General features: G+C 39.8%; 2 protein-coding genes across 5 annotated transcripts in view; one reads left to right on the top strand and one right to left on the bottom strand.

Moving 5' to 3' along the window:
• Positions 1 to 5,275, top strand: part of cdh19 (cadherin 19, type 2) — a 20,349-nt gene extending 15,074 nt beyond the window's left edge. Inside the window, exons 11-12 of the mRNA XM_079661257.1 lie at positions 1,150 to 1,401; positions 2,281 to 5,275. Coding sequence (XP_079517383.1) covers positions 1,150 to 1,401; positions 2,281 to 2,801 — 773 coding nt within the window. The 3' untranslated portion in view covers positions 2,802 to 5,275. The remainder of the gene's footprint in view (positions 1 to 1,149; positions 1,402 to 2,280) is intronic.
• A 17,758-nt stretch (positions 5,276 to 23,033) lies between these two features.
• cdh7a (cadherin 7a) lies at positions 23,034 to 127,146 on the bottom strand. Of its 4 annotated transcripts, none has more exons than XM_079661886.1 (12): positions 126,757 to 127,146; positions 113,540 to 114,124; positions 77,915 to 78,209; positions 70,375 to 70,494; positions 53,706 to 53,873; positions 51,843 to 52,030; positions 49,223 to 49,476; positions 48,034 to 48,170; positions 46,035 to 46,156; positions 34,452 to 34,569; positions 32,178 to 32,426; positions 23,034 to 23,641 (listed from the first exon to the last, which is right to left on the bottom strand). In XM_079661886.1, the coding sequence occupies exons 2-12, from the start codon at positions 113,774 to 113,776 to the stop codon at positions 23,127 to 23,129; spliced, it is 2,403 nt and encodes an 800-aa protein (XP_079518012.1). In that variant the 5' UTR covers positions 113,777 to 114,124; positions 126,757 to 127,146; the 3' UTR covers positions 23,034 to 23,126. The 4 variants fall into 4 exon arrangements, with proteins under 4 accessions (XP_079518012.1, XP_079518015.1, XP_079518013.1 ...); XM_079661889.1 differs by lacking the exon at positions 126,757 to 127,146 and adding an exon at positions 126,168 to 126,279; XM_079661887.1 differs by lacking the exon at positions 126,757 to 127,146 and adding an exon at positions 125,676 to 125,782.
• Between the last annotated feature and the right edge of the window lie 17,033 nt (positions 127,147 to 144,179).

Genomic DNA, 144,179 nt, shown 5'->3' with positions numbered 1-144,179 from the left:
GTTATTATTAACAATGGTGGAAGAAGTATCCTGATAGTATACTTGAGTACAACTAGCATTAAAGTGAATGCAGAAGTAAAGCAAAAATAAATATCAGCTTTTAAATACATTCAGTTCCCACAATACTCATTATGTAGAATGAGCCATTACAGTATATCATTTTATTCACACATTATTCATAAATCACACATCACATCATATCATTTATGTTCCAGCTGTAGAGTACAGGTTAAGCTTATTCCCACTGTTTAGAGTCTTTCTGACTATCTTATCCTGAGCATGAAATAAAATAGTTTCATTATACTTGCACCAGGAAATGTTCTCCTCCAAATAATGGACATTTTTACATTGTGGGGCTTTAACCTGAGGGACAAAAGAAAACGAAAAATATAACACCTAATGACACCTTACTTAAAAGTCCCTTTTGATGACTGGGAGAATGATAGTGGGCTGCGGCTAAACCACCACCTGTATGAGCAGGGGAAACTGTGGGACAAAGGCAGAATAAGGGCTCATTTTCATAATCACAATCATTTTTATAACACTAGTGTTTCTTCCACATTTTGGAACTACATCCTTCAGTAGGTTGTTCCCTTTTTGTGGCTGACACATTCCTCAAGTAAGTACATTGAAAGTGTCTGCCTTGAAGTCAGTAGCCAGTCAACCCTTTCTCAAAGTTTATAATGAAATGGGCAACAAAAATCGAGCAGAAAATATGATTCAAGTTTTCAACAGTGGGATGTTTGAATGTGCAAATGAGTGGGGATGTACTGTTTGCAGGTGCAGTGTATGGGTGATTGCCTAACAACACATCCGTCCAGTCAGCATCCAGGGAATTAATAATGGATCACATATATTATAAAACACATTTCCATATTTCACAGGGCATATTTGACTCTGAAAAGTAATTGTTAGGTACCTTGATGAAGTCTTATGGGGACTCTGAAGTATACTTTACAAATGTACTTTTGTACACACTGAAAATGAGATTTGACAAGGTTCTCCAGACTTTCTGAGAGCTTGGATTGAATTTTAAATCACATTACGTGTGTCTGTTGAATTCCCCCACAATATCAGCACTCACAGTGGAAGTGCTACTCGTGTTTTTTTAAAGAAATTGAAAACTGCACCTCTACATTTAATTTGTAGACAATACAGCCGGCATCGTGGCACGCAGGAGTTCTTTTACGCGTAAGGATCGAACCCAGTATCTCCTGCCTGTTGTGGTGACTGACAGTGGATCTCCAGCTCTCTCCAGCACCAACACTTTAACCATCAGTGTATGCAGCTGCCAGCCTGCCGGCCATTGTCCCACAGGGGGGGTGGAGGCCCTCGCCCTGTCTATGGGGGTCAGCCTGCAAACCTTGTTAGGAATTGTGGTCTGCTTTATCACACTTATAGGTAAGAAAGCATGGTCTTATCTTGTATTCACATTCAAGCCTTGTCAAGATGATCAAACTATGGTAAAATAAGGGTGTGTGAAAATGTGTACTCTGTAGATAGACAGATAGATACAAAGTAAAGATGGAAGTATAGATGTAACGATAGAAGAAACAAACACACACATACAGACATTCGTAGATAGATACATCTGTGATATTTTCTTGTAAAAAAGTCATTCTCTTTCAGCGAATCTGTTGAGCTAGAGCAGCTCCAACTCACATCATTTTGGCAAGTATATAAACGTGTGTTAAACAGCAGGATTTTTTCATTAACACGTTTGTACTTTCCTTTGAATTCCTTTTTTTAAAACTCACCAGCGCGCCTTTAACACACTTATAAAATGCTGAAAGCTTGCAGAGCGATGATGTCAGGTAATGAGCATATTGGTTGCAATACATCAGTAGCAATGCCACCATGGGACATTGATGGGTTTGCATAGTGAAGAGCTTTATTATGACCTCGGCTGCTGTGTGTCCTCCCTTTGCCCATCACATGAAAGATTAATGACAATACCTGCTATGCTAACATTCTGTCGGATGAGAACAATACACGCTGAAAACACGGCAGAATAATATAAACTCTTTTAGCATTCTGTGCCACATGGAGCAAATACAAGAAGTCTTCCTGTTGTGCGTGAGCTGAAATTAAAAAAGATCATTCATAACTTAATTTGCGTTCAAATTGAATTTTACATCCACAATAAGTTACAGAAAAAAAATCTGACTGCTATTATTTCCTTTGCACAAGTACATTCTAAATCTCCATCAGGTTTTTGTATTACTAAGCGCATGCCCTGGTGTATGTTGGTAATGAGCTCTTGCTGTGTCGTGTTTGCAGTGCTGTCAATTCTAATGCTGGTGGTGAGGAGGCACAGGCGGAAGCAGCAGGAGAAGCTGGAGGTGGAGGGGAAAGAGCTGGAGCTGCCTGAGACGGTGTCGCAGAAGGTGCTGTATTACGGAGAAACGGGGGGTGTAGGAGCCGACCTCAACTTCTGCCAGCCTGCGGTCCCGCTGCGCCGCCACCCCAAGAGGAGGGAGAGGAGGCTGCGGAGGGAGGACGTCAGGGCCAGCATACGCATGTCCCTCAGAGAATCCCACCTCATTGGGCCGGACGACGACGTCTTCAGGCAGTTTATTCTGGACAGGCTGACAGAGGCTGATCTCGATCCTTACGTCCCCCCATTCGACTGCCTAAGAACTTATGCTTATGAGGGGTCAGGTTCTCCCACAGGGTCCCTGAGCTCACTGGACTCATCTACAACGGAGCTTGAACCTGAGCAACCTGTTAGTAATCCCAGAACCTACACAGTAAGACTCACCCCTTGGTATTGGGGAGGAGAGGAAGACACCATCTTCTGAGGGTCTCTTCTTCTACTCTTTCAATGGCTGTTTCTCTAATCTTTGCCATGATGGACGAGTTCACTTCACTTCCAAAGAGCGATCAGCCATGACTAAAAGTTGCATTTAAAGGAAAGGCTCAGCATTATGAATAATTCCTTGTCGAGAGTTGTACCTGATTCATTAATGTGCGCTGAATATAAATCAAAAGCAGCCTGTCAGCTTAGCTTAGCTTAGCATGAAGACTGGACTCTTTTTGGAGGCTTTAGTTGTGCTATGCCACTTTCATCATCTAATGTCTCCTTTCTACAGTCTTCTGTTGCTATGTTAGGCTAACTGGAGCCTGGCTGTAGCCTTATATTTATCATACCGATATGAAAAAAGTATTTAATTCTCGTGTTGCTTCAAGCTAGAAAGCATAGTGTATTACATAAAATGACAAGCCATTCCTCTTAGATGAAATCAATCCATAATGATTACATTATGTACGCATCAATTCTGTGTACAACTCTTTGAACATTGAGAGCATTTATGACTTTTTATGGCTAATATGAATGTTGATGTTAGACTTTGTCTTAGTGCCTTCAAATCTAAGAGCAAGGGGTTTATTTTACACCCACTTCTATGCAACAATCCAATCCATCTTCGTCTTACTGTACATCGTAAGCCATTTGTATAAATGCTAAAACAACCTGTATTCTCCTGACAAGCGACCTCTTGTAGTTGTGCAAATAAGGACTATCCTCTCTAAATTGCAAAGGTAGGATTAACATGCCGACATGTTGCGTGTTCGTTGCATTTTCCCTCAACTCCAGAAACTGCAGTTTGCATCCAGTGATCTACCAAAAATGTAATGTAACTTTTCCCCAAACCTTTAAGCTGCATTATTTTTATTTGATTTTATTTAGTCCGCTTAGGGACAGTGGAACAAGCTGGAAACACAGTATTATCACATTATTAATTTGTGGCTGTTAAAGAGTAAAACAATGGAATACATGCTTTAATTATTATAAATATTACAGTGTAATGATATTACACTCATTGTATAATACCTACAGTATTACTGATCAGTCAAATACATGTTTATGGTACTACTAGGTCATTTCTTATCTAGTTTTATACTTGGTATTTTGGCTCATAACAATTTGTTCTGTACATTATGTGTATTTTTGTATTTACCCTTACGAAATTATATTATTTAATGCGTATTCTTTCGTTATGTGAATGTCAACATCATTTTCAAATAGAGATTTTGATTCCTGATTAGCGTTTTCTTACAGAAATTACATTTTACTTACAGAAGACTATCCATTATATATGAACTGTTTAACATGGATTATGCTGTATGATATGACTTTCCTTTTTGTGAAGTCACGGGAGAGCAGATCACACGACTTGTGTAAGCCAATCAGCAGCGGAGAGAGATCACATGGGTGATTGGCAGCAAAACTTCAGCAAAGTAAGAGAAGATTTGAAATGTATAAAGAGAGTCTTATACAAGAGCACTTTAAAGATAATTATAATAATATACAGTGCTGCGCTCTCTTCTTCCTTCATGGTCATTTAGCCTACAGTATTATTGGAAAACAGTACATGAACGCGTTATTGTGTGGGTGGCTGCTCGTGGGGTGACTCGAGGTAATTACAAGGGGCTCAGGTCCAGCCTCCTTCACCTTCTCGTCCACTAATTGGGCTGTTTGCTGTCTGCGAAGGTCAGTGTTTAGACCAGAGAGCATACAGTTCTCACTGAAGGAGGAACTGTATACAAAGACATTCAAACATATGTGGAAAGTAATTGGAAAGCCTTGGGCAACGATACAACATAAGGGAAACAACTAATTGTTTGAATCTATTCAGCTTTTCCTTTTTCTGCCGTGGTTACTTTTATGAGTAGGTGCACCACTCAGCAGGACATTTTCCAGACATTACTGCAACTCAAAGTGAGCTTCAAATAGCTTTCACTGTTGGAAACAATCTATCTGGGCACTGCAAAATCATTATCTCGCAATGGCTTCTAAAGACACAGATGTTCAAAAAAAAAGTCTTTTGAAAGTCCTTTCAGACCAATCTCCACAGTCCAACATGTAGGTTATTGGATTTTCCCATAAAGGCCCTGTTATAATTTCCTTTTCAAAAAGTACCGTAATGTCAAAAGTCATTCAGCTCTCGGTGTCATTTAACCTTCTGAATTTCTGTCATTACCCATGGTGAATATCACGGGTAATTTAACCTAACAGCCCTTTTCTTTGTGTAATTATACCCATTACAGCAATGTGAAAGATTTCGCTCCGTCAACTGTCTCTGTCCTCTGCACAGGTTATAGATTCAGCTCTTCTTTTCAGAGCCATTGCCAGACTCATCACAAAGTCCCGCAATGCTCACTTGAGGGTCTTTGAGAGGGGGCTCTCATTTGGCACATGGTGAGTTGATTGAAAAGATGCCTGAAAGGTTTTTTGAGATCCATTTTTGTAAAGAAAAATAAATCGTTACATACATGTACGCCTCAAGGTTTGGCTGATCAATTAATTGATGTGCAATTGGGGATTATACAGTTACTGTAATTAAAGTGTATGAAGATTAATATTTAGATATTCTGAGTATTGCAACGTTTTTTTAAGTCTACAGTATGTTTAACAATCGAACAAAAAATAATTAATAGTTGAATTAATGTTATAAAGTTACAATACACATAATTGTCAAAACTGCCAGCCTTTTTTAATTCAACATGACCCCATGTCACCCCACATGAATGATTTTAAGGAAGATGTATTTTTAACCAAGTGAGAGCCCTTCTTAAATTAAACCCATATCTTATCTGATCTCTGCTAGCACAGTAAGAAACTTGAAAAGATGAATAGTTAGGTGTTGGGAAATATATGTGAATACTGGATATGCTTATACATTACAATTTGTCTTTGATTATCCACACGTTGTCAAATTGCAAGTTATTAAGCAGGAACAGGACATTGACTTAAGCTTTAACATCACAATAATACATATGAAATCATGCTCAACACTATAATAGTATAATAGTGCAAGCTATCAACACCAGTAGAGAACACTTCCATGTGTGAGCCTACACATATCCAGGCTGTTATCACAGCATGTGTGCCGCTGTCAAATCTGACAGCAAATGTGTTAAAAGATTATGCAAACTTGAATATTTCTGGCATTTTCAGAAAACATTTCTGGCAAGTTATGTCATGTGAGCCTTAACCACTCTGGTCCATTAACTTTCCCGAAATGTGGTGAGACTAGGGGAATGTCACACTTCTAAGAAACAAATTATAAGTAGTAATGCTGTGGTAACGATTTGGAAAGTATAATTGTTCATCACAAGCTAATGTTTGGCTGTGTTGGATGGTAATGTGTGGCCTTGTTTACAAGACAGTTGGTAGTTTCAAATCACTTGAGGCAAATTGATTATTATCAGGAGCATTTGCAAGATTAATTTAGTTTTTGGTTGATGGAGCTTGCTGAAAATACAGTTTTAAATTAGAAATTGACATTTGCTCAACCAACTCCCCTCTACCGTGATTACAGTGTGTATGTTTTTTACCCTTTTCAAAAATGTGATTGTATAGGTTTAACCTTGTCCATATCTTTGTGTTTCTTCCCAGCAAGAGAGTCGATAGGGAATTTGACACATCTGGCCTGATGTGGGGTCACGGCTAATGTGATCGCGTAGCTAGTTTAGATTCATTTGACAGGGTTCTTGTGTTTAAATGAGTCCGCTGGAAACTTTTAAAAGTCAGCCAGGTCTCTTTTCTGTATATACAGAGTTTTCCATTTGCGTGATCTTCCATGGACTGTGGTCCATCTTCCAAGCAAAATCCACAATATGAAAATCTGCTTTTACTTAAATCTGAAATGAATGACCCATTGTGTACAATACTTGTGTGTGGACATTTGAACGGGAACAAAATAAATTGAGAAAACTTAAATAATCCAATCTTTATCTTTTACAGCTGACACTAGCATGATTAGGTAGCTAGCTACAGCTGATAACATCTGCATGGGACACCAAAAACATACAGGGACACTAATCAATGTTATCTAGCCATTGCCATTATTATAATTGTACATTAAAAAGCATACATGCTGTGAGTGAAAGGGGACGGGACAACTCACCTTTTAAATAAAATCATTTTATTAATTGCCATCTTATTAAGAGGTTATGTTTGACACAACATATGATCAGTAAGACCCATTTAAAATCCTAACTAAAAGTGAATATACAGCAAATGTGCAGAACCAATCAACCTACACAGGTGTTAAAAAAGTGATTAGCATCTGTGACATTGTTAGCCCTCATTGAACACACCAAAAGAGAACATACACCTCATTGTAAGCTTTATGGTGATGATGTAAACTAAGACAGTATCCATTTTGTAAGCACCAGCACAATTGGTGTCTTCTTTGTTAAATTAGAGAAAGCAGATCAGACTGTGACTGTTGTGTTATTGTAGAGTTAGTGAGCCTGTTGCTAATCACCAATCATCATTTTGACTCCAGCATAAAATAAACATAAAAACATGTCCTGCCATTTCCATTGACAAATCAAATTGCAATTCACAGCGGCTCATAGAAAAATCAACAGCAAGCTACATAAGAGCCAATAGAGTGGTGTTGTGAGAGAGGTCATCCTTCAACTAAAGACTCTGCTTCAAAACCAGACACAGCCATCATTATCACTGACAAAGTGTGCTTAGCACTTACTTTGCTTGTATCATTTCCTGTTTCCCTTTTAGTGGTTGGGACGCACTTTTTTGTTGAAGCTAACGAACCTTACACTCTGATAAAACATACAAATAATGAGCTCTCCTTGATGAGCCAGTTGCTTTTCAGTTAATTAAAAAGCCCTGATACTTTGCTATACTTCTAGAAGTCATTTCTTACATGAACACAGTAGCGTCTTCTACTGGGCATTAGGGATTTCTGAATGTCTTGCTGTGACTAGAACCTCTATAGCCTAGTCACAAAGAATATCCCTTCCCTTTGGCGGACACAGTTTTTGCCCTGGAATGCTGAACTTATGCATGGCGACACATGTTTCGCTGTTGTGTTTAAAATTGCATAAACACATCCATGTGAGTACATAGTCTTATCTTTTGGGGAATTTGAGCCCTTACAGAGTATAGTGTATTTCAAGCTGCAATCTCCAGTCCTAAAGAATAGAGCCAATGCATAAAACGGTGTTCTTTGAAGGGCCACCTTGGGATAGCTCCAAAAGAAAGTAGATCCCTGTTGGCCCAACTTTACAGCAGAAATATCTCTGCTATGCCAGGTAACCCAAGCGCTTCAGCTAATGTGGCTAAGTTATGCGTTGTGGGCGATGCCAAGACGGCGACTGCAGTAGCCAACCATACTGAATTTCACAATATTTACTCCTTAGAAAAACCTATGGTTGACATCACAGAGACTGTTCATTTTTGATTCAGTCTGATTGCCATTTGGAAAGGGCTCCCTTAGAAAAATGTATGCACCAATTTAGAATTCAGTTAATTGAATCCGATGACAGTTGAAGGGTTGCTTGGTTACTTTCCAACAAATAGGACCTTACCTATTCTATTGATCAAATTAGTAATTATGTTTGTATACATCTTTACATTGTTTTCGTGGGAAAATGCTGCATTTAATTGATATTAAACCAAGGCTTCCAAATAATTGGTTTTCCTTTGTTGAGAAATAATGTCCCTCTCCACATTTGCGATGGGACTTTTTCATATAATCAAAATGCGTGAAAAGCTATTTTCAGAGTTTGGCTCATTAGATCTAATCTTTTTTCTCAAAGGGAGCTGCTGAATTAGGAATGAAAAACTTTCCACTTACAGTATGATACATAACATATCCACTTGATCTGATATCATATTGTTCTTTCCTTAGGTCTTTACTATGGCACTAATATTATGGAATACCAAAGACTTGGGGTTCAAAGTGAAAAGTCCCATTAATAAAGAAGAGATTACTTTCACTTGCTGTCAGGGCCCTGTGCCGCTAAAGGATTGATGCTCTCACATTAAATCAGCCCCTTGAAAGGTCCTTCCAAAACTGTATGAGTGCCAACTGTATAGGTAATCTCTTTCTCTATTTTGTTTTACTTTCAGGGCATGTTCAGTGGTATTATCAAGGCATTGATGTAGGGATTTCTGCTTTGTTGTTGCTTTGGTCATTCTTTCCAAATCTGTATTTGTCATTGGTTCTCTCTCTCTTTTTTCCTTTCCTACTTCCATACTTTCTTTCCTTCCTCCATTTCTCTCCTCTGAGCCACAGGGTTTGTTGTTCACTTTTTGTTGTCTGAACCATCATTCAAAATGCAGGGCTTTCTTCTGACAGGCACTGAAGCAAGGAAATGAGAAATGACTCACACAGTTTAGCTCCTCTTCATTTTCACTAGCCTTATTATTATCACACACATGCACTCCACGTTCACACACGTACACGTGCGGGCGCGTGCATGCACACACACACTACACGCACTTTTCACAGATGATTAGTGAAGTCTCCTCAGCAAAAAGACACCCAAATCTGTAAAGCCCTGAGAGGTTTTTTGTCAATGTCCACACTCATGACATACAGTACATTTAGTGGACTTTGACAGTTCAGAGAGCGATGGCCCCTGCTCACCACTAATTAGCTGTCATTCATAATTGATTAAAGTCTGAATGTAAATAATACATGGAAATAGAATTTTATTTGGGATGCCATGTCAATTACATTTACCTAGGGCACTGCTGAGAGTGGATGTAAACATGGCTGCATAATTGCAAAAATGATTTGCCAATGAGATTAGGCTAATCATGTTTAAGGGCAAAGAGAGGCTGGAGGTGTCATAGGTTTTTATTATTTCAGGCTTTACACGTTTTCTCGGATCTAATTCCAAATTCAGGGCATGAGGAATGGATGGAACAGGTCTTGGGTTTTGCTCTGAAGGCAGCACTTAAAATCTGAAACTGATATTTTCTGGAGGATCTTTTACTTTTTCCTGAGGAGAATGCACAAATGGAATAATTATACTTTTGCTTCTCCTCTTTTTACCTCCTTAATGCATGCAGTAGGATGACAATTGTGATTTCTTTTTCGTTGGAAAATGATCCAAACAATCAGACCATCCATCAATGCACACAGATGATTTACTCTGGAAGGTTTTACCATCTGTTTCCTTCTCTCTGCTGTTTATAATATGGAAACAAAACATTTGAATAGAGCTGAAACAGGAAAAGGACTTCTTTAAAATGCAAATACTTTGTTCAAAGTTCCTTTCACTGCCTTAAAACTGAATAGATTAAACAAATCACACTAAACACAAGATACTTAGACCATGTTAATATTCATCATATTCAGCTTTTAATTATTATTATTATGATCAGTTATGGAATATAGCCTATGTACCAGGAATGAAAGTAAAGAATGATAGTTGCTGTAACATAGTTGTGTGTTACTCATGAGTTATCCATAGCATTATTGTTTAGAAAATGTGCTGTTCTTTTTTTGAGATTTTAAGTAAATATTTGTTTGTGTTTTTTTGTTTAAGTGGTTAGGTGTTGTTTTTAATGATGCAGGGACTCTGAGCTGTTATATGTAGGCTTTAATAGGCCTTGTTTAGTGGCCATTCTCTGGCCAATGGGGGGGAGTGGAGGGGATTTGGGGCAAAAACCAATCCGGGGGGGTTCCATGGGAAATCAGAAAACTCCATCAGAAATAAATACAGCGTTGAGAATGAGAAAAAACATTGGCAGGGTCTTAGGCTCTTCTGCAGAGCCCAGTGCCCTGAAACATTGATCACTGCAGCCTGTGATCGTTTAGTATTTAATAACTGTTTTCCATGCACATAACATTTTTGATTTTACTGAAAAAAAATCTAAAAAAGGAATAATAAATGAATCTGTTTGTATTTCACCTTCGGTCGACACTATCCCTCGCTGCTGTTGCTTTTATCTGGATTTCCCCTTTACACATTACTCCAGCAGAGAACAACAACACCCCAGTCAACATTTTTCAAAATATATAATTGAGTGCGTGTATACGATACATGGCCTCGGGTCGTGTCCCCCCTCCTGTTGGTTGGTTGGTTGTGAGAAGTGTGGTGCGCTGATTCTTCGTAGCAAATCAATCACATATTGACAGTGCTCTGATCAAATGGGCGTTGAGGATTGTCAAATTGACAGGTAGCCATTGACTGCGCTCTGATGTGATTAGGCAGTGTCAGATTGACAGTAGCCCAATGTTGTTGGCGGGGCACAGGGGGGGTGGTTGGGGCCACACTTTAATGACATCCTTCCTTTGGTGTATCTGATCCTGCATTTACCCCTGGCATTGTCAAATAGTGTATTCAGTGTGCACTTTAGTTTAGTACAGCCAATTCAGTTATCTTAGGCAGCCAGCCACATGTCTCGTCTTGCATTTTGGATGTCTGCGTGTCTCCATTGTGTATGCGCATATTGTGAGGCATGTGCTCTTGGAGTCAGAAAAAAAGCCATCGATGCAGTCCTCAGAAGTAGCACATCATTAATAACGGAGGGACCTTTGAAGATCCTGCATAAATGTCTAATTAGGTTTGGTAACCTTTAGGAAACTCAAGTGGGTGAATACTAAACAGGCCCGGAGATCTTGTACTGCATGGTAAACTAAGCACTCAACATGTGGGAGAGAGCGCTGACATTGAGGAGGTTTGTTCCCCTGCCTGAAAGGGCATGCAATTTAAGTCACATTACAAGCGCGTCTGAACTCATTGGCCAATTTCTAGTAGTTACCATTGTGTGTATACACGTCATCGTGGAGGTAGAACAGAAATATGCAGGTTTTTTTGTGCCCTTCATGCTGTGTTGATCATTGTTCAACATAACTGTGACAAGCACGGGTGGAATTAGGCAGACCCCAAAGTTTGAGTATTCGAGCCACCAGCCATGTTTGTTCTGATAGTGTTAGAAGGATGTGACCTGGAAAATACTGTGAGGGCTGCTTTACACTATAATGTCCTTGTCTCTGGCTTATAAACCCTGTGTTAAAAGATGACAGCACTTGACAATAAACATTCTGCCTTGTTGTGTTATAATACACGCTGCTAGTTAAGCTCCAATCTTTAATGTCAGGTCAGAACCTTGACTGTTGCTAGTTAACAACAGATCTCCTTAAAAATAACAAAGAGTTGACTTTAATAAGTGTTTGCTATGAAGGAAGAGACATTTAAATATGTTCTGTACAGATATTTTGAAAACATGAAATCTGTCAAATTGAAGGGTAATATATTTGGATTGAAAGGCATCAAATCAATGTTAAATTAGAAAACAACAAAGATTGCTAAATGCAAATAACGTCACTGGCTCAAAACAAAGTCTATATTAGTCTATATATATATCCTCAATAAACTCCAACATATCCAGAACTCTGCTGCCCGCCTCCTCACCCACACCCGCTCCCGAGACCACATCACTCCCATCCTCCAGAACCTCCACTGGCTCCCCGTCCGTCAAATAATCCACTTCAAAGTCCTCCTCATTACTTACAAAGCCCTCAACAACCAGGCCCCCCCCCCACTACCTCACAGACCTGCTGCACCACCAAACCCCTTCCCGCTGCCTCCGCTCATCAGAAGCCAACCTCCTATCCATCCCCACCCGCACCAATCACCGGACCTGGGGGGACAGAGCCTTCTCCGTCGCTGCCCCCTCCCTCTGGAACTCACTCCCACAACCCATCAGAGACTGCACCGACCTCACCACCTTAAAAAAACTCACAAAATCTCACCTCTTCAATCTGGTTTTTCATGTGTGATTGTTTTTGTATTATTTGACTTTAACTTTAACTATATATTTATTTGTTATTCCTTTCTTCTCTTTTCTTTTCTCTTCACTATTATCTGTAAAGCGTCTTTGAGCACCTGTAAAAGCGCTAACAAATTAAATCTATTATTATTATATTATTATTATTATTATATTATATATGATATCTACTATATATATGATAATAGTGATAATATTACTCTATTAGCATTACTAAACTAATGTTGACAGTTTTTTTTACCAACATTCTTTTGTCAGTAGACCATTGACGCTTTCTTTTTTTCCTGTCTGTCACACATCCCCTAGCCACTTACTTCACTAATATTACAAAATAATTAAAACAATTATACATTTCTGCATTGGGTTGCTTCTGCACTGGAACTCAATCACATTAAAGTTAAACATAACTCTCCAAATCACATGGCAAGTATTTGAAATCCATAGGTTTAAACATATTCATAATAAATATTGTTATTAATGCGCCTATGGTTACCCCCGTATTCCCTGACTTTACTCCTATATATATACATCTATATAGTGTACAGTGTATCACTCATAAAGTATATTGCATGCAAGGTTGAGACATGTACAGTATACAGTATATCATTTTTGTGTCTCCCAACTGATTTCGGGCTGTGTAGATATTTCTAAAAATAGCCCCAGTGTGTCCCGGTCATGATACCTTTATACCCCCTGCTATAAAGCAATATAAACATACACATCCAAAGACATACATCAGGCACTCCAACATATTTATTATATGCACCCACAGACACACAAACACACACACACACACACACACACACACACACACACACACACACACACACACACCCCCACACACACACACACACACACACACACACACACACACACACACACACACACACAGACACACACACACACACGCACACACGCAGGGTTGTCAGAGCGCGGTGTTAAATCAGAGGGGCTGTTAATGGAGGCGGACAGCTTGGCTGCTGTTTCATCAAAATGCGGAGGAAATGCAGATCTGTGTCCTGCAGGATGGGGGGAATTGGATCAGCTTCCTTCTGTCTGCTGAATTTGAAACAGAAACCATTAGGGATTAGACAGCCTTTACCACCGAACAGTGACTTTCTAATGGCCGTCCAGGAAATATTTACTCACTGTCTCGCATGTGTTGATCCGCCCATCATGAGCCTAACTTGTCCCCTGGCCAGATAGCTTTATTTAGCTGCCAGCCATGTCGCAACCTTGAGTTTTTTTTAACGTATTTGATTGATACAAGAAGCCCTGAGTGGCTCAAACTTTTCTCCCCCGCTGTGTTTGCTATCTGTGTTGTGATAATAGAAATACTGACTGGGCCTGCGATTTTAGATTGCTATTGATTATAAAGCAATAATGTGCTCAAAGAATAGCTTATGTAAGGAGATATCTTCTCACCATCCCATATATCTCTTTGAATCATATTGTTCTTGGCAATATTACAACATATTTTACAATTCCGTATGACATTTGCATTCATTTAATATAACATATGTTTGTATTAGTGTTGGATTTTGGTATTTACCTTGTGATTTTATTAAATAAAACAGCTCTATGATTTTCTAGAAAAATATATCATAAGGAATCATATTGCAGTGATATGAAATTATATTTCACTTGGTTATCATTATTTCCTGATTCTTTATCTACTTGTCCTGGTAAACTTTGCCCCCTTAAACTGCTAAAAAATAACATGCTAAAATGATTGTATCATGTTGACAATATATGAATTACTACACTCTACACAGATTATTTTTAATCTAATGTCATGAAGAAGACGCATCTCATGTTTCAGATTTCACAAAGACATAATCAATTTGATATTCCGTCATTTATAGTCCATATAACTTAAACATGAAATATGGTGAAGTAAAGAATGTTTTTAAGACTTTTCATCAGTACACCTAAAGTTGGTCAGATATAACAATATTCGTGTTTTTAAAAGGATGCTAGAACCAGCTTGGCACTTTTAATTATTTGTATCAGTTGATATATGATATACCATTTCTCTCATCGTTACATACTATTTGTAACTATTCTGCTTCTTTTAATTCAACTTCTTTCAAATCTACTGCTTCCACTTGAATTCCCAATACCATCTTTTTTAAATATCTAAATAGTGGATTACATGAAGGATAACTGCAACATCTCTTTCTCCTTTAAAAAGAAAATGACAATGAAATAAAAATGTTCCCGTCATTACTTTCCACTCTAACAGTTCATTACAAAGTAGAAAAGCAGTACAAATAATAAAGGCAGAGAGAGTCCCAAGTTTAAACAATTGATATTACATTCACATTTACAAAACGATTTGTAAATGGGAATCATATTGTATTAAATATTTTTGGGAAATAAGTTGTATTTTGTGTTTCTCGTTTTGTTATTTGTTGTTATTCAAGGATATAGTTGTCTCATATATGGTTGGCAATATTTGCGGTGAAGTACTATACAAACATATAACTATGATGACCCTTTGTGTACAAGGTTATTATTATTTTGTATCTGAAAAAAATATGGTTTATTTGTGTTATATCTGCTTTGCACAGATGGAATAAACTACATCTGTATTTAGGAGAGATTGTGAACCGTTGTAATGTATTTATTTGCTATTAGGCTGCTACTTCCACTCGTAGTACTTCTTCTTGTTTAAACCAGATTAACCCTGCTGGCACATCAACACCTTTCCCATATAAGAGTTGAGTCATGTCTGGCCTTCCATGTTTGTATTTCAATTTGAATCTCTAAAAGAGAAGTTCAGCTTCACTTCAGAGCAGCTACCTTTAATGTGTACGACAACAACACAAACAAGTTAGACTTCCTGCCATTACAGATGTCAAAACAAGGTATTAACTAAGACTAAATGCTGGAGCCATAGCAATTCCATCCCAGCGTAGGAACAATCGACCAGATGTTTTGTCATTAGGTATCAAGGTAACGCAGTTCATCTCCACCATTCAACAAGGACAGAGTTTTTACAATAGCATTTAAACGAATCACTTTAAGGCTGATGTTGTTTTTAAGAGAATCCATGTCAGCCCTTCGGGAACCATATATGCATTTTTTTTCACGTTCCACAATCTGTCTCCCGCGCCTTTTTACTTCAAGGTGAAGGTCAGAGAAAGAAGCGTCTATTGTCTTCCTTGTGCATATACTCGAGCCATAAATACAACATTTTACAAATTAATATAATCACGTAAAATACCATTATTGCTCTCCTGCCTCTCTTCATTCTGCTCCCCTCTCTTGAGAACAACAAAGAGAAGGCGTCAACTGGTTTTGCCATATTGATGGAGCCTCTGGTCTACGGAGACCTCTGATTTTCTGAGTGAACGGTCCCAGAAAGAGCTAATGATATGTTAATGCTGAATGACAGACATTAGGGAGTCCAGATGACGGCAATTACCTCTCAGGGACGTGTCTTGTGTTGTTTTGTCACGCAAACAAACTCCGTAAATACAAATAACTAGCGAAACATGGCTGAAAGGACTCCGGGGTGGCTGACAAAAATGTCATGGATCTGAGAAAAGAATCGAGGAACTGGAAACCATGCGACTTAAACTCAAACAACAATAACGCCTCCACACTTTGTTTAGCTCGGAAACACAAAAGTGAGCGGTACCTCACTGTAAGTGATTTACATCTTTTATTTCCTATGAGAACAATTATACCGGTGCTCTTCTTACCTTTGCAAAAAATGTCACAAAACTTCATATGAAAACTTTTTGATTGTTCCCTTTTGTTTGGAACTTTTTCTGGCACCCTCTATGGCAGGAATATGGGAATAGAAACAGAGGGAGCAGGTTCGTTTTGAACGGTAAAAAGATTGAAATATGCCACGGCTGATTGTTGAATCCCCAAACTTTACCACTTGTGCATATCCCCCTGTGTGGGTTTACCTGTGGATGTATCTGTTAGTATGTATGTGTTCCTGTTAGGCTAGGCTTAGCTGGAGATTGCCTCCTCCCCCCCCCTCCTCTAGTGTGTGCAGCATATGGCCATTGTGATGGAGGGTAAAAGGAAATGACAGGCCATTTGAAGATGCTCTAGTCCCTGCGTCATGAATAATGCAGAGGGTGCATCGAGCAGGTTCTCAGCGCGGCTTCAAAGTTTATCGGCCTCCCCCTGTCTCCCTGGGAGAGAGACTACAGTGCTGCGGGGGAGATTAGACCGACACTGAGCACAGACCTGGTCAAACTCAATTAAATACAACCAGGATAATTCCATCCTCTCATTGTGCCATTCCCTTTTATTAGAAAAATAAACCCAGCATGCTCACACCTTGGAGGAAAACACGCAGTGAATTATTAAGCAGGGCGTTGACTGTGTGCTTAGTTGCTTCATGTAAAAATATGTAAATTAGCGGGTGGCAGAAGACATGATCGATGAATATTTTCATTAATTATGTCACACAAACACCCTTAGATCAGCAGAGAGAAACATCTCCCACAGTGTTCAGACTTTGTTTCGCAGCTGAAGGACGGGAGACGGAAACACAATGGTGGTACTTCGACGCACATAAGAGGTGTCAAACCGTTGTTGATGGATTTTAATAGTCCCACTGATAGATGATTTATTACTCATTCTGATTTGATTGTGTAATTCAGCGGAATATAACTCATAAAACCTCCCCGAACACCTACAGTAAATCTAGTGTTTGAATATGCATGTTTCCTTCCTGACTTTTCAGAGTCTTTTGAGATCTAATTAGCCCCAAACCCCCCCCCCTCCACCGAGGCTATTGTAGCATGTAACTATTTTCCGTGTCTACATGATAAACAAACACTTATGCCACCCACATATTCTGGGCTATATCAAGCCAGGCTTGGCTAATGATGACAAACCTACGTAAAAGTACAAAGTGCTGCTAATTAGGCCTATGTCGATTATGGCTCATTAATGCTGATGTTGCCCTGACATCTTTTTGCCAATCATCACTGGAGAGGGCTCCAGTGCATCATTTTCTAATTACCTTAATTCGTCATTGTACTGATGCTTCAAGCATGTTTGTATCTGTGGTCACGTGTTTATAATAGAATTAGGGGGGAAAAAAGACCCAAAATGAACAAAAATACGGTTGTTTGAGCAGAAAGTGGACTGTCCACTCGCTCCTATTCGATTCTGTATGAGACATTGCTCCAAAAAATATCTTTCAACCACCCAGGGAAAAGAAAATGGATGATGTAATATGCACTTATTCCAGGGTGAGATTTCAAAGCTCAGAATGGGAGAAAGTCTCAGAAAAAGTTAGAAAAACTAGAATCCTTTACAACCTGAAATGTGATGGTTTTAATAGTAATAGAAACCATCACATTCTAAGTGTGCAAATACATTTGTATGTTTTAAACCTCGCCCCATTGATTTCCACTGGAAGATCTTGCAATGATTTGTTGTTTCTGATCTCCAGTATCTGAGCATTTTAGTTTCTCATCCTACTCCAGTCAATTTTTCATCCACATCTTTATCATTCCAGCAATTTTGTTGGATATACACATTGATGGATTTTATTTTTGAGTTTTGGTCCTACATTTCTCATCTTTTGCACCCCATTACCCTAATCTTGCCACTTTGACCTACTTTTCCACTCGTTGCGTTCCCCAGGCGCCTCAGGACCAAGCTGTTGCACTCCCATTCACATCTCAAGAGAATTATTTATATTGCCCAGGTCTGGGACCAGTCTAATTTGTGTGGAACTATAGAATACACAAACCTCAGGTCTGACATTTCTGTTGCTGAAGGCGAACTGTGAGCGCTACTGAGAGATGGAGAATAAAACATGGCGCTGCAACGGCCTTTGATCTTCCTTTCCCTCCTTTTCTCTTGTTCAAAGGCCCAGTGAGGAGGGGTCCAGCTGATGGGGGGTGCGGGGGCCCCGTCTCTCTGCCACCAACAGGCAGACCGGGGTGGCTGACCAGCACATTATTTATTTTGTTCTGCATGAGAGCAAGAAAGACGCGGAGAGAATTTTCTTTGGAGTTTTCTTTCATGCTGGGTAATCGCAGAAAGAAATATTCACATGCATGCATTAATATGCAAGTCCCCAGTAGGTTTAAAGTAAGCTTATATTCAATGAATTCCTCCACATCTTTGCAAGAGAGGGGCATGTTATACTTAAATGATCCCACCTGAAAGATATTTGTTACCTTTATATGAAATTCCTTGCAATAAATGCTTCTATTTTTGGCTGTTTATAATATATTTAATGTCGTGGTGCAAAATATTAAAAATATAGTAAAATATAACAGTATTTACATTGAATTAAATTGAATGGATTAAAATAGAATAAAATATGGAATAAATAAATAGGCTACGCTGTACCACAGAACATATCGACAGGAAATACCATGTTATTCTTTTTCATCTTTTCGAAATGAGATTTTTTTCAACATAATTTACTGTTATATTTTAATATGTTTTGTATTATTTTAAATATTGTTCTAGTTCTCTATCTGTGTTTTTATTCATTGTTTTACTTTTATGTATGCACCACGACATCAAGTCAAATTCCTCATACGTATACCTGGTAATAAACCTGTTTCTGATTTGGTTTGTGCTGGAATCAAGTATATTATAAACAACCAAAAATAGAAGGATTTATTGAGAGGAAACTGTTAATCTTCTCCTTCCAAGAGTTTGACACAAAAACATCATTCTAGAAATGACAGAGTCTCTGGATATGGGGCCCTCTGTGTCAGGGCAATCTGTTGATGATGCATTATGATAAGAATTGAGTGAAGTGGCTCTTTACTGCCAAGGGCCTCCAGAGGGGCCCGACCAACACCAGTAATCAACCAAGGTCGAGATTGAGTCCCTGATAGAAGAGGGTCCCTGATTGCTCATAAGTAGCCCCCGGCAGCCGTCATTTAAGACACTCTTCCTGATTTTGATTGACAGCTGGTCAATCCAAATCAACTTCCTGTCGCAGCTGCTATCAGTGCTGGAGTTTACATCATATCTCTATGTTATCAGCTAAAAGAGTGTGATACACCAGCTGCTTTTTGCTATACTATCACTAACATCTCTATAGGAATTATCTTTTTTTATAAAGCTCACAAAACAAACAGCTCCAGGGGAAACAGAGGAGAGCTGTTTTTGAGTTTCAACTGTGTAACCGTCGCTAAACGACCTCTAAATTTTCGTTTCTGAGTTTCAGATCTACATTTTTACAGTTTAAAGTAAGAATCTATATCTTCACATCAGATATCAGCCTTCAAGATATCTTTTCTCAATGTTAATGCAGATAAAATGCAGTTTTAAATGTGTATTCTTCGTTTCCCAGTGAATACAGCTACACTGGTTGACGTAATGCTAAATATGCCATTGGTCAACCCCCTTGTTAAGTGACTTATACAGTATGTCGATTTTTTGGGGGTATTTTTGTATCTTAATCTTCATTTTTGGTTTAAGATTCAACAAAGATTATATCTTGATTATCTATAATGTATTGCATAAAATGTTAATGCCTATGTAATTCTTTGCGATATCTGCGGTCATCAGGTAAGCGCCTTCTTACTAAACCTTTTAAATACTCTCTAAATCTACACTAGTCTCAAGATTGTTTGCAATAATTTATTTTAATTCTATATATTGCACCTATTTCATTCTATTTCTTTGCCACATGGCATCCCAATTAGTTGTCTACTTTGTGAACTTCTGCCTTTTAAAAGTTTAATGTACCTAGCTAGCATTAACAAGCATAAGCTCTAGTTATTATTGTAGCATTGAAATTGCGCAAAAGTGCATTTTGTTCCTTACTCAAAAAAACGTTTTGTCTGTAAGAAAGAGATGTTTCTTCTCCAAAATGTTAAATATTCTGGCATTCAACTGTTAAAAAAAGAGAACAATGTTTATTTACGGTCAGGTCTCAGGTTGTTTTTTTTTTACATATGACTAGATTTAGAACGTTTTAACAAGCAACATCGTTTGGTGAAAATGTTATCCAACTCCACTACAAAAGTGTTTCATTTAATAATTTCCACATGAAGCTTTCTTGCTCTTTAAAGGTGTGGTATTGAATTATTGATGCAAGAGGATATCATGTATGCTAACCTGTGAATATAACCGAGAATCTCTTCGTGTTAATTGCATCATAATGAGCACACTGTGACCCTGGTTACTCCAGACTCACACTTAAACATTCTCAGATGTCTTGTTTTTGCCAGGTTCAAAGCTTTGGAAACTGTGTCAATACCTGTAAGGAGATGGCATATTTACCAGGAGACAATGCATAACAAGTTCATTGCAATTTCTTTCATCACTGTGAATCATACAGCTGTATTCATAAACCTCTGAGCTGTCGAGACGCGGAGACAGCACTGTGACAAAAGTCGACTACTTTAGAACCCACATCTTGGTCGTGGTGGGTCATCAACTGAGCGGATTTTGCACGCTTCAAAACAGTTATTACTCGAATATTACTTCGACATGATATATTATGACTTTTCAAACGACATACTATACTACGCCTGGTTTCCACACACTATACCGTGCCTTATTTAGACAGAAAATACCATGATTTTTTGTTGTTATATTTCAACATTCTGATATTTTCGACATAATACACCAAGTTTATTTTAGACAAACTATACTATGTACTTGTTTCAGAACATTTCAACATACTATACGTCAATATAGACACTTTATTACAATTCTATATACATGTAGTGTATACAAAAAAAGCCTTGTTGAACATTAGTGGAGTATAAACAGTTGTAGTTAAAGGTAACATTCAATGAAAATATGCATAAGGTATAGATAAATAGTACTTTTTTGGGGGGTAATTAACTTGATAAAGGGCAGATATCAATGAGAGCAAACATACATATATATATATTAAATAAGAAGAAATAATCTATTAAGAAAACATTTTAAGACTTTTTTCTTTGGAAGTATGTTCCAGTGAGGACTACCAATACTTCCACACTGTGTATGTGTCTTTGTCCGGGGAGTTGCTGTATTTGAATGCACTTTTCTTCCTTGGACTGTTAGCCTCGGTGGAGCGCCTCCATCAGGCCTTTCAACTACAAAAGCCTCATCAACAAGAGGTATAAAAGACAACAAATAAATTCCCCCCCCTCTCCCTCTCTAGTTTTTTGAGCTCCCCACATGCCCAGCGATCGGCACCATTCTCTTCCTTGTTTTCTAAATCATTGATGAATCCTCTTTGATTCCGGTTGTAGTCTATCAGAGGTAAACTTTATTTCTACTGAGTCACGATGGAATGAATGAAATCCCTTCAGTCTTTTAAGGAACTGAATGTCAATTTTATTTCAGCAAAAAGGATAAAAACATCATTTGCACAATTCTGCCTCTTCAAAATAAATAATAATACATAATTGGTTGTACATGTTGGCACCCAATCGTAACATAATTAGTTAAAGCTGGAAAAACAACATAGCACACTGTGTCCTTTCACCATTACTTAACAAACAAACCAAGTGATTTCATTTCTGAATGACAATATATGCTGGACTCTGCAAACTACAGAAGCAAAATGCAGTTACTTACAAAGTTCATCTAGATAAGGACTTCAGAAACAATTCTTTTTTCTGGAGTCTAGGTGGCATGAACCTCGCTATCAAGCACAACAAGGACGGATCCTTCCACAAAGATTTCTCATGTAGAAGGCCCCCCCCCCCCGACTCGTACTGTATAAAAGCAGAACAACCCAATGTTGACATTTTAGAGCTCAGAAATCATACATTGGACTTATAGAAAGGCGGTAGACTCAGACAAACACTACATTGTACATTTATCTGCTAAATGTATTGTTAGGAGAATAAAATAAATTATTCTTTCCTCTTCCTCCCAGTGAAGACATCAAACCGACATGTCATTCTTTTGATTACTTGCACAACTTACAGTATGTCTTCCATCGAGTGTTTGTTTATTCTGTACGAGTGCAGCTACACTTCTCATATAGTGTCGAGAGGTATGAATAATATTTATGAAAAACAGCTTCTCATTACCCTGATCCCCAACCAAAAGAAAAGAAGAAAAAGAAAATAAGCCCACAGAAATTGTTGTCAAATTTCAAATGAGCAGTCAAGTGACTGCTGATTAGCCGCCAGGGACACGGTATTTCATGAGAAACTTCAATGTTTGTTTTTTAGCACAAAGATAGCAAAGGAATGCATCAAAGCAGAAGAGTGCTGGGCCCGTGCCCATCGCTGGAATGAAAGGACAGGTGCCTCCCCGTAAAAATGTTCCAACATGTATGCATTCTGCAGTCAATGGTTGGACTGGAGCCTAAAATCTGCAACCTTTAATGTCTTTTGAACACAAGGTCTCCTCCTCAGTCAAGCCACTTTCGAAGTCTGAACTCACCATCGCACGCTTTTGAAGAATCCACACAAGGAGGTAAACAAACCAAAAAAACCTTTGATGTCAAAGTGTTTCTCTTTCTCTCTTGTGTTGAATGTTGTTCCTCCAATGCACTAAGGCAGACAAAATCATTTTTCTCTGACAATAAATTACTCTTTTTTTTTTTTTTTTTTTTTTTTTTTATAGTTAGAGAAATGTTAAGAGAGACATTGAGGGGCTATGAGAAGACACTGGTGCCGTCGCTGTTTCCATACAGGTCGGCCAGCTTTTTGAACCGCGGCCCCCAGTTGCTCAGATAGTCATAGTTCTGATCCGAGTCTGTACTTAGAGACTCCAAGGAGCTTAGTGACTCCGCCACAGAGCCGCTGCCTTCAAAAGCATACGTCTGTAACGAGTCATAGGGGGGGGCCGACGGGTCCACGTCAGCATCTTTGAGTCGCTCCCAAATAAACTCTCGAAACACCACGTTGTCCGGCAGGGCCTTGTAGGGCGGGCGAGCGGTTGATGGGTAATGAAAGAAGGTGGGGGTGTCCGGTGTGACGTCCCGCCTCACGTTGGGGTCCCTGATGACGTTCAGGTTGCGGAGGGTAACCATGTCGAAGGCCTCCGTGTCCTCCTCGCCCCCCCCCTCGTCGTCGTAGCGCACAATGTTCTCCCTGATGTCCCGCTCCTCCTCGAGGATCAGGGGCTCCTTCCTCCTGCGACGCATCGTCACTATCAGCAGCACCATCACTGCGGAGAAGAGGAGAAGACATGTCTGCGTCAATATTCAGTGGCTATTCTGTGCCCAGTCAGCGGAAAATATGCAGGGATATGGAACTTTTCTAAGAGCTGGAAACAGTGTGACAGCAACCAGGGGGGATGGCAGTGATATGATATAAAAAATAACATTTACAGTATATACAGTATATGATAGGTATAAATTCACTATCTTTTGAATATATTTTTACATATTTACATTGAAGCAAAAGATTAAAGCTAAAATATACATGCCAAAGTAATGTATAAATGGTTAAAAAGGAGAAATGGTGGACAATTGTATCTAAGAGTAATAGATAAATGTCTCACATCTTATTTATATCATAGTTTAATTTGTATTAATGTATTATATGAATTGAATGAATTTGTGTTCCTTGTTAAAACCTGATAAAAGACCTTGCTCAGATAGTCATAGTTCTGATCCGAGTCTGTACTTAGAGACAACGTGGTGTTTCGAGAGTTTATTTGGGAGCGACTCAAAGATGCTGACGTGGACCCGTCGTCCTCCCCCTATGACTCGTTACAGACCTTGCTTATGTTCGAAATGTAGCAGTTTGTTTATATGTTTGTATTTGTGTATATATGTATATATGTGTATATATGTTGCAACTATACAGAGCTTATACTGTATACAACTATAGTCACATAAAGCTATTGAATTGATAAATGGTTGAAATAGTAAGGTAACATAAATGGATAAAAGTTTCAAATTCTGGGCTAGAAATGTTCTCCTTTTATATAATTGACAGATAAAAAAGACCCTGTTTAAAACCAGATGAACACATTAGAAACATGGCAGTGGTGTCAGTGAAGGTGTTTTTGACTTCAGATGACTGGGCTATGGGGAGGACACAAAGTTGGGAGAACCACTGCACTATGAATACAATTAGAGTTCACAAAACTAAACCTGCAATGTATCATATTGCGCCCCTCTGAGGTTTCCCCCACCTACATTTCACTTCAAGACTCCAACAAAGTGGAATGTGTGTCCCTGTGAGATCCTACAGAGTCCTTCCTCCAGCCCCTGCTCCCTCTCCCATACATTGCTGCTGAAAATAACTCTACGCCCAAGCAAACTGGCAAATGTCTAATGATCCTCTATCCATCAATGTCAAGCTGGTGCCAGTGAAATATCACTCCGTGGGCCCATATTTCTTTTTTCCTTTCTCCACGTCTAGCTGTTGCAGGCTGAGGAGAAGGAGGCCGAGGAACCAAACCCAAACCCCACTTCACACCCTCTAATAAGGGAGCAAATGGAAAGGATGGAATGGAGGGAAATGTCACATGGAAAGGCAGCAGGAGATGAATGGTTGGCTGTTTGGTGACCCTACAACAATACTCAGTAAGGTCCCTTCAGCTTAATAACCACTGCTAATATCTGTGAAAACGTATTTAGAGCCGAACGCCAAACATTTCTGTGTTTCCTTTTAATTTTCAGGAACTCTAAATTCTATTCCATTCAGTAGGGCTTCACCAAAGTGAATTACAGAGTGGCACATTTAAATAGAATATTCTCAGTGCTTTCCAGCAAAAAGCTCTTTAGGGTTTAATGCCTAGAAGGCAGTCACGATGCTTCACAGACTGGAAGCGGGCAAACAGCCAATCACGTCGTACGAGGAGGAGCAGGTGGATGGCCGGGCATGCAAATAGTGAGATTTGTGTCAGGTACTTTACCGAGGGGTCCTATAAGAAATGATTTCCAGCCCCAGACAGTTGAGCAAACACAACTAAGATACGCCTCTTCATAACACATGCTGTAAACTAAATGAAAAGCAGAAGCAAAGGAGATCCATTTAGAGGTACAAAGGCTTTTTGCAGTAATTGAATTGTTTAAATGATCTACCAGGCTGAATCGATACAGAACAAGGTGAGTTTTCTGCGCTGCCCTTTTCGTACCAGCATGCATCACTTTCTCATTAGAGCGTTTCTTTTTTTTTCAAATGCTGTGTGGTTCTAGTAAAACTGGGACTGATTATTCTCTCATTTTATGTCTCAGTGCTGCAGTTTCATTTCTGAGAGATGAATCAAATAACAACTGTCTGTAGGGAGGGAGGAATGCATGTACAGCATGTATAGGTATGTGTGTTTTCTACGGTGGCCCTGAAGTGCAAGACACCACAGCATTTCAGAAAACACCACAGCCTTTCAGAAAACACCACAGTGTTTTCTGAAATGCTGTGGTGTTTTCTGAAATGGCATTTTCATTAAAGGTTATGAAAGAGTTCTATCTTTCTGTTTTGAATCCTTCTGCAATCAACTGATTTCATGATGCATCTCACTGTCACTCCCTTTCACAATAAAAAGCCTAGATACATGGCATCACTGCCTACCAGAGAGCATTTCTATTAGGAACCAAATCAGTATGGGTTATTGGTAGCTCTGCAGAAAACAGAAACATATCAGACAATGGCACAAACAGTAATATGGCAAGGTTGAAAAGTGATTCATTCCTGCTTTAAGTTTTCAGGGGCTTAAAGCACACAGTGGTAAATGAGGTCCAACAGGATATAAAACAATGATCAAGTGAATGAAACCCCTTGGTTAAAATCACTGACTAAAAGTATTCTTAATCAAACTGTCAATAGGATAAGTGTGTAAGCTGATATTGAAAAAAGAATGTTCTGCTGGTGATTCAGAGCCCTTTATGTGACGGCGCGGAGCGTGCTGCTACGGTTTAGCTGCTGATTAACCGCTTGATTTAATGGAAGATTAATCGACCAGCTGTTCAGCATCCGCTTTACATAAGAACAGCATGGGTCCTTCTCATGGCCAACATATAAACCAAGGTGGACAGAATTACTTTGAGTATATATTAGAGTATTAGTTTTAATTATAAAAAGTAACTGCAATCATGCTGCATTTTTAGGAAGACTAACCATTTGTTTGAATCTATCTTTTAAACATGGCTTTTCAATTGGGTTAACTTTCAATTCTCACTCGAATCATTTTCCATGTTTTACTGTACTTTTTGTGTTTTACTTTTATTGTACATTCCTTTATGAATTGTTTTATTTGAACCTATTTTAATTTCTTGTCAGCTTTAATTCAAGGGAATTTCATTAGGATCACTTTAGATATGTTATCTTGTTCTGTATTTATTGTAATATTGTTGCCATGAAAGGTGCTATACAAATAAAGTGTATTATTATTATTATTTGAAAAGCAAAGTAAACACTTGGTGTTGGATTTATTCTCAATTATTTGATCTCTAAAAAGTCAGAAAAATGTCTAAAGAGCACAATGTGATTTCTTAAATATTCTTGTTTAGTGTGACAACAAAACAAAATCAGCTGTTCCTCATATTTAAAAAGGGGAAACAAAACTGTAACCAGGTAACATGCTAGCTCTCTGTTTCTGTTGTAACTCTAGTTGCTGACTTGCTGACTTTGTAGCTATACGAGAACAAAGAAAAGAAGTGGAGGAGAGCTGGAAAGAAAATAAAGGTGTCTGTCTAGACACCTGCAGAGGTCTCAGGCGCCCTCATCAACATGACAGATTTCACTCTCCTCCATGGATGACATTGCCCCATTCTGCAACCCAGCATGATGAAGGGCATAGAAACAATCAGAATCTGCAAACACAAATCCTCCACGTTATTGGCTTCTTTATCAGTCGACTGCATGTTTTCTGCTTGATTCAAACAGCTTTTATGGTTCCTTTGTTGTGGCTGATGTTATCCGTCACACTGTTATTTCTGTATCTGTCTGTATTATATGCTTCTTTTTCATTTGTTCTATGAATCCTTCTGCAAGCTGTTAGCATGTCTTCCTCCAAATTCCCTTACAAGAGGCCTTTTAAGCTTCTGCCAAACCGTCAATATAAAGACAAATCTGCTCTTAATTGACTTCAAGCTCATTTCCTATTCTTCTTTTATTTGAACCAAGTCAACCAGTGTGATTCCAAATAATGACACAGTTTAAACACACATTTGCAGGTTACAATGTGCACAGCGGAGCTTGGAGATCAGATCTGGGGAAATAAATGGTCTTGTGTCTGAATAGAGACCCATAAATAGAGACGCATACAGAGGGCATAGCACAGAGAGTAAGAGACGGATAAAAAGAAATAAAGATTTACAGAATCTGGTAAGCAATGCTCAGACAGAAAGAAGTGTCTGGATATTCTGACTGCTACATCCTAATGTCCTAATTGGCCCACTGGAGGATTGAGCCATAGAAACAATTGTAACAAGATAATGATCAGTAGTTCCAATATTTGACTATCATTAAAAAATGTTTGTATATGACATTTACAAAGGAAATAAAAACGTTAGTTGTACAGAAGCATTTTCAGGAAAATAACTGCTAGGAGTAGAGGACAAGCTCTGTAATTACATCTAAAAATAACAACGTATGATTAATGACCACTTAGCTTATGAGTACGTAGAGCCAGAGCTAATGTGCTCAGCTCTGCTTTACAGGCAGGCAGGTGGAGACCGCTCACTTTACCCACTGTTGGGATTGAGGCTCTCAGACACAACTGATGAAACCTCAGAAGAGTGGAGAGTGGCACACTGAAGAGCCTTCCACTCACAGCCTTCTATTGTAGTTATTAGACTGATGACGGGCAACTAGAATCAGTGCTGCTCTCACCTGGTCACATACAGAGACTGATGGAGGAAGAAAAACTGATTTAAGAGTGTGTGCTTAAGTACAATTTCCATTTTAGCCTTCTTCAAACGTCACTACATTTCTGAGGTAAAGGTACTTTTTACTTCACTATGTATTTGGCTTGTTTAGTTACATTATAGAATATGTTATAATACAATACATGATACTATATAATACTTTGAGCTACCCAGCAGTGTTTAAAGTCATTGAAATTAGTTTCACTTTTAGCAGTTCCAACATTAAAGTGATGAAGCCTATTATTTTTAAAACTAATTTTAATCCTGCAGGTACTTTTACTTCTGGTACTTTAATGATAAGTGGAAAGGAAGGTACTTTGATGATTTAGTACTTTTGATTTGTGCAATTTTAAATGCAGGACCTTTTTAATAGATGATGGTTCAACAGAGGCTGTGGTACTTTAACTAAAGTAAAAGCTCTGAGGAATTATTCCGGTCTTTTTCAGCCTCTGTTCATTCATTCATTTAAGCCCGGGTTTTATTCCGTCTGGTGTCTCATTCAAAACAATACAATCACATGCAATCACAGCCTCAATTGCTATCTACAGATTGAAAGAGGTCTTGATGGAAGAGCATAAAGGAAGATCGGAATAAGGACCGCTTCTAATACAAGGGAAGATGGAAAGAGGGGAAGAATATGCACATAGAGGAAAAAGAAAAGAGGCTGATACAATTGGGCAACGCAGGATGATGAGGACACACACACACACACACACACACACACACACACACACACACACACACACACACACACACACACACACACACACACACACACACACACACACACACACACACACACACACACACACACACACACACACACACACACACACACACACACACACACACACACACACACACACACACACACACACACACACACACACACACACACACACACACACACACACACACACACGGTGACTCGGAGGTATATTAAACTGGGGGCCATTAGTTCTAAGCCTGTGGCCTGAGGCCATGCTGTGCAAAATAGAGCCAGCTTTCATTAGCGATGCTGGGTTCAGGGCCGCTCTGACACATAGTTGCTCTTGTTGCTCTTTTGAAGTTTTCATTTAACAAGAAAAGTATGATCTGCAGTAAGGCAACCTTAAAGGGACAAGGGCAGAGATGAGCCCATGGAAAAATACTTTTTATTGTATATACTGTTTAGGTGCTCATCAGCTTTCAATGAAGACCACCTGAGCATTAAACAGCAACTGTGCCCTGATGTGGAGACGCTCCGTCTGAGGGCTTTATGAGCGTAAAACAGCCAGGAGGTTCCGGCTCAGTGCTGCAGCATCTTTAAGCTTATGCTAATGAATTCTCATAAGTGTCTTTATGAACCTGGTATTACAGTAGAACACAGAGGCAGAGCAGTGCCTGCCCTTGGAAGGCAGTATTCCATACAGTACACATATCTATGACCTTTATGAAACATAATTAGGTTTATAAAATACACTGAAATGAATCTGGGGGAAGGCTGCATGAGCGCCTTTTAGGAAGGAAAAGGATCTTAAATCTCATCACTGACTCAGGCTACCTTCAGGCGCTGCTTTCTTTCAGCAAACGCAGGAGGAGCACTGTCACATAAATGACACAGAATCTTTTTTTTTTTTTTTTTTGCCTCTTTGTTATAATTATTATTGTAAAAAAAAAGATTTCTGACATGTTCAATAAATTGACTAATAAAATAAATAATAGAGCATAAATCTTTTGTTTATTTGTGTCTCCAATCAGTTGTTCATACTTTCTTTTTAAGAATAGTGCTATCACAGCTAGCATTTTGGACAAACCTTTCACCTTTTAAAGGTTAACATATATAGTATTTAATATACTGTAGTCAAGGTTGCATCTTTGGATGACCATATTCCTTCAATCCATGTTTATATATGTTATCATCTACTGGGTCCAGCTTAACTCTAAGGCAATATCAAAAATACTCCACAAAAACCCAGAATACTCACTCTGGTTAATTGATCGCGTTGGCAGGATTTCAGTTGTATTTCACTAGTAGAAATCCAGGCTGCTGTTCAGAGCTGACTGACCCAGGTCACATGCATTTAACAAAGAGGAAATGTGAGGGGAAGATATCTCCCTCCAGGTTTGACATGTGCACGACCCCCAGATGCAACTTTGTTTTGGAAAAGGCTTCTCTCAACCGCCCGCAGAAAGCATAACTGAGGATAGGTCTGAATGAATACTGAGGTGTTTCGCAGTGAAGCATTATATCAACATCCTCGCCACTTAAATCTGAACCTGAAGATGAACTGCAAAGATTGTTGGCTTGAGTATAGTCCCGCTGCAACAAAGCCTGCGAGCTGCTTCAGGCAGACACGTCCAAAGCGATGCGATGTTGGAGTCTATTAAGCTATCAATGCCCTGCCCACTCTTTTGCTTTGCTGAGGGAATGGGCAAACATTATTATGTGAGAACAGGCGGTCAGAGGAGGAGGGGGGGGGGGTGTTTTTTGTTAGCTGAAAGAAAAGTACTAGGATTTTATTGGAGAGCAGGGGGGAAGATTTGTATCTCAGATTCATTCCACACTAGAGATTTATTACAAAGCAAATATCATCTGATTTAGTACATATCAAGGTATAACATTTTCCAGATGTAACTCTTATTTTATGATATAAAAATAAAGAATGGCTCAAATATTTGAGTTATTCATTTATAATTGTGAGAAATTGAATTTAGTTGTGTTCCTTTTTTACTTTTTGAGTCCAATTTGAAGGTCCAAAAAAAAGAATTGTTCATGTTAAGGACATTCTTTAAGATTCCAACCTCTCCAATTCCCCAATATGTTTTGGGGTAACTCATTTGATTTGTTTTGATCACTAACTGCTGCATATTTTTTTCTGCATTCACCAATGTTGGTCATATTTCATTTGCAGAACAATGTTCATAGAGCCTTATCTACTTTCTGACATTCAGTGATTTAGTTATGTTCGTTCTCTACACTACTAGCTGTTTAGGTCAATTACACTTTTACTACAAAGAGCATAGCTACCTTGCTCTGTTGTTGAAATGAAGGACTTCAGCAACTCCTTAAAAAAGGTTTACTCGGCACAGAGATGCCGGATTACTGCCTCACTTCATAGCAATATTTGCCTCTTTCAGTTGGCTTTGCAACATCAGGATCTATTAGCTGCTGATACTGCTAAAAGTCTAATTGCTTTCATGCAGATCTACATTTGGGAGATGTCTCAGCTTTAGCTTGTTTTCTAATCATGTGCTCCTGCCATTATATGCTGTAATTGTATTGACGTTAACTGCTAATGAAAGCATCAAACTGAGCTGAGGTCATTTTCTTTTAGTTGTTACTCAATTGCTGATCTGAGGACAGGGAGCTGTGGTGGAATGTAGCTAAGTACATTTACTAAAGTACTTAACTAGATTGTTACCATGACATTTTATACTTTTACTACTCTATCAAATATACATGTATGAGAATTTCCATTATAGTTTGGGCAATTTATTTGTAATACATTTGTTCCAAATAACACAATAAAAAAGTCAATTTTAAAACAGCAATAATAGAATTGGTGTAATCTAAATGGGCGTTTGAATACTTTTTACTTCTGATACCTAATTTAAAAGACTCTCGTAACTCGTACTAAAAAAGACATGCTGTCTCATTGCTACTTTTACTTCAGAAAATACCCTTAACATTTCTTCCACCACTAGTGAGGCAAGCAACACCATGATCAGACACTTTGTAAAGGGCTATTTTGGTGAGTTACTCAATATCTGACACGGACAGTGGCTTAACCTGCAAAAATAAACACCTCTACAACAATGAGCACACATAACCTCACACTGGCCTCTCCAGCAGCATGGGAGACTTTGTTACCTCTGACACTGAGGTCGTATGGATCTTACCGAGAAGTGTGATGATGCAGCCCAGAATAGCCACGAGGGCCCCGGTGCTCAGGCCGGTCGCAGTGTAGGCCACGGCTCCACAAGACAGGGCCACGCCGTCCGAGTCACAGTCACACACTCGCACTGAGAGTGTGTTTGTGCTGCTCAGGGTGGGACTTCCACTGTCCACAATCAACACCGGCAGCCGATAGACAGGCTGCTCCCGCCTCCTGAAACCACTCTTCTTCGTCAGTATGGAAGCTGTGTTGTCTGCAGAGAAGACGGAACAACATACATCGGTCAGACTCCAAAAGAAATACCTCTAGCTATTTGTAATTTGCATGTTTATTGGCTTCCAATGAACAATGAAATGCTTATACATGACTTGCAAGAGGCTTCACTAAATTATGTGATGATTGCGGTGCTTTGGTTATGCAATTTGAAATGATTTGACTGTATTAAAAGCAGGAATGCCAACAGATGGTGTCATTAACACGATTCATTATATGACACACTGTGGCGTCTCTCCCTGGTTTTGGCCACCTGTTGGCTAATAACAGCTTTGGTTTAATGCTAATAATCGTATATAAAATCTGAGAGTATTAGAGAGAAAGAGGCAGCAAGAGAAGGGGAAACATGTCATTACAGCAGCTAGAAAACAAAACATTTTAATAATAAAAACACTGAATACTCTTTCAAGTTGAGCACAAATTGTCACATTAGTGAAGAAAAACAGATGTGTCGAAAACAAAACAATTTTGTTGTTACATAAATATATCCAACGGTGAAACATGTGGTCTTTAAATGAAATATTCAGCTACAGTACAAAAATGATCCCTTGTGTCACAGCTGAACAGTGTTAGAAGTTCTTCATTGACAGATTTGAGAGTGCTATAATAATAATAATAATAAATTATATTTCTATAGCGCTTTTCTTGAACCCAGAGACGCTGTTATTTGTGATAACTGTTCTTATTCAAATCTGCCAGAAAGAAAATGAGCACAGTTCCAAAAAAGTTCACTTTGCCATAACTCTTGGTTATTTGCCTTAACCACAATCTCTCTTGGAAAACACGGTTTTCCAGCCAAGTTGTTCTTAGTCTGCTGAGAGGTTAGTGTTAAACATCCAGTTCATCATATAACACAGCACTGACATTGATTACTACCTGCTTCCTTTGTGGAGCTCAAACAAACACTCATCACGGGTCATTTACCTCAGCGAGTGTTTCAGCTCTGCATGTTCTTTAAAGCAGAGGGAGGCCAGCGTAATTCTTATGCTCTCGAGGTATGCAAAGTTCTCCTATATGAGGAGCTCATTTCCTTCATCCGCCGACCGCTTTGCGTGTAGGTGGTGAGCAAATCATTATGGTACAAATCATCAGAAATGTTGTCTTTGCATTTGATGAACAATTACAAAATAAGGGTAGTAAGGGCATTGTCATTGGAGAATGATGGTTTCATTTGGCACAGCCAGGCTCACCTGGGGGGCACCAGTTACTCTGAACTTGGTCTCCTGAGTCAGATTGCAGAGCAGATTGTGTCTCTGCGCAGGGCAGATATAGAGAGCCGAAGTGAGCAATGGCCAAAGTGTCAATTGCATTGCTGCCAGGCTCAATTCGAAAGTAAGTAAGCAGCAAATAGACCGTACCGTACTTGACCAACAGCCTTTACAGACTCAAAGGCGCCCCTGGCAATTTTCTCTAGGGAGGTTTTGCTTTAGCAGCTTAATGCAGCAGGGTTGATCTCACACGTGGAGCTTTCACAAGGACATAGACATTTAGTACAAGGTCAAATTGGTGACTTACTTCTGCAGCGAAATGGAATAAAGATTCTGTAAGACCAAATAGCAATTGCAATGTATCTGCGATAGTATGAGTGTTTGATGGAGTACACAAAAAAATCTTATTCTTTCAGTACTTCCCAGAAGTTTACACCAACATTTTTCTGATTTGAATCACTCCTCTATTTCATATTGCTCATTAAAAGATCCCATGCTAATGAGCTTTTAATAAAAGTGATTGGGGACTCAAATCCACAGTCTTCATTTGGTGCAAAAGTGTTTTCAAAAGACAAGTGCAAACACGGTTTGTTTGGAATATATTGACTTGATTTGTCTAACTGCTGGAGGCTTCATATTATAGATTGGAAAAAAACAAACTATTGCCAACAGCATGGTAGAAATAATTAATATCGTCTGAAGTCTTCTTTTTGCCTCGAATCGTTTGCATATTACCTGGACTTTCCGATTTCTCTGTTTACAGGCAACATTAAGGAATATCAAAATGGCGGTTGCACCTTTGTTATCTCGCAGAGTGAAGTTGGGGTTTCCGGCAACAGGGGCAGCGAGGGCGAAATAAAAGCGATGGCCGCTCAGAGGTTCGTCTCTATCCACGGCACTGATGGTCTGGATCACCTGAGGACAACACCAACAACAACAACAACAACAACAAGACATTCGAGATTAGTTACATGGCCGAGATTTATCCCATCTCACTGGCTGATGACGTGTTAACTGAAGCATTAATGAGAAGTGTAAGGAAAACATTGTATTTGCATCACTTTTCACTTATATTTATTGAAAAGGCAGCATCAATCTTTTTGAAAAGGCAAAGCAGAGTGTGAGTGAGCTGAAGGAAATGAGCTGGATTCTGATTGAAAGATTTGTTTTATAATGTTTGGCTGTTGTGCCGTTTATCTCTTCGAGTACAGTAAGTGCATATCTGGCAAAGGGCCTGGCAACCTCTTAGGATGAAGTGTATTTTCTTTTCGGAAGTGATTTCTTCCGAAGCAAATCATTGTAAGGCGACTACTTTCTCTGTCCCAGCAACTAGACCATAACATCCATTTAGTGAAATAATGGTCCGACACAAAAAAACAACAAAAATGGATTTTCTGTTGCCTTACATTTTTCCTGTGGGCATGAGCAACAACAAACTAATGTTTTATTTGTTCCACTGACCACACCGTTTTTTTAATGAATACCATGATGAAATGGTATTGATGTCTGATTAAGGTAAAAAATAAAGATATCAAAGTGAGATTTTCTTGTTACTCATCTCTGTTTGAGAGCATTGGATTTTGGCTCTTATAAAAAAACAGAGCCATTGAAATGAAATTGAAATTGAAATGAAGCCATTTTAAATTAAACATAAACATTCAGCACTTTTTATCAACAAATAAATAAAACAGTAATTTTTATAAACATAGATTTTTTCATCATCCAAACACCAGCTCGAGTATTTCCCTTTACACTTCAATGATCTTCAAAACTGAAATATTAACAATGTTATGTTTTTAGTCAATATTCACCTCATACAGTAATTATCATACAAACTATAATGCTTAATTATAAAAACCTTGTATTATAATACTAATTATCAGGTTATTTTCAGAAATGTCAGTAATGCCACCCTCACCATATAAACAACCAATCTCTACTTCTGCTTTGAAAAGTATTATAAAAGTAATTAGAATCGTTCAATAACATCATCTTGTTCAATCAATCCTGCGCACAGGTAATTATTATTCTATATACTTTTCAACATATTTTCCAAGTGCTAGAAATGTTCATTTATGGTGGTTACCTTTCTAACAAAAAAATAGGGCTCAACATTGTATTCAAGGGGACAATGAAAGGGTTAACGAACATCACAAAAGGAATCTAATATCTAAAGCACATGGCATTGACCAACATATCCTTAAAAAAAATGCTATGAGAGGTCATTCCTCTGACTCTTGTTGATGCTCAAAATAAATGTGTATTCTACGCAGTCGGGCATTTCTACTTCATTATTACAAGTTGGAAAATGACTCATGATAAGAACTGCTCTTGCCCGGGGCGATGCCAGACAAGCATTCATAACTGAGAGTTAAACAAGTGAACGCCATTTATTCCGGCCCACTTTATTCTGCCTCTGAACTCAGGACTAAACAGCATCTTCCTCACTTTATTATACAGCCCTGTTGACAACTATAAATAATGCAGGAAATCAAATTACAAAATAAACCAATCTATTTACACCCACCAGCATGTGTGCTGTAATGACTTTTTTATTCAAACAAACAGAAAATCAAGTTATCTCTTTTTAGCCAAAGAAAAAAACAAAAACACTAAGCTTTAATGTCTTCTAGGCAGCAGCACTTAGATTCAGTAAGAAGGGAGAGAGAAAGGAACATTTCACTGGGTACATGCTGTTCAGGAGGAGCATATCACACACAAACATGCCATGTGGACGACAAATGATAGCCACCAAGACGGCCATCAAAGTGGGAGTTACTGCATCAGTGTCCTTATACATTTAGATCAAGCCTCCTGAATCCTTTGTAGGCAATCTAGAAACGCAACCCTGTGACAACTCACACTCACACCCATGGACGGGTTCCAAGAGATTCTTAAAAGCAATTCACAGTAAATTATCACATCTCACAGCCCCAAACTGCTCCGCGTCAAACATCAAGACATGAACAGAATTATAGAAAAAATAAATAAACAAAATGTGGCGAGGAAGAAGAAAAAGTAAATGATCCATCAGCGCTGAGACATGGATTATCAGCAGTGATGAAATGCTTCTGGTTACAAGCTGTCAGGTATTAGGGGTTAGTGTAGGTGGTAAACGCCGTCCTGCCAATTATTAAAACTGGCAAGCGGGGGGGGAATTCATGAATATGTTACTGTGTCTCTAAACTAAATTACAAATATTTGCTCTTTCATCAACAAAAGTAATCACAAAGTAAGCTTTTTCTTTCTGTTTACTGTTTGGTTATGCGGAGCAGGAATGCAAAGGATAAATCTAGATGTAATTTAATATTAGAATGGCATAAACATTTAAAAGTACCATTACACATTTGAGCAGGGATGCTTATCAAACTGCTATTGTGTGTTGAGTGTAACTGTTGTTTTGAAGTGATACCTTTTATGTAGTTTTATATAATAAAAAAAGGCGGTGGGTATTAAAACAACTGAAATATGTCTGTAGACCAACTAGTCAGTTGATCAGATATGTCCTTACTAAAACGTTTTAAAAAAGAGTCTCAGATGCTGTATGAGCTTCACATTTCTCTAGTCTTTAATCTCGCAATACGGAGTCTGCATTTTGTGATTGAAGACTTCCGTTTAAGTACGTTTTTTTGGTACCACTTCACGATAAGACTACCCTTATAAAGGGTTTGTCGAATAGTTTGTAATTCATTTATTAATTAGGTTGTGAACACTTTACAAATAATTAATACGCTTTTATTAAATCCTAAAAACGTAGATCTTATATTTAATACTTTATTCAAAACCTTTCCCCTCTCTGACCTCTCAAGGTTTTATTAGAGGGTAACAGGTTGCAGAGAAGGCCTAGCCCGGCCGGGGAGTGTGGAACGTAGTCACAGACCTACTCCTTACCTCTAACTAATTCCAATTCAGGTTCCAGTGGGGACCTTTCTCCCTGCGTGTGCCTCTCCACCTCTGCTTCTTACTTCTTACTTGCTACCCTTTTCCCTCAACCTATCCTAAGGGAGTGCATGTACAGTATGTAGACATGTTAGTTTAGCTGCTATAGGCTTGGACTGTTGGGGGGGGGGGAACCTTACTCCGTCTTTCTGGCTGTTTGTACCTGTGTACTCTCATTTTCCGATTAACCCAGCTTCCCCCAAATCTCTTTTTTGTGTCCATATCTACGCCGGGATCCTGAGTCGAGGCTAATCCTGTTGCTGCGGTCCTGCATCCTGGATCCTCTATCCTGAGTTCTAGATCCTGTGTCCTCGACTTTGAGTCGTGGCTGAACCTATCACTGTGGTCCTGCCTGACTCTCATCATACTACTTCCCTGATGGCTTCCACAGGATTGTTGACATCCTCGTGGATTCATCTTCTTATTACACACACATGCATTTCCAAACATTTAGTCAACCTACGCTGTAAAATGTTTTATCTCTTCGATTTACACACGGCATCTATTGCACGTCTGTCTGTCCTGGGAGAGGGACCCCTCCTCTGTTGCTCTCCCTGAGGCTTCTCCCATGTTCCCCTTTAAACTGTGGGGTTTTCTCTGGAAGTTTTTCCTTGTACGATGTGAAGGTCTAAGGACAGAGGGTGTCGTATTGTCATACTGATATTCTGTACAAACTGTGAAGTCCACTGAGACAAATGTAACATTTGTGATTTTGGGCTATATAAATAAACATGTATTGATTGATTGATTGATTGATTGATTGATTGATTGATTGATTGATTGATTGATTGATTGATTATAAGACATGAGATAAACAGGGCACCTGTGACCGGTTGCTTGCCAAATAGTGGGAAAAAAATGGGAACGTGTTTTGCACTTTACAATAAGGCTATCTTTTGGCAGTTATACATGTTAGTAAAATAAATGGTTCTTAATGATTAATAAAGTGTTTATAACCTAATTAATAACCTAATTATAAACCCTTTATGAAGGTAGTCTTATTGTAAAGTGGTACCGCTTTTTCTTTCTGTTTACTACTTGGTATTGCAGCACAAGGGGGATTAATATGTGGAGCAGGAATGCAAAGAGGTTATCTGCTCTGGTTCAGGAACATTTGGGATATCTGTGTGTACAGACAGAAATGATGTTTGTGTCAGCATCACATCGGCAACACCAACACCGAGCACCTGAACACGCTCGGCTTCATATCATGAAAGCTGCCATTGATTCTGGGATCATAATAACTCATATGCCTCTCATTCTGTTATGGAAATCTCACATCTGATAGAAACCTTTCTTTGTGGTTCCGACGATGAATCCTATACACAATCTGAACCCTTTGATGTCCTTTGAATATCGCAGATAGATTCGGAGCTTATCTCTAGGAAGGTTTCCATTCCCTCTCTGCTGAGGGAGAGGACTGTAAATCATCCTCAAATCAAACACTTTGTAATGTATAATGCCTTTCATTAGTGTGGCTCTGATACAAGGCCTTCCTGAGAACCTTTGCCGGGGAATTCTCTAATGGGTTGAGAAGCAGACAGGAGGAGAGAGGCAGAGAAGTACACATAAATTCTGCCTGAAAGACATTAACGGCAGCAGCAGACTGGTGCCTGTCGCAAGGCAAGACTGAGGAGGCCTATGAATCACAGAATTAAAGGTTTTTGGAGTTTACACATGGCTGCGCGTCAGATCAAAAAGGATATAAAAGGACAAAGGTGTCTCTGTGTGTGGCTTCGGAGGCGGAGGAGGCGGAGAATGTGCAAACAACAGAGGCATGCTCGCACATTTCCATACACGTTCATCTGTCCTGCAGAGACTGTCAGCTTGCAGTGACTGGCGGTGCATTTGTAATTATAATCTTAAGAATTAGATGCATCTGCTGTGTATGGAAATCAGTACATTTCAAATACTGATAACTGTTTGGGTCATAAATAGTGTCTTAAAACAGCTTTTCCCAACGTTTTTGACCTGTGTAGTTGATTTTTGATTTGATTTGATTTGATCCATTTCAAAAGTGTAAAACAATAATTAAAGAAAATAATAATAATTAAATGAAACATGAGAATTATTATATATACTATATATACTATACAAACTTAAGCAGTGTCAAATTGATAAACAAAAATATTACCGACTTATAATTGATATATAAACAAATGATCTACGTGATTACACATCCGAAAAGGGGTGGGAAGAAGTTTACACTTATTTAATCCCACCCCTTCTCCCAAAAACTAAATTATTAACATATATATATATTATTTGAAATACATTTTTCTTTTTTTTCTTGATGTGGTATGATGATTATGATCTATTAGCTGATAAACAAACAGATACAATTACATTTAGAAAATGCATTTTGCAGTTAAAAATCTACTTCGTAATCACAAAACAGTTTCTAAACGACCTCATATCTGCAGAAATCTTCTATTGACCTGGTTCATTTATTGATCAAAATATAATATTAACTTTGGACCTGTCATTAAAAGGTTGCATACTACCAACCTAATAGTTATATTGCCTCTCTCTACTGTTTTCAAATGTTTTTGAAGTGATGGGTTAGGCCGAAAAAATAACACTTAGTGTATGATTTTGATTTGTTATTTATTTGCAACATTGTTTTTTATTGTTTTCAGCCAATTTACAAAAGGGGCCATTATGCTTGTGCACAGCACAGGGAAAAAGCCTTGGGTTTATGATAGAAATGTTTTTGTAGAAAAGTAGTGAGATGGACAGTAAATCTGGAGGGGGGGGGGGTGTTTGTGTTATCAAGTTCAAATTTCAACAGTATTTCTCCAGAATCGCATTAAGGTTAAAATGCCGTAAGCCGGTTTATAACGGTCTGTCTACTGTCTCAAACTACAGAAAAGGTGACCGAGTAACTTCTGGTAACTTCTTTGTCCTTGAATAAGTCAAATAAATAAAAGGTTCTATTATTATATTTACTAAGGAAGTGATAAAGTTAGAAGGTGTGGAACTGTCAACAGATTATTTTACACCAACTCAAAAGCAATCAACACTTGTTTTCCCAATCCAATAACTGCAAATTACACCTTTTTGTCATGTTTCACCGCACGCATCAGTACCTGTACTCTGCACAATGAGATTTAAGTTGAACATAAATATAGATGTAATTTAATATTATAATGGGATAAACATTTAGAAGGACCATTACACATTTGAGCAGGAATGCTTATCAAACTACTAAACTGTGGTTTTGTGTTGAGTGTAATTGTAGATTTTAAGTGATTCGTTTTTTGTAGTTTTATTAACTTAGGTATTAAAAATATGTTTGTAGCACAACTAGTCAAATTCGGTTCCTCTTTATTTTGTAATTGATCAGATATTTCCATACTAAAACATTTTTAGAAAGAGTCTCAGATGCTGAATGACCTTAAGCTTTCTCTAGTCTTTAATCTAAGCAATACAGATTCTGTATTTTGTGATTGAAGACTTTCCATTTCATTTCTCCAGACATCACATCACAAGCATCACCTGGACGAGCTGAACCCTCACAGACCAAATACTCACAAATAACATCCTGCCAACTCAAATGTGTGTTTTCTCATCTGTTGCGATTCAAACAATTAGGATTTAATTCCCCTAAACACCTGAAGTATCTTAGAGAACTACAATGACCATAATTCATTGCACCTACGACACGAAGCATCTGTGAGCTGCGGCGTGTGTGTGCCAGACTCTCGCTGAAGAGACAGTTGGAAAATGTGGCCTCTATAATGAGGGAAGAAATGTCAGCTAATGTAGCATGGCTAGACTAAAAGGCTTTGGTGTGTGAAAACATTGAGAGATAACGAGCCTGAATAACATGTTCCCCTCTTTGACAGCAGCAGAGTAAACAATCAGCATTTTAAAATCCCTGCAACTATCCTTATAAGAGTTGTATTGTCTTAAAGTGTAACTATCAGAAAGTAAACCGGATGAGTCATACGTCAATATCAAGCCTTGAAAGATGAACTAAGAATATAAATAAGCAGCGCATCAAATGGGTGACACTTGTTGCCTTGGCGATAGATGGGGGGAGGAGGAGGGTGGAGGCGGAGGTGGCTGTGCGTTTTTCACACCCTTCCTGTGACATCCTGTGACCCTTCCTAAACATCACCCACATGTGACACCCATAACTTTGTGCTGAGGGATCAACAGCATTCACACATCCTGTCATTACTCACACACACAACATTGTGAAATGACAATCAACACATGTCATGTTTCAACTCTCATTTCACATTGATTATCCAAATCCTTCACTGATTTGTTGGCAGGATCCTAACAAGCCCAAACTGCTGAGGTGATCTTCTGGTGGGATCTGACTTCCCCATGGCTGTTTTTATAGAACACACAGTATGATGCCTTGCACGAGTTACTCTGCGCCCTGCCATATCCGTTTTCATCTCCCACCTTGATGCAACACCCACATTATAATAAACTGATCATTTGGATGAAGACTGGGGGTGTGAAGGAAGTTCTCCTTCTTGTTGTGTGATTGATGTTGACAGTGGAGGCAGTAATTAAAAGGTGATATGTAAAGAAGTAAAGTAAGTTTGAAAGTGGAGGTGGGTGAACCAGAAAAGTATTTTTTTTGTCTATATTTAAATTTGTTTTCATACAGGGCAGATATGTATAGGATTTGTTAGACGGAGAATAGTTCAATATAATTGGCTTTTTTATTTGCTGTGAATATTCTTGGTCCATGTTTTGTTTGTGAGATCTAATAATCATGTTTTATAAATGATAACTCCGATAATGTACACTATAACCTGAGCCATGTGTGTTCAAACCATATTGGTGGCATCATCATTATTAGAATGTATTTTCATTTACCGGTCATTTCAAACCTTTATTTAAGCAGATTGGTCCCATTGAGATCATAGATCTCTTTTTCAAGGGAGAAACATAAAACAATAAAGGACATCATACATTATATTTAAAGGATGCATTTACATAGTTATAGACATGTACAAGTGCCCATGGTATCAACAAGCATTTCATTTAGTCTAGCTTTAAAAACAATGTAGAATTAGCTTTTAGCTTCCCTGTTAGCAGTGTGACCATGAATTCACGAACATCAATCCCTGGATTCCTTTGATACTGATCAAAACCTAAAAAGTGTGAACATTCTCAAGCAACGTTTTTTTCTTATGATTCTTCAGGTAATTTATTCAAGGTTATTCGCAAAGAACATCTAGGATAATGATATGCTTGTCAAGTATAAGTCACACTGAATTGCTAAAAATGTATGTGTGATGTCTGATTTGAGTCATGACTCAAAGGTAGAGATGTTTAGAATATCTCTTTCTCGTCATGCCCCTTCAACTCTTTCACAGTTTGAAAACCTTTGTTTTTGACCACCTAACATTCATGAATCTCTGGAGGACACTAAGCCTCCTCAGGGAGGGGCAGTGGAGCCGATTGGGGGCAGCAGAATGCCAAGTCCACTCATGGATGTAATGGCTACACTGAAGTGATTGTACAAAGACCCCTCCCTCCCTCCCCTCCCTCTCTGTGCCATCCCCACTGCTGCTGATGCCCTCTCCACCCCATCATAATATCAATTAATATTATGGCAGAAGACAGACGCACCGATGATCCGTAACAAGTGGCATCTCTGGAGAGAGCCAGTGCCACGAGACGGCCTTAATTAGGCCTGAAAAATGGCAGGTTATTCCATCCCTGCACTCCCTGTTAATCTGTGTTACAGAGCCACGGAGTGAACCCCGGCCCAAACTGGCAAATGTTATTATTTCATCTTTTGGCAGCTGTGAATAAGCCAATGGGCGTGACGATCAGTGGGCGGCCTAAGATTTTCAACTAAGCTTTACAGGGAAGCACACACTGTTAGTACAGCCAACTGCTTGCTGCTACAGCCGGACAGAGAGTGCACAACAGGAGCATTCTCATTAATTAGGACTAAGGGAGATGGTGGGGTGCACATTTGACAGGTTACAAGTCCACCCAGTCTGTCTGCTAAGAGACAGCAGACACCTAGTTGAAATTCAAACGGGGTTTCACATTCAAATGTCAACCTCTCTCCTTCCCTTTGCTCTGTATGTGTTTTTGGGTGTAAATTTCATCATGAAATTTCCATTTTGTCTGCCTTCATTATTCAGTCTGAAGGTGCAATCCCACCGGTGCATAGTGTTGCCTAAACAGAAGGCTGTATTTGAATAGGATTTAATAGGAATGGGATCAGAGAAGAGCCGAGATGAGAACACACACTTCCAGTCTGGGGTAGTCATTCGCTCTGACATAAGAAAGTTAAGATGATGCAGGAAGTTAGAGCTAAAGATTTTATGTTTGTATTTTATTTTATTTGTTATTGTCTTTAATATTGTATGCATGCCTCTTAATTAATATTGAGCTACTTTTGGGTCTTTTGCATAACAATGCCAATTTCCCCTCTGTTGGACAAATAAAGGTATTCTGATTAAAAACATTTCAAATGTCATACATTCAAATACCTTATACCATATGTGTATAACTGTAATTTTGGTCTTTATTGCGTTTATAAGAAACATTTTACGATTCAATCCAATTGACTGGTGATTTTCAGATATTTCACAGGTGAGATATAAGAAAATGCCAACATTGGAGAGAGAAAATACATTTTCTTACCCAATGCTTATTTGTATTTTAGGATTTTCAGAACTTAATTCACATTTCATACTCAATAACATCTGGCTGGCTGTCTTTTTGTCAAATTCCCCAAGTCCTCAGTCAGATTTCTTTGGAACATTTATTTTAATTTAAATATAAGGACACACGTGGACACACACAAGCTATTAGCATGTACAAACTAGCTTGTGGCTAAAGAAGCTAATTGTATTGACGGCACCACTTATCTACATGTACAACAGTATTTGATTGCACGTCTTCCCAGGTAGATGAGATTAGAAGCCTCGGCCCCCCACAGCCCCTCTCTTTACAGCAGAGTAGCTCCTAGCTAACCCTAGGGGACCTCCCAGCTCAGCTATCACCGGCATTGAGGAAGCAATCTGTCTGCTTCAGCTGAGTATTTACAGATTTGCTGAACCTTTTCCTGCTGATGATGCTGTCATGGACCCCGGCTATGTCCTGGGGGCCGGTATGATTGCTGGGGAATTACTTAGTTTCAGTATTGTCATAGCCTGGGTGCCATAATTTATTAGGCACTAGTGGGGAGGAATGTACAAATGAACTGTTGAATCTCCAAGTCAGTGCAGTACATGTTTGCTAGGGTTGCTCTAAATTTGATATCACTGAGCAACAACACTCATCTCGAGATAAGTGGCAACATCGTTAACCAGAAATAGACATTCAGCTGTGGTAGAAATGCATTCTTTAATAATGATTGGAACGAATATGGAGGCAATGTGTATTCCAGTAAGTACTCTCTGCCCTAAGGCGAGAATCTGATTGGTTACATTTCGATTTTGCAATATCTAGAAATACCTTAACGTGAGTTAAATGATATGTACTAAACCTTTTTTCGGTTATAAATCTGAAAAAAACCAAACTGCTACAATCCCAGAAAGCTTCACCTGTAAGGCTTCATAGTGTGGTCAAGCATCATGCACACAGAAAAAAGCACTCGTGAAATATAGTCTCTCATTTTTGCAAATGAAGTCGTTTGCTATTTTTGCTCACCCTTCCGTGAGCACGGTGACAAACAACCCTGAAATAGGAATGCAAATAACATATTTAAAAGGGCCTAATAGCCATTCTCCAATACAATGCATCATTCTGATCAATTGTACTTATTCAGGTCTACACGCCTCCTCTACCCTTCGCCTCTGATTGTATTTTCCAAATGCCAAGAGCAGACGAATCGCCGCCGCAGACACACAAGTCATTTAACAACAATGAGGCCAAATGCTAAAGACAGGGAAAATGTGATGCATGGCTACAGCTTCTTCTCTTTCCTTATTTTCCTCAAACACAAAATCTTAAAGCCCTCAATTCCCTCTGGGTTCCTTTTTCATGATTTTGTGATGCATTTTCTGCATGGCTGCCCTCCATTGTGATCGTCTTATTACACAAAGCCTCAGAATGGAAAGTCAAACTGCAGAGATCACCAAACCGTCCCAGCATGAGGTATCGCTTTAGGCCATTATGTTATTGTGGATTAAGACCATAGGCACCGTCATTAATTTAGTTTGCTTGAACAGTACGGAATGAGAGTACCATTTATAACAAACGAAAACACCTACAATACCTGCTATCAAATCTAAAGGATGTGTCTCATACTAATGATGCTGGAAGTTCCCGAAAATGACCTCAAGCTGTGAAGTGGGTATGTGCACAGTGGACTTGTTTTGAGGAACAAGAAAGAGCTTTAATGGCTTAGAAAGTCAGCAGGTTGTCTTTGTGAGTCAAACTTGAAGCATGGACAGAGAAAAGGGAAGGGAAGCTGGACCGTGTGCAGAGATGTGTCTGTGTCTTACCTGTCCTGTCCTGGCGTTTTCACACAAAAGAGTTTCATAGTCGATGGCAAAGACCGGGGCGTTATCATTTATGTCCAGCACCGTGATGAGAGCGATGCCTTTCCCAATTTGGACCGGGTCCTCTGAAAGATAAAGGGAGAAAAGGAAGAGATTTTAAACACTTTAATCCTGCCTTAAAATTCCCTTGATGCACTTGGCCAAATTATGGAATATTGATCTTTTTCATGTGTTTTAATTCATCACAAAGGAGGTGGACAAAAGTGCTGCTGTAATGAAATATGCAGTGTGCCATCCCTATCAGCCAAAGTGATTACACTCGGTGGCGGCTTGTTGTCGTGGGAAGGCTGTGTCTGTGGACGAGCCATTCTGCACTGCAGGCTTCACGCCTCTGTCTGCCTGACACACACTGATGGTTAAATGGCTACGTCTGAGTGCAGGATGATGATTTAGCCTGGCGTCGCCGCCCATGCCGGCAAGAGATGACGCGCTGACATTCGGGCCAGGCTGATTTGATGGTGATAAAAAGGACGTGTGGAGCCTCGGGCCACAGGCTTCTTGTCATTGCCGTGGTCTGGCCAGAGCTCATGAAATTTGAGTGACTGCAGCTCAAAAGCACAACATCCTATAACCGAAGAGTCCTTCACTCTCTCCAGTTACAAAGAACCTATTTACTATAAATACTGTCATCAGCCGTACAGGGCAGTGGATTTCTTAGCCAGTCCGTGAACTCAAAGATGTTTTCAGCTTGAAACAGCGCCCGAGTGTCACTATGTGTCATAAGCCAGTACCTCATGCATGAGGGACTGTTGTGACATTTCATATGGCTATTATTATATGCCTTCTCTTTGAGGCTATATCAGGCGAGCGCTCACACTATGAAATCAACAGAGAGCTGAGCCTGTGTGCTTTCCGATGTAAATAAAAACACACCTTTGAAGCAAAGAATGATACGAAGGTTTTGAAGACAAATGAATACCATTTCACACAGTGTGAAGATGTGAAGGCAGAGGAACTGCCAGGCTGACAGGCTGGTTGTCTTTTTCAACTTATACAGATGTGACGCAGCTGTCGAAAGCGCTCTGCTGATTGGGCGCTGATGATTGTTGTCTGTTGTGTTTGCATGATCGCTGGTGGAATGATATGGAGGCTGGAGGGGGACGCATCAGTGTCCTTTGAGACATTGAGAGATGAACAAATAGGCAGGCGACTCTTCCTCACATCACATTAACATAGTTCACCTGAGGGTGAGGTCACCCACCCTTAGTCAGCATCTTGTCTTCACGACGGTTGGACACATGGAGGTCAAAATGACCGTCCTGTGCGTGAATTAACATTCCCCAACAGCCCTACAACAACCCCGACAACTGTTTCGCCCTCTACACAGAGGGCTATTGGACACTAAGAGGATAACAGGACAAATAGTGTCACCCAGAGAGAATGAATAAAACCTCAGTTCCTAGGAAGTATTGGAACCATTTGCTGAGCTTGGATTTTTAAATAGAGGTAGAAAAAAACAGGCTTACATTCGGTTTTATTTCCTCGGTGAAATGGCAAAAAGGTGAAACCCTAGCCAATGAACCTTTGGCTAGGGTTACTTTAGCTCCTGACATTATCCTGAACTCTGATCTCTGATAGCATAAAAGATACGTTTTATCATAGCAGGAAATACTACACTAAAACAGGGGATTTTTTAATGTATTTAACCCCACAAACTCGTTTAGTTTAGTGCTTTTTGGCCCAGTACAGTAAGTAATGCTTAATTCAATGTCTTACTACTGTGGATGTAAGCTAGTTAGCCACGCTAAAATGCTAACACTTGTAACTTATACCTTTTACTATTGCTTTTGTGTTTTAGTTTTTTGAATAGGCTTGCAGAGATGCCATCCCCTCCAGATTGAGTATACTAGGTATGAATCTTATTAAAACCAACAAGGCTTTAGCCAAAGGTCAACTCTGCCTGTACAGCAGATTTGAGGGTGTATGCTGAAGGTACACTTACGGCTCTCGATGGCCAAAATGGTGAGGTTATGGACCATGTTGGCCTCTCGGTCCAGAGGCTTGGCTGTGCTGATGACCCCACTTAGAGCATCCACGTTAAAGAAGCGCTCCAAGTCGGTGTTTCGGTCAATAGAGTACCTGGAGAAAAGAAAAAGCACATCAATACACACAGCCGACATAGGTAAAAAGAATAAGCTTTTTGAAAGAGGTATTGATTTGACATTTAGGTGTTTCTTTAAAGATTATGATATTTTTCTTCCATCAAACTGTGCAGCAATATACAGGAACCACTTTTATAAAACCTCAATGTGTTGTGTTCACAATAAGAACAATATAGGATATTTCCAAACAGTATTAATGAGTTTGGATTGTAAATTCAGAAATGCAGCAGAAATTGTATGAGTGAAACAAAACCCTATTAAATGTTTATCAAACTGAGGTCTGTCTGCTTGTCCCTCGGCACACAACACTGATCAAACCTTTTCAATACACAGCAACTCATATTACTAGAAAAAATTACAGCTTCAATTAGCCTACATCCAAAGGGTATTATTACAATGTAATTTGACTCTTGTGGCTGCATTAGTTCCACAATAATTTTAATTTCAGCAGATGTAGTGAAATACATTGCAGACGCTGATAACAGTCACAGGAGCAAAAAGAAGCAATTTACAGCCACAATGGTGCAGTAATTAGATTTTCTGATTAGGATTAATAACAATCCTAACAGACCAAGCATGAATACCACACAATATTCATTCAATTAATGCAAAATAGGAGGGAATCTGGAGAGTGACACTGCACAGATTGGTATGGTGAGTGCTTGTTTTGAGTCATAAATGCCACGATACAAGTGTTGTATCGCCTCGACCCTTCGGCAGAAATGCCCTTCTCTCAGTCAAGATGGCATTTCGCTTTTGCAAATCCTGCACTCTTTGGCCCTCCCACCATCTGGCATTGTCTTAGCAAAACATCCATATGGGGGACCTTCGAGGGTCTATGGATTCTGTGTTTGCAGAAAATGTGGAGTAGTTAAATAGATTGTGAAGACATTGGTATTCTTTCTTTTCTTTTCTAACAAACAGCTCTGGAAAACTTTACCCAAGTATTTATGAAAGAAAGAGTTACATAACAAAATATATTTGACATGTAGAAATACATTTACGGAATAGTAGACCGATCGTAAGTACCTGATGCCGTTGTTGGAGTTGTCTGGGTCATGGGCAGAGACCCTCCCAATTGAGGTGCCCGATTTGGCGTCTTCTGAAACAACCATCTTGCTAAGCGGTGTGGAAAAAACGGGCGGCTCGTTCACATCTTCCACTGTCACCTTGACTGATGTTGTGTCGCTAAATGGGCCCGAGCTCAAGAAGTCGGAGTCAATGTTCCTGTTTGTGGCCTCGATTCTCAGAGAGTAGCTGCTCTTTGTTTCAAAGTCCAGAGGCTAGAGGAGACAGAATACACAACATAAAGTGAGAGATGTTCACTTTTCTCATCAAGGTGGCAGAACATGTTCAGTTCTTTGTTGTTTGTACTTGAAGAATACAATGCTAAGGCTATATCAGCAGTTTATATAAATGATTCATAAAATGCTGAGGTCCCAATGAAGATCAGAATGAAGACAAAAAAAAATTCGGACAGACAACAGTTTAATTGTATCCTTAAAATATTAATTTTAAGAGAGGTGCACAACAAGTTGAAAAGCATTCAGAAATGCTTTCTTTTGTCTGGGTTAACAAACTCCTCTTTGCAACATGTAACATACTGCAGGACAACATGGAATTGACACATCCATTGTCAGAGACTTACTGCGATAATGTATCTGCCCGTGTCTTGTGCAAAACAAACAAAGGATCAAATGGGCCCATCTGACAAGAATGGCTAGTGTCCAACAATGGCTGTGCCTCTCCAAACAAAAGAGCTGCAGCAATGAACCGTCACATCCATGTGGCCGTAGGAGGCCATTTAAAGTCTTCAGAAAACATGACGTGCTAAGTGTGAGCCATGAGCACTGCAGCATCCTAAAGTGAGGCAAGAAAGTGCAACGGATTTCCTGCGTAAATAAATAAGAGGCTTGGTTACACATTTAACTTGAGATGGTTTATTTATTCATGTAGGTGGGTATAGCATCCTGGTTTCCATTGCGAGAGGAGTGCTTATTTTGAGTGTTAAAGTCTCTGTTCCCTTCATCATCCTCACAGTGATGTGTATACTCTCACGAGCAAGTCCGGAGCTGTTGTGGTAGTAAATCTGCTTTGATTGACCATGGGATGTTAACTTTAATCTAATGTGTTGGATATCGTCAATACTGATTTGCCATTAGTGATTATCACTCAATCTAAAGGTGCAGAAGAAATCATGAAATGAGGCTTATGAGTAAAGAGGAGAAAGGGAAACTCAAAAAGGCATTATACTTTATATCCTTCAGTAAATTACCCTTGTGAAATTGTATCATTATTTTGTTCAGTTTATTATAACCGAAGAATGAGTAAATCATTGTGCGAGTGTGTTACGTGCCGTAGTGGGTGCTCGTGTGTGGGTGTCTCTCTCCCTTTCCCCCTGATTGTCTCCCTCCAGGTGCAGCCTCTTCCTCAGGTGCTCCCAATTCCCAATCAGGGCCTCCATAAAGGACCTGAGAAAGGCGGCAGTCGCTCTCTTCCTTCTGCTCTGGCTGCATATGCCATGTCTTTGTGTGAGACCTGTTGGGTTAACTTTTATTTTGCTCATTGTTAGATGTGCTTTAGATATATTTGGGCATTGTTTAATTGAGTCACTTTCTTTCAGAAGAAAGTTGTTCTGAGTTACCTTAACTTTGTTTTGCATATTGGCTGGTGAGCCTCTTTTTCTGTTGTCAATTAAAAGACCATCTTGTGGCTTCACAAATCAGTTTCCTCTCCTTCGCCCGTTTTTTTAAAATATTTGTGTTACTTCCCTTTGGTACACCTAGTCCGGGAGGGAACGTAACCGAGTGGTACAATTTCTCCCTAGTTTTAATATCTTACACATTTCCAAATAGTCAAATATTTCTCTTGCAGCCAAATCCCATGAAAAGAGCAAATATCTCTTTAAAATATCTGACTCAGCCCCATGTACATGACTCACTTGTGTATACCGTAAATATTTATTCATAAATATATATCGTTTTATTTTTAAAAGAAATCAGTGCACCGCAGTTCTTAGAAAATGTTACTGAGATAAAAGTAAACAGAATACTTTCATCTATGGATGAATACACATTTGGTGCTCTATTCTATATCTAGAATGACGTGTGTGGAATGGATAAATATACATCTCTGCCTAAGTTCATGGTTATAATGGACCAAATCATCCTGTGCTAGAGCGTGGCTCATTGATGTCTTTCTGACAACAATGGAGTTATTTGGCATAAAGGATTCAACGATGTCAAGTTGCACCACATGTTAATACGATCAATACATTGTTGGTATTCATATCCTTGAATATTTCACATGAGTGTAAAAACTTCCTTTCTGTGCGTTGGCTACAGATTAGTAACATTCTGGAGAAGAAAGAATAATAGTATTGTGAAAATGTGGTGTGTCTGTAAGTACGCAGATAGAAAAAGAGAGCATGTTGAACAGTCACACCGCTTCAATCAATATTCCAAGCAATATTGAATGCCACGCCAGCTGCTAAAGTACAGAGCTTTACCCAACAGCCGGAACATTTTGCCCTATGTCTCACTGACTTTCAGGAGGGAGGGTGAAGTACCATTTATGGGCAGAAAGTCATGGTACGAAGGTTTCAGTTTCTCAGGCTGTCTTCATTTGTATGTGTTTTTATATGCAGTACCTTTAGAAGGATGACGACCCCATCTTGTGTGTTCTCATCTGTTGTAATGTTGAACATGCCAGGCCCGTCGCCATCCATCAACCTGTAGTCCATCTCTGCGTTGGAGCCTATATCAGCGTCAGCCGCTTTGATTCTGGCCACCACAGATTGCACCGGCAGCGACTCCAGCACCGTGTACTGATAGTTCTCTGTAAGAGGAAAGACAGGAGCGGATGTTGGTAATGGATGTGTTCATTTCACCGCCAACTCACCTTCAAGCAGCTCAGCTTTTCTTATACCCCCTTCAGATTTGACTCGGCTGTGTGGCTCCTCAATAATTGTATGTTTCATAACACAGACAGGCAGCAGAGGTGGCACAAAGCACTTCGCTTTAACTCCACATTGCAGTGTAGAAGGCAACAGAAATGTGAATTATACAAATGAGGTACTACAAATCTATTTCTGTTGTCCCATTTCTACAGGTTTAACAGCTGAAGGATTATATTTATCAAATTATATAACTCCCTAACTGCTGTCGGGATGTAATGGGGAATCACTTGGAACAAAAAAGACAAAGCAAGAATTTAAAAAATGAATGATACTTAGATCCCTTTCAGAGGATGGGATGAATTGTCCACTTGAAGATTCTATTACACAAAAAGTCTCCAATGTGTTCCCTTAGCTTTTGTGTGACCCTGCGGATTGAAAGTACTCTTATGAGAATAAAGAAGGGAATCATATTCATAATCATAATCTCCCCAATCACCATGACAGAGCTCATTACGAGAGCTTTCTGTGTTCCTCACGTTGTCTCCCTCAGCCACCGTCTAAATGCTAATCTGCCTGACATTGTTTGCCGCCATGTAATCTTTATAATGGCTTTTTAATTTGCCGTGGAATAGCAGCTCTTTAAAAGACCGAAGAATTGCTTTCCTCCCTCCGATTTGCCCCATGCACCTACCTCCTGCATGAGCCTGTGCTCTCATGCAGCTAACCTTGGCTTTCCTTCTCTTCTCTTCCCTCGTTTCTTCCAAGGACTAGCTATAGCTTCTGCACTCTCTCTCAGCTCTGATGCTCAGTGATGGTCTATCGACTCTGACCCATGACCCTGCGAGCTCCACAGCAGGAGCAAAAAGCCCAAACTCCTCCAATGTCCCTTTTTTTCACAGTGTGACAGCACTGGGTTTAAACGGCATTGATCACTTGTTGTGCAAGTTTAAACCTTTCTTCCCCCCAGGGGCCTGCAAATTGACTCTGCTTCATGGCAGTCCAGTGGTGAGTACACCAGCTAGACAGGGGTTGGGCTATCGGCGGTAAACCGATTGCCGGAGCTTTGGATTATCATGAGAGGCACCGCATGCCTTTGAATCTTAAGGCTGGGCCTGGAACCCATTTGCAGCCCGTGAAATAGGCTGACAACAACAAAACGGCGCCTGATTGATCCTAGTATCGAGCGTGGAAGCATTCCCCAGCTCTGATGAGAGGAGCACACCTTGCACCAAGGCTGCTTTTTAATTTAGATGTTAAAGTCCTAATGTTTGCCAAAAAAGTGTAGGGAATTTGCCAAGATTAAGAGAGAATGGTGTTTGGACAGCAGTTAACAAAGAAAATGGATGGGATGAAGTTACATGGTAAAGATTTAATGTGTGTTTTGCTTCTAAGGTTTCTGAGTATGTTAACCTTGTTCTATCACACAAAAGGGTTGTTACAGATAAAATAGCAAATACTTTCAAGTGATTGATTTTCAAGGGTGGAATACGACAAAATCATATGCAAGCAGGTGGTTTTATTGGGATTGCTGGGTAGCCTAGCTGTTGAAAGCACTGAATATACCATAAACAACAAGCTCAACCCTGTAGGGACAATCGGGAACAGGGGTCTTACTGTGAGTGAAGTGAGGCGGGTTGTCGTTGACGTCAGTGAGTGTGACAGTAACAGAGGTGGTGCCGGAGAGCCCCCCCATCTGACCGACCATGTCTTTGGCCTGGATGACGAGCACATACTGGTCCCTCGTCTCCCGGTCCATGTTCGGCAGAGCTGTTCTGATGACACCTGAAGAGAAAGACAGAGGGTCAGACATACTGTTCCCACAGATTAACTCAAGTCCCCCTTCATCACCCTTTATCATTTGAATATATCATTTTCAAACATTTATTTAACATGATGTAATATGTATGCTTGATTTAATGAAGTTAACACATTATCTATTACCTGAAAGGAATTACTATAAGCTTTTTAGTGTTACTGACTCAACATATGGACATTTATCTTTTAAATTAATCACATCTGGTTTTAATTATTTAAGCTAAACACTTTTTCCAAATCCATGTTTATAATGGTAATCATTAAAAGCGTGTAAGGCCTCCAAACATACTATTTAAACAAACCCCCAATCAAATAAATCTCAGAGTAAAAATATATGTCAACCAAACATTTCCCACTAACAGGCTAGCTATGTTTGTTTTGAATTGTTTGGAAAACTGATTCACTATGTCACAGCAAATATTACCCGGACAGTGCCAAAATGTAAGTGTTAGTTTTGAATGCAAATGCGTGAACAAAAACACAGTATCAAGCAAAAAGACATCAACACAATTGAACTACCTGCCCTGAAATTAAATATCAAGGAAAGAGGAGTAGACCACTCAAATACTTTATTTATGTAAGAAAGGCTGCTCTAAAAGTATTTTATTTGTCTAAACATTATGAATTCAGACTGGAAAAACATTTTCATGTCATCTTTTCAAGCAGTGATCATGGAAGCCCATGACTTGAGGTTAATGGGTAGATGTCCATCATGGCTGGTAGCTTGTTTACACTACAGCAATGAACTGTGAGTCGACTGTTCCTCTGCTTTCAATCCAAATAGTTTAGTCTGGCATATGATGAGGTTACTGTTAAGACGCTGTCAGAAAAGGGAGCGCATCCAAGGGGACATGTTAGCCACCAGGGAAGGCATTATCTGTCTGTCCTCCTGTCATTATTGATCTGTCATCAGAAGAGGATCAGAGATGTGACAACACTGGCATCAAACGACTGACATTTCTCCGTTTGTGCATGAGCTGCTCGCCAAGATGTGACGACCATACACAAATACTCGAAAGGTTGTAGGGAAATATTTTCATTAATTACCTTTTTTCTAATCTCAACTTTATCTACGGACTACAAATGCAAAGAAAAAGTGCACTAGACTAATCCCTCAAAAGCAATCACTGTTGCTTTCAAAGTTAATGACTTCCCACACAATGTGTTTCTTTCATTAAATGGCACTTATTAAAGATTCATACAGAACATGGAAGATTTCTCATTATGGAACACACAAAGCCACAGCACACACTTTCTGAATAAATAATGGTTTTTAGTTGCTTTATCGCATTCACAGCCTGATTAAGCAGATCAAAGCACGGCTCTTGCTTAGAGTTAGCACCTGGAGAATTTATCATAATCCTTCAAATTAACCAGAAATTTGACATGTAATTGAAGTCCAATCTCTAGAGAAAAGGAAAAATATTGGATGTATTCTAGAATTCACAATCAGCTCTGCCCTTGACCGAGGAATCATCAAGAATGAGTTTACGAAGACAATTTTCTGATAAATCTCCAGAGATATAAGGTTTATTTTTGATTAATTGTTATAACCTGAAAAAGGTGCTGTTTTAATTGGGTGCTTTAAACGAATGTTAAATCCAAAATAAATAAATCTCCTCTGAAGATTTCTTAATGATTAAAATGTGGTCCACACACACACACACACACACACACACACACACACACACACACACACACACACACACACACACACACACACACACACACACACACACACACACACACACACACACACACACACACACACACACACACACACACACACACACACACACACACACACACACACACACACACACACACACACACACACACACACACACACACACACACACACACACACACACACACACACACACACACACACACACACACACACACACACACACGGTATTTGTAATCAAACCCAGTCCAGCAACTAAGAAGGAAGGACAAACAAATCAGGGAAAGTGGGTCGAGGGACCTCAAGAGAAAAATGAAGATGCCTTTGACCGTCAACCGCAGTTCTACTTGAAATTAAACAATTCCATTAAGTGTTTAATTTTCTCTCTCTGCCATCATTTATTAACGTCATTATAGTCCCTCCAGCTGAAAACTGTTATTGGCTACTCTAACTAAATGGCTCAGTTAGCTAAATTATAGTGAGCTGTCCACTTTCTTTTTTTCCAAAGTCCCTGCCAGTGGGCTTACAGTGGGATGACGGTGGTCAATAAAGCAATAATCTTTTGCTGTTGCTCTGCAAAACATGCCATTTCAGTCCTGCATGGAATAATGAACAGTGGTGCTGTCTCGCAACAGTGGAGGGAAATAAAGCTACCTTTCTCTCCTTTAGTTAAACCTCAACAACATCTGTGTTTTCCTTTTATACTTTTGTACCAGAAATGTAGGCATCTGTCTCAGTGTTGTGGATATTCACCCATCTGCTCTTTCGTTATTTCTCTCAGTCCTCCATCAATCCTTTCATAACTTCTGAGGCTGCTTCCTCCCGAAGTGTAACCTCACAGCCAATTAAAGACCACCACCACTGCTCCGGGGCCAGCAGCAGTGACACCTGTGAACCCTGTTTATCACCAAAGGTTATTTGACGCCTTCAATCCAACAAGGCTCCCATAATGCTTGCTTGATACAAACTGAGCCAACACTTTTTCTGTTCTCTACTCCATACAACATGGCCATAGGGACAAATCAGGCATGTGTAGACTTGAAAGAGCCATCTTTAAACATCTGGCAGAAGCAAAACTAAGTAGGAAGCAGGATAATGGTTGGATTATAATAGCCTCTGCAATGAAAATGGCTCCTAAAAGGTGAAATAAAGTAGAAAAAGATGTTAAGCTTTTGCAGACAGCAGAGAGACAAATGAGTGCTCTCTCTAAACCATATATAGGCTTCACAGACAATTGATATACTTATTTAATATCAGTGTTGGAGCCTTAGCTGGTGGTTAATGATGCCATGAATCCTGATTCCAGCCCCCTAAAAAACAGAGACATGTTTCTCCTCCCGCCTGGCCAGAAGCACACATACTTTTCACCGAGCGACACCACTAATCCACACGGCGCTGTTTGCAAGACTGCTGTTTGTCTGCTGGGTGCCAGCCTCCCCGCTCTCTATCTCTGTTACCCCGTGCGGCGCTGGTGTCATTCCTGGGGAGAGGCGATGATTAAAATCCTCCTGCTGCTATCACGGCACGGCCTCGCATTACGCCGTTGACTCCATGCCTCCGGTGCAAAGCCTGACGCATTGTAGACCGCGCATTTATCTAGCTGTCTGCGCACCACTGGCGGCAGACGGGTGGGCCAGGCTCCCCCGCTAAAGCCCAGATACTTGACATTTGTCTTAGGAAGAGGAAATAAAAAGTGCGAGACTTTCGGAGGAACCCCCTGGCTCTGCGTGTAGCTATGAGAGGTACTGATGAAGGTGATGAACACTTAAACATGAAGGCTGCAGTATGTGATTTGCTGTGACCCTAAGGCAGTCCGCTTACCAAGAATACATCCCATAACACAATAACAGGCCATACAAACAGGGAATAAAACCTCTAGCAAAGGTAGTTTATTACTGGGTGACGTTACAAGAATCATGCTCTAATAACTGGATACATATCCGTGTCGAGGGGCCACAACACAAAGGACCCAAGTGTTATACACAATATTTTTTCTAATGTTACGCTGCGTACACATCCAGGTGGTGCTTGCTGTTGGTGATTAGAATTGAAAAATTGCACCATTTTTATATTACAGGAGTCAGCCAGATTGATATCTAGCCTTAAGCTGAATGGTTTCGATTTAATGCCGTCGCAAACACAACAGTCTTTAACAGTCTGTATGTTGTCTTCTCCTGAATGTTGTACGTCTCTTGTTTGTTTTTTTGTATTTTTACAAGTAGCTCTACTCATCTCATTGTACCTGTATAGTGACAATAAAGGATTCTATTATTCTATTCTATTCTCAACGGAGCCACAGCAACACACTTTGTTTAAGTAATGGGATAAAGAAAGGTCTAAAAAAAGCCCATGCTTATATCTTAATCACAGGCTCATCACAGCAAATCCTTCTCCCCCTGACCTGTGCGCCAACATTTCCAACGTGATGATTGCACTGGGATTGAACCTGGCCTTTTCCTTTATTTCAGTGATTTTGGTTTAATTAAATTCCCAATCTGAGATGAGACAAAGCTGGGTCCGCCCAGGCCCCTCTCACCTGAATGCCTGTCATATTCAGATGCTCTGAGAGGCAAGCCGTGTCACATCTTAAATACCCCCTTCAGAGTGTAATTAATCCTCTCATTCAGGCACCTGGCATTTTCCACTAACTAAATTCTTCTCTTGTTATTCCTGCCATTGAGGCCTGTGAGCGTGCCTGCGTACGAGGCAGTGTTAATGTGCGCGGATAATTGTCTTTAAAGGACTTGCCATATAGCCAAGGTGTATGGAGCTGGAGGCAGCTGTTCAAACATCCTTGAGCCTGCCATCAATTAGAACGCAGTCCTTAACAGCTTTTACAATTTCAGCATCACCTTCAAACTAAACTACAAGCTATCAATCCATATATATCACCGAACACTGTCTTAACTGAGCAGCTTTAGGCGAAGCAACTTATGTATTTTGCCCACATTATGTATTAACCGGAAGTTATTGGAGCTATTCAGGATTAAGCACTTTTCCCAAAGGCACCTTGTAGATTCAATTTGGGATTAAGAAGCAGGGTTGTTAAGCGAAAGAGAGCCATGATGCTACCAACACCAGGTCACAGGCATCCCCCCCCCCCCCCCCCCCTGACCATTAGCCCTCTGCCACTTAATCGCTATTGCAGTATTGCAATTCGGAGCTTAGAGTGTATCTCAGCCCAGGCACTTTGTCAAAGTCACCCTCTGCTCTGGCCCAGGCCTGAGCTGCAAATGGGACTAATTAGTAACTTGCAAAGACAGAATCACAATGCTCATCCAACGACACTTAATCCAGGTCTGCTGTCTGAAAAGCTGGAGTCTCAGCCCCAGAGTGTATTGTGAAAGATACATGGTATTGACATTATGTTGAATACTTTATGAGTTACCACCAACAATGGGCTCCCTTTACCAGACAGAACTGAAGGCGGACATCATTTTAATCACCTGTAATGATTATAATGCCATTTAAACTGAGACTATGTGGCTTTTTAAATAAACATTACAGCATTACTTACTTAGAAAACAGCTAATTACAAGACAGATTAAAATGGACAACCAAGATTAATTAATTGATTGTTTTTTCTGCTACAGCCCACTTTGTCTGACCAGTATCTAACATTATATAATGTTAACTTATGCTTAATAATGTTGTAAAACTATTTTACATGCCATACTTTAACATTTCAATGTTACTATTACATCTTCAAAATCAAGGCAAATATTGTCACTATCTGGGAACAACCACTTGTGGCCACTGATAATGTGAATAATTGATCATCTAAATCTTTAAAGTCTGTAACCAAAGCTGTCAAATCAAAGTTTTGGAATTAAAGGTACAATATTTGCATAAAAAAAGAGTATAATATAATAATATATAAAGTATAACTAGCATAAAAAGGTACTAGCAGTATTATATGATTATTTACTATATAAGTATTTGCATTTTGAACTTAAGTACTACATTTGTCTAAGTATACTTACTAAAAGGAATGTATTTACTTTGTAAAAATCCAAGCATTGTGTTTTTAACTCTTCATTTAAAGCATAAAGAAAATCTTCAGAATGTGCTCATCTTGGAGGTTAAATACACAAAGGAGTATGTGCTTTTGAAAGGAATACAGGATATAAATGATATTTATGTACAAGCATATTTTGTGTTTTTGCAATTAAAATGAAAGTCAAATTGTGTCAAGGTGCAAGGACACACACTCTTACATTTGAGGATGCAATGTAGGTATGTAAGCACACTGAGAGCTTAACAAAACAAAATAAGACTGAGATCAAAAGGACATATCTGCATGGTTTTAAGTATGTACAAAGAATTCCATGTAGCATAAATTACCACCGGTTATATATATATATAATCACAATCCACTGCAGAACACAGGCCACTTACAGTGAGCAATCATAACCCATTAAAGCTTTTGAAATATCAACCTTGGGGTTTAAAGAATCCACTTAGCTTAATGAAAAACACGTCAGCAACCAAGGAGTATGAGCTCTGGTCATTGAGCGGAATGTCTCTAAGAAAAACATGATATGAGAGAAATAGCTACTTTATGGGCCAGACAAGCTGTTTGAACATCACTTAAGTAAATGTCTGCTCTCGCTCTAATTGGTATTGGTGTCATGAAGTCTCGCTTGAGTATCATCGAGAATCGGGTTCAAGTGTCCTTGGCAAACTTTGTTAAAGTTCATTGAAGAGCCAGATGCAAGTGGTTAAGTCTGGATCAGTCACTGTTTAAGAAATGACTGCTTGGAGACAACATGATCAACTAGAGAATGGAATTCCTGAAGAAATTGCTAGTGGGAATGCTTTATGCTGAAAAGCTGACGCGAAACTGCTATGCTGAAATGTAATGTGTAAGAAGAAAGTGAAGAATTAAGATTGAAATGATACATGAACACTGGGGGCTTGATTGTGTGATGAGAGAAGACAAGAAAGTAAAAAGGCTTGGAAAAGCAGCAGAATATTTGAACTGCAAACTTTTGAACTAACTTGATGGCGAATGATCTATCGCCATGCCAATGGCATTTGATGACATCCCATAATACGCTTAGATGCGTTGATGGCTGCATCGTTACCAAACCTGTGAAGTTTTGGGCGGTTTGGAGCATTTTCACTGAAGTTATGAGAAAACCGTGTTTCATGGTGAGCATTGTGTTGCCATGGCAATGGCATTTGAAGAAATCTCAAAACTGTCCCGTAGATGTCTTCACGGCTGGACTGTTAGCACACATGTGAAGGTTGAAAACTTTCTGAAAACTTTCATAGGAGTTATAGCGACATCGTCTTTTATGGCAAGGGATGCATTTCCACGGAAACGGCATATGATGAAACACCATAATTGACGTAGAGCTGTTGAGGGCTGGACCGTTAACCATTATATGTAATCAATGAGAGGAAAGCATTTGAATTGTTCTGAATGAGAGATAAACCTCTTACATGTGAACGTTTTGTTGAAGAACTGTAACAGATATCGGTGAACTTTCAAAGCGTGAAGCATGTCAAGGAACTTGAGCATCTGAAGTGTACTTTTTGTGTACTTTCAGGTTAATAATGTGGCCTTTTTGGCAGATTAACTAAAGGTGTGCGGCTGCTGTGGTGGGGAAAGATGAGGCTGAACTTACAATGGGGTTTAATGGAGACATGTTGAACATTTTTGTCACTTCATGCCCTCAAGAGGCATTTTGTTTAATTATTTTGCTTAATTTATTTTTATTTTTCAAGCTACGAGATGTTTTCCTACGTTTCTCATGAAAAATTATGGCTCAAGAATTATGGCAGGTTTAAAAGAAAATATGAAGGCACAATTAAATCTGTCCTCCACTCTGTGACATCACACACTCTAAATCTGAAGAAGGCCTCTTTACCAAGGTCTGAACAATGTTTAATATCTCTAAAAGTACGAATCAGATTTGAAAGTTGTGTTACACGAATAATGTCAAAGATGTGTAACATTTTAAAGTTGGAATGAGGTTTCTGAGTGAAAGTATGAAGGAGCAGTTAGCAGTTGAAGTTGCATGAAGATTGTTCAAGTCTGAAGAGCTTCTCCATTGACTTCCATGTTAACAATTTGATGAATTATGGGATGTATCTCTGGAATTCTGAAAGTTATGAATAAGAAAAGTAATAGCCATCGATTCCCGACCGAGCTGAATGTTTTGATGTTTGAACAGAGTTTCTGCGATGTGGAATGTGGGAGAAGGAGAGGTGCAAAATAACCCGGCGGAATAATAAATAATTTTGTGCGTAGCATAACATATAGTTGGAATGCTGTAGTAGCAAAAGCAAGATCAGTTGCTTTTAGATTTGAATCATTTAAAGTGGTGGGACAATTTTTAGCAAATGTTAAAATCATAAATAAATAAAAAGGTTGTTTGTAAAAGGAAGTTAAAGTTGGTGACACAACAGGATATTTTTACAGGAAACCAGCAGAGCATTTTTCAGTGGCTTAATTTATTTATTTCCCAAGGTAGTTCTTCTTGAAAGGTAACCAAATTAAGATGAAGACAAAGCAAACCGCGTGAACACTTAACACCTAATATTTCATTCAATTACATGTGTGTCTAATTCCTTATCAGGGAGCAATATGAGGGCGGAATTTAAAATGAAATCTATTGAATAAAACTTCTAACAACACATACTTTAAAACAGTAACAATGCTGCTATAAGCCAGCAGGATTTTCCCCTCGACACACAGCTCTATAAAGTGTGTTTTTACACCTGGTTGTTATTAAGGTGTTAAACTACATATCTTCCCAGTCCCACGGGGAGTCACACGTCTCTGACAGCCTTCCATGTTATTCAATTCTGACATCCATACTGCATCTCATAACCATGAGATCCAATCGCCTTCTGCGTGGTCGGAGAGAGAGCCGAGTAAAATGAGTTGTGGTCAGGAAGAGATGGGCGGCAGAAGGCTGAGGCTCTGGCAGGGGCCCAAGGGCTGCGTCTGGCTGCACATTTAGGTGTGTGTGTGTGTCTGCCTCTTTTTTGACAGGTTAATAAAGCAGCCATTGTCCTACAGAAAGATAACCAAGGTGGGATTTGTCTGTGAGCTTTAAATTATCAATCCATCCTAAAAATCACTCGAAATAAATCTTTATTTCACACATTGAAGTGAGTGTTCAGGGTCTCAGAGATATGTCGCCAGGAACTACTAATCCTTCAATTAATGCTTGTGTAGACACGCTAAAGGCCCGGACCCACCAATCTGATAACAAAGAACTGACACAGATGGACCCCGACTGTTGCATCGCCTCGCGTCTCTGCGTTTTGGCCATGTGTCTTGTGTCGCACTGGAACACACCGCAAAGACTTCAGCCGACGGCCAAGAAGCACGTACGAACTGCGCATGCGTGAGTGCAGGGGCGCCGCCAGGGATTTTGAGCCCCATGAAAAGATGTCACATTGGGCCCCACCACCAGACCCAGGCCACGCCAACCAAGCACAATGCTAACCACACCTCCAGAACCGAACCGACTCATTTATGCTTTAAATAACTACCTGTACAGGCTTGCATCTATCTTGTAGTCCAATACTAACTACACAATATTTACTGAACCTGAGCGGTGAACATATAACACTGTGCAGACGTGCAACATTCTACTGCTGTAGAATTCACCATTTTATATAACACTAACGATCCTGACAATAGACCTCAATAGTCATCTTTTATGGTGTACATGCCTTTTTAATAACATTTTTGAATGGAACATTCATAAATCAAAATAAATATAACTTAAATATACATGACCTCTTAACCAGCTTGAGTGCGCTAGAATTTGAAAATACACAACCGTAAAAAATCTGCCACTTCCTTACAGAGCCCCTCCTCCAAAACACACTAACGCGCACATGACCAATGAGGGCACGAGATAAGTTTGTGCACAGATGGAAGGCTGACAGGCAGGTAGGCTATCCAGTTATTTTAGCCGGGCCGGCTAAAATGATTGGTCGTGCTTTTTACAGCGCCACGGCTTACACAGATGACATTTTTTTATGGATTTTTTTTTTAATGCAAAACATTACAATTATTATTTACAATGGACTACGCTTAACTAAGACTAATTTCCACCACTCATGGACCACACCCACCTTTTCTTTGAAAAACTGGGTGACATACTGTGGCCCTTTAGTCCCTCTCTCTTGTCTTTCTCTCCTTTCTTTTCTTTCTTGAAAGCCTGCCTTTGTTAGTCGTTGAGACATCGTACACACGTAAGTACTAGCATCCCTCCTCACATGCTCTCACTAGTCTCTCTCTCTGCTAGAAAGGGCCGGTCAGGTGCTACACAGTGTTTGGAGGCAGGACCAAACCATTACATGTAAATAGAGGGGGGCGTTCGATGCTTTGGATAATTAACTTTTGGAATAAAATAAGTTAAATGAATCATGAGTTTAGTGAGTACATCATCAATATGACGTCATATTAATGTTAATTATTGATGATTGATGAAAGGTTACTTAAACATTTTTTCTCAATGTTCTAACATTTTTTGGGGTCCCTGTCAGTCACGGGCCCTTAGAATCATCCTAACTTTTCACCCCCTTACGGCGCCCCTGCGTGAGTGGCAATAACTCTCCTTACCAGCAGGCGGCGGTAGTGTGTATTCTTCATTCAAAAGAGGCAACAACCGGAAGACAGACTGCGTGATAACCGAGAGAAGAAGAACAGACTGCGTGATATAAACAAACAGCAAATAACGCGTGCATTCCATTTTCACTCTACAACGAGAAGCTCATGGGGCTTTCCTGAACCTGTGTCGAGAGCTGGAGTTAAATGAAAACTCAGATTTGCCTTCTTAATAATTTGTTTGGGTCCCTCACTTCCGTTTTCGCTTCTCATGCACTGATTCCTCATCATCAGCCTGAAGCCCACCGACGCCGATAACCGGTCTGGGGCCTCATGTATAACGGCCCGTCCACACTACAGCTTTGACAGCTTCAAAAACGGTTTCCAACGCGTCTGCCCATACACTTTGAATGGGGTGAAGTCACGTTGCCTCGCTTTTCGCCGAACTGAATTGTGGGTAGCAGAGCGGAGCTTTCCTGGCGTTTCAGGCTGCAAAAGTTGAGCAATGTTCAACTTTTGAAGCTTCTGAAGCTTTCGGTGGAAGCGTCAGCCAATCAAATCATATGCCAGTACAAGCTCTAGCCAATCAAACCGCTGCTTGTGTGTCAGGGGCGGGAGATTCATGTGATTGGTTGTTGGTCGAGCTTCAGACACGCCCGCCGGAAAGCTTTTTTTGAAGCTGTAGTGTGGACGGGCCGTAACGCCGTGCGTAGGGTTGACGTGGGAAGGTTGCTTACGTATACGTAAAAATAGGTCCATAAATGTTCCGCCACTTTCCGATTCACCAAAAATTGCGTACCGGCGAGGAAAGTGCATATGGCACTTGCTACGCCGGTTTCCCTTTATAAATCACAACCGACTCGAAATGCGGTGCAGCTTTTGCAGGTTTCACGTAACGCCCATATTTGCCTATAAATAGTCAAAGAAACGCCCCTTCATTCATTTTGACTGACTGAATGGAGAAGATCGCAGAAAATGACGACAGAACAGTTAAAAAAAACATCTCACACCGTGTCAGATTCTGGTTATTTTGGGGAGGTCGAGATAAATCATATTGTTTGGTGGATGCAGTTTGAACCAGAGAAGCAGCATGGAGGTCGGATCGTCACCAGAATAAATAAATAAGCGGTCCGAAAAAGGTTAATGACAAAAAAAAAAACACATAGCCTTCCTCAGGCAGTGTGTTTGTACCGGGGACAGGAGACACCCCCTTGATGAGAAACTGTAAGAAGTGATCGGGGAATCCCTCCGGAGTGGAGTCATGACGACTGGATCTGAATTATTTGTTTGTATTTGGTGGTTTGTGTCCCAGCTGCCGATCAGCTGTGCGCAGCGTCTCCACTGCAGCCTGTGCATCTCAACCCCCCCCTCCGCAGCAACTCTATATCCACCAGTTAAAGGAAATAAAACTAATGTGTTATATTAGCTGTACAATTTACCACATATGATGTTCTTACTTTCCATACCTCCTGTGTTTTACAAGCGACTTATCAAGTCTTGGCAAACGGCATAAAACACGATTAAACATGTATTAAACATAATAAAACCATGCTCGTATCTACAACATATAGAAATGCAAAACGGTGTCAGCTTAGACGTAATTCTGTCCTCCTGCTTACCGCATCATTTATGAGAAAACATTTCATAACATTAACACAACATATTCGAGGTGTTTGTAAATAACATATCCGTATTTATTTATTTCTCCAAGTTATGTTTTTGTGTGCACTGAGGAGTCGCAAACAGGCGTTTGTTAAATCATTTTAAGATTGGCTTTAATCAATGTTTGAAAATGAATTCTTCATATACAATAAATGAGAAGTAACATTATATTTATGGTATTATTTCCACAGATTTCTCTCCATTCTTCCTTCTGCCAACGGTGTCGCAATTTCTCGTCTCTCCCGTTTTTGTGCTTAGAGCGTACGCATGGGTTAGAGTTTGCGTGGAGGACCGCACGTTTTCCCGTCAAGTTAGTATTTTATAAATCGCAAACATTGCTTAGAAACTGCCGTACGCCATTTTTTGAGCGTATATCCCTTTATAAATGAGGCCCCTGGTGTGCCTTAAAGATCAACTTCCAGGTTAAAGACACCTGTGAATAAATGTGTAGGAAAATGATGAATACACTAGATTTTCTAAAAAAATATACAGAAATATACACTACAGTGACATCTGGCGTCGGTTTTGTAAGACATTTTCACTTCCGCATAAAAAAGCCTCGGCACGTGACCTCCTGCGTGTCACGTAACATGGGGGAAGCAAGGGGGAGAGCGGCCGGTGTAACGTATTAATAAACATGGATCCCAATGCTAGTTTCGACACAGAAGACACAGAAGAAGTTGAACATGAATATTCAAATGCATATGACGGACCACAACCTTATAATTATGAGCCTGCTAGGCGTCCAAGAGACCAGGAGCAGCCAAGGATTAGAAAAAATAACGGCCATCAGAGAGAAATTGAGCTGTGGTGTGAGGAGAACCAGTGGAGAACTGGGCAGCTATCTTGGTGAGTGACCGGCGTTAGCTACAGAATGTTAGCTAACGTCACATCACAACATTGTAAAGTTAGCTATCATATATCAGGCTATAACTAAAGTAGCATTGATAATATAGTAACGTTACTGGCAGGACTGTTAATACTGATCCATAACAGAAACGAATGCGCAAGTATCAGCCGTATCTCGCGTTACCTAATGCAACTCCACGGTGCTGTGTACCGGAGGGGAGACGCGAGATACGGGTGATACTTGACGATCTGGCGGAGAAAGGTTGTGGAGCCTCCGTTGATATGCCGTTGTAAATGGCTTGATGGAAAGCAGGTGTGTAGTCGGGGAGGGTGCACAGCTGATTGCAGCAGGTGAGTTGAGGTTGAGCCGGGAGCCAGGAGTTACAGCCACCACGCACACACAAACAACACAGACAGGGGGAAACAAACAAACAAACACAAAGGAGACGGCTGGAGCAGTAAAACCACCACAGCGTTACCTAATGCAACTCCACACTACGTCTTACGGTGCCGTGTACCGGAGGGGAGAGAGAGAGAGAGCAGCGAAGGGGGCAGAGAGATGTAATACGGTTTCCTGATAAAGCTGTGGAGAGTATGTGCTGCAGGGAGGTGGATGCACAACGCACCCAGGAACGAACGCTAGCTCTGGTCCTTTTTACTGTGGACTCGATGTCCTAACAGGCTGGTATTTGTGCAACCTGCACAAACACAATACTGCACCATGATTACAAATGGTGAAATACAATGTAAAACTACCGAAAAATACCAGCTCACTAAAACACAACCGCTCAACTCAACGCAACTACCCTTAGGTCTCATAAAACATATCAAATCCTACATTCACTTTTTTAATTTAAATTTTCAAGCAAGTTTAAGCATAAATGTAGAAAAAAAAAAACCCTGCAAGATGCTCTTTAAGCCTCTGCTAACTCGTAAAATCATATATGTATATAATTTGTAGGTATTGGAAACTGTAAAAGGAATTGGTTAGGAGGAATATCAAATGAATTTGGTTATATTTTACGTGTAAAAAGATGATGTGTAAGAGTAAAATGTATGTAAATAAAGTGAGTACTGTATGTGGTGACTTGTCAGGGGAACTGGGATGCTGAAGGGTTTAGTAAAATAAGAATAAGCCTAGAATAGATAAGATAAGATAAAATGGACACTTCATAATCCCTGTTGGCAATTAAGGCGTTTAAAGCAGCAACAGAGGGAGAGTGAACAACAGGACAGTACAGATTCACACCAGGATAATAAAATAAATAATTAAATTAGAATCATAAGTGATCTGCTTGGACTTGAATAGGTTTGAACTGGAAAGTGCTTTAAGAGTTTCTTCATTTTTCTATATTAACAATGTGATAATATGAAAAATACACATTATGTGAAAGAAAGGTCACTTGGAGTGACAAAGTCAAAGAGTGTCAAAATAGATTCTGCAGTTCCCTCTCGCCTTCTACAGTATTTCAGCGCCTATTATTAACTCATTGTTTAGGATCCACAACAGGCAGCTGTTCAGCAAAGAATCAAAAACAAATGTATTATAGACTATCTCAGCAAGCAGACAAAGTGGATAATGCAGAGGTTAATAGAAGGATAATATGTAAATACATCACAATTTGGACTAATATGTTGAAAGGCAACACTTGGGCAAAATAAGGCAAATTACCAACTGTTTTTCGGTTTCAAATTCAATAAGACTTAGAAGTATCCTTGGATGCTTCTTTTTAATCACCAGCTGAATTAATTGCAGAAAGCAACTGAGAAAAACATTGAAGCACAAATAATTCACAAGTTCCAAATCAAACTAATCTCAAGGAAGGTGGTCGCCCTTCTTTTTTTTTTACGCATGAATTAGCCAACAGAAGAATTTGCTTTCTAAGCAGTCATGAGGATTCACTTATCAAAGTTTTACAGCCTGAGAGAAGTCCCTGTGGAACTGCCGGAGCTTAAAGAGTATCCATGAGAAACTTTCTCATTTAGAGTGAGTAAAACATGTGAATGTTCACCCCAAAACATGGAAGCACGGAAATGTTCCCTAATGAAAGCTTCAGCGGGAGGCCTAATTAGTCGAAGGTCTCTAGAAAGTGAAATTCTGTGACACTGCGCCGACTTCACAGCCAAGTGTGCGGAAATGTTGATGCTCACAACATATTTTCCTCCTTACACACAGCATCCATTATACCAACACAGTATGAAGTCATTTCCTTTTCTTGTGACATACAATCATATTTCTTCAATGGCCCATTTTTTTCCGGTGGTTGGGCTCATGAATGTTTACAGGTCACTGTGGAGTGTGTGAATGTCGAGCATCCCCCATATTTCTGAGGCTGCCTGAGTGTGAAAAACAACCGACATAAATCTCTGCATTGCAGTGGCTTTCACCAGTTCATGAATTGGAACTTCATTCAGTAATAAAAAAAAATCCCGCACTGTGTGTATGTGTTGCTAGCGAAGCAGAGGATGGGAGGATATTATGGCCTGTATTTTTCTGTTTATTTGCAAGAGTGCTTTGCATGAAGTATCCGAGCCTCGGCAGGGCAGTGGCTAATGAGCCGGCTATGAAGATGTAGCGAGGACTGCTGCTGCACTTCTCAGGATAAAACACCCCGAAAGTCAACAATCTACCTCACAACTTATATCGCAGTTGACTTCAGCCCTTTTCTCAGGCTTTTTGAAAAACGGTTTTCCGATTGCTGTTATTATGATTGCACCAATTGACAATACACTACAAAAACTCAAAATCTTGCCAAGTATATTCGTCTAATATCTAGTCAGAATATGTCTTTACACCTGCTATAAGACATAATAACTTCAGAAGTAATAATGCAGTTAGGTATCGGGTCTTGTTTTTGGACAATGCATCATCTTGTTAAGTCAAACATATTATTTTGAGTTGTATCTCAGATTAAACTTATTTGCAAAATCACCAACTGACTTCAGAGAACAGAACATTTTGAGCATTTGCGGCTTATATTGTAACACAACATTTCCTGATTCTGGTCAAATATAGTTCAAAATAAGTTCTCCCGGCTAATTACAAGATCTGGTTTATATAAATATCCCATCTTATTTCAAGAAATCTTACCAAGCACATTTTCACTTGTTCTATTGGCAGATATTTGTACTCATTTCAAGTGAAAACAGCTTGTTTTCATAATTTATTTAAATTTGTTTTTGGAGCAGCATTATTTCCAGTGTTTATTTTTATTTTTTATATTTTAATCGTTAAACCTTTATTAGAATTATGGCATTTTTATTACTATTATCTTTTTATTTGTATTTATTTTGTACCTATATGTTCCCTTTGTTTTAAGGGGTTTTATATTTGATATTGGTGCATGGATTCAGTTGTCTTGAGAAATCATTATTTATTTTAATTTTTATTATCATACCTTTTACCTCCTTGTGCCTATTAACACAAGGAATCTTTTGCTGCACTTACCTGTAAAGTTCTCACCAAATAATCTGAGGGGAATTTCTTGTTGTTTATTTTTAACTTGTGATGTGTCATTTTGTAAAGCACTTTGAGCATGTGTTGTATGAAAAATATATAAATAAAGCTTTATTATGTTATTATCAGATGTTTCAAATTGAAGCACTGGTGTTTTCAATTGTGAATAGAATCCACCGTTTTGTTCTCACTGGCCACATCTGTGTATCATACGACCATTTTGTTTGACACATACCTGTCTTGGGCTCCACTGAGAAGTACGGCTGTCCGTGCACGATGCTGTAGATCACCCTGGCGCTGTTCCCATACGTCGGGTCATCTGCATCTGTGGCTGCCACTTGCACTACCATGGTTCCTGTGGGCAGACAACCCTTCATTAGTTTCCAAGACAGCATCAAGAAGTCAAACAGAGCTAAATATGGAAACAGTTATCATATCAACTGAGCATGTGACCAATTCCACTTGAAAGAGAGGGGGGAAAAAAAGAGTGAAAGCGATGAAAATGTGGCTTCTGAGGCGGTAAATAATCTCGTTAGTCATTACTACACTTCCTTTGTTGGGCCTGGTGTTTGGTTTTGAGTTTTTTTTCTTCTTTTGTATAAAGTTTAAAGCACTTCAGCGGCAGCAACAGATCTGACATGTGCTGTGTGCTGGCACTTTGCCTCAAACGCTGCTAAGAAAACATAACACATTGGGTTTGTTGCTATCTTTTGCAGGGGGATAAAGTGTAACTGCGAGCCTTTGGGGAGCATTTCGCCGCCATTGTTTCCCTTTCCCCCCCCCCCGTGTATCAGTCAGAAGCATCTTTTCCCTTAACTTCAATCTGTTGATTCTAATTCAGCAGCCAAATGGGTTGTGTAACCAATCTGTGCTCTTTTTACCAGGCCCTTCACCGCCACCATACACTGATCCAGAAACTACTAAATGTCAGAGTGTTTGAACTCGTCCTGCAGTGATTTAATCTTTTTTCCACTAATTAGAGCTCATTACAACTCTTTACATTCAACAATGTATTAAGAAAAAGAAAGAAAAAAGGCTCAGGGAAAACATTTATTCTGCCTGTATTCTTTTTTCTTATTTGTTTGTGGAAATTGTTGTTATAAGCACAGATGGTAACACAGGCAGTTACTGATTTAAGGGTCCATAAACTGCTTCTGGAGAGGAAAATGTAACTATGAGAAACGCATCTTAAATGTTGTTTGTTGGATTCTGGTGCTAGTACCATAGACTGTATAAAGGCAAGTACACAGTGCAAGGCAGACCTTCTGGTCTAGAAGGATACATATAACCAGTCAAAAATGAGCAAGTGGCTGAATTGAATGCAAACAAAACAAGTTATATAACCAAAAAGAATATACCAAGCTAGTATCTAGTATAAAATAAGAGATAATCCTTTAAATTACACCTGAACAAAATAACCTTATTGACATCTTAGTTAGAAATACAATTATTTGGTATGGCAGCCAGAGATTCCATTAATGTTGCGATTGATTTATTAAGGTAAAAAACAAACCCCTTCATTTAAAAACGCCTTTAATTGACAAACTAAGTATAATGTAAGGAGTATATGACTTAAGAGGTCTGCCTCTTTAAAATACCTTAGTTTGAAAACCTTAATTTAATACATTCAGTCAAATAAAATGGCTTTAAGATCATTAAATAATAAACACAAGTCTACATCTGTACTAGTCAACTCAGACAGTATAACATTTGTTGTACACAGTTGAGAAGTGATTGGCATATTTTCATATCCCTTTTGTTTTAGGGGAAACAAATTTGTGCCCAACATATCAAGCCGGATTTTGCCCCGTACTGCCCTAACTTCCTCCGAGTTTACAAGAAGGCAATTTGTTTTTTAAACTAGACTATGAACTCCACTGACAACTAACAACTGTTGTCCCTGCATGCAGTACAGTATTGTCCTCTCCCACTCTTCCTCCAAGGCACAGAAGGAATCATCAAACATGACGCCTTATATTTATTTATTTTAAATACCGGCTGAATGCGGTTGACGTGACTTGAGCTGACAGCCGTGGCTTGGAAGGTAAAGACAGAGAAGTGTTTGAAGATTTCACAGAGAAAACATAATCAGCTTCAATCATTGCCCATCGCTTTCAGAAGGTTGGCCATATCAGCCTTGTTTCTCTTTAATCGGTACAGATTATATAATGTCAAATAACTGATATGAATCTGATAAAAGGGAAGAAAAGCCAATTAACTGTTCAATTATCACAATCAACCAGCATGGAGTCTACGGTTTGCTGTGAGACTGTAAGTCAGAGTTGGTCTTAAAGCTGACGCCTGCTGCGATGAAATCATCAACAAAAGACATTTTTGAAATAACCTTGGAATTGAAAAAAGAAAAACAATGCCTTTTCCAGCTGCTCATATAAAAAGCTGCTTTAATATTTCACTTTAACAGCTAGCTGCACATATCTCAAGCCTTTGTAGCATTTGACAGAAAGTGCTGTCTTGGAAGTTGGTGATATTTTATTTTGAAGAAAACATCCTAATAAAAATCTCACTTTCTATCATGAGATGTTTTTTACAGGCTTTTTACCGGATGAAACTGATCATGGAAATTGAAGATTAGAGTCCTCCTTTGTGGCTATAAAGTGGAATTAACAGGCTCTGGCTGTGGATATGAACAATATAATAGAAGAGGGAGAAGCTGGAGAAGTTATCACCAGGCGGCTCGCAGAAGGACACCTAGATTATATCATCACCTCTTAGTCATGACAGGTTATATTGCAGGTAGTTTTAAAACACCAAGGTCAAAGGATGAACGAGAAGAAAGAGTGTGAAAGAGAGCTCGGGTGACGTCTAAAGCTCTATTACAGGTTGATAGTTAAAATCACGTCAGAGGCTGTAAATCAACATTCAATATGGACTCGGAGAGGTTTTATTTTTCTCTCCAGGTTGTCCAACAAAAATCCTGTCCTAACAATATTGCCAGAATGAAAGGTTATCTGAGGTGGGTTACTGGATGTCAGAAAAACACCAGGAAATTTGAATAGATTCTTTCTGCTCCATGAGGCTTTCATCTGCTACTCAATTTGCCCCGTCTGTGTCCCTTCAACATTTGTCCGTCTTCGTGATAGATCAGATCCTGACTTTTTTTTTTATTCATTCCCCCACAGCTGTGTACAAAACAGGTTTCCTAATCAATTCCGCATCTTGGGTGACCAACTGTCATCTGCCAGTAATGAAAATAAATGTGGCATGCTTGAATCTGAATGGAAGACAGGTATTCGCAAACCACTTGCATATACAAGCTGCATCCAACTGTCAAGTACAATGAGCTTAGCGCACACTCTGAATGCAAATTTAAAACCAAGGATGTGACCATTATATTAATACAAACAGCATATGTTGTCAAATAAGCATGAGCACACATTTAAAATAATATCTTGGGCTTTGAAATTGAAATGCGATATCCATAAAACAAAACAGTAGTATGAATATTAAAACCTTCTGTTTAAGCTTTCATGAGTATTCAAAGCTGTCACTGTTGATTAACCTGATTATGCACATTCACACCTGCTCCACATCGCTTCAGGGATTATTGCTAAGAGATCAATTCACTTTTATTTGCAATTGCCAAGAGACAATGAATAACAACACTTTTAAAGAAAGTGGCTAACTATGTGCTTTCAAGTAACTCTCAGTGGACATTTTAGTTGGTATGTGTGTCGAATGCAAACAAATTAACTATTTTGCCATCAAGTTGACTTTTATTAATGGCTTTAATGTTCAATTGTATTGGTTTAGTACGTTAGAAAAAGATTTTAGATCATTTAGGTTGTGTTTTATAAAATAACAAACTAATACCTCACTATTTACGGTCTCTTCTATAAGTAGTTTACTTCATTGAAAGATCTCAGAAGCCCTGTTTCTGCTTTGGACATTGTATTTTTCAGCTGATCCAAGAGGATTCTAAAATTGTTTATTCAGCTTAAAACATAAAATAATGTGCTCAGCTTTTAAAGGAAATCTTCAGCCTTCAGTTTAACATTTACAATCACCATATATGAAGATTTTCCCTAGACAGGTAGGTTTTGAAAACCAAAACAAATACGTTTTTTCTGATGTATGGTAGAAGCGCGGAAGCATAAAGTAGAGTAATATGTAAATTAAAGAAAGTATCTTCAATTTTTACTCTTTGAGTAGATTATTTATAACACTGCCTTTGACTATGGCCTTAGTAATACACATGTAATCAAATTTAAGTATTTTACAATGTTACTAACAACAGAACATATATGTGTATGTTTTAAATTGTACACTTATTACATAAAATGCTAAAGTTACACCACAATTACATTTTTTATTTTATTTTAATCCACTTCACCTTTCCATAATCACCTTTTGAATGTACATTATCCTGGGTCTCCTCTCTCAGGAGTCAGACAGGAGCGATGACAGCTGCATATTGCACTAGTGAGCAGTCACTTGAAGAGCTGTGGCCTTGAATTGACATTACATTATCTTTGCTTGTAATGAGCTCTCAGACTCTCCTTTGGCCCTTCTCCGTGCGGCAGGAGATCGTCTCGCCTCGCAATTGTCACACCTTCAACTGTCCTCAAGCCCTCTTGTCTTTTATTTGACACCCCCGCCACGATTAAGACAAAAAAGTATTCAGAGATCCCCGGGCCGCAAGGTCTCCTTGTTTATGGACGAGCACGGCCTCTAATTACTTTAATTAATTAAATTCATGATTTCCTCTAAATTGAACCCATTCATCAGCGGTGCAGAGCTGTGACCATTAATGATTTAAAGACATCTATAAAGGAATTATGGAGGACAAGAGGTTCACGGCCCCCTTCCTCTGCTTTTTACTGATCGCTTTGAGCAGATATTTACAAAGAGGGGCGATGCTTTGATTCTACTGGCTGTTCTCTCGACTTGTGATGAAGACCTTCACAGGAGCTGGCAGATTAAGTAAAGTGGGAAGGGTAACGCATTCCTCCTCTGTGGTTGGTTTCCGTCTTATCTGCGGTTGGACACGAGACTCCCAGCTCTTGTACTCTAATCCTCTGGTTCCTTAAGCCTGAGCTCTGTACCCCCTGTCGACAGTCAGCTGTGTAATCCTTCAGAGATCTCCCCCCCCCCCCTGTCTGTGTAGTAAGCAAAGCACTGTTTCCCTTGGAACAACTCCCACTGCCACTGTATGCAGGCAGACATCTCCATCTTGACTTTGAAGGTTGTGAATAAACACCTTTGTTTCGCTCATTTCCATCTGTATGGAGCACACATGTTGGAGGTTTGGAGGTTATGATGATATGAGCGTGTTTATTAGTGTGAGGAAGTGCTTTAATTTAATATGACGGTAAAACCCAGAAATGTAAAGTGGGTATAATGAATAATTTTATAATAACGTGCACGTGAAAGGGGTCGAGCTTAGTGATTAACCCGCAGAAAATGATCTTCTGCAGTTCCCCCCCGCAGTGTGACAGAGCTTTCATTGTTTTGGTTTTCTGGCACACTCTCACTGGTTTAAAAGACTTGTTTCGAGCTGCAGCAGGCAACTGTTCGCTAACAAGTTCACCATTCCAACTTAAGAGGTGGTGATATATTTGTGTTTTTTTCACAGGTGTTTTTTTGACGCCTTAGGGTGCCAATAAAATATGTTTTGCCAACACCACCTACACATAACACCACCTACAATCTAAACAATAGCCCAATATCCATCCTATATTAAAGCTTTGACAGCATTTCAGTCATTGAACCAAGCTACTGTTTGTCGCACACTTTCAATATCTCCTTTTAAATGACAGCGGGAGTTACTTATGTAAATGAAATTGTATATATTTAGGATGAAAACAAAGATGATGGGGCAAAAACACATATTTTTCAATAATAACTCAACTTTCTTATTGAAAAGGCAACCCCATAAAATGCTGATGTTTGTGTTTTTTTTTAAACTATATATGATGATAAAAAGCCTGAAGCTACACCAATATTATATTGTTTACAGTATATGACTTGTGTCACTGAGGACAACTTTGAAATAAAAGTCCTGGTTCTTTTTGCATTTAAAAAGGCAACCCTAGTATAAAAGATATACTGTCGATTAAATATGCTAGGTAAAGAATTGGTGGACATTGTCCTAATATATTCTTTAATACATCCTCAGCTGAATGATGCTTGTTCTGCCTTCTTTTGCAAATGTAGACGAAGTTATGTTGATTGTGTAAACTGACTAATCTTCATCTAATTCTAATCTTTTCAGCACTGGTAGAGGACTGATTGCTGGCTCCCATCTTGATAATGAATTGTATTAAGACGGCAGATTGAAGTGCCTGTCAAATCATTATGTATGCTTGGTATCAAATATCTTGAATTATCTCCCCTCTCAAGAGGATGCATTGTGACATTGCAAATTACTATATTTGAATAAATGTCTCCAAAAACAATCAACAGGCGTGAAGCAGAGAAAATACATATAATTTATCTGTCACCTACAGCAATCTTTAGGTTTAAAACTGTGTTTATCATATTAACATTTTGCTGTCAATTGACATCCAAGTCTAATTCCAGCCTCCATTCCATCACTCAAGAGCTCACTTGTGATTAAACCTCAGCTCCCAGCATGCCCCTGAGTGCTTTGGGAACCCCTGGCAGTAGCTGAAGGGAAGTTAGGGATGTATGTGCTCCTCTGTTTAATGGATGGAGAGGAATGTATTTGTCTGGATCAGACATTTTTCAGAGAAATTTTTCTGCAGAGAAATCCCAGAAAATACCAGCCATCACGAACTCTGAGCCCAATTTGTGGAAAACATGCCCATGGCCTTCAAGCCTGACTCAGACCTTAAGTTCGCATGAGTCCGTTTTTAAACATGCGTCACTCATCAACATTGCTAAGCCTGGAGGTCTGTGCTGGCATATGTGAGGTGATAAATATGTAAATTAAGGCACATCAGACTTCATTACAATACACTGACTTTAAAACACCGTGAAATAGCATTTCCACAGCATTGTAAGCTCAGTAACACCCGCTTCTTCTTAACCAAAATGTAGATTTAAATAGCATTTAACGGTGAACTGGAAAATTCCTACTAAGAAAGACAAAAACAAACCCTTAAAAAAAACACATTGCTGATGAAATGTTTTAAGAGCTACGTTCCGGTAAGCTCAATATAAAGAGCAAATATGGAGATCACTCTCCACTCTTTTCCTTATGGTCCTGCTCAGTTCAAAAGCCTCTGGATGTTGTTGTGGCTAATTTGCATTTACTAGCATTTTGAGCTGGAGCGTGACCCGTTTATATTAGAGGAAATCTTGACCATGCAGCTAGAAGCAGCTATAAGCAGCAGGTTAAAGACAGGCTACCATGATACCAGATACCATGGCTTCCTGCAGGACAGCATTGAAAACAGACAGATAAAGGAAATATAAGCTGTTATGAATGCTAATGTGATCAACGGCATAATATCTGCTGAGTCATATAACGGCTGTTTAAGGTGTTAAGCCATGCTAGCGGTGTGGCTCTGTAAATGGCAATGTCAGTCACTAGCATATCTGAGCAACTGTTGCCTGGGTTGCCATGACATTTTGGCAAACCTTCCTATTCCCTACCATGACCCAAAGACTGGGAGAGATGAAGACAAATTCAGTGAGGTGGAAAAGCATCAAATGCAGATGTAAGAGCGAGGGCAAGTCAAAGATAAAGTGAAAGTATAAGAGGAAGTAGAAAAGAGGAATGAAAATAAGAGGATAGAAATAGGGAGGAATTGTAAAAGGGAACTAAAAATGATTATATTAGGGAGGCTTACCTAAGGGGGACATTTCCGGTACCTCAGCCAAGTATGGTCCATCAAGAAACTTGGGCTCATTATCGTTGATATCCTGGACCTTGACCACAAATTCGGATCTGGGCTCTACAGGGATATTGGTGATGCGGTCTACAGCTTGAGCTGCGAGGGTGTAGTAGGACTGCGCCTCTCGATCCAGGCGCTTCGTGGCGTGGATGTCCCCTGTGTTCTCATCAATGGTGAAGATGGAGGAAGAGCCCTCGCCAGTTAACACATACTTCACCTTGCCATCTCCTTTGTCCACATCTGAGTGAAGCTGAAAGAAAAGGGAACATCAGATTAAGGGACCACAGTAGAAAGTTTAAAAATCTATTGCATTTGCTCATGTTTTAAAGTTCGCCTACTATTCAAAATCCACTTTTTCATCAATTGTATTGTTAAACATGTGTTAAGGAAAAAAAAATATTCCCTCACTTTTTGTCCTGATCCATTTATATGAAAAAACTGTATGGAAATGAGCTGATCATATTTTGGCCACTTTATGATGTCATAACGATTTTTTGTAACCCCCCCCCCCCCCCACCTTATCACCTGAATCTCCTCCTAGAGCACCATTGTGTTATTTTTTAACCAAATCTCTCTCAGAGGGGCGTGGGGAGTGGCTCCTTATTTTCATCTAAAGTAACAGACAGAGAATCATCACTTTTGAAACAGGGCTGAAACAGAGGGGATTATGGGATGCTACAATGATCTGTTTGTGTTTCGAGCAAAACACTTCAGAGACATGTTTTGTATATATCTGAGAACTATAATATATTGATGAAAAACAGTATAATAGGGGACCTTTCATATTTTAGTGGTGCTGTTCGACTTAATAAAGAATGACTTGAGGGCATTTGTCTTTAAGCGGAACACGATAGTGGTTATCAGATGATGATTACATAAGTGAGGGTGTTACTTCTTATAACATATTCATAGATACAAATCTAAATAGATTCAACTTGATTTTAAAATTTCATATTTTTAAGCCTGACACTCTTGTATAACGCATAATTATCTCATATTTAATACTACTAAAATATTTAAACATTAGTGCAAAACATGTTTGTTGGACAGACATTTGAATCAGATCAAAAGATCAACACATGCCGCATCTGTGAATGAATCCCATCAAATTAATGGAATGAGATGAAATGAAGCCACTTACTGCAATACCATTGTGACTTGTTAGCGTTTGTAATGGTCATTACGACTGATCAAACTAGTACTTTTCCATTAAAGCCACCAGCAATAACCAGCTCATCTAAAAATAACATACTCAAGCTCTTTGAAAATACCAAAGACATGATGATTCGCCAAATGGATGTCATTTCACTTATTTTATGTGAAGCCAAAGTTGCTGCTCCATTGCCCATAATGCAACGGAATAACAAATGTCTTCCCAGAAATCTGTAATTTCATAAACTCGGAAATGTTTTAAGCAGAAAAATCTTAGCCTAAATGAACCTGATATCAAGTGACTATTGTTATCCTGAAATAGTCCAATATATAAAAGCCACTGTTGAATGGAAGCCTGATTCAATCTTTCACATCATTTTTAAAATGACAGAGCACAGATGGTTGGACAGACGTGAATATTCTCTGAGCGACATATCAATCAAATCTGATAAAGAAAGGATTCAACCAATTTTTACCTCTAATAATCAAAAGCATGAGCTGAGGCCATGTAGTCAGTTCAGACCTTTTAATGGCCACATAAAACATCCCTTCCTAAAATCAGTGGCGCACGAAATTATTTTTCTATCTTGTATCTCAGAACATGCTCACACTGTGGAATTCAAATGTTTGTTTCTTGGAGTAACTAGAATATTAATATGAGCTGTTTTATTGTTCCATAAACAGACATACTATAATAAAGTTGGAAAAGCTTCTTTTAATCATTGAACCTGTGCAGTCACTACAAACAAATCCGTATGGCAGAGTTTTAGTCTCAGAGGAACAAGTCATGAGTTTAAAGCTGACTTTAAGACCTCTCCTCAAAGTATGACTCCAACCAAAATAATCCTTGAACAACTCTAAAGAAAGAACACTCAAAGCGTCTTGGAGAATAAATATTACCATGACAAGTAACCAGCCTTGAATAATCACGTCTGAAGTCAAAGCTGTCTGAGGGCCGTCGACCCCTTCAATGTTCTGAACATCAGAGCGATCACAGAATCTAACATGTATCTTAGGGGAAGGTTGTTGTTGGTGTTTTAAAAATGGACAGATGGACTGTTTTATCTGTCAGTATTTAGCAGAGTGCATATTTCTGCCTCAACTCCATCATGACAACACACCTCAATTAACAGCAGAGCATGCAGAGCAAGCTTTTAGTGGATTTTGATTATTAAATGTGTTTCCTGATTCTCAATATTTGGTGTTAAAAGAGTACAGAATAAACTTCAATTGAACCTGTAATGGTGAATGGTAAATGGACTGCATTTATTAAGCTATTTTCCATTCTTTGTGACCCTCAAAGCACCCTTACATATATACATAACTCAGATATTCATGGACATGCCATTGGGATCAATCTGGGGAACAGACATTTAAATGTGTGGACAACCATCTACCTCCCAATAAGTGTAATATCTACGCTTCAACAATGTTCTCAACCTTCCTGGTGTTTTGCATCCAATTTTCTTAAAAATTAGCCCTAGCATTCGATTAAGAAGGAAATTAAATAAAACAGTCTAACATTATGTAATGCCACTGACATTCACTTTGAAGAAATGATCTAACTATCAATTTCCCAGTGAAACTTCTAGCAATAACAATCCAACATCAGTGTGAGCACTTAATGTGTTTTTGTCAGTAGAACAATGATGATTCACAAAAAGATAGTCCTTTAGACAGAGAGGGTTACATTTCTGACAGCTGCACTGGGAATTACTCTGTAAAAATAAATATGTTGCAAATTGATACCATATAACTAAGGTTATCACACGGGTGATCTTCCAATACTTCTTGGCAGTTTTTATGCCCCTGGAATACAATTAGAAGACGGACGATTCAGACGCGTCACTAAAATGTTCCCAATCACTGCGGTGCCAACCCACACATCTTAACTGGATAGGTGCATTATAAAAGACCTATTCTGGTAGGATCATAAAGAAAATATCATTATTTCCAAGAGCCGGACTAAAACCACATTGCTTCTCTTGGGTCTGAGTTTCTCTAAAAAGCATCTCCTCGTCAGCACTCTTGTTGGAATGGTTTGTTTCCTAAAGAAGCATGAGGCGCCTTTGTTGAACTCCCAGTGAAACTGAGAAAGAACGCTACCAATGACAAAATGCCAGGAATTGCATCTCAAGGCACATTTTCTCCACCAGAAGGGACCATGTTGCTTCTAACTCCATTGGTTACCTCTGCATGGAGATGGGTAAGGCTTAGGATGAGCTCGCTGACATGTTGCATTTGGGTTCAGGAGATCTTTGTTGTATACCTTCCACTGCATGATCCCTATTTGAGGTCAGTGGCTAACTATTGCTGATAAAACCATCAGGGTAAAGGCCTGGCATATAGAGTACTCTGATGGTTTCTCAGAACCTCTTTGATGCTACATTGTTTTTATATCCTTACCCCCACCTGACCCGGTGCGCAAGAGAACGAAAAGCTGGAGCAACGTTTTTTCTCCGTGAATACAAAGTCTATAGGGGAGTTTGTATTTGAGCAATTTGATTATGTCTTATTATTATGATTATATTTGTATATCGACGAAACGGAAAGAAAGTATACACACATTGTTTACACTGCTTTTCAATTCATTCCTAGCCTCTCTTGTTTGTTGTAATGATAACATCTAATTATGGAGCACTCATTTTCAAGGTACACTGTACTCACACAGGATAATGTTGAAACTCTTCCTTCAATTAGTCTGTGAATGTCAACATCTCATTAAGGGAAAAAGAACATTGGTACTTTTTGGTTTCTAGCCAGCGCTGCAGGGGTAGAGAATGATTAGGCCAATATTATATTGGTGGCACTGAAGGAGTAGCTGTACAGAGGATACAACACCAAAGGTCTTTTATTAATGGAATCCATCAGGCCCGCTGATAGATGCTACGTTTGAGACGTGATGATTGCATTGGATGTTTCCTTAAGGCTCTCAGCGTGCATACGATGGCTCTCTAATGGAGCTCGCTGTGTTTATTCAACATCTCCTGCTGTCAGGAGCAAACTCTGGCTAAAGTGTCAGTGGTGGTGAGAGTCAACATTTAATCTTGAGGAAGCCATCCGTGGAACTTTCTTTTCGGTAAATGCCATTGACATGAAGGACAAGGCCAAGGGCCAAGGGTCAAGCACACTATGTGGTCTTTTCAGTGAACTTTTTGCTTCATTTCCCTCTCTGCCTGGCAGGAGAGTACCCAACAGTGCAGCAGCTGTTGCATATATTACATTTCTAAACTATATCAACAATGAGGGCTATATGAAAAATGAAAAAAAATATATATATACAGGACTGTCTCAGAAAATTAGAATATTGTGATAAAGTTCTTTATTTTCTGTAATGCAATTAAAAAAACAAAAATGTCATACATTCTGGATTCATTACAAATCAACTGAAATATTGCAAGCCTTTTATTATTTTAATATTGCTGATTATGGCATACAGCTTAAGAAAATTCAAAAATCCTATCTCAAAAAATTAGAATAGTTCCTCAGACCAAGTAAAAAAAAAAGATTTATAACAGCAAAACACAATCAAACATTTGAAAATGTCCATTAATGCACTCAGTACTTGGTTGGGAATCCTTTTGCACGGATTACTGCATCAATGCGGCGTGGCATGGAGGCAATCAGCCTGTGGCATTGCTGAGGTGTTATGGATGCCCAGGATGCTTCAATAGCGGCCTTTAGCTCATTAGCATTGTTGGGTCTGGTGTCTTTCAGCTTCTTCTTCACAATACCCCACATATTCTCTATGGGGTTCAGGTCAGGGGAATTTGCAGGCCAATCGAGGACAGTAATGCCATGGTCAGTACACCAGTTACTGGTGGTTTTGGCACTGTGGGCAGGTGCCAGATCATGCTGGAAAATGAATTCCTCATCTCCATAGAGCTTTTCAGCAGACGGAAGCATGTAGTGCTCTAAAATCTCTTGGTACACAGCTGCATTTACTCTGGGCTTGATGAAACACAGTGGACCAACACCAGCAGCTGACATGGCTCCCCAAACCATCGCTGACTGTGGGAACTTCACACTGGATTTCAAGCAACTTGGATTTTGCTCCTCTCCAGCCTTTCTCCAGACTCTGGCGCCTTGACTTCCAAATGAAATACAAAACTTGCTTTCGTCTGAAAAGAGGACTTTGGACCACTGTGCAACTGTCCAGTGCTTCTTTTCCTTAGCCCAAGTCAGACGCCTCTTCCGTTGTCTTGAGTTCAGAAGTGGCTTGACCATGGGAATACGGCTATTGTAGCCCATTTCCCGGACACGTCTGTGAACAGTGACTTTTGATACCTGGACTCCAGCTTCAGTCCACTGTCTTTGAAGCTCCCCCAAATTCTGGAAGCGACTCTTCTTCACAATGCTGTTAAGGCTGCGGTCATCTCTCTTGGTTGTGCAGCGTTTCCTGCCACATTTCCCCCTTCCAACAGACTTTTTGTGGATGTGCTTTGAAACTGCACTCTGTGAACAGCTTGCTCTTTGAGAAATTTCTTTTTGTGTCTTACCCTCCTGATGGAGGGTGTCAATGACGGTCCTCTGGACAGCAGTCAGATCAGCAGTCTTCCCCCATACTTGTGATTTAGTTTACTGAACCAAGCTGAGTGTTTTTCAAGGCTCAGGAAACCCTTGCAGGTGTTTCGAGTTAATTAGACGATTCAAGTGATTCGTTGAACACCCTACTAGTATACTTTTTCATGATATTCTAATATTTAGAGATAGGATATTTGAGTTTTCTTAAGCTGTATGCCATAATCAGCAATATTAAAATAATAAAAGGCTTGCAATATTTCAGTTGATTTGTAATGAATCCAGAATGTATGACATTTTTGTTTTTTTAATTGCATTACAGAAAATAAAGAACTTTATCACAATATTCTAATTTTCTGAGACAGTCCTGTATATTGTTTGTTTGTTTGTAGCCTTTATTTAACCAGGTGAAAGCCCCTTGAGATCAAAAGATCTCTTTTTCAAGGGTGACCTGCAATATATATATAGTATATATATAGTATAGTATGGCAGGGCTTATTAAAGTAACCTAGTGAAATACTTTTCTCTCATTAATTGAACCTATTTTCAAACTTTCAATTCTTATTTTCAATGGAATACTATTTAATTCAGTGTTAAATAAATACATAAAATGGCATTTTTCAAGGCAACAAATATACCATTTAATTTTTGTTTTGTTTAGATTTTTTACATAACCATTAAGATATATTTCTGATGAATATTTCTATGAAAGTTATAATTAAGATTAGAATTAAATGCCATTTCAAATTGTCAAGCAGGTATTTTTGGTTTATCTCTGTATTACTTTTACTTAGCACCATGTTGTTAATGCAGAAAATGTAAAGACTGCAATTCTTTTCTTGGCTTCCCCTGAGCGTAACTCAGCATGAAGCATGGCAATGTAGCTCAAGATCACACCAAGGGATTGTGACGGAGGGGTGGGACTAGAACACGAACCCTTCTGAAATCAAAGCTGACACTCATCATCACTTTGTATGCAAGCGGATCTCCAGGGACCAGCCTGTTAGCTTTGTGTTTGCTTGTTTACCTTGTAGCAAGGGAGAGGAGTAAAAAAGCATAAAAGATGATACAACAACCCTCTGGTACACGCCTGTCCCATCACAGCCACTGCTGCACAATGTGTACAAATTGTTCCTGCATTTTTCCCGCTCTATGCTACATGAAAAGTCATGTTGGAAAGTGTGTTATTGTATTCTGCTTCTCTTTACGGCCATTAGGCTCGGCTCTGTGAAACACTGCCAGGAATAAACATAAAAATAAACCCCAAAATGTATGTTTCAAGCTTTGTATTTCCACCTCCCTTGAGTAGAGTACACATTCTCCCATTCAATGGACTGTGCACAATCCGAAATAGATACAAAACTCCATACCTACAGGCAACCTGTGAGCAACACTGAATCCGGTACACCAAATCAGCCTCTGCTGCATGCTCAAGAGCCCTTAATCAAAAATCGCCCTGAAGATATTTCACAGAAAGGCTGAATGTGGGGGCTTAACAGGGTCTCTACGAGCGAGGTATGCTTCATAAACAACCAAAAAGAAACTGCGGACGACTGCACTGTGGGACGGCTTGCAGGTTTCTCGTGCAACATAAGGAAACAAGTGTATATTACATACTTTCTTTCATTATTATATATCCTACAGAAATCAAATAAAAGTTATTACAGGAGACAGCAGGGAGTTCAGACTCATATAATAAAACATACATGAAGTGCTCATAAAGAAGACAGCAGATGGGGGTAAGAGGGGTCATTCTGCTACAAAAAGATAAAGTAAACGGGGGCTTTGGGGCAGCTGTCACTGACATGCTTGGCTTTTCATCTATTCATTCGGCCATGTTCTGGTGAGTAGCCATGGCGCTGTGCTCGGGGAGAGGCTGGGCTTCTCCTCTTTCATTTCACGTTTGGAGGTGGAGAATAAGCAATCACCATGGAGAAACTGTTTGCTATCACACAGTGATACATGGGATCTGTACACATAGGCTTAGGATTCCTCTCCTTCATTTCAATGAGTAATGCTCACTTATTGGTCTTCATTATCTTTTATTTATTATGTATCTAAATGTTGTTGACATACAATAGGGTTTAGGTAGTCTGATTGTATTGGACACTGAATCAACAACCCAGTCTCACAAAAAAACGAGTAATAACTACGTTGGTCCACAACGTAGGACGTAGTATTTCTACAAAAACGCCTCTGAAATTGTTGTTTAATTGCTGATATATTTATGATCCACGTCACGTTTTCAGTGTTGGCGGCAGTTCCTCATGTTTGTCTAGAAGTCTTCTCATCAAGGCTCTATATAATATATCAGCAATTAAACAACATCTTACATTTATTTTCACACAATACGTCTCTTTGCAGGATCAACACTAATTCGGCTGACTTTTATATTTGATCCAATTGGTAGATAAGCTGTATTTACACCATAAACGTGCACTCCTGATATAAAGAGACACCTGGTGGTTAAAGCATGTTATTGAATTTCATTATTTTTATTATTAGATATTAATAGGATCCCTATAAAGTATATTCATTACTCGTTATTCTCTACTAATAGTTAATTAAAGACTGTATATAATTACTATTTTGCACATCCCTTTCAAGATTTCAAGATTTTCTAAGGTTTATTGACATATACACAAACTGTGTAGGCTAGTTATGCAATGAATTAAAAACTTTGTGTATACCTCCAGCAATGTTAAATGTTGAAGCACTTATTTTAACTGATATTATACATATTTATTATACTCTTGTATAAGATGTATGTAGATAGTATGAGAAATGTGCAAAATATGACAGTTTAATGGTGGAGGTATACACACATATTGATAGATGTCTTGTGATGCACTGTTGAGGAACCTGCGACCCAAGTTGTTCATCTCCGGCCTTGTCAGGTATTGAACAATCAATAAATAAAGAACACATAATTATTAAATATGAAACACAGAATTTGTGTGATTATACTAAATGATTTACAAATAAACACCACTGCATATTTACAACTGTTACACATGCTGATGTAACGCAAATGTTTCCAACTTGGGATCAATATCGTATATCTTATCTTAAGATGATCGATGGCTACTGCCATATTTGCAAAATGTGCCTCTGAACCTTGACAAGTGCATGTTTCAGGCTTATCAATTAACAACAGGATGGGTCACAGACATAAGACCAGCTGTTAAATAAAGCTCTTCTGACCTTAGCTGGCATGTGGGTATATAATGCTGCCCATTATGGGCACAAGCAATTTTCACCCATTTATTAATTATATGTTTTAAATTTGAGTGTTTCCTATCCCCTAAACCTCCAGGGATGTACACAGTTTAATACTGGCAACTTCTTATTATGGGAAATATGAAAACGTCTTTTAAAACTACAACTCCCAGTAGAGACGTGCCATAGATAGAGAACATGTTGCGAAACACAATAGCCCGCATGTGTAGTTCTGGGGACGGAGTGGGGGAGGGGGGGACGGGGTGGACCCGTTCAAATCCAGTTTTGGACAGTCTGCCGTGGTTCCATCCCATTTGAAAGTGCTGTTCGGCGCTCGGCGTAACCCTCGGAGCACACTCTCCAATCACAGAGCTTGAGGACTATCACGGGGTTTGCCAAGCGAAGCGGAGAGAATACTTACTTCCGGGTGTAATATTCTGTAAAGCAAATGAGCTGCTCCGACCCTTGGTCCTGACGGACTCCAACTTGTGTTTATTAATCAAACAAATAAATAAACACAAGGATAATTATGCGTTATTGTTGAGTAAATTGAGAATTGCACAGGGGAAAATGACGTATCTATTGTGGTGATTGACATTATTCACCCACGGATCTATGGGTTAGGGTATTGTTCTGCACGGACATTTTAGTGAGCCGGACTTCCTGTCTCCGCCGGTCTGTTTTTGCTAAATAAAAGTCTAGCTTGTACCTTTGATACCCCGCCTCCGACTCCCATCTCTCGGCACCACACTATGCCTCAATTGCGGATTTTGTTAAACTAATACGTTTGCGCTGTGGACCAACATTGACGGTGAAGGGGGTAGCAATAAAGATAACACCATTTTACACAACATAACAGAAATAATATCGATAGCAGCGTCCCTAGCAACTACCTTGGTAACAATGAAAACGTTGTATAGACACAATTTCCTGAAGCAATCTTCATAATAACTAGCAAACTAAATATCATGTACATCAACTGCACACATAATCTGAAATAACAACTCATATTTCTCGCATCAAATGACATCAAAACGCATTTTAATGGCCAAACTAACTTTAAAATAGGCATTTTACACCGAGAATAAAACGAAGTTCGGCCATGTTTTTTTTTCCTGCGGAGAAATGTGAAGATCACGTGACATAGACGCCAGCCATTGGAATGAATGGTGAAAAAAAACGTAGGGATCTTACAATGTCAGAGGCGTTTTTGTAGAAATACTACGTCCTACGTTGTGGACCAACGTAGTTATTACACGTTTTTTTGTGAGACTGGGTTGGAATCAATCACCTAAACAGATTTAATTACCATGATCACATGTACTTTGGATTAGTGCTGTAGTAAATAGAGTCATTCCAATTAGGCAGTTTCTGGTTAAGGGATATACAGTTTATAAAAATACATGTATTTAAACACTCTTCCTGAATGCTCCATGTAGTTTTTTGAGCAGCCGTATTGTTTGCGGACTCATTTGCAGTGAAACAGTATTTTTCCCTGAATAAGTGTAAGTTTTTTACTTTGTCACATGAAAACCCTTTCAAGTACAAAGCTGCTGGTGGATGCGATATTTTTTCGTTTTTCTTTCCTCCCTTAAGTATCGAAGGTTGGTGGGCCATTTTAAGTGTGGCACTCAGAAATACAAATAATTATAAAGCAAATAGGCAGATATTTACAACAATAGACGGGTCGAAAGTCGATAACAGCTTTGAGCATTGATTGTATTTCCGCAGCATGTTATTAAGTAAGAACGAATATGAATTCTTTATACATTTATAATAAAGTGGCTGCGGTTCAAAACAAGTTAAGTAAAAGCAAGTGGCACACTATAGTAAATGGTATCCATCGCACAGAATTGTATTAGATGTAATTCTATTTGTATTTACAGAATACGCTCACTACAAATGAAAGAGGGGTATATAGCTCAGTTAGAAGGGTTCAAATCCGGCAAATTACAAATTGCCACATGTCGTCCCCCAGAAATCTGACTGATTTGCTTCACTCAAACATATAACTGAAGGCAAGGCAAGGCAAGGCAAGTTTATTTATATAACACCTTTCAACACAAAGCAATTCAAAGTGATTTACAAAAAAACGAAAGACATTAAGAAAATGGCATTTAAAATCAGTCATTAAAAAGAAAAGATAATAAAAAAATACATGGATAAAAGTTACAGTGCAGTTTAAGATGTGAATAGTTCAATTAACTGAAGTCATTTTAAACTGATTTGGGTTTCCAGTGGGGCTGCTATGTTCAATATTTTGCTGAGCTCCATGGTTTACAGTTATATTACACCTAATAAATATGTTTTTTAACAGCAACGGAAAGTAAAAAATATGACGAGTGATCGGCAAACATTTTGATTCTGCAGCAGGGCCCTGTATAGCATATGACTCAACATAAAAAAAAAATCAAAGAACGGATTCATTAAAATATGTTTTCTTGTTTACATTGAAACACTTCATTTGGAAACACTGTAAACAAGTTCAAATGTCTTTCAAATGTTGAGTCTTTGCTTGTGAAATATTATATGGCAGTTCAACTTCACAAATTTTAAGAACTTCAAGTTGAAACAATGAAATCAATAACCCCAAGGTTTGCATTACACTAAATGTCTGTTACTATATATGGCCAAATAAGGTAAAGCAAGAAAGCTGTTTCATTCGCAGGTCTGGATCTGAGATCGAAGGGGATATCTTTGAAATTGTAACTTTCAGAACTGAAGGAGTTGAGGTGTGAGAGATCAAAACAGTGCGTTTAATCACTGAGAGCATTTTCAGTATAAAGTGTGAGCCATGTAGGTAAGAAAACAAAAGCAGCTGAAGGTGAAGCACCAGGAATAGTTTAAGTGTATGCAGAGCAGTGACAGAAGTTGAAATAGAGGTAGTTGAAGTGTCACTTTAAAGTGTAAACATGTGTTGAATATTCATCAAAAGAGCAGCACACATTTTTCTAATTTATTGAAAAAAATAAAGCAATATATTCCTTATTCTGTGCCGAAAAAGCTGCATTAAAATGAGTGAAGAAGGCAGTTGAAACGACTGTTAAATACACACAAACAGATGTGTGTGATGGCTTGACAGCAGGTTCAAAGCAAGAGGATAAATATGAAAATGCAGGGAGGCTGTTTTCAGCGGGGATATGGCATCTCTCTCCCTCTCAGACTGTTCACATGCGAGAAACGGCTTTCAATCAAAGTCAGAAATGATTTTGTGGATTCTGACTGCCATTTACACACTTCGTCTGCATCCGACAGCGGCGGCTCATATCTGCACCTGCTTGCTGAGTCATAACACCGGGGAGATAATGGCTCTGTTTCCGTGTGAGGAGGATAAATGAGCCTTCTTGGAAATGGGCTTCAGTCAAGATCTCAAAGCCAAACAACGCTATATAAACATGTGTTCCAATCCATGTTCTCAGCCACGTATTTACTAAATAAGTCATTAATGCATCTGTCAGTATCCAGATTACATGAGTGTCATGCAGAGGTGGGAAGTAGTGGAGAACAAATACTTTGTTAAGTACATTTTTGTGGGATCAGTACTTTACTCCACTACTTATTTCTATCTACTTCTTACATTTTCAGGTTAGTTACTTTAACTGCGTTTGGTGGCGTGATCATTATTATTTAGAGTCATTGCGTGCCTATTGATTTGAACACGATCCGTGTATCCATCATTTCCTGGTCTTCTCTAAAGAAGAGCGACCAATGAAAACGTTGTCATGTTGCCGTTGTTCAGCATGGAAACATTCATTAGCTAACAATTACATTATTGTTCTATTAATATAAAGGGAGGTCAGGTACTCTTTAAAACAGCTGCTAGTTATGGGTACTTTTTACTGAAGTACATTTCAAAGCCCATACTTCTTTACTTTTGCTTGAGTAAAGAAGTTTAGTCACTACTTCTACTTTTACCAGAGTATTTGTAAACACGAGTATCTATACTTCTACCTGAGTAAAGGATGTGTGTACTTTTGCCATCTCTGGTAACATGTACTTCAGAATCAAATGTATTGCCATGTACGTCTACACATACAAGGAATTTGCTTTGGTACTGTATCTGGTGGTGCAAACATAAATAAGCTAACAAAATAAGTTGCAAAGTAGATCAAAAATAAATATATAAGGATAATAAAAAATGAGTATTTTTAAGAAGCATTAAAAAGGATGTTAAAGACAAGTATTTACACCAAATGTAAATGTAACTACACAAATAACCTTAAAAACTAAAACACTTAGGACAATGAGTATATGGCAAACTACAGTGTATTATATGTTAAAGTGGAGGTGAAAATGTGCAAAACGCAGTCTGACTCACAGTATTAAGAAAGAACATTAGCGCGCAAGAGGCAGATCTGTTTTGGAAAAAGTGAAATGGTCAAACACAAAAAAAACATGCTCTAAAAAAGAACTTTGTTGATAAATGGCTCTTAAGCCTTTTAAGACTTTAATTCAAGATCTCTCTAAACACATTCCAATGAATAATAATTAAAAACGTGTAGTGTGGAGAATAAAAAAAGATATGATAGATTTGACTAGTCATTTGTACACTCAAGAGATATTCTCTCACATATCCCTCATGAGATTATGCATTCAGCTCAATGGTTAAGTCTTACTAGTCGAATTTAATTAAACAGATCTCACATTTAATTAGTTATCTGACTTATCATAAGTGCACTGCAGATATCTATAATGTAAATCCCATCAGATTAATAAATTATGAATTATAAAACAGCTTGGAGATTTCTGTCACGTCATTATACTGTAGATACGTTTAAAAGATATCTGAAATATATTTGAAGATATATTGAATGGTTGTTCTTTCTAGTCAGAAAGCAATCGCAGATATCTTGAATTATACATCTAAAAAGGTTAAGATTGCAATTATTCAAATATGTAATTAGAGATTGTCAATTGAAAGTTAAAATGGACATTAGGAAACAGAGGATATAGGACAGTCATTAAAAAGTTCCAGCCATGGCGATGGAGGTGAATAATTCAATATATTTTTGCTGTATCAATACATGAACTTCTTGGAGCTTTGTGATCTGGGTAAGGTTGAAAGTGAGTGCCATTTTTCATTTTATAATAATTGAAGGGAGTTAATGTTCCATGGAATGACTCGACCGAACCATCAAAAATTCTAAATGGCTGTTTAATTTTGATGCGTTTAATTTGCTAACTTAAAAAGACAGATTATTTTTAATTAGTATTCATTCAGATTTTTCATGTGCTACATAGAACATGTTTTCAGTAAATGTCAGTGATTTACGGAATTCGATGTATTCAATGAGGGTTAGTAGATTGGACCGTGAAAGATGTTTGAGCAATATCTCTAATATTCTCAGTTTATCTTTTGTACACTAGGCTTGCATTAACACATGGTATCGTGTAAGAGGCAATGGTACAAAAGCAGAGGGGGGAAATAACTATGTACATTTTCTCAAGTACTGTACTTAAGTAAGATTTTGAGGTACTTGTACTTTACTCAAGTATTTCCATTTTATGCTACTTAGTACTTCTACTCAACTACAATTCCGAGGTAAATTGTGCACTTTTACTCCACTACATTTATTTCATACCTTTAGTTACTTTTCATATTTGGAGTAATGATGTGAAATATGATCAACACTTAAATCAGACTTTAGTTACACCTGGAGTAAACTCACAAGCTACCCTGCAGTACACAAAGTACTGATAACTAGCTGCACCTTTACCAGCTTTGAATGCATCAATAATAATAATAATCAAAACATATTATATATATTATTCTGAAATGGACCAACTTGCTGAATAGATACTTTTACTGTTGGTACTTTAAGTATATTCTGATGCCAATACTTTTCTACTTTTACTTGAGTAACATTTTGATTGCAGGACTTTTACTGTAACAGAATACACCCTGGTACTTCTAATTTTACTCAAGTACAAGATCTGAGTACTTCTCCTATCTCTGTACAAAAGTAATACGTTCAGTCATTTTAAAGACACACACTAATTATACAGGGGAGACACACAGATGATAAAAAAAAAAATTGTTTTACAGAAAGATGTGAAGCATATTTCACATCTATGCTGCTGATCTACTGCCCAACATGAGCTTTGAACTACATTTTAAACAACTCAAATGTACTACCGGGTAATCTACTCTACCACAATAGGATTGCATTTGGAGTAGCCCTTGACACACACATGTTAATTAAAGAGAAGCAGAAGTGCTTCCCGGGCATGTCAATCTTTGTTTCCCGCTACCTTTTAATGGTGTGCCAGCCTTGCCACCATGCCGATTTGTCATCCACATCAATGAAAAGTAATCAAGGTAGCAATCAGGGCAAGCTTTCACTTATTTTGTATTATGTGTCTGTGTTTGTGTCTGTGTGGCTTTCAGCTGCCCTCATCCCTGATATGCAAATACATGGAGGACAGGAATAGGCATCCCTTTCAAAGTATCGTGGAGGCGGAATCAAAGCGCTGTTGTCACAAAAAGCTTCCTTAGATGCTATCGATGTGACGGCGTGTTTTTTTCATGTGCGAGTGAGTAGAGGACACAACTGGCAGTCTATTAAAGGACGATTCAAAATGTAAACATGAAGAGATCTAGGAGGAAATTGTGTTTCCATATCAGGTGTACAATAAATTATATTTGCATGATGTAGCTAGTTGTTATCTCTCTCTCTCTGTGGGATACGATGTATACAAATAACAGTATTGGGTACAGTGTTTCCCCTAGGGAGTCATAGCAGCGGTGCTAAGGCACGTGGGCCCAGCATAATGTGAGCGAGGATCGCGTAGAACTTTTTAGTGTGTGCGCGTGCAAAGTGCGCCCCGCCAATTTGTTTCTATGTGTCAGCACAAGAAAGGCTCTTGAGGCCTAGTACCAGAGCCGGTTCTAGACAATTTGCTGCCCTAGGTGAGATTTTAGGCGACATTTTATGTGTAAAGATAAATGAAAAATCTCTACAAAAGACAAATACACTGCAAAAAAAGAAACTTATTGACATGGGTAATAGACGTCAAAATGGCTTCAAATGTATTCAGTATTGTATGAACATGTTTGAATTGGGAGGTGGACGTGATATCCTCTAGGGGGGTCCGGGGGTATGTTCCCCCGGGAAGATTTTTTTTTAAAGATTTTACAGTAAAATGCTTCAATCTGGTGCACTTTGAGCACACAATTACTAGAGACCTGATCAAGGGGGTACAACTCTAAAACGCCCATATGAAAAAGATTGGTTTACATTTTAATAATCAAATAAGTATCTGAACATAACCAATAACCTACCATAGCCAATAACAAATAAATGTAGCTTATTTTATTTTTGTTGTTCATTCATATCTTATTTTACCTAGTTAACCTAGCGCCCACCGTACAGGGCAAATTAAACGTGTAACCGGGGTGAAAAGGGTGTTACATTTACTTAATTATGAATGTTGTTACATCAAGGCCGAACATTTGGATGAGCGGCAACGGTCAAAAATGTTTTTTGCCTCCCAGAGCTACCAGCGCAGTGCCCCCCAGATCTGGCGCCATAGGCGACCGCCTGTGTCGCCTATGCCAGTAACACAAAAATACCACAAATCTACATAACAAACAATCAAAAATGAAAAAGGTAGGGCCGGGACTCGATTAAAAAAATTAATCTAATTAATTACAGGCTTTGTAATTAATTAATCGCATTTTTAATCACATATAAATATTTGACCTGAGAACAGTGAGAAGCAATTTTTTTCACATGGATTTTAGTATACCATTGAATAATGACTGAATACATAAGCTTAAGCAACAAAACATTGTTTATTCTTTTCAAGGGTGTACTTAACCAAGACCAACAGAAAAGTGCAATTTTTGCCATAAAGTGTAGCAATAGCATATTTAGGAATATAGTACATTTCAGATATTCAGGTAGCCTATAGGTAGGTAGACCTTCTGTAAACTATAACACTTTGTTTTTTAAGTATAACACAATACTTTCAAGTACATTCAGAACATTGGAAACCCTGACTATTAGAAAACATCTCTCTGTTGCTTCAGAGGCCATAACAGACTTTGTTGATTTACCAACAGTTGATTTAAAAAATCTAATCAATTTCAGTCCAACTCTCTCAATAACCTTGGCCAAAACAATAAACAGTTCAACATAAAGTGCCAGTTGCACCAACAACATAATAAATAGTTCAACATAAAGTGTACTGTACCATTTAAAATAAAATAAAAAAGTGCCAGTGATTGACCTCAATCCCTCCTATTCTTCCAATATCCTGATGAAAAATAAAATCTCTCTGTTGCATAGGCCACTGTTTGATCAACGCGAATTGGGTGTGGGTCCTTGTATTCCGAGTTGGGCTAACGTCCACGCTAGCTTCCACGCTAGCTGCTATAGGTTTTGCATTGAGGTGATACTTGAGGCTTGATGTGCTGCGGTGATATGCAAATTCCTTTTTGCATAATTTGCAAACAACCGTGCTCTTATCGATGCTTCCATCCGTCAGTTTTTTAAAACAAAATGTCCCATCCACGGGGCCAACCAAAGCGGTCTCATCAGCTTGTTCGTTCATGTTTGACTATTGTTCACTGTGGTTTGTTGTTGTTTGAAGTCATGAACGTTAGTTGGTGCTCCAGTATAATCGGTACCCCTGAAACTCATCCAGTGAGAAACGTTCCGCGGTGCAAAAATAAGTCCGATTAAAATGCGTTAATTTTTTGAACGCGTTAATTTTTGTGTAATTAATTAATCTTAATTAACGCGTTAAAGTCCCGGCCCTAGAAAAAGGGTCACCACTTATTATTTTAAGAAAAAAAAAAAAGTAAAACAATTTTTTTTTTTTTTGGGTACCTGGCTGACGCCCCCTAGCAGCGGCGCTCATATTTCAGCAGCGGCGCTGCGCCGCCACTATTTGTATATAGGGGAAACACTGGGGTAAGAAAGCTGAAAGAAACCCAGCAAAAATATGTCTCAAGACATAATTATTGAAATGAATGTCAGTTTTATCAACATTATTGAAGTACCTATTTGATTTCTACGGTAGATGCTGACAAAAGCATATTGCATGTATCGTTCTTATTCCTTTAAAAAACCTCCTATTTAACATATTAACCATTGGCTAAACATGTGTTTTATAAGGTAAAAGTGATCTTAACCTTTGACCTCAATATCTAGTTTGTCTCATGTTGTCCCTGAGTCAAAATAGATGTTTGAGCCCAATCGAAAGAGATTTTCTGCAGGCATTTTTTAGATATAATGTGCAAGTGCCTTCACATTTCAGCGCCAAATTCAAATCAATTCATCCTTGGTTCCAGAAACCAATTAAGAAAAAATGTCCTTGCAGTGGAAGTATAATGAAAAGGAGAAGTTTGTTTGGGGGGCTTAGAGCTTATATATCACAAAATGGCAAAACTACATGCAAGAAGAAAAATAAGCTGCCAGGGACGAGTGCAGGACAAACTTTATGGAACAGTTTAGGAGGCCACAGTGGGCTATAAATATCACTTGACTGTTCTGAACCTGTGGACCCAGGCTCACCGTTCACACTCAAACTCTGGCTCATCCAATGCTACAGTCCACTAAAACCACTAAAACTCTGCTTCTATAAAATCCATATTGATTATAGCCCTCGGCGAATTGGCATTTTTAAGATTAATTTATCAGAATTCAACACATTTTATATCAACATTACGATTTCCTACTGAACAGTAAAAGTCTATCTGCTGCACATTTCGATAAAAAGCGTGTGCTTTCAAATTTGCTAGGATAAAACATTTAGTTTAATTTAAGTTAAATAAGGCAATTAAAAAAGTGGACCAGGGTTCAGTCATTTTAGAGGATTCATGATCCAGACATTGTACACGTTTATGTGGAAATAAGGGTGGCTGTGAGATAAACAGAGTATGTGTATAATGATGAAATAAATACAAAATGTGAGACAAAACTAGAGAAAATTTGAAATATAAAGGTTAACAGTGCTTTGAATGTAGTTTTCTAATGACTTTCTAAGAAAACACATGTTTCTTTCTGTATGAGAAATCATTTTGTAAGACATGCGTTATTGTGCAGCAAGGAGGAAAAAGTGACTCACAAAAGATGTTCAGCAGTCAAAGGATGAACACAGCAGCTCGATGAAAACCTCAAACTGCTGTGTTATTATTGTATCATATTGTGTCTGCTGTGTAAAGTACAACCTTGTGATTAGTCTGCTCATAAAAAAAAAGCAATGTGCTTTGTACGCGTTTATAAGGTTAACACGTTTTTCAACTTTAGAAAGAGCTCCTCTTCGCCAACAGAAAAGACAGGCCGTTCCAAAGTGGCTGCGATCCATCCGTCTCGCAGCCGCTCCCCATTGGCTGGGGTCTGAAAAAGGAGCTGGCAGTGTGTTAAAACGCCTTGAAACTGGCCAAAATTAGGAGTGTGTTTCGACTGTGTATATAGTCGATAAAAAACAAGGATATAAATTATATGTCTAACTATATGTGCTATGTGTGAAATGCATTTGATTTGCTCAATTTAAGTATTCAGTTTAATTTATTGAAACTGGTTATTAAAACTGCCAATATGTTGTTAATCTAACAAATATTGAATTTTTCCATTGCATTTGGGTGGTGTCTTGTTGTGCAAATAATTATTGTAAAGAACCCAAAAGATCATATTAATAATGTTGGACGGTTTAACTGACTAGGGTAGAATTACAATTATTTTTCTGGACTTTATTGGGATGGAGATGAAAAAGATTGGATGAGAGGTCTAATATGGAAAATGTTGTCAATCATTTCAAATGGCTTGCCTGCTTAAGTGCAGCTTACATAAATGCTTAATAGGACACAGTTAACCAATATTCCACTGCCAAACAGCTGGAGTAAATGTAAAATAAATCAAATGTGTTCACATGCCTTAAAAAACTATCTTTGCCTCAAAGAAAACTGATAAAAGGTTATTCATAAGTTATAATTTATTTCTCTACCCCCCACATTCTTTGGTGATTTTGAAGCACTTTCATGATATTCATATATTTGTTTTAATGCTTAGGGAAGCATAATTGCCCATGTTTGTTCACTCCAGTTTTTCACACGCACTCAAGCTCTCTACAGCAAACAGCTTCCGCTGATGTTTGACACATTATTATGATTAAAAACCTGTTCAGTGAAGAGTACTCGTGGCTCCAAGCACTCAGAGGTGACCCCTCTGATGACAGTGACATCAATAATCTCTTCTCGGGCGCTATTCACCTACAATACGCAAATGAAGATGACCGACAAGGACAACGAACAATCCAAATATTGAAGATGTGGATCAGGAGAATGATAACCACCTCATTATTGCTCATAAATCACACAATAACAAGAACTGGAGACTGAAATGACTTAACCATTTATGACTCTAACGCTCTGATTCTAAGGGTGTGGGACATTGGCAACTCCCATCACTTCCTGTCAAATGTGTACTCTAACAAAGCTGCACTTTGTAACAGGAGGTTCTCAAAGTTTTGAAGAGTGGGACATGAAGTTAAAGGGCAGGCCTCCTCAGTGTTGGGAATAAATACTGTCGTCACCAGTGGGAAATGCTCCATTTGTTTAATGTGCCATTTCAGAAGTGGAACCCTTGTAATCGTAGACATGGCAACCTCACCGTGCATACCACCCCTCTGGAATTTGATCAGAGCTAAAACTGTTTACCAATGTTTGGAGTCTGACATTTATTGAAAGTGGCCTTTAGTAAAAGTCATAGCTAAAGCGTGAAGAGGTTTCCTGATGAGCTTGTAAAGCTGCTCTGTCTTCCCAGCCAATAAGAGAGAAATGTGTGTTTTAATAAGCAATATATCAGTCGGTCGCATCAGCTGAGGAACAGGTGGCCTCAGAGGGCTCCACCCAAAACACAGGTGGAAAAACAATGGTGGTGCAAATTCAGAATAAAATAAAATGTCATTATGGCTTGAATTCCCAAGACGTCTTCGATCCATGAAAAGATATCTGAGCTACTATTGGGTTGATTGCCACTAAAACTACTTGTAATCATATAGACATCATCATAATGATATTGCTTTGAAATTTGGTACGGCCATTCGTGTTCCACTGAGGATACATTATTATAACTTTGATCACTTTTCATCAGGCCAAAATGTGAGTTTGTCACTTGTATTCAAGAAGGGGACATATACTTATTTATATAAATAGTTATCCACGCAATAAACCGTATTTAATGTTGTCTTAATTGACATTATTTGATTTAATATTCTGTTCTTGCACATATCATATTCTATTTACATGTATATAGACTTTTTGCACTACTTTTTATTTTGTATTTTTGTATTTTATTATATTGCATTGTTGGAGGAGCTCAGGTCATAAGATTTTCAATGCCCTTTCTACACTGTAGCTTTGAGCATATGACAATAGAACATTTGAATCTTGAATGTCCAAATGCTTTCGCAAGATCTGATATATACAGTATATACACAACTGGGACCTACCAATATGGACACTATGGAATGTTTCCCATCACTCCCCTTCACCCCATAATACCAGGGCATTAGTACAGCCAGGTAGCTTGGCTATTGTCACCTCATGCATCATGCTGTCCGCTGGAATGGATAATATGGAGCTGAACCTAAACATTAACCCCATTACGTTGGGAGGACACACTGAGCAGAGTGGTCACCCTGGACGTTTGAGCCCTATGTTTCCTGTTCTGGTATTATGGGCTTCTGTGTTTCCTTCTATTCTTCACATGACATTTGGGAGTTTCGGTTGTCAAGAACAAGTCATCTTTGATATTGTCTGCTGCTTGTGGGAAACCAATGTGTTATTCCGGTTGTCGTGTCACTGCCTTAAGTAACCCAGACAGCGCAAGAGTGAGCATGACATCCCAGCTGTATGAGCCACCGACTGCTGGTAAGACCCCGAGGCCAACAGATAAAGAGTCAGCAAAAGTTTGGCCAACAAGAAGATCTCATGAGTCCTTGTGGTTCGTGATTCTGAAGCAGACAAGAACTGCATGAATCACCAACATCCAAAAATAACGGTTTAAAATGTGAGTATGAAAGTGAGTTCAGATGGATTTTGCGTCATTAAAGTGAAATAAAAGCATTTGCAAATTGTAAGAACTATGTACTGTAATTGGGTATATAAAAACTACAATCAAACTTCTAAAACTCCTGAACATAGAAAGGAATAGGCGTCAAAATGCAGTATTGGTCTTGCTACATTTATCACAAAGGCATAAACAATTGCTAGTGCAAAGCTATTTTTAAATGACTTAAGTAGTCATTAAATCTTCCGTTATGTTGGTATTTATTTACATCACTTAACTTCAATATGTCTTTTCAATCACAAACTTGATTGAAGGAGTCACTCGTGATCTTTCTTGGGATAGATATAGCTCAACCACATAAGTCATGCACAACTGATGTCGGAAAATATATCAGGGACATAAATAGTAAGTAATGAACACCATACGGCTGAATTCCACATACTATACCTTAGTAAATTAGATGCAATTAGTCTGTAATGAACATGTATAATAAGCTTGTTTGTCACGTATATAATTCAGTTCCATCAGCAACCGTGTTTGCACTTCAACATCCATAATACACTCAAATACAGACCTATGTGCGAGATGATTAAAGTTAAAGATGTCATAATAATCAAATAAAAAGCATCTGCTCTACAAGTGCGGTCAAAACTCGTTTTCTTTCCATTTGACGCACCTTGTCTTCTTCTAGTTAACTAAATGCTTTTCTATACATACCCAGATAACACACAGACAGATAGACACCATAGAAGCTGCAGGATTCTGTGTGTAAACACATCTCTTTAGTTATTTGAGAGTTCAAGTGTTTTCAACTCAAAGTGTCTTGTAGAGGAATTCTGAGCCATATAATAATTGTACACCTGTGTAAAGGTCCCCTGACATTAATGCTTTTGATGAGGAATCTGTGAATAAAAGCTACAGTAGGCTTGTAAAAAATCTTACAGTGGTATTCTTTTATCCAATCATTTCTCTGTTAATACCTGTGGATTCTAAACTTTCAAGAATATCACAGATTCACAAACCTTCTAGGTGAGAATAAAGAATTTAATTCACATGAAATAATGAAAGTTTGTGTTAAGCATGTGTTTTACAAACCATATTTAAATAGTGTCAGTATGCATGAAGACACCACCATTGTTTTTAAAACGACCTGTGCTTATCTGCATGTGCCCAGTGCAATCAATGTGTCAAACGAAAATGTAAATGCTAATTATGTTAAGCTGCACACAGCCTCAAATGATGATCTTTAATTGAATGGATGCCAGGTAAAGTAGAAGTGATCATCTACAGCAAAATAAAATGGATATAAATGACCCACTGAAGCATTTATCCATCTGCATTACAGTCCACAGCTAATTAGAATGAAAGCCTATATATAGCTAGCAGTCAACAACAGCTGATGCATGTCCACACTATTCCATATCAGTGTGTTGATGCCAGTCTCTTTAAATAAGACTGCACTGCATCACACTGTGCTATCTTTCTTCACTGTTAGATGTGTGAGAAATGCTGAAAATCAATTAGTCTTTTCCACCGTTTAGAAATAAAGCACACAGCTACAGTTGATAATATAAAGAATGTCACTTTTGTTCTTTCATTTTACAGACCTTTATATTTGCCGGCTGAAGGGCTTTGTGTGCTTTAATTGGATGTTTCTTTCGGAAAGAAAATGTTGCAGGAACAATAAAAAAGGAGAATGACAGATATACATTCAATTCAAACAAATAACTTCATTTTCCATCAGACTAATTGAATAAAAAATCTCAGACATTTATAAAAACATAATCCAAGGTTAGTCTTCAAACGTCTTGTTTTGAAAAACAAAATATATTGCAGTTTACAATTATGGAAAAATGCGTTACATTTTCAATAATTTTAAATGAAAATGACTTTATAAAACTATACTTTCAAGTTAAGGGTTGATATTTAAACCAGTGCGCCAAACTCTGAGATTGTACCTATACTATTTCTTTACACTTTAGTTTGGTAACTCCATCTTAGAACGTTGAAGCAATATAATATTGTAAAACTGCCTGAATTGCACGTTTCCTCAAATAACTAACAAGGACGTTAATTTAGTTTATAAAAAGTGGTCCTGATATGAGGATTTTTTAGTGAAGCCTTTGTTGATATGTTAGGTTGGCCAGCATTCTTTTAGTTGCCGGGTTTTGAAAATAAAAAGTGAAATCACGCAACAAATACAGAAATTGTGCTAATTTGTCAATCTTAAAATCCTGAGATTTGAAGGATTTAAATAGTATAGAGAAATTAACAATTTACAACTGACTAAATCCAAGGTAGCTAATGGAAACCCAACCATGTAATGTGACCTTCTTCACGTAGTCATCACTTGACCTACACTTTCAGAAAAGCAACCTTTTCCCAGCTTTCTATTTCCCTTGTATGCTCTGTGAAGGACCATCTTTCCATAACCAACAAACATGTCCAACACCCACACTGGCATTGCAGTATAGAACCAATCCTGAGCCCTGTGACTCAAGACTTCCTTTCATACTTCGGGGAAGGAATGAAAAAGCCTACCTGGATTATACAATGTGATCGAAGAGGATGTGTTGGTGAGAAAGAAAGAAAACACGAGGATAATACCATATCTTTTATACTACCGGCAGTGCTGCTACGATCCAAAGGGATTATAAACAACTCAAACAAGCAGTACTACTTCAAACAATAAAATACCTTATTAAACCCCAACATGAGAGGGCCTTTGGGAAGGAAGACTTTTGATGTGTACACAATCCCTCCAGTGTTGAATATATTTAGTCTTGAATCACAAAGAAAAGAGAAAATCATTCTCCTGACGCCATTCTTCATTGTGAGGGATATCAAAAGCCAAATTCAATAAGAACTTTAGACCACAGCCCACTCCATCTCTGAATCATATTTGCATGGCCTTAGCCCCCTGGCATCATTTAACACTGTCAGACTATGAACTCATCTCCTCCATAGTAAATGAATGGGCTCGGTTCCAAGAACAGGCTATCTTCACAGAAATCCTTCAAACTTCTCTGGAGCCACTACATTGAACTGGATTCAAGCTGTGTTGAATTGATATCTACTGGAAGGACATAAATGGAATGAAATGTAGTCTAAATGGAGGGGAGATAAGTTGTCTTGCACCTTTAGTACACATTCTATGTATATAGGCCCTGACCTATCACCAGCTTAAATGTCCTTTTGGTTGTAAGTAGAGGAGGCTTTGTAAGAAAACAAATAACTTTTAGAGTAATTTGTATGTACAAATTCCTTTTATCGTGTAAAAAAGAAAGGAAAATGAGAAGCACAAACAGCATGCCAAATGAAAGATAAATACAAAAATCTTGAGGCCAGTATGAAAGAACAGATAATCAGCACTACCAAAGATCCACCTATCCCTGTTTTCCCTGAAATTGAATGAAAGCTTTGGGGTAAGAGAATGAAAAGAGAATTGATCCACACACCAGCTCTTTCCAATACAGTTGCTTTGATCAGGAATTTCATGAATCAACCCTCGGGGCACTGAAGTTCTGATCCTGAGTCATGTGGGGTAAGCATTAGGGGGGGGGGGGGGGGGGCTAATTTTGTTCATTGAAGCATTCAAAATCTAAATGTAAAGCTGTTGCTTGTACCTCAGATGAAGGGAGGCACATTGCATTCTATGAACTATTGGTTTCAAATACGTTGAAATGTAGTTCAAATCCATACTTCCTTAGCTTGAACTGTGATAACTAGCCTCTTCATAAGGTCAACATTTCAATGTGCCAATATTTTAAATTACAACCAAATATCTTATCTATGAAAAACATGTGAATGCAGTGTGAATGCATAAACAATGCATTGTGACAGTTTGAGATTAGTAGGACCATACCTGGTGGGGGTTAGGCCTGCATTGTGATTGGATATCTTAAAAGTTGGCTTCTCCTAACCTGGGATGTGGAATGTCAGCTGAGCATAATCAGGACGTATAGAGAGCTTATCCACACCTGTAGTAAATGCAGGACTTGGGGATTTGGCCTGTATGTTATTATCCAGATAAAGATCATATGTCAATATCAGGTGTTAAAGGCGCCTTATGCAATGGAGGGAATATATTTGTACCGAAAAAACACCATCCAATCTGCCAAGGTGAAAAATCAGTTGTCCTGTACCACAGCATTGATAGTTGAGGCAGGAGATGGAATTCAAATATTTACATTCTGTGATCAAATTGTCATCTATGTGCAAATAAATTAAAAATAAACCAGTGAATTCAACACGTGCATATCAAAGATAGAAATTGTAATAACCAAGAGCCCTACTTCTTCTCTGAGGCTATTGAACGGACGAAAACAAAGTGTGCATTATCTCTGTTGTCCTGCTGCCAAGCATAGTTTTTTATACAATGAAGCGGTGACAGCATCTTGGGCTTCTACCAACACGGCCGGCAAATGATAAAATACACCTCCATGGGCAAAAGGTACAGAGGCACCATAGTGAATCACCGACATTAGCCCGATGACTGGCTCATACAATACCTTAATAGCCTCGTGTTACTATGCACCGATTCTCTCTCCACAGAGCAATGAGCCACATCGTATTGCTATTCAACTCACAAAGCATGAAGCAAATAAAAAAATAAAAGAGTTGACCACATTATTAAAGGCTTGCAAGCTATGACCTGACTTGCGATACATCTTTTTTAGCTGCCACCATTTTGTTAACGATGCCCTGTGTGATGTGCAGTTTACATATGTAAACAGAAGAGCCCTGATATGGAAATTTCAACACGACTCAAAGTGAAGTTTGTGCGTGATTTCCATGCTTTCAGAGCCAATGCCAAGTAAGGGAGTAGTAGTAAAAAAAGGCTATTATAAGAGATTTCCCAGTACATGTAGGTCATTTCTATTCCCTGTGGAAATATAGGCTTTTTTAGGATTAGGCGCTATGATTCATTATGACTGAATTTAATTACAGCAAGAGGTGGGCAATGCACGCCTGGTTTTAACATATATCCATGGGATGGTAAATGTCTAGAGGAGAGCGTGAGGGGGTTGGGTTGTGTAAAGTGTGCGTTTGCTTGTGTGTGTGTCTTTGTGTGGGAATGTGGTAGGAGAGGAAGCTTCAGGTTATAGCAGAGCTCACACACACACACACACACACACACACACACACACACACACACACACACACACACACACACACACACACACACACACACACACACACACACACACACACACACACACACACACACACACACACACACACACACACACACACACACACACACACACACACACACACACACACACACACACACACACACACACACACACAGATTACTGAGAGTAATCAAATTCAGGTGAGAGAGCAAATGTATTTCTAGTCCTTCTAGCATTAAAAAAACAAAACAGCCTTACCGTACGTTAGAATTAACCGTAAGTGCATTATTGTAAACACAAAGTGCATGCAAATGACTATGAAGACGGTATACCATTAATATAAATCATGCAAACGACCACTTTGTAATAGCAATTCATTATGGTCAGCGGAAGATGAGGTGTCTGTTGTACACTCAAAAGCGCTGTCAAATGGGCTGCAGTAACTCAAACCTATATCAATCATATAATTGAACCTTGTTACAATATGTTTAGCCCTTTTAATGGCATGACAACATGGGATGGGCCTCCACTTTGGTCCAGACTGAATTATGTTTTGCTATTGAAGGGATTACCCAGATGTTTTGTATGGACATTCAAGAAAAAACTCAAATTTGACCGCACCTACTGGAAAATAATAATCTGTTTTCAGGCACTGACACAGAGAGAACTCGTACATCTTTGGACCCTGCGTCTTACATCTTGGATGAGAAAGGAAATGGACTGAGATGCAACAAGGCAGAGAGGTTTCATGGCATCCTTAACAGTTATAGATAGTATATGTTTACTACATTTCAAGCTGTTTAAAAAAACATTAAAAAAATATCAACTTTACATTTGAAAGAAGGCTTTATTTAGGTTTGATTCATACATATTCATGTTTGAAAATGTGCTATTTCAAAGATTTGTGAAAAAGAGGCTAACTGATATTAAAATTATTTTATAATGATGTCTTGGTTTCAGAAGAGTGGGAATACATTTAACAACACAAAATGATTGGAAGCCTAAATTTGTATTTTTAAAACAGAATTTGAGCAGAATTTTACAATCCATAGTTTCAGTATGGGTCTAATTGGAAGTCATATTTCACTTTGTAAAGTGTTAAAGGTGGACTTTTTCAAAAGTTATTCTCTACTGGTTGTTATTTTACCACTTCTGAAGACTTGCTCGCCTTTCATTGCATTATCTTGTCTGAATGTGTTATAATTGACTGAGGATTGAGGATGGAGTTTACTGGGGTGTTTATTGGGTGGGGTGATAATAACATAAAGCTCAGTCTTTCTTTTCTTCCTAATCACAAATATCATAGAATGTATAGTATATGTGACCAAATCCTAATTTCAGCCTAGATTTACTTACTTTCTTTCCACGCATGAGACATAATACCTCTGGTTTGGAATAATTGGTGATGGGTTTCTTTAATGGTGCTCTCCAACATAGGGTTACAACTCCCAAAAACCCAGATAAGGTTATACTAAAACTAGAAATTGGGTTTCACCTTCACAAATCTACCTCTTTTAATCCAATTAGTGTTCCTTCTGTTAACATGAAAAAGGAAACCAGGTTTCTCACTTAGATAAATGCTTCTGAAATTAGACTAAGGCTGAAAGTGGGGAATAATCAGATTACCATGAAGCACAAATGTTTGTTAAGTTCAAAGTAGATCCAAAGACTTTAAACGGGGGGTCTCATAAGCCGTAGAGGGTGATACAGTATATATAAATCTCAAAAATAAAATGGGTAATTCTGTAATGGTATATGTGGTAAAAAATGGAAAAGAGGAAACTCAATATCTCCAAAAATGTACTTTAAGGTTTTTTAATACAGAATCTGGAGCATGGGGATTTCTCTGATCCAGTAGCCATTACTCCACTATAACCTTACATGGTAAATAGTTGTTTGCTAGTGTATCAATTCTCAGAATATCAAATTAAGAACCATTAAGAAAACATTTGTAATGTCTCAATCTCATGTCTAATGGTGTATCAGACTGTATGAAAAACCAATTTCAGAGATCAAACTGCTATCATTTCATACTGATATTACGTGGAATGTAATTAGTCAATGCATCAAAAAAGAGAAGTGTGATATCTTTGAGGAGCAGAAGTCAAGTAGCAAACAGACGTCTGACCAAGATTTCTCGCTTACTGTACGTCTCTCACGTCACGTCAATTAACTGAATACAATATTCACTAAAGGTAAGTGGTCTTCTCACCTCTTCTTTACACCACGTCTACGAGGAACAACCGTCAGACATTTAACAGACTGCTTTGCTAAACATGAACTGCTGTTGAGCCCGGCACGATTACATTATTCATCGAAATGGAGAACGTTTGATACGACCATTACGCCAAACATTGTAGTCTCCAAGCCACTCGTTATCAATTTTGTAGAGGGGAAAAAAAGAGATAGGAAACATCTTCACTTTTGTGTGCATTCATAGTACATCTATACTCTCAGCACAGGTGGAGGACCTCCCTTGAATTATTCACGATCAGACCTGTTGGGGATGTGAGAAATTCAATACCTCAGCACTTCAGGAAATATCCGCAGCGCCATGATAAAAGAGGCACATAAAATAAGATTCAGACAAAAAAAAAAACATACAATCTATCTCACAACTCCCGTTCTCCCACAATAGACCTTAATATTTAATTAGCTTACAGTATTACAGGCTCCAAGAAAGAGGATTCAAATGTCACAATGATGTACCTTTGTTTCTATCAAGCCATAAACGGACCACCGTAAATTTTAAGAGCTGAAGCCGAGAGGTGAGACAAGGGGAGAGTCAGTAAATCCTGAGCTCTAAATAACAACTTTAGTTTGCCGAAAAAGACAAACTGCTTCTGTGATAAGTGCAAACACATCAAAGTAAATCAATGTACAAAGTCCACACTTTTAAAAAACGAACATCTGGGTTATTTCTCTTTCACCTACTTGGACAGGTGTTTTTGGTCAACACGGTGTGGACAAAGTAGGAAGAATTCTGGGATGTAGTTCTTCTCATGCCCTGAGAAGAACACATTTGACAGATTTGTCACATTTAGAATGTGTTTGCAGAAAGGATTCTGAGTTAATGGCTGGAAGCAGCTGCAGACCTGCAATCTAAAAAGGTCTGTTTTTCTGCGATAACGCCCTATTCACCCTGTCTCAGGATGGCGGAAAGGTGTACAAATTGTGAGTAATTGACATCTCTCGTTCTCCTGTTAGTATTGCTATGTGTTAGGGCGGGTATGCTCTCACCATTATAATCCTTCCTTTTCTCTTTAGGGACATCATGCAATTCCGAAGGCTTCACCAAATGTCTGGAGGTTAAACACAACTTCATGACATCGAACAAAATATAAACAGCATTTAAGCAACCTGCACCATTGTCACTCAAGTCAGAAATGTGTTCAATTCTTTTTTTGTGTGTCTTGATTTTTGTCATATTTAAAAACGATTTGGTATAAAAGGACAGAGATTTAAGAACTATCTGATTTGCTAGAACAATATTTACCAAATGTCAATTATACTGTTACTTTTGGTTAGCCCCACACAATTATTGTATCTCTACAAAAGATTCAGCCTTTACAACCAAACCTTTCAAAAGTAGACAATAAGTGCGATAAATGCAACATTTCCTATTGTTTCCTTATTTTTCTCTAGAATCGTGAAATGGTACAGGTAATTTAGAAAAACAAGTTTAACAGCTGAGGTTTAACGATGAATTCAACAATTTGGAAAACAAAGCTTTTTCTTTCAGGTAACTTTCTAGTTTCCTAGCAACTGCTCATAGCCAAGAAAGTCTGGAACGTAACGATCCGCAAAACAGCCAATTGTCATTTTCGATTATTTAGTTTATGGAGTAAGCAATCTAAATATGAAGTGTTAATTAGTGAGCTTTGAGGAGCTGGCTCTTTCAGGCTAGCTGTTAAGCTAAGCTAACTCTGCTGGCTTTAGCATCATAGACCGCCATGAGAGTGGAATTGATTTTTATGTGAATCCACATTGGAAAGCAAATAATGGTATTTTGTAAAACGTGATTTATTTTGCTTTTCGCTTTCGAGGCAGTGTCAAAGTCTCGTTTTGGTTAAGGTCAGGTTAATGTTAAAATAATATGGTTATTTGCACACTAAAATATGTGGTGTCAACTTGGTGAACCCATAAATGTGTGCCAAAATATTAAAAAAGACTGAAACTGAGCTGCCATTTCTATAACACACTATACTCCTTTGCCATTGTTAATTGGATGCATAAGGGTATTTCAGTTGCAGCTGGCAATTCATCATTTACAGGTTATTGCATGTTTGAGTTTTGAATCAGTCCACAGCGTTGACCTTGCCCTGACCTTGTTACTGGACAAAAAATGCCCTGATGTTGACTTCCAGTCGTGGCCCTATATGTGAGAGGGAAGGAGTAAACAATGTCCTCTCCCCTACCCCGCTGATAACTACCCTCTAGTCTGGTTTACACTGCCGTTTTTCATCCTCTTTGATTCCTTGGCTCAGATTAAGGCTTTCCCCACCATCCCAGAGGCCCCCAGGATGTCTCATGAGCTCCCCCCTCTGTGAGCCCTTGTCCCTGGGTACTGTGTGTATGATGTCTCCCCCCCCCCCCCCCCCTTGTCAGCTTGAATCACCCTCCTCCCCAGCTCAACATGCTGCTCCTGATGTGTTCGCGGCACCAGCGAATGTGACTAGATGCTATTGAGACTAACCTTTCTGCGAGAGCACCCTGCGCCCTCTGATTCTAACCCATTTGACAGTGAGCGTCTAATAGAATGCTAATGAAGTAACGTGTATAGCAACTGCTGCGCTGTCTCCATTGTAATCATCTCTGGGATTATCCCCTGATGATTATTAAACCAAATCACTGTCATGCACAACACGGGGCTCATGCTACCAGGTCAGAAATGACTAATGATGCATGCTCGCAAAAATGCATAATGGTTGTGATCTAACTGTAAAACTTGTTGCAATAGGAACATGAACATTTCCTGTGTCCCATGCGTACGAGACGGGCAATTTCCCTTTCTTCAGTCTCACTTGAAGATCTGACAGCGAGCGAAGAGATTCTTCCATCAGGAGATGTTTTTTTCATTTGAGGCTCTTTTATTGGTATTGGAAGGAGTCCTTCTGTGAGTCTGAGTCTGAATGCAGCCATAATTATAAAGTGAAGTAAATAAGCCCAGCCATTACTCTGATGGTTGGCTGGACTGCCACATTTGAAAACATCTTTATAAATAAAGTGAGATTTAGTATAAGGGCTCTGTGTGTGTGTGTGTGTGTGTGTGTGTGTGTGTGTGTGTGTGTGTGTGTGTGTGTGTGTGTGTGTGTGTGTGTGTGTGTGTGTGTGTGTGTGTGTGTGTGTGTGTGTGTGTGTGTGTGTGTGTGTGTGTGTGTGTGTGTGTGTGTGTGTGTGTGTGCGCTGGCACCTCCCAAGTTGTGAGGCAACACAAACTATAAAAATGATATGTCCTAAAACAAAAGAACAGAACATGTGTTGGAAAATAACACGCCTGCGAACGATGCTTATTCAGCAGAAGCTAGATTGGTACGTGTCAACACTTGCAAATATTTAGTCGCATGAACACCCAATAGAAAATGCTAATCAAATCATGTTTACAAGTAAGTGTTTGCTAAGTGGATGAGTTGCTGCGGCTTGTTTGCTTGTTTCAATATGTGCGTCACCAATTTGCCGCCGTGCAGTTTGTTCCCTAATGTATGTTTCCACCGGCCTGATGTGACTGCAGCTGATTCCAGGCCAGTACACTTACCCCAGGCACAGTGCCAAGGCATAATAGGACATTTGGTTGTGAAATTCCAAATCTGACAGAAAGCATTAAAGCCAAGCAGAGTGCAGATGAAAAGGGAGCAGCCAGGCCAAAGTGATGACTTCTCATTTCCTACCAACTATATCATATTTCCCTTTGCTTGTAGCCAAATAAATGAACTAATTGTGCAGCGAGGGTGCCATTGTTTGGACACAGTTTCTATTGTTTTTCATTTGAGATACACACACATGTGACACAAATCATTACTGTTAATGCAACTCTGGTGCTTTTGCCTATGATCTGTTAAGAGTTTTAAAGCTGACTTCGTAGCTTTGGCTAAATGTGGCAAAAGAAAATCCATTAAGGGCATTCTGTTGACATGGCGGGACCTTCCATGTCGCTTACACTGAGTCACAAGGTCAGGGTGGCCCGCTCTGACTTTTTGAAGCAGCCGCCACCCTTGTGATACCAAAAGAACACACACTATGTGACAACCGTGATCTTGGGGAACAAATAATGTGACAGCTTCTCCAGCTCCCAGGCAGACGGCCCTGCCTGCGGGGAGTAAGTGAATCGGATTTTTCAGATTCCTTAAAGGGTTAGATTGAGCTTGGGCACGAGGTCAGATGAAAACATGTAGCCCAGTCTGTTGTTTTCACACGTGCCACTATAAACACACAAAAACATGAGTCATAACAAATCATAAATGTGCTCCCTTTTAGAAAAAGGAGGGGCAAATGTGTGTATTCACTGGGGATAAGCATATCTCAACACATCTATGAATTAATAATCAGCATGTTCACGTCCCTGGGGATTTAATAACAAGAAAAGCAATCAAACATAAGGTAATGTAAAAGAAAAGAAACACAAGAAATCTACACTGGCCTTTCTTCTTTCGATAGTAAACACAGCGCAAGGACACAACAAACGTTCACAGCAAAATACTCAGTCAGATAGAGTGGATATCTGGGGACACACACATCATACAAGACTGGATTTGAAGATACTTTGGACAAGACACGACCTTTAGCTGAACTGCAGCAATGTCACAAATAAGCTCATTCTGATTTAGGTGCTTTCCTGCAGCATCCCTCTGGCGAGAAAACTCAAAGGGAGAACAACAGGACCGTCAAATGTATCCTAATTCCAGATGGAGACGCTAATCCAGTTCAGAGGCAGCGAGGAAATGGGCTTGTGAGAGCAGACCCTGCAAATACATGCAGATGAGAATGATTATCCTGCAGATGAGCGGAAAGATGAAAACTAATTTAATAATAAGACCAGAAAATTCTCCAAGATAACAGGGATCTGGAGAGCAATCCAAGACCCATCTGGCCTGCTTACACACTGGAGCCATCTTCCAGGCGAGAGCTGTCCACTTAGAGGGTGGTGCTGAAAGCTTTGTGAACACCACACACAGGCAGTTTCAACATATAGAAGGGAATATGTTGTCGATATTATGAACGCGTATCAGTACATTGTATATATTGAGATTATTATCCGTGTATTCTACTTCATTATAGCCACTCAATCTGCTTTATAATTTAACAATAGGTAATCTTACCTTGCCATACCAGTTTTTGTCAGCTATAGTAACTATGTACTTCTGTATTGGAGTGTAACTACTTTTATTTTCTCGATATTCAGAACTTAAGTACATTTGAGATGATTGTAAGTATATTTTTACTTTATTTTATACCTACTTCATACATTTCGGACGGAAATAATGTACTTTTTTCTGTATAACATTTATTTGACATCTGTAATAACAAGTTTTTGAATGTTAAGGTACCTGTGCCTGCATTTGACATGAGTATTTCCACTTTATGATTGGTAATACTTCACCTTGACTACATCCCAAGGGGAATATTGTACTATTTACTCCCAAAAGATAGTGGTGGAATGTAAATATGTATGTTGGGTCAAGTCTTTGATATTTGGATGTACCTATATATGTATTTTCCTTGATTATTTCCATGTTATGCTACCTCAAACTTCTACTCCACAACATCTTACAGTGACATAATGCACTTTTTACTTCCTTAAAAGTGGCAGCTTTGAGTTACTTTGCTGACTTACAATGAACAAAATGACCGGCTTATAAATAACAATAAAATGTTAAAATGGACAACAAATAGCAATTCATACCAGCTCAACACTGAAATGCTGCTTCCATCCATCAGTTTTTACCGGAGGAAGTGAAAATAGCAGTCTTACTGAATCTCAGAAATGCATGATGAGTCACTTAGTCGGTACACCCTCACTTAAACTATGCCATTTGTAAAGTTGGGAAGTTTTAAACCTATATATCTGCCAAAACATGCATTACTTTGATCCATCTGCTTGTACCTTGGCAGAACACCTACAGTACAAAGACACATTTGATATACCTTTTTCCTGGAGACTGATTACAATGCAAATTACCTTGTCACGTCGTACACAGGCCTTTTAACTGAAACTGTGGATTTTTTCGAGTGCATAGTTCAGCCCGGGCAGGAATAAAATACCTTCCTACGCTGCGTTATGTCTTGTCATTTGTTTTACGCTTTATATAGGGCACTGGGATTATGTATAACTCACTGCTGTGCCCCAGTTTCTGCAGGTCATTATGGTAAGAGGTTATTGATATGTGTATTAGTGTACAGACGCACTAAACCTGCTGCCAGATGTGCACAAATAGGATATGTGTGAATCGTAATTTATAAGCAGAGAATTTGTTATTTTTAATATGGATGTAACATGACATTGTAAAGCAGTAATAAGACGGTCAGTAGCTTACCTTGCCAACATAGAGTGGTTCATTTCCTGTGTACTCCTCCAAAACGAAGAACTGGTTCCATACCCAGCTGCGTTTGTGCCTGTGCAGGGCCTCCCAGGGGTCTGGATCAGAGTGTGGGGACTTCTCCAGATCCCCAGAGCTGGGATTCAGCCCCCAGCAGCCCCTCTCCCGCGAGGGAAACAGGAGTGCCAGGAGAGCCAGGGCTCTGCATATGCCCGAGCAACACCACCCCATCATCTGGATCCCCTCCAAAAAGCAGCGACGCCAGAAAAAAAAAAGAGCAAAAAAAAAAAGGGAAAAGAAAACAGACAGTACGGCGGAAATGTCAAAACCCCTCAAGGTTTTATCCACACAGTCCTGACCCTGTGTTTCACCAAAGAGCAAGAGCAGTCAGACCATGAAAAGAGCACATGGGTTGAAAAAGAGTCAAGCTCTGCATGGTGCTGTCTTGCTCTTCTTTTTTCCTGATTGGAGACGAAAAGTGGGGTAATTCCCTCCACTTAGGAGCCAGGGAGTTGACATTAAAGCTGGGTAACAGGGTCAGTGCGACCGGGCAGGCTTCAACACAGGCTGTATAATTGGCACCTATCAGAACAGAGAGAGAGGGAAGGGGGGGGAAAGGGAGAGACAGAGACACAGAGGAGAGAAGAGAGAAAGTACCGTCAGCAAAATTGCCTCTGTGACCGCAGTCACTTTAGGCAGCAAGTAATGTGCTTGCTGATGCAATGATAATGACGTTTTTCACCAATTCTGGAGAGATTGATCAAAAAGGAGTAGACAGTAAATCTTGCACATACAATCAACACAATATCCTTCACCCTCACACCTGGCAAAGATAAATGGGGGGAGGTCAAAATGTTAATAAAGGGAAGATGGAGGAGGAAATGACCCGCAGGGAGATTTCACAGAGAATGAAACAACAGCGGCCGCGTTGAATAACAATCACACGCCATTCAGCTGGCTCCCAATTATCTGGGCTTTACCTCACCAAGGTCATTATTGTGTCACATTTTCTTTGTATAAGAGCGTGGCATAATGGTGGCGGGGCTCGCCACTCAACACTAACAAGCCACATGATCTGTGTGGCGAGCTCTCATCACCGAGATAAAAAATAAATCGGAGCTGTCAGCAGCACGATGGCCCGAGTGCTCCTGACCTCTAATCCCAGCAGTCTGTTTGCCGGCCTGAGCAAATGCACGGGGGATCTGTCCCCCCGTCGTCGTCATGCCGATCCCCCAAGATGCCAGAACATGAAGACTTGTCAGAGTAAAGAAAAGCATCAGCGCCTGACAGATAATGTTCTTCGTGTCACAACACATCCAGGCAGGCCCGAGTAGTTGTGCAATTACATTAAACTTCATAATATCGCTGGTGTTATCTGCCTAATTTTAAATTCAGTAAATGTTTTGAAGGAGGAACATTAAAACACACACAAGACTTTGCTGGGAGATTTTTCGAAATATCTTGAAACTGACAGAAATGGCATTTAAACTTCAGGAGGTCTTCTGAAAGCAGGCGTTTAAACAACTCCGCCACAAATATATTTATTTCCTCCCTGACCTCTCTTTCCCTCTCCTCTACACAGGAGTATTGGCAGGGCCCTGGATGAGGAAGGTAATTGCTTTGGCATAAAGTGACCTCTTTCTTCCCACACAGATTCTTGAGTTCTCCTTTTGCTTCCTCTCTGTTCCCCCTGGCTAAATAGAAACAGCACACTACACTTCCTGTGGAAGTCATTTGTTTTATTTTGCCATGGCAAAGTCATTATTTGGTGTGAATTATCAACCTAGGAATAAATAATAACAGCGTGCTTGTCACCTCTGCAGGCAGCTAGACGGGGTTTGGAAACATCTAGCACCTTGGAGGTTTCTTCTTTTTTTTCTTTAAACATGTTTTTCTTCCTCTTTATAGTCAAGTTACACAAAACACACAAACATCCACAAGGCAAGGCTTTATCCAAGAAGCCATACATCTGTAGAAACACCCTGAACCCCTTTAATGGGGAATGGAATAGGCTGCAACACATGAACGTGCACACACATACAGAGTCACTGCCTGTGCATGACAATGTAGGTGGAAAGTGGAGCAGATCTGGCTGCAGGGTTGTGAAGGCAGGTTGCAGCGGTGGTATTGGGGGGGGGGGGGGGGGGGATGGGAGCAGGGTCAGTTTGAGCCAGGTGGCCAGGTTAATGCTTTCATTACGCCGAACAAACCCCGAGATGGGAGGCAGATACAGACAGGAGATAACACTAATGCTCTTTAGGGTGCAGCAGATATTGGCTTGTTATTAAATGAGCTTTGGCTGATTTGCTGTGTAGTGAATTTGTCGAGATTATTAAGCAATTCATGCTGCAGAGAAAATCAATCTTTTCAATTCATTTTTTTATTGTTAATCATTTTAAAGATTAAAAGCACCCAACGCCAAATCTAGCTTGAAATTGGTAGTTATACTCACAAACAAGCAGATGAATGTGTGTTTCATGGACATGTTTCCTTCTTCCTGTTATATGATTGACAGCAAGCGGAGTGTAATGCACTGCAGCTCTGATAGGAACACACTCGACTCGGGCAAAATGAAGTGACAATGAGGCAGAAAAAAAATTAAAAACTTGGGCAGAAAAAACAAATGCCGGCGTTGTGTCGTCTGTGATGGATTATCTCACTGGGTGGAAGTTGTTTTTGTCTTCAAATATTATGAGTGAGAGTGGAGCTAAAAACCAAGAAAAAGCTGGAATAGGAGAATTGTGCAAAACAGAATAATTGCTTTAATATCAGATATCAATCAATTTGAAAGGCATTCTAGCTTGTAATAATTCTGCTTTCAAGCAATGGCAATGTTTTGGTGCCAAAATTATCTAAGAGCTGGTACCTTCTTTCTCATTATTTACCAATATTGAAATATCAGCATGAAATACAATCTACTGGTCAACTCAGCCAAGCCTTTTAAAGATAATGCTCAAAGTCCATGCTGGACTCCCTGTGGATAAGCAGACTCTTTGTTGGGGCGAAAGTGTCAAAGCCATGAAGGGAAATTAAGTGAAAATGTGAGATAAAGCCGTGAATGTAAAGCCTCCCAGTCATCCCTCGGATCTGTTGCTCTTACACACAGTGTCCTAATCCCATTTGCCAGTCTCACAACAGGATTACCAGTGCTACAGCGCTCAGTAACCAATCACACGCTTCCTCTGATCCACATTCTCCTCAATCATTGAGTGTCTTCACTCGTGGGTCAGAACACACTACACAAAGGGCTCAGAACATAAGTTAATTATGGTTTCAGACACTTCATAAAGGCTGTTTATGATTTCATTTCATCAAATAGTGAGACCTTTTTTGATGTGAGAAAAGAAAAAGGTAGCCTATGAGCAGTTTTGAAACAGATTTTTGTCCTGCACCGTCCCTTTGTTTGACTCTTTCGAGGAGAAAAAAGGGGACAGAGGGTCAGCAACAGAGCGACAACAAGCTGCTGTTTCTTCAAGGACTCTGACTCTGAAGGCTGATTCGGGATCTTGAACCCTGTTGAAGGGCGGTCTCCTCAAATTCCTGATTGTTTGTCTCCAATTATTCTTGAATTCTTCTGGCATCCTAAGCTTGTATTTGAGACAAAATAATGCTGTTTATGTTTCACGTGCTGCATGGAAAGACACAATGTAACATATAGGCTAGCTTTTGTGTAATACATATGATGTATTAGCCTTTTTCATTCAATAACCCTTGAAAAGAGAATTTTACAATGTAGTATTATCCTTGAATCCAGAGTGGATAATTTAAAGTAAAAAAGGCTGAGCTGTGACACTGAAGGACTCCTATCTTGTGCAATTCGTGCTTTTTATTTCATATTCCCATCATAAATAAGCAAAAACGAATCTGTTCAGAGAAAAAGCTAAATATGTGTAGGAATTATGATACTAAAAAGTCCTAAAACTGAGACTTTAAGTTCCCCACAGATGCACAGACACAATAACATCCCTCCATGTCCATATAGCCACAATAATATAAATTATGAATGCTGCTGATGGGTTGCAGAAAAATATATCATAATAAAATAGTGCACTCGCTTTGAGGACTACAGGCTTTCAGTTAAAAACCACTTGTTTTGTACACACAGAGCTCATATAAGTTGATGCCTTTTGCTTGTAAATAATACGCTTGTGCTGCAAAAAAACGTCATTATTATAAATCACATTATTGCATGTCCTTAAACAAGTGGAACATTGTTCAAATGTCTTATTCCCACTGCAGTTATTAAATGTCATGAATTCTGTTGAGACATGTGGAGGTATTACAACTAGAAATGGAGAATATTTTTTTATTTTAAAAACCCTAATTTGATTGAATGGAAGTTCATTTTTTCGCGTGCTTGCAGTTTTTTTTAATTCCGCTCCACATTTATAAAATGAGATGCTGCAGTCGTGCACTCAGCGACACTTCGCAGTGTAAATTAGCAGGGAGCCCCGTGCTCGGCTCCTCACGCGCACAGATGTGACCTGACTGCGTTGACCCTGCTGTTAAGTATCAATCATTGCGCATTTGCTGTCAACACCTGCACGATGCAGAAAAAAGTTCGCGGGGCGCACCTGTTCCCCGAATCGATAAGAGACAGTTTGTCCGATACAAAAAACAACGCGAATCATTAATACAGATCGATTAAACATCCCTACAACTTCGGGGGTTAAGATGAAATAAAGAAGACAGAGGATGGTGGCAAATAAGGAACATGTTGGGAATCAGGCACACAGACAGTCAAATTTTCAGCGAGCGTCCGCAGCAGGAAACCCGTGTCCATGGAATACTAATTACAGAATAAGCGACGGGACAACAAATGCACTGAATACATAGTGATGCATTGTGGGGAATGTTAAATAAACTCTACAATTGATTAAAACTATCCTCAGTGCGCTTTAACATCTATTGGAATAATTACTCACCAGAAGAAGATAACTTCGCCGCGGCACAGATGGTGTCTGCTGCGAAAAGTTGTTTTGTTCACACCACGCACCAAACTGAGAAAAACAGCTCATGTGAAAATGAAGAGTTTGAAAGTTTTCATGATGAAATTAGTCCTGGTGGCAGAGCAGGGCTGCTGGAGATCGGCTACTGGATCGCGCGTAAATGCTCACCCTTGGCGGGGATGTGGCAAGTCTGATCCTTCTCTCTCTCTCTCTCTCTCCCTCCCTTTCTCCCTCTCTCTCTCCCCTCTATCCTGCGCAGTGCTGCCTCTGTGCAGGGAACCCCAGCTGCAGGCTTTTGGGTATCTATCGCGGTCTTACATCGGCAACAGGGGACGCGCAGCAGCGAGGAGAGTCAGTGCGCGTATACGAGACAGGAAACGCTCCCATCTGAGCCAAATCCTCCCTGACTGGAGCGGAGGGAGCCTATCGAAATAGTTTGACCAAAATAAGTTGGCGGGGAGGGAGCCAGAGACGCACGCAGCGTTTTGGCAGAGAGAATGAGAAGCCGAGTTTCCAAACCTGCCAGGTTTTTGGCAGCAGATGGCATGTGTACTGTTAAATGATTGCCTCGCTGGTGAGAAGAAAATCAATACTAAATTCTTGACACCTTCAACCAATGATAGGAAATGAACGCCTCTCTGGTTCACATTGAGAATTAATTAACTCCTCAATACAATAATTGCATGTTTGAGGAGCAAATTAAAGGGTCCCGTTTTTTTTTATTTGCATTGAACAATTCGTGCTTTCCAAATTGACTTTTTTTCCATTTTTAACTGCACTTTCTCATCTCTATTTCTGTTTTTCATCCAATTAGCTGCAAACGGAGCCCCTGCAGTGGCAGAAGAAGCATGAGGCTGGGCTCTGTGAACTGCTGCACCTTTACGCTTACAGACCTTTGAAAGCAAAACCAGTTTTATTTACCATTTTAATTAGAGACTGTAAACATTGCACAGGCGTCCCCAATTAATATCACGTGCATTTGCACAGCTTCTCTTCCCGGGCCTCATCAGAGTAAACAGTTTGAACTCTCATTTCTACATGTACATTGATTTTCAATATGTACACCTGTTTTCCCATGAGAAAACACTAGATTCACTTTCAACACAGTCCTGATCACTAGCCATCCTCTGTGGGATTGTCCTGGTGCTAATAGCATTTTTTTGAAACAGAAAACATTTCAATTGTCACTTGGAGCACTGACCCAAACTAATAGAAAGCCTCTGTCTGTCATACCTGCAAAAGCAGTTAGCAAAAGTGAAAAAGGACACAGGGGACAATGGACATGTAGGCTAACAATGCAATGCTATATATCTAAAGGAATAAACATGGACTAAATAAGGAATCAACTTAAAGGGGGATGGAGTACAGAGTGTGGGGGTGTGATAATAGAGGGAAAGGTGAAAGGGAGGAGAAGAGGGAGGTGTATTGCAGGAGGGGGGGGCTGCAGTTCAGCGGTGAGAGTTATTTAATTGGAGAGTGACATTGGGAGCCGCTCGTCAGCTCTTCCCCATCAATCACCGGCGGTCAGGAGACGCCTGAGGTGATGTGGCCCCCCGTCCCATTCCCCACGGGGGCCCCCGGCATTTAACTGCCATGCCTCCATTACATCTCCCCCCGCCCTTACCCCACCCCGCATCAGGGTGCTCTGACCTCCACTCACCTGGCCAACTGTTATCGCCCCCCCGTGACAAACCGCCTGATGGGTCTTTTGTTCAGCGACTAACAAGAACAACAGTGGAGGGTTACTGCAGCAGCTTACACAGCGCTGATAAATATGACCTCCAAGGACGACGCCGTTTTTGCATATTTGCCACTCAGTATTTACATTTAGTATTTACATGCTGTTACGGCTCCGATACAATCAAATAAGCCAAAGTAATACTGACAGCCTATGATAATGTTTTCATAAATGTTTAATTTGATCAATTTAGCTACGACTTGGTATGGCTGAAGCTACCCTTCTCCATTATGTGTTGTTCACCATATTAACTGATTGTATTGGCATTGCTTCTCTTCACTGGCATGTAAAGAAAAGCATGTGATAGAGTACCAGGGTTATAGTACATACAACATACAGCAGCAAGGCATAACTAAAACACAATAAAACCTTCATCCAGAAATGTTGTTGTTTATTCAAATCACAATGATTTTAGCTTCATCTGTTTTAACCTTGTATTTAGGCTCTAGCTATATCATCATATACCCAGATGTTTTTACTAAATTGGCTGTTTATCCATTTGCCTAATTTAGCTGACAATTTATATTCATCCATTGAGCAATCTGTTTTAAATCACACGCTAACCCTAGCTAACATCTGCTGTTCGTCCATTATCTTTAGCTTTCTTTTAAGAATGTTTATAATATTATTTTACAGTTTATGTCCTACTTTTTGATAACTATTTCCACCTTTAATCTGTCATTTTAAGCTAACAATCCTAACTCTTCATTCTATACCTTAGGCCAATAAATGTAACACGTTCATCCATGACTTCAAGATAACTCTTTCAACCGATTATCCATTACTTTGAGCAATTTTAACAATATATCCAGTACTCATTTAAGTGTCCTGCGATATTTTACATTACATTCAAGTAGAATTTGATACATTTTAGCTGTTTAAACAACTCTGCTCTCTTGCCATACTTCTCAAACACCTTCAATCACCACAGCAGTGCTCTGTGCTTCAGAATCTCTGAGCTACTCTGAAACCTTTCCATGTACCTGACAACTACACAAGTAACCCCCCTGGGTTTCAAGCACCTCCAGTTGGATAGCACTGCTTGAACAGACATATAAATATGGATTAATACTCTTAATCGCAAGATAAGTAATGCTAATTCTTGATCAATTGCTGACCTTCTAAAAGACAATTGGCATTATAATTCCAGTAACTGCCTTTTACTGTCATTGGAAACAGATGATCGTAACATTGACTGTCCAATTCCAGCTGTAAACAAGGTATTGATTTCCCCGGTGGACTTTTAAACGAAAGCAAGTTGCTGTGCTCACAGCTAAAGAGCCGTCATAACATGTGTTTTTTTAACAGCACTGCAGACACAAAGCACTACATGGACTGTGAGGCACAGCAATAAAGAGAACAATGTTGAACACAAACACGACTGCTGTCTTATTATGTAGATAAGAAAATCCAAATTACATTTGTAGTTTAATTATTTTTTAAGTTTATGAAAATACAATTCACTACCCTGCATCGGCCTTCTTGTTCTTTGGTGCCGGCGGAGCAATGATTCAAAGCAAGTGACCTTTTTCACACAGTGATCTTGACAGTGGGAACCTGATTTATCTTCAAACTGACTTCCATTTAGTGGTTGTTATGATTAATCTCTGACTCCTTCTCTTCCCCATAATTGCAAAGAGACATTTGGCACACTAAAATGCCCCCCTTAATTTTATTTTATTTAACTCTAATTCCTTTCGTTGATTGATTTTTCTTTCTGTCGAGCTGAGACACTTTCAGGGGGCAGTTATTTTTTGCTCGCAGCGGCTCAGTCAGTGTGGGTTTTGCATTTCACACAGTATGTGAACATGCATTACACTACACAGCGTTCATAAGGCTGCAGAGAGCCGAGGATCAGAGGCGCTGTGATGTTCAAGGGACAGTTGATGTCTGCCTGACTCCGCCACCACCACCAAAATACAAAAGACAAACTTATTTGCATTTGCTGCATCAAAACATTCTCCTCCTTCAAAAATGCAGGGATTTGGACTCATCATCCAGCAAGTATTGAGCGATTCAGTTTTCATCTTATGCTATGTAAGTGGGTCGAAAGATCAAGTGAACTAATGGATGACCTAATCACGGGGGATTGGATGTATCGATCCTCATGGTCATATTCTCATTGTCTGTCAGGCCACCGAGGCTGGAGGCGGATACCATTCCTCACTGGCTGAAACCACCATATTCAAGAAACCCTCATTGAGATTACACTAATTTAGCCCATACCTCTTCTGTTCCCCTGGGGGTTAAATAGATTACGGGGGAGGAATGGCAATCTTGCTGAGTTGCAGCTTAGAACTCGTCTTCCAGAGGTTTAAACTTGGAATAATTTAATGTAACAGGTTTTTATCGTCCCTACTCCCTTTTTAGGTATTTTATTTTTTTCCTCAGAAGGAGATGGGGCAGCACATTGTACGTCTCTGTGCACCCCCCCCACATATAAATTGTCTTAATCCTCATTGATATACAGTGTGTTGAAAATGTTGTCATGCTTGCAGATGCAATTTTGCACGCAGGCAAAATTATGACTTGGCAGTTGGTGACACTGACTGCCAACACTGCAGAGACACTCATTCTTCAAGGACAATCTTCTGCATCTGTGCAAATAATCAATGTAACTGAAAGTTTATCATGAACTTGTGGCATTTCTTATATCCCGTCAGGTAATAACGCTTCAGGGAAATCCCACCCAGAAGTAAAGGGACATTCCGTCTTTCTCATGAAGATCGAGAACCGTTAAAAAAACTAATAGGGAAATACTCAAGATAGATAACATACAAGTACAGAGGTCAGTCTAAGCAATTTCCCTCCAGACGCGTCACAGCAGGTTCTGAAAGAAAAACGTCTCACTGCAGACAGACATGTTCATTCACCTCACTTGGTGTCGACTGAGACGGCTTCCTGATCCGAATCCTAATGACACAGCGACTTGCTAGCATTCAGTGGTCTGCGTGTCACAGAGCCGTGGAAGCTCAGGCTCTCAATTCACACAACACCAAATCTCTGCCAAATGGGAATAAAGCTGTCAAACGAGATGCTCCCTGTCAACACAACCATATATATTATGCTGTGATACACTGCATTCAGCTTGTAGGAGTTCTGAAACCTTGGATTTGATTCATGCCTGGCATTCTTGTTTACAAAAAAACAAAAAGAGAACCAAACAAAGCTCCACTAAATAAAAAGTCATTATTCTAAATGTTAGTTGAATGGGGTTTACATCATGGCAAATCCACAGACAATTACCATCCAACCACCTTTAGATATTTAGCCTGTTGTAACCAAATATCTCTCCTGTAAATTCAGGTTTTATCAACCATTAATTGCTGCTTTCGCCAACAAAGCTCTGTTAAACCAACTGTGTACCACAACAAATGGTAAATGAACAAAATCAGCACATAGCTAGGAATAAAGTCAAATTTAAGTGACCTATATTTCAGTGGCCATTGTCATAAAATTACACTTGTGAAACGCAGATAGGTTTGTAGTGTCAATTTGAACCACTATATCCCACATATCATGCACATGTCACTTTTAGTATTCAGCTTTCATGGAGGGCATCATGAAACGTTGATTCACAGCACTTGTTCCAATAGAGAACTAGTATCATTGTGCAAGAAGAGTAAAAGTTCTTGAATCCCTGGGAATAATCTAGACTAAACACTTGAATTGAGCTAGCCAACATGTAGCTAAATGGTATACCCTGCTTTTGTCTCATGCACAAGCCTATTCTCACTCATCTAATAGAAGTTGTACACTATTTAGCAATACAGTGTTAAAGGTATTCTATTATACATATTTTCAACAATATATTATAGGTCTCAGATATATACAAAACATGTCTCTGAAATACCAAACAGATCATTGTAGCATCCCATAATCCCCTCTGTTTCAGCCCTGTTTCAAAAGTGCTGATCCTCTGTTCTTTTACTTAAGATGAAAATAAGGAGCCCCTCCCCACGCCCCTCTGAGAGATATTTGGTTGAAAAGAACACAATGGTGCTCTAGGAGGAGATTCAGGTGAGAAGGTGGGGGGGGGGGGGGTACCTGGTTGGTTATTGGCTAAAAAAAAACGTTATGACATCACAAAGTGGCCAAAATCTGATCAGCTCATTTTCAGACAGGTTTTTATATAAATGGATCAGGACAAAAAGAGAGGGGTCTTTATTCCTGAAACGTTCAGAATCTCTTTACACAGAGGGGACACATGTTTGTGTACTGTATACAAGACATGAAAAAGTTGTTTTTGCATAATAGGTGACCTTTAAAGTTAAGCAGAAGTGGGAGTTTATCGTGTACTGTCGTTTTCTGAAATTGGATGCTCTAACAATGCTAGCCAGCTAGCAACAGCATGGGAAAAGTTGCAAACTTTTGCTCATTGATATCATTGTGACCAGAGCTTCAGCTAATGGAGCATGCTATCCAATATGGGAGCTGTTCTGATCAAGGGAAGGGCATAAAGTAGTTTCTAATGCATTTGGAGATTTGTCCATGTCCAATTGGGATCAGAGTGTATAGGTCTAATACAAAGAAAACAAATGTATTATTTGTATCAGTTGCACATGGTTAATCTTAGGTGACTACAGCTGCCACTGTGTGAAGGAGCCACCATTTTCAAATCACAAAAAGTTCAACTTTCATATCAGTCAACAAAGATTAAAAAAAAATTGTGGAATGTCACAACAAAATTGTCTTCATTCAACCATTCTTGTGGGATTCAGCTTCAAAAGTCTCACTTCACATTAACAGTTAAACATCTTTAAAAGAAACTGCTTGTGTTTGCTAGTTAAATTGCACCTCTGTTCATTTCTAGTTTCCACATTTCTAGTTTATTTGTTGCATCTCTCGAGCCAGGGTTTTCAATTAGGACTTCCCTGAAAGGTGGCAAGTGTTCCAAGCTTTTGACAGCAAGCTTAGACTGCATATCACCCAGATGCTTTTCTTTCCATTTTGAAAAGAGGGAAAACAATGTCACCTTGTATTGTGCACAATGAGAAAGAAATGAAGAGCCAAACAGAGAGCAAAGCACAAACAAAACAGAAATTAGGACAGCATGAGACAGAGACATAGACAAGGGGCAGGAAAAGGGAAAGGCATTGGCTTTGTCATGACATTCTCCTCTCCCATGGCGGGGAAGATGTGTCCACATGCTTCAGTAGTCAGGCTGAAAAACCTAGGCCTGTTGCATTCACTCCAGCAGAGCAATAGCACTCATGGTTGTCTGGCTGGCAAAAGAGCTTGTTATCCCCCACCCCATCCCTTCATCTGTTTGCTCCTCTTCTTTCCACATCCCTTTTTTTCCCCGCACACCCCAAGCATCTGCATTCTGTTTGCTTCAACGAGCCCCCCGCTGTTTCCTGGCCTCCGTGTAACAAGGAAACAAGCAGCGCCTTTTTTAGTCTCTTTTCAAGACACAGGTGAATACAAACAGCACAGACAACAGCACCTGATCGTGAAAATCAAATCCAGTGAAGTCAAGCCGAAGTTGCTTCTCCCTGCCGGTGACAGAAAGCGAGTCCCCAATCTCAAGAGAAAAAGGAAATGAACAGCGATAGTCTAATGGAGTCAATCAAGCAACAAGTGTCAAATGGGAATACAAAGGCACGCATGAGGAGCCCGTCTGACTGAATACACTCGGTAATGAATGCCGGCGGAAAACTCAGGTCTCTTTCTTCTTATCGGGCATATATTTCAAAAGTTTCTCATTAAGTCCATGAGATTCCATTCTACCCATTAAATGTTCTCTCTGTCTTTATGTGAATGGGATTGTATGAGCCAAGAATACTTGCTGAGTCAGTGGGTGTGGGGCAAGCAGAACAAAATACATTACCAATATTCCCTTTTTATTTGACTATAAAGTAAGGCATTGTTTTAAGCACAAAGTAAAAATAGACTTTAGAGGGAGAGCAGTGTTCTAAAGGAAAATAAAGACAAATACCTGCTGTCAAGTCTGGAATAGCTCAATTTGTTCAAATGATCCCGCATTCATGCATCATCATAATGGAATAAAGTTCCAAGATTAAAAGCAACATTATAAAACTACCTCTGCTGCTTGAGAATCAAGGATGAAACAGCCAGAATGTTATTTTTCAAAATTGTGGATTTTTCATGATGCCATTGGTTACTTTAGGTATCTAGGCACAGCAAGCACCGGATTTTTCGACGTGTTAAAGCAGCGTGCATGCGGCTGTGGGAAGGTTGGCCCTTAAGTGTTATTTTAACCTTTGCAAAACCAAAAAAGCCAAAGTGAGGAATGGATTAATTATTATAAGCTGCAAAGGTTAGCATTTCTGGCTAGGACAAGGAGAATTTAATAAAATACTTTGTGCTAAACTATAAAATAAAAAATACAGTTGCAAGCATGTCCACTGTGTAGAAGCTGCTGGGTTCTAATAATTGCGGGGTAACATTAGCACAACTTATCTACTCTTTAGTGTATTTTGGGAAATGTAGGAGATAGGGTTACATTTGCCAAACATGTGACGGTGTATAGCTGAAAACGTTAAATCTCGGAGGCCCGCTTTCACCTATCGTGTGCTGAGTTGCAGAGGAGGATTCGCCGCGGAGGAGCTCCCACGGCTGAAGGCCCGCCATCCACCTGTCTTGGTTCCGCTGTTGGAGGCCTGCTCCCACCTGTCGCTGCTGTACGGGGGAGGATCTGCCACGGCTGTTTCTGCTTCTGCTGGTGCGGAGGCCTGATCTGGGGATACCGCGGAGAAACCGGAGCGCTGCTGCCTCGCCTGTTCCTGGCTGCTGTCCTGACGTGGATTTTGCCCCAGGAACATCGCGGATACTGTGTGCTGGACCGGGAAAATGGCCCATATCGTGATTCTGCTGTAGCTATTGACTGTGTTGGACAATGACAAGATCGTTAGTCATCCTGAGAAGTCTACTGGATTCAGGTCTGTTCTACCGCCCGCAGTGGACATCCCCTGTACGGTTTCGGATGTGTTACACAAACAATTACTGGTTGCCTTGTCGCGGACATTCATTTCGAGAAATGTTTGTCTTTCTCACTTGCCTGCTATGATGGTTCTTCAGAACTGTTTTTTTAACTCTAATCTCACTTTCGCGGAGTTTGCTGGTGACTCTAAAACAGTTGACAATGTATGTGTGTTGGTTAAGAGAAAAAGGTGCTTGGTATCTTTATTATTGTTACTATCACGGAATGTGCAACCAAACCCTGGTCCACCCAGTAGTAGGCTACTAGTAGTCAGATAGCTACTCCTGCTGATTTTATTTCTAGGCCTTGGTTGGGATTAATTCACTTAAATGTGTGCAATCTGTTACCTAAATTTAGATTTTGTCCGTATTTGGGCGAGCTCGATTGATGCTGATGTCATTGTTTTATCAGAAACGTGGCTAGATAAATCCATTTTGGCCTCTGACATTTAAATAAATGGTTATAGTGTATATCGCACCGACCGTCCTAAAAAAGGTGGTGGCGTTGCCATTTATGTGAAAAATAAGTTTTGTGTAACCAAGATGGTTTCCAAATCTATTAGTAAACAACTAGAATTTTTTGCCGTGAATATCGAAGTAACAAAGGGTCAACAGGTCATGGTGGTGGGCTGCTGACACCCTCAGCTGTCAAGGACTCTTTATCTTCATTGGCAAAACTTTTATCTCAACTTGCCTACAAGGAAATAGTGCTGCTTGGTGATTTTAATTTGGACAGGTTAACTTCTGTGTCAGAGGATTTTAAAAACCTGTGTACCTCTTTGAATATTACTCAGATTATAGATAGTCCTACTCGCCCAAATATTAAGTCCCCAAATAAATTCTCCTTAATTTATCTAATTTTAACAAATGTTCCACATAAATACTCATCTGTGGGAGTATTTGCTAATGATGTGAGTGACCACTGTGTTGTAGCCACAATTAGGGACACTAAGGTCCAAAAGGTTCAACCTTGTATCATCCTAAAAAGAGACAAAAAAACACTTTGTGGAGCAGGGTTTTGTACATGATCTGTTTGATTTTGATTGGGGTCAAATCGATCTGTGTGCTGATATAGAAACTGCATGGTCTTATTTTTATCTTGGTTTTATGGAAATTATAGATAGACATGCACCTCTGCGTAAATTTAGAGTGAAGGGACGAGACAATCCTTGGTTTTCTGCTGAACTGTCCAGTCTCCTTCATGAGAGAAACAATGCCTGGGCAAAGAGGAAATCAGGCTCAGAGGTAGAATGCCTACGCTTTAGGCAGCTAAGAAATAGCTTCACATCGCAAATAAAAAGTGCTAAGTCAAAGTACTATTTGTCAGTTACCACAGAAAACCTAAATAATCCTAGGACATTTTGGAAAGCCATAAAATCGATTTCCACTGGTGATATCCCAAATGAGCTACCTCCGTGCCTCACCACAGTATCTGGCATTATATCAGACAGGGCTACTATGCTAAATTGCTTTAATAAGCATTTTGTGTCTTGTGGCTCTCTGTTTGATTCTGTCACTGACTGTGCTTCTGATTCTGTGAACACTCCAATCCCTGACTCTGAACAATGTGGTCTGGAAAACCCTTTCAGTTTTACTCCTTTTACTGTTGGTGTTGTTCATGAAGCATTATCCAAGTTAGATCCTAGGAAACCGGCTGGCCCGGACAACGTAGAACCTTTCTTTTTAAAGATATCTGCAGATTTTATTGCTCCATCTCTTACTTCTTTTTTTAACCTCTCCCTCAGCACAAATACAATTCCAAAAGTATGGAAGTCTGCTTATGTTTTGCCTTTACTGAAAGGAGGGGAAGCAACTATTTTAAATAACTATAGGCCAATCTCTAAATGGTCAGTTCTGGCTAAAGTGCTCGAACGACTAGTGAGTGAGCAAGTAAAGGAGTTTTTATGTAAAAATGATATCCTGTCTAAACATCAGTCAGGCTTCAGAAAGCAACATAGCACCATCACTGCGACAATGAAAGTGGTGAATGACATTACTAGTATTTCAGATAATAAACAGAGTTGTGCAGCTCTGTTTATTGACCCTTCCAAAGCGTTTGACACCGTTGATCATCGCATCTTAAAGCAGAGGCTACTCAGTATTGGCATATCCAGCCATGCAGTGGGGTGGTTTGTGAACTACCTCCCTGAAAGGTCCCAATGTGTTCACTTTGATGGTCTGTCTTCTGAGTGGTTAAACATTTCTAATGGTGTACCACAAGGTTCTGTTTTAGGTCCACTTTTATTCTCCATATATATCAACAGCTTGGGTGATAATGTGGATGAAGCTACTTTACATTTGTATGCGGATGATACCGTGATGTATTGTGCAGGTACCTCCATTAAGGAGGCGGTTGTTAAATTACAGGCTGTTTTTTAACACTGTTCAGACTCAGCTCTCTGAACTAAAGCTTCTTTTAAATGTGGATAAAACCAAGGTAATGCTCTTTTCAAAAGCTAAAAAGACACCAGAGCCTGTTTTAGATATTGTAACTACGCAAGGGAAAAAACTTGAAGTGGTAACCTGTCACAAATACCTTGGTATCTGGCTTGATGATTGTCTCACTTTTAAACTGCATGTCAATAACCTGCTAAAAAAACTGAGGGTTAGGCTAGGTTTCTTTTACAGGAACAAGTCCTGTTTCTCACTTGAGGCCAGAAAAAGGCTAGTCACTGTGACCTTTTTACCTGTGCTGGACTATGGTGATCTGTTAAATATGAATGCACCGGCCAATTACCTGATCAAGTTAGATGCCGCCTATCACAGTGCACTGAGATTTGTGACAAACTGTAAAACATTAACCCATCATTGTACCCTGTATGCAAGGGCAGGTTTGCTTTCAATAACTGTACGGTGGCTCAATCACTGGTCTCTTTTTATTTACAAAGCAATGTTAGGGAAACTTCCATCCTACATCTGCTCCCTGATCTCACGGCGTATTGTAAATGGCTACTGCCTGAGATCGAATGCTGTGGTTGTATTAACTGTGCCAACTGCTAGGACTGTCTTAGGGAATACAGCTTTTAGATGCGCAGCTCCGCTAATTTGGAACAGTCTGCAAAAGGAATGGAAGTTGAGCAGTTTGGTTCCATTACATGTTTTTAAAGCAAGGATAGATGCTATCCAATCGGAAACTGTTGGTATCTGTAAATGCTACTAGCTATACAAACTGTAGTCAATGTAAATATGCCATATGATGTCCTCTTTGTTTTTCTGTCATGTCTGTATTCATGTTGGAACCTACTTGCAGCAGGTCACCATTGAAAAAGAGGTCAATGATCTCAATGGGTTTTCACCTAAATAAATAAAGGTTTTGAATTGAATTGAATTGTAACATACATTTAATCCTATCAAAATGTTGTCCTGGCACACTATGCAGTATCCACAAATATTCTATCGTCCAAATAATCGTAAAAAAACATACACCCTTAATATTGATGTAGTCAGCAAGTGCACATTTAACACCCTTTTACAGACTTCTTGTTACAAATGTCAGCTGTTACATTTAAAAGTCAAAGTGCATTTTGAACCACGTGATGGAGCAAACGTTAGCAAGTAACCTTTGCAAGTAGAAATGAGAAACCTGCTTTTGCCTAAGACCTATTTCTTCAAAAATAACTAAGAACTTTGAGAGTTATACATGCCATTGTTTTTATTGTACTACATATGTGCCTATCAGCAGGGGGGGAGGCGTTAGCAAGCAGGATTCAGCATCAGATGCATTTGAATACTCCGATGCATTTGAACAATCAAAGATACTTGAAAAATAAATATATATTTTTTGGTTTAAAACAAAAAGTGCAAACTGAATGTATGAGATTCAATGCGCAAACAAAGACGAGGATGACAAACAATGGTAAGATTCATCATAGTGCGAAATGTTTACAGTATAAATCAATATAAGCAACAAGTTGATTACAAATGTCACCAGACAAAGGTCTCCACAAAATAATGCTTCCTGTCCGTACACCATTTCCCACTTTCACTTAACTTGAACTCTATTTTCGAACTTCCAACACTTTGATTTCTCATGTGAGGAAAGAACCCACCACGTTTGAAATGAGGAAAAGTTCTCCGCTGGTGCCGAAGCAAAGCTCAGTCCGGAGTGGCACAAGTTGATTGAGTTGATAGTGTGAGCGTCTGTAAGCCTTTTCTAGAAAGGCCCCTTGTGGGCTTTCCATGGTTCAGGAGTGCACCGGGTCCACACTGGCTTCAGCTGACAGGACCCCCCTCCCCTCGCAGGTCCCGGGCAGCTGCCAGGATGAAGAGAATACTCTGAGTGGACAAAGTGACAGCAGCTGATGTGGGTCGTACACGTCCGTCCCAGCTTTCATTTCCTACGCCATGCCATTGATTCCCTGGCCGGGTGACATTGGTGACACTCTCTTTTAATGTGTTGCAAAGAGCTTGACCTGTGGAGCACATCTCTTGAGGGTGGGAACAAACTCCAAATCACTTTCTCCTTGGCAGTTTCAGGGAAAACGTCTCCGCACTTTTAGATCTGGGAGACGCTTTCACAAAGAGAGAATCCTCAAGGGAGGGATATATTCAGAGCTGCCCTGAAAAAAGCAAAAGTGAGCAAATTACAAAAGGGTGTGGGCTGTGATTAGTTATGAGGAGAGAAAAGTGTTTGACATCATGACTCTACAGGGAGGCGTTGGCATATCATTTGCTCCTGAAACCTGAGAGCAGCGTCAATTTGAGAATTGAGACGAGCGGTCGGATTCCTCGGCGTGTTGTCAAAGCTGTTTGACATATTGTTTCAGCAGAGGGAACGGGTATGAGTGCCGGTGTAGACACAAGCCTGCATTTGGCGAGTGAAATTAAAGGTCATTTTGAGAAAGTGAAAATTAATGTGAGCTATCTATTTCAGCCTTTTAAAAAAAAAACTTGACATATTTCAGCCTGACACATTTTAATTAGGCCATCAATAGTATGGCAACAGTGGCTAATGGTGCAGAAGACACAACCAGGATAAGTTGCCTTCACTTTAACTGTTGTTGACACATTTAAATGGCATTTAAAGCGCTGTGTTGACAAAACAGAGGCTATTTAGACCGTTTTCTACAAATTACCTTGATTTATACTGTCAATATGTGCTGATTCTGATGTGCTATCGGTACAGAACATATAATAATAATACACTTAGTCACCTACTAAATCAATATCAATACTACCATCCAATGTCATGTTTGCTTTTTCCAATTTTCTAAGTGATTTTCAGAGAAGATTGGGCCATCTGCGTAGAGCGGGGATACTGTTTGTGATTTAATTACATTTTTTTTCCTTTCTAGGAACAAACCACCACTGGCACATTTTGGTTTACCAATAGGAGGAACCTTCTTCATTAGCGACACACTCTTTAAACTGTTCCTGCTTTTGTGTGTGTCCCCCCCCCCCCCCCTCCCTCCCGCCTCTTCCCAGAGAATAAATAAGATAAGGGAGAGCAATGAACGCATCCATCATTCAAAGTGGAAAAGGGTAATTTAGCTTGGCCCTCCTGACAGCTTTACAACTTTGCACGCTATTCTATTTTAATTGGCAATCATGAATTAACTGAATGAAAGCCCTGTTCACTGCCGATGTCTTTCTCATTGCAGCTTTTAATTGGGTTGACTTGATGAGTTCCTGAGATAAAACCAGACAATATATTCTCGTGATTGGCAACTCGTTTGTTGCCATATAATTAGGCTACAGACAAATCAAACACACGACTGTTTCCTCCTCAGCCAGATTGAGGGAGCGCTACCTACAATACAGTGACATAATACATGAATACATGATGGATACTTCAGACTGGCGTATTGCTTGACTTCGTAATCTGTCATTGTTCTGTCATGTATCCATTTGTCTCGAGCAATTATCGATTCTCCAGATCAATAGAACAAGGTCACCTGCTCAAACTGTCACATCTCTTTTCGTGCCAAAGCGTGGTCATAATTTTACAGGAAAATGGAATAATCTAATACTGCAATGATCTGATTTGAATATGTAATGTAAGTCCGCTCAAATAGAGCTAATTCTTTTTTCCTCTCTTGCTGCTGCTTCTCAATGATTAAAACAATCCCTGAGGCTCCTCAGACTCACCCTACACTTTTACATATAAGGTCAAATGTTCAAAGCTTTTTCTCCATTTTAGAAATAGGGGGAAAAAGGGAATTAAACTTTAATGGGCTGATGAATAAATATTTTTTGTCTCCAGGACTCAGCACTTTCTCCCACTCCTGTAGCTGGCTTAATTAACTCTTCCTCAAGCCTTTAGTAAACGAACACATCTCTTTCAGTGTCCTTCGACATAGTTTTTCTTATTCTTCTTCTTCTTCTTCCATTTCTTATTTTTTATCGGTCAAAATGTGTTAGACAGCTTTTTCGTGCAGCAATAATAATATAAAATTATTCAACCCAGAGTCACTGTTTTAACTTACAGTGCAGATTTCTTCCTTTAGATGTTAGTCAGACCAGTTGCTTGAGGCTAGAGCTCACTTGGGATGTTTTTGTTCTCGCCAAATAGTATGCGAATCACATAAGAATAGAATACTTTAATTTCTGATATTCATAGTACAGCAGGCTAGAGACTTGGACTTAATATATCTGTTACTGAATATGATATACTCAATTTCTTCTCTTCATTTAGGTGATCAACCTGATTGGACCTGAACAGTTGAAGAAACAATTACATTAAAAGCTATCAACATTACTGTATAGAAGTTTACAAAAAATGTATGGAAGAAGTACACTGTATGTAAAAAACAAATGAGAAGTAGAGTTGAACATTGTCTTGTCTGAGGATGATTGGCATTATATACTGAAAACCCAACATACTTCAACTAGCTCAAAAAGATGGAAGACATTTGGATGGAAAAATGTAATCCGCTTTTTTATTACAGCACACGTAAAAAATAAACAATTGGGAATACGGCAGTACTGTTGGAGACAATGTTGACAGTTGAATCCCAGTCACTCTCATAACTTCTGGTCATGTGTAAAGGTGAAGGAATTTTGGGTCGGGTTATTCAGACTCTGGGAGAAATCTATACTATACTCAGGATAGTATAATTGGAAAGGAGGACCTCTACCTCTTTCAAATCTTGATACTAGTGGGTAAAAAGGCCATCACACGGAACTGGTTAAAAAGTGACCCTCCTGGACTGGGTCAATGGCTGGACATTGTCGAAGAAATATTTACTATGGAAAGACTGACCTACTGTCTAAGGCAGGGGTGGGGAACCTTTTTCCTCTCAAGGGCCATTTCAATTTTGTCAACATGACCTCTGCTTAAAAAAACAAAAATCTCAGCCCATTCATTTCGCCTTTCTTTCATGTTGTGCAAAGAAAAAGCAACCTCTTAATCCAGATATCTTACCATGACTCGCGCATGCATGCACGTGCACGTGCACGGTTGTGGCATGACCACCAAAACAGAACAATATGGACACAAGATGTGTGCAAATGTATTTAGTTTCCTATCCATGTGGACATGATTTAAGTGTGGGGGTTAAATGTTGAAGTTAAAAGCATCAATCTGGTGCACTTTGAGAGCAACATGAAGAGATCTATGGATACATCTCTCAGCACCCATATGAAACAGAACTGTAAGCAGATTTATTTTTCTTGATGAATATTTTACAAATCACTCTCCTTTCAAACTGTATTCTTGTTTATTAATAACAACTTTTTTTTACTGTCATATAGTATTTTATACCTATTTACTTTATTCTCTTGTTTTTGTATAACTATAATGATCATATAAAGATGTGCCTTTACCTCACTGGTTGGAGAAAAAGCTTCATATATTTGTTAGCATAGCTAGCTAACCAGATGCTAATAACAACAAAGTTATTGACTGTATGATCAGTATGACAGATGAACAGATCGCCATTGGGCTCACAACTAAAGACACAGCCATGCAAAAACTGCGGCATGTGTACGGCTCCTTATGGGTACTGCAATTTGTGAAAGTGCTGAAGCCACGTTCTGGTGCCCTGTCAGACGAGACATATAACACGTGATGACACGTTAGGCTCTTGTTGTGTTCAAAACACCAGGAAAAACAGACACTCGCTTGTTTATTTTTTTGCAGCCTAGATTTCTTGAATTGTTTTCTTTTTTGCGTGTTTATAAATTACCTCGAGGACCGTATCAAATGGTCTCACGGGCCGTATACGGTTCCCCACCCCTGGGGGGTATACTAAGAAGCAGGATTTTCGCTTAGCCGGCTAACTTCAGGGAAAACTCTGGGTTTCCGGTCCTACGAAGCTGTTTCTCTCTTTAGCAGGCTAGATCTCCATGGTAACTTATGCTGTGCGGCTAACCTGCCCCGGAGCAGGTTAGGTTGCAGGCTAAGAGCTCAACTCAGTGAAAGCACTGCCTGCTGACCAATCAGAGCTCAGTGTGCGGAGTTTTAAGCGATCAAGTCATATTACAGGAGAAAGGAAATACAGAAAAACTATAGGTTACTTACGTAACCCCAATTCTCAGAGTAACATGAAGTGAGATGTCTCACTATGGGATGCGCCTCAACGCGTATGCAAACAGAAGCATCAATCTCATTACGCCAATCCTGATTGGCTGGTGATCTTGACGTCTACGTCAGGGAATCCACCCACCCTATAAGTAGCTTGCGCTACGACGCAGCGTCATTCAAAATAAGCACCTCTTCTCGCTTCGCCTTAGCAAGAAGGGCCGTCTGGTGAGACATCTCACTTCATGTTACTCTGAGAACTGGGGTCACGTAAGTAACCTATAGTTCTCATTCATAACACTCCGTTCGATGTCTCACTATGGGATATTGAAACTCCCGTATTGCTAGATATGCTTATCTCGAAAATCACAGGTAGAACCCTGTCTCAACACGGGGCCCAGCACTGCGCGGGCCACACTTGGAGCAGAGACATCTAGCCAGTAAAAGCGGACAAAAGTGAGCGGTGAGGACCAGCTCGCTGCTGCACAAATGTTTTGGATGGAAACACCCTTGAACAAAGCCCAGGATGTAGCCAGTCCACGAGTAGAATGAGCGTGCAGGCCCGTTGGTGCCTGCAAACCCTGGTTCTCAACCTGTGGTACGCGTACCACTGGTGGTACGCCAGCTCCCGCTAGTGGTACGTGGAGGAATCTGACATATAAAAAAATAAAAAATAAAAAAAGATTTATTTATTTATTTATTTTTTATTTAAAGGTGGGGTAGGTAATTTTGGAGAAACCAGCTCGAGTGAGCTAGAATTTGAAAATACACAACCGGAAAAAATATGCCACTTCCTTAGAGCCTTCCACAGATGACATTTTTTAAGTATTTTTTGTCAAAGCACTTCAGATATTCATTGCTATCGGGATGTTAAGAGCATTCCATGGAATATAACAAAAGTGTATCTCGAGCCGGTTTCTCAAACGTACCTACCCCACCTTTAACTTTTACACATAACACAGACATATAAAATACAGGAAACAGAACTAAGTAAACAAAAAGACGAAAAGCAGTCACTACATTGTGCACATTTGGGACATTAAGATAGACTATTATTACTGCAAGAGCAGCTGATGGTAAGGACCTCAGACAACTTCAATTTAAAACAGGCTATAGGGACAAGTGCCATCAGTTTGAGGCTTGATTGAATAACATTAATTACAAAATAAATCATACTATCAAAATACTACAACGAATGAAAATAAGCTTGAGATAATTGAAACTGTGGTTTAAATTAGTTCTAATAGGCTATTGCTGTTTTTAGATTTAGAAACGAAAACATTTATTTAATTTTATTTCTGGCGTTGCTAATTACGACCTTACTACCCGCTAACGTTGCAAGCAAGCTAAAGAAAGAAGAAAGCTGAATGATGTTAAAAACGTGGCTCAAAACGGGAGGTATTCGGAAGAGAGGTACAGAGGAGAATATTACCAGCGAAAGTGAACAAGTGAATGAGGAGGAGGACAGTCATCAACCGAACACAAGCGCAGGCTCCGCAAGCAACGCAAAAGTGATATGCACAGCCGCTGTGATGGAGGACAGAAGTGACTCAGGAAGAAGGCATTTGCTCAAATAATGGAGAGAAGGCTGTGGCTGAGGTTAAACGCTGAAAAAGCACACACTTTAATTGTTGTCTTTTTTCTTATCTCTTTTCTTTTTTACTTTGCCACCACAGAAATGGCAATAGCAAACATCAGCAGACTGAAGATGAGGCATCAAAAAGTCTTGAAGCTGGGCGTGTCTGAAGCTTGGCGATTTCTCGCGCCCAAGGCGACCAACAACCAATCAGGAATCTCCCGCCCGCCCCCGGCATACAAAGCGAAAAAAAAGCCCTCTTCTTCTCCACTATTGCCAAAATGGATGCCGGTTTTGTAGGAAGGGTAGCGTTGGTTTATGCAATGTCTCGCAGGAGGCCACGTATTGTGCGTCGCTGTTGGGTACATCCGATACTCAGAAAACGTCTGCAACGGGGGGAATACCACGTTCTTGTCTAAGAGCTCCGCCTGGATGGTGTACTGTTTCAGCAGTACTTCCGGATGAGCAAAGACGTGTTCAACGAGTTGCTCGGAAAAGTGGGTCCACTGATTGCAAAGGCAGACACCCGTATGCGTTTGTCAATCCGACCCGCCGAGCGACTCACCCTCTGCCTACGGTATGTTTTGTGTATTTCTACTTCTTTAATATGACTCTGTATATAAAGAGAGAGAATGCATGCAATGGATGAATTATGAATGAAGTCTGTGATTTAGTTCAGATGAATGACATTAATTAAGATAGCTAGGTAAACACAGTATTGCTCCCCTATGTGTGTGCGTGTGCGTGTGCGTGTCTGTGGTATGTGTGTGTTTGTGTCTGTGGTGTGTGTGTGTGTCTGGTTTGTTTGTTTGTTTGTTTGTGTGTGTGTGTGTGTGTGTGTGTGTGTGTGTGTGTGTGTGTGTGTGTGTGTGTGTGTGTGTGTGTGTGTGTGTGTGTGTGTGTGTGTGTGTGTGTGTGTGTGTGTGTGTGTGTGTGTGTGTGTGTGTGTGTGTGTGTGTGTGTGTGTGTGTGTGTGTGTGTGTGTGGCGTATGACTTTTTTTTTTTAAATCATGTATATTACTTTTTTCTCAGGTACCTGGCAACCGGTGACTCGTACAGGACCATAGCATTCAGCTAGCGGGTCGGGCATGCAACAGTGGCTATCATCGTGAAGGAGGTTGCGAGTGCCATCTGGACCGCGCTGGTCGAGGAGACCATGCCAGTACCACAGACGGAGGACTGGAGAGCCATCGCTGCTGGGTTCCAGGAGCGCTGGAACTTTCCGAATTGCGTTGGTGCCATTGATGGGAAGCAGGTGGTGATCCAGGCTCCGGCAAATTCTGGGTCCCTGTACTTTAACTACAAGCCCTCCCACTCCTTGGTACTGCTGGCTGTCGTGGATGCCCAGTACCTCTTCAGGGTAGTGGATGTCGGAGGTTTTGGAAGGAGCAGCGACGGTGGGAGCCTGCGAAATTCCGCTTTTGGAGAGGGCCTCCAAGACGGCAGTCTGCAGCTGCAGCTACCACCTGACAGCGTCATCCCAGGAGCAGAGCGGCTGGGCCTTCTTCCCCATGTGTTTGTTGGGGATGAGGCTTTTCCGCTGCTTGACAACCTGCTGCGTCCATTCCCTGGACGTCAGCTCACGCGTGAAAGTAGGCTGTTCAATTACCGCCTCAGCCGGGCCAGGTTGGTTGTTGAATGTGCGTTTGGCGTCCTCGCATCACAGTGGAGAATGTTCCAGCGTGTCATCAACACCAGCCCGGAGGTAACAGAGTTGTGTGTGAAGGCCACCCGTGTGTTGCACAACTTCCTCCGCAGGAAGACAATAGGAAGGCCATCACGCACACCTGTCGTCCCTGTCGTCGCAGAGTCGAGTGATGACGCTCCAACCCTGCGCGATGCACCTAGGATGGGCTCAAACAACGCCACACGCCGATCCATCCAACTGCGGGAGACCTTCTGCTCCTATTTGAATGAGGAGGGTGTAGTGTCATGGCAGCATAAAGTGGTGTAGGGTCACCATGGCTCCTCCAAACCAAAAGCTCTTTTAAGAGCTACCCATTTTCTTTAAAGAGCAAATATTCCAAATGAGCCATTTTAAAATCAAACATTCCTAATAAACATGTTTCTTGAATTGATAGTATTATATTATGATATGACAAACAACCTTTTTCTTTCAGCCCTGTTTTTACTGATAAACCACTCATAATTTTAATAGGTTTTCACATGAACAATTACAGAAGAAAGCACATTATATATACCGACATACATGAAGCTTCTGGTATGTTGCAACTGACAATCCACATGAACAAGTGAAGAAACAGTATAGCCATAACATACTTTAATGTTTTATTTGGTAATGTTGTGAGTGAAGTGTGTGTGATGAGTGTAAAAAAATGTAATGTGGATCAGTATGTGTGAAAAAATTATTAAATTATAAATTGTCCTGGTCCACATCAAACATTAGCTGGTGTATCCCGAGGCGGACTCTCTGTCCCCTTGTCATCAGCCTCATGGTGGGCAAGAGGCTCTTAAAAAACTGCAAGTCCTCGTCCTCCTCCACCACTGGTGGGGTTGGCTGGGCAATTGCTGGGTAATTGCTGACAGCAGACAGCAGACTTCGTTCAAACGAGGACATCTCCCTCTCCCTCCCCCGTTTTTTGCCCCGGACCTCAGCATTCTCCTCCTGGCTGGCTGCTGCTGGCTGACTGGCGGGCTGACTGGTGGACTGGCTGGTGGACTGGCTGGCTGGCTCACTCTCTACCTGGCTCTCTTCCTCTGCCACCAGGGTGGATGGAGGCAGGGTCTGCCGGGGGACATTGCTGGACGTTGCACGGTCTATGATGAATGGGGTTAAAAACCCCATCACTGCCATGAAACGCCAGGGCTTGTACCCCCCTGCAGACCCTGCCCCGCCTCTTTTTGCCTCCTCCTCCATATTCTTCTCCTTGCGGAACCTGTCCCTCAGTGTCTTCCATCTCTTTTTGCACACATCCTCTAATAAAATGAAATAAAATAATAAAGTTAATAAATAAGTTTATAGTTATGCTTATACTTATTATATTATATATATTATTATTTTATTATTATATTAATATATATTATATGTTCTGCTACATTACTAGCTGTCCATTCAATGTTAAAACGAAGTAAACTGGATATAAACTCCCCAAACAGTTGAAAACCTACCAGTTTCACCAACTGTCTCTGCCACCTCCCGCCATGCCTGGTTCCTCCGGTTTAGGTCCCGGTAGGTGAACAGAGTACAGTCATACAGGACTGGGACACTTGTCACGGCAATGATTAATTTATCCTCCATTTTATGACATATGGAAAATAGTCAAGACCTGCGGTATCAGCATAAACGCGGTTTGATTGGCTAGCGCTTGTACTGGCGGGAATTGCATAAACGGGATTTGATTGGCTGATGCCAAGCATCGAGCCTCAAAAGTTGAACAATGTTCAACTTTTGATGCCGATAGATGCTCGTGATGCTTGCAAAGCCATGCCATGCTCCCCACAATGCAGTTCGGCGAAGATTGAACATCTCCTACGTCACCCCATTCAAGTGAATGGGCGAAGCGTTGAAAGCATTTTTCGATGCCTGTAGTGTAGACGTACCGTTAGGCTCATCTGCTCCAGGAGGCTTTCATTATTATTGTTGAACTGAATTCCCAATAGGACATTTTCTGTTACGATGTAGGTTGTTGCAGGAGGCCTACATTCACACTTTGGTATAGGTCCAGGAAATGACATGTGTGTACAGTTGACATTTGTTGTGTGAGAATAAGTTATTATTTTGTTCTTTATATTCTCACTTGTGGTGAGAGAGAGAGAGAGAGAGAGAGAGAGAGAGAGAGAGAGAGAGAGAGAGAGAGAGAGAGAGAGAGAGAGAGGAAAAAAAAATACATTTGCCTCTGAGTCCTGCATGGACTGTATTTTAACATTGGTCATATGGTGGTACTTGGAGAGCCAACTATTTTCTCAGGTGGTACTTGGTGTAAAAAGGTTGAGAACCACTGAGCTAGAGCAATCGCTTCCACAATCCAGCTGGAGAACCGTTGCCTGGTAACGGGCTTGCCCTTCTGAGGGTTAGCCTAGGATATAAAGAGTTGGTCATTGCAACAAAACTCTTTTGACCTGTCCATATAGGTGCGTAAAGCACAAACTGGACACAGCAAATTCGGCCGCTGTTCCTCAGAAGAACACAGCGGCGGAGGAAATGCCACAATGTCAATGGGGGGACATGAGCCAACCACCTTAGGTACAAAGGCAGGGTTGGGCTTCAGCAACACTCTTGTTTGCCCCGGGGCAAACTGAGTGCATGCAGGATGTACAGAGAGCGCATGAATGTCACTGACTCGCTTAGCAGATGCCAGTAACAGCACTGTCTTCAGTGACAGGTGTTTCATGTCAGTTTCTTCCAGGGGTTCAAATGCAGGTCGAGTGAGCCCATCTAAAACCACTGCCAAGTCCCATAAGGGCACAGTGACCTGGAAACAGGAAGGAGCCTGTGAGCCCCTTTCATAAAACGGCAGACCAAAGGATGTTGGCTAGCCGTCTTTCCCTCAAAGCCCACATGGCATGCAGCAATAGCACCCAGGTATACTTTGATCATAAAGAAAGCTCTGTGTTTATCAATTAGGTCCTGTAGAAATGATAAAATCACCCCGACAGGACATTGAAAAGAGATGTGTCCTTTTTGAAGGCACCACTCCTCAAACACCCTCCACTTACAGTCATAGAGAGACATGGTGGAGGAAGCTCTTCCACTCTGAATAGTGTTTATCACCTTCTGAGCGAGCCCCACTGTATTCAGATTGTACCACTCACGGGCCAGGTTCATAGTGCCAAGCGCTCTGGGTGTGGGTGAAAGATCATCCCCCCCGCCTGAGACAGTATGTCCCTGCGTAGTGGGAGCTGCCACGGCTGCCCGCACAGCAGCTGATATATCTCCGCCAGCCAGTACATTGCAGGCCAGTGCAGAGCTATCAGGATCAGTGTGTGGCGTTGTTCTCTCACTCTGGCCAGAGTTGGGTGTATCAGAGCCAGGGGTGGGAACGCGTACAGGAGGACCGGAGGCCAAACGTGCGCGAGCGCGTCCACGCCTAACGGTGCGTTTAAATCGCGCACTGAAAAGAACAGCTGACATTGAGCATTTTCTTTTGATGCGAACAGATCTACCGCGGCTCGGCCGTAACACACCCACAGCTGACTCACAACCATTGGATGTAGAGTCCAGTCTGCATATAGTGGTGCACCTCTGGACAGCAGATCTGCCCCGAGGCTCATCACTCCTGGTACGTGCGTCGCTCTCAGAGAGAGGAGACGTCCGCAGCTCCATAAGATCAGTTTGCGTGCCAGCATGTGTAACTGGAGAGAATGCAAACCCCCTTGGCGGTTTATATACGATATTGTGGTCGTGTTGTCTGTCCTCACGAGGACATGATGTCCTCTGAGAAAAGGCAGAAAGCGTTTCAGGGTGAGGAACACCGCTAAAAGCTCCAGATAATTGATGTGTGACCGTTGGAGGTCTCTGCTCCAGAGAACCCTCACAGGTCGACCTTCGTATATACCCCCACAGCCCGTCAGACATGCATCTGTGGTGACCACCTTCCGCGATAGGACAGCACCCATAGGCACGCCCAGTACTAGAAAAGTCGGGTGTAGCCAGTGGCGCAATGCCATTATGCATTTCATAGTCACCATCACCCAGTCTGAGGGCAGCTACCCAGCGCTGAAACTCCCTCATGTGTAAGCGTCCCAGTCGTACCACCAGGATGGCTGACGCCATGAGCCCCAGTAACCGCAGACATGATCTGAAGAGAACATATTTGCTTAGCCGGAAATGAGCGAGGCAAGCTCTGAAGGCGTTCACTCTTTCTGCTGACAGGCGGGCTGTAAAGGGCACCGAATTCAGGCGTAGGCCCAGGAAGAGTACAGTCTGGGCTGGGGACAACATGCTCTTTTCTGTGTTTATTACGAAACCCAGATCGAGCAGGTGTTTTATGAGGACATTCGTCTGCGTAATAGCCTCTTGCTCCGACTGTGCGAGAAGCAGCCAGTCGTCCAGATAGGTTGCCAGGCGAATACCCTGTTGTCTCAACAGGGCTATCGCGGCTTCCGTATACCGTACAAACACTCGTGGGCTGAGAGACAGACCGAAGGGAAGGACTCTGTACTCGTAACAGACACCCTGAAAGGCGAACCTCAGATATTTCCTGTGTGGGTAATATACTTGGATGTGGAAATAAGCATCTTTCAGGTCGACTGATGTGAACCAGTCGCTTTGGCGCACGAGACGCAACAGAGATGTGTGAGTGAGCATTCTGAATTTGTATCTTTTGAGATATTTGTTCAGAGCTCTCAAATCTAGTATAGGCCGAATTCCGTTCCCTCCCCGTTTGGGAATGAGGAAATACTTGGAATAAAAGCCGCTCTGACTCTGTTCGGCGGGTATTATCGATATAGCCTTCTTTTCTAGTAGCGAGAAAATCTCTTGCTCCAGAATATGGGCCGACTCTCCCCGGGCTTGTGAATACAGAATGCCCGAGAAGCGAGGGGGGGTGACAGCGAATTGGAGCCTGTAGCCCCGTGTTACTGTCTTGAAAACCCAAGCAGAATCTGTGAGCATCTTCCACTTTTCGCTTCTTAAAGCGAGCGGAGATGTCACATCTCTGTCGTCTGCCCTCTGTGTCTTTATTTGTTGTGTTATGGGGCCCTCTAGGGTCTGAACACGGTGGTACCCCAGGTTGACAACCCCGGCCGACACTGCGCATGCGCGTGGCGGTGGTGCCTTCACAATCCCGTCTAATGTCCGCCTTTTGAGAGAGGCCGTAGCCGCTCTCAAAAGAGGGGTAGACGACAGACTGTTTATTGTTTTTATTGTTTTTCTTTTCATTTTTATTGACTGCGCCCTTGGCTTCAAGCCTGGAAACGACAGTGGAAAATGATTTATTAGGAAACAATAATGATGACATGTGTTTGTGTGACTTAAACAGGCAGCGGAACTTGCTGTCTTTGATGTTAA

This window comes from Notothenia rossii (assembly GCF_949606895.1).
Source record: "Notothenia rossii genome assembly, chromosome: 12".
NCBI lineage: Eukaryota > Metazoa > Chordata > Actinopteri > Perciformes > Nototheniidae > Notothenia > Notothenia rossii.
The sequence above is the reverse complement of the archived record's forward strand: the minus strand, read 5'-3'. Positions and strand labels throughout refer to the sequence as shown.

What these genes read in the sequence shown, in the direction of transcription:
- cdh7a (XM_079661886.1), bottom strand. Translation starts at nt 113,776, where the DNA reads ATGATGGGGTGGTGTTGCTCGGGCATATGCAGAGCCCTGGCTCTCCTG. An exon ending in AACTCCAACAACGGCATCAG is followed by an intron (nt 48,171 to 49,222) that starts GTACTTACGATC and finishes TCTTTTCTCCAG; the next exon opens with GTACTCTATTGACCGAAACA. An exon ending in AAAACGCCAGGACAGGACAG is followed by an intron (nt 34,570 to 46,034) that starts GTAAGACACAGA and finishes TGTTGTCCTCAG; the next exon opens with GTGATCCAGACCATCAGTGC.